At 34.3% G+C, this 144,179-nt stretch overlaps 2 protein-coding genes across 2 annotated transcripts; one reads left to right on the plus strand and one right to left on the minus strand.

Annotated features, from left to right (window-relative positions):
* Positions 1-24,907: 24,907 nt before the first annotated feature.
* On the minus strand, positions 24,908-107,456 carry LOC145662623 (uncharacterized). The gene is made up of 7 exons (XM_081728362.1): positions 107,001-107,456; positions 76,635-77,433; positions 59,443-59,544; positions 53,928-54,065; positions 47,077-47,160; positions 39,218-39,374; positions 24,908-25,643 (listed from the first exon to the last, which is right to left on the minus strand). Exons 1-7 carry the CDS (start codon positions 107,052-107,054, stop codon positions 25,460-25,462), a joined length of 1,518 nt encoding a protein of 505 aa, XP_081584488.1. The 5' UTR covers positions 107,055-107,456; the 3' UTR covers positions 24,908-25,459.
* Positions 93,175-100,545, plus strand: LOC145662043 (uncharacterized). Its single transcript, XM_081727376.1, has 2 exons — positions 93,175-93,276; positions 95,904-100,545. Exon 2 carries the CDS (start codon positions 95,904-95,906, stop codon positions 100,242-100,244), a length of 4,341 nt encoding a protein of 1,446 aa, XP_081583502.1. The 5' UTR covers positions 93,175-93,276; the 3' UTR covers positions 100,245-100,545.
* Positions 107,457-144,179: the final 36,723 nt, after the last annotated feature.

Below are 144,179 nucleotides of genomic sequence, written 5' to 3' on the forward strand. Positions count from 1 at the left end.
CAAACTTTGTTTGCCAAAGAGTATCGCTTGGGGCATAGCTAAGCATACTGAAAACCGGAAAAATTTAAGTCATTTAACAGACCCGGATCGAAACACATTAAAGCATAGAGCTATTGCCCTCTGTACGCGTGCAGGTGTTAGTGTTAAAGGTAAAAATGGATGCGATTTTAATGATGTTGAATTATTGCAAAAACATTTAAGTCCAAACTATCAAATTATTATTTATGAAAAAGTTCCGGAAACAATACGGGAATTTAGAGTACGTTACCCAAGAACAGAAGTAGAGCGAACAGATTTACAGGCTGCAAAACCAATTTACATTTATTATGACGAAAGGGGGAGTATTGGTCACTTTAGGCCAATTAGAACCATTACTTCATTTTTAAGAATGAAAAAGTATTGTTTACATTGTTTAGTTGGTTATAATGGAAATCCTCGAACACATAAGTGTGAAGTAGTGTGTTCATCTTGTGAACATTGTCATCAGCGAGATATTAACATGTATAAAATGAAATGTAATGCATGCAACAGATACTTTACTAGGGGTGAATGTTTTGACAATCACTTGAAAGGTAATAAAGTTGGCAAAAGTGTGTGTGAATATGTTAAAGTTTGCACCAACTGTAATGCAATCTATGATTTAAGAAGACGGAAATCGGATCATACATGTGGGGAATACTTTTGTAGTACATGTCGTGAACATGTACAGGAAGGTCACACATGTTATGTGAAGAAACTGAAACCAACTCATATCAAGAGGTTTCTTTATATTGTTTATGACGTGGAAACCATGCTCAAGCCGGAAAATGAGCGTGGGGAAAGGGAACATGAAGTTTGCCTAGTTTGCCTTAGACATGTTTGCCATGTATGCATAAACAAAAACATTGATGAGCCCTGCACTACATGTGGTGATGAAAACGGTAATCGTTCGTTTTCTTTTAAAACCATTGATGAGTTTATTACACATATTTTATTAGATAGACCTCTATTTATTAAGATTTGCGTAGTGGCACATAATGGGGGTAAATATGACAACATTTTCTGTTTCAGATCTCTCATTGAGTCCCAGCATATTATTCCAAAAACTTTAATTCAGGGTCAAAAGATTTTTAGTATTTCTATTCGAGATAAAATCATTTTTAGAAATTCTTTTCTTTTTCTTGGGGTGAAATTAAGCAAATTACCGAAGACATTAGGGCTTTCTGGAAATTTGAAGAAGGGAGATTTCCCATATTTGTTTAATACTTTAGAAAATCAAAATTATGTAGGACCATATCCGGGAATAGAATACTATGACCCTGAATCGCGGAGTGCTGAAGAAAAACAGCTGTTGGAGGCATGGCACGAAGAACGTGTGCGATTGGGAGAGCAATTTAATTTGCAAAAGGAAATGCTGGAGTACTGTGAAAACGATGTGAGAATTCTCACAGAAGCTGTTATCAAATTTACTAATATTATAGAAGAGAAAACGGATGGGTTACAATGTTTTCTTGTTTCGTCTACAATTGCAAGTTTAGCCATGCAAACGTATCGTATATCATATCTTCCTGAAGAAAGTATTTCTGTTATACCACCTTTGGGGTTCCATCATAAAACTAAAACTAGTGAAAAAGCAATAAAATGGCTAACAGTGGACTCTTTTTAATTCGAAGTCCAAGGGGACAAGAAAAAACTTCGAATTATCCTAAATTCGAATTATCCAACAACATTCATTTTTACATATATAACAACAAACAAACCAAAGTATTGTGCATCAAAAACATATTCATATAGTGTAGACTTGACCTTTAAAGCAGCTTATTATTTGCGTGATCGAATACACAAACGGAAACTGACAAACGACTTTGACTCCACATAATTCAAACTACGTTACAATGGAAAATATATTTACGTACAACACTACAACATACATTGAATAGTCCAAACAATTAAACACCAGTAACAATTTGAATATTCTGTTCTCACTTTTAAGAAGTCATAAACCTTATTTGCTTAAATTTGATTGTTTTTGTACGGTCAATAAATCTTGAATTTCATGTATTGCGTGGAATACGATATTAATAACATTTGGTTGACTTTATCAACAATTCATCTTAAATTTTGAACCAATTCTGAAACAAGATGAGATTGCCACACGTTCTCTATCTTTACTTCTTTCTCAACTTACATTCATCTTTATCATTGTATAGATTTTCTATTTATCTTTTGTATTACTCTTCCCAATGGCTGCATCTGGATAACTGAAAACACGTTAAAACTGTATTTCTCTGTTTACATATGTCCAACATTAAAAATTTTCAACTGTATTTACTTCGAATTATCCAAAACATAGGTTCAAAAGTTCGATTTATCCACGACTTTTTACTATTGTTTTCAATACAGTTTTCAAGGGGAATGAACTTCTGTTCGAATTATCCAATATTTCGAATTATCCAAGTTCGAATTAACGAGACTCCACTGTATATGGAACACCAATTGGGTATAGAAATCCAGCATGCTGGACGAAATGGAGAACAATCTTTTGGAAGGTATAATGTTGACGGATACCACGCAGAGCTTAACGCTGTTTTTGAATTTCTGGGCTGTTTCTGGCACGGGTGCCGGCTTTGTTTCCCGTATAACCGTAATGCCGTAGTAGATAACGCACATGGACCGTATAACACATTCGAAAAAAGATACGAACATACGGAACTCCGTCGTAAATATTTCAAGGAAATTCTAAAAATGAATTTGTATGAAATATGGGAGTGCTCTTGGGATGATAAAGTTCGCACAGATGTACAGTTGCAAAAGTTCCTTAAAGAACATTGCACTAATGCAAGCGACTTTCTTATTCCTAAGAGTTGCTATAACGGAGGACGTACAGAAGTCTTTCGTTCGTATGTGGATTGTACGGATAATGAAACCGTAAAATATTACCATATTACATCGTTATACCCCCATGACATGGCAAGGAAACCTCTTCCGGTGGGACCACCTAAGGTGCATAAGGGGCCAGTTTTCCCAGATGTGGGAAAAACAAATGGGATTATAAAATGTACTGTATTGGCTCCAAAACAACTCTTTTTTCCCATTCTCCCGTACGTGGCACAAGGTCGATTACTATTTGGACTTTGTAGAACATGTATGGAAGAAGAAAGTATTGACAATTGCACACATAGCGATTCTGAACGCGCAATGACTGGAACTTTTTGTACACCAGAGCTTCACCGTGCTCTTGAAAACGGTTATCAAATCGTCAAAATATATGAAATTTGGGAATTCCAACTTATGGGTTCTGAAGATCGGAATTCACCTAGTTTATTCCGGGACTATGTGAATACGTTTCTTCAAATGAAGCAGGAAGCTTCAGGCTATCCTGCTTGGTGCAAAACTGAAGAAGACAAACAAAAATACATTGACGATTATTATGCTCAAGAAGGCATCAAATTAAATAAAGAAAATATTAGGACGAACCCTGGACTTAGGCAATGCGCAAAGTTGTACCTCAATTCCTTATACGGAAAATGGGGACAACGTACAGATATGACGCAGTGTGTGATTGTTGATAGTGGGGCAGAGTTCCATAGGTATCTTACAACACCGCGATATGAGGTTCATAGTGTTATTCCAGTTGGTGACGAACATCTTATTCTCACATACAAAGACCTGGAAACTGAGAATGTACCTCTGGAATTTTCCAACGTCATACTTGCTGGGTTTATTACCTCATGGGCTAGGCTAGAATTATATGACTTGCTTGTAACTGTAGGACCTGATGACGCTATTTACTGTGACACTGACAGTATTATGTTTACTTGCAGAAAAGATAAGGAACCTCCGTTAAAGCTTGGAAACTATTTGGGTGATCTGACTGATGAAATAGAAGAAGGGTGGGAGTTTGTAACATTTATAGGTCTTGGGCCCAAAAACTTCAGTATTAGGCTTAAAAATGCCTCTGGGGAATTTCGATATATACACAAAATTAGGGGAATTACATTGAATGATAGAACTTCTCAAAAAATAAACTTTGAGAGCTTCTATGCATTAGTTAGTGGTGAAATAAATTCAACAACTATGGAGAATCCAAATAGTATTGTGCGAAAACAGGGGTTCAGGATCTTTTCACGTAAAGAAACAAAAACACACCAGGAGGTAAACAAAAAACGAAAACGAATTGACGACATACATTATACTGGACCTATACCAAAGACACGAAGTTTACCTCATGGATATGTAGAGTAATTTTAGCCTGACCTATAAGTGATTAATTTATTTGATCGTTTGCTGTGCAATTCTTTAGGGTTCACTTCTAAAGTTCATAAAGAGAAACTACGTTTCGAAAATACTAAAATGCAAAAATATTAAAAATTTCTGTGAACTTGTAAATAAATTGTAGGTCAAAGCATACTCATAACAACAGCTATGCTGTGTTTCTAGTCACTTGAAGTTTTAATATTTATTTTTTAATTTATTTTTAATTTATTTTTATATTTTCTTTTTCTATTTTTCACGGATCGTTTGTTACACAAACTCTTAAGAACACTTAGTGTCATTATTTTGTTAATTTTCTGAGTGAGTGTATAAATGATTGTATATAAAGTAAAGTATCTATTGTATGCATTCAGTTTAATACAAGATGTTAAAGTTTCAACATCCTTCTACTATTTTAATTGCTGGTCCTTCACGTGCAGGTAAAACCTGTTTTGTCAATCGTTTATTAAATGAACGCAATGAAATGTTTACTATAAAGTTTAATGAAATTGTATGGTGTTATGGTGCAGTAATACCAAATTTGGATGCAAGTGCACAAATTAGATTCGTAGAAGGAATTCCAGATATGAATAATTTTGAAATACAAGAAAATTCATTATTAATATTAGATGACTTAATGTCTGAAACCAATGGTGATGTTGCAAACTTATTCACAAAATATGCACATCATAAAAAATTAACTGTTATATTCATCGTACAAAATTTATTTCCAAAAGGAAAACATGCACGTGATATAAGTTTAAATGCACATTATATTATAGTATTTAAAAATCCACGTGATAAATTACAAATACAATATTTAGCTAGACAAATCATGCCCCAATATAGTAAACAAGTTGTAAATGTGTTCGAAGATGTAACACGCCAACCTCACACTTATTTGTTATTTGATTTAACGCAAAAAACAAGTGATGCATTACGATTACGTACAAATATTTTTCCTGGTGAAACACTGCACGTATATGCAAATGTAAAAGACAGTAATTCTGTAGTTTACGTTTAGTTTAGTTCAAGATGTTGAAGGTGAAACAACACATTGATAGTGCTTTGTGCAAATGCAAAAGTGCAAAGCGGAAGCAAATGATTCAACATGCGTCTGGTGATTTAATACGTACTATTTCACAAGTTGCTAAAAATACAATAAAAGGAAATATTCCGTTAAATTCGCGTCAGAAGCAACGTTTACGTAGAAATGAAAAGATCTTGCGTGCTTTATCTGCGCAACGTTCATCACTTAAGAAGAAAAAGAAAATTTTATTACAAAAAGGAGGTGCATTTTTACCATTAATCTTAGGACCATTACTTGGTGCAGTAGCAAGTAGTTTATTTGGAAGGTAGTTATGTCAGAATTTCGTAAAATGATATTAGTTCCTGAAAATGCTATGCAACAAATGCATGCAAATATGAAATCAATAGATTCACATCAATCTCGTTTAGATGAAGAAATGAATAATATTTTAAAACGTAATGATCTTAGTATTGATAAAAAATGGAAATTGTATCAACAAGCATTGCAACAGTACTTAAATTATACTTCATCAGTTTCACAAAATGCTATCACATTACCTATTATTGAAAAAGATGTTGTTAAAACAACTGAAGAAAAGAATAATTCTATTTCACCCTTTGCATCTGATATTTTACAATCAGTACCAAAAACGCAACAAAAGAAAACAGACCTATTATTAAAACAGTTAACAAGTTCCAATAAAATTCATTGGGATCAATCAGAAACAGTGCGTATTGAAGGGAAAACAATACCAGGTTCTAATATTATAGATTTAATAAATGATGTTGTACGTACACGAAAATATTCAAGAAATCCAATAGGCATTCATGAATTTAAAAGTTTATTAGATGATCTTAATGTACCACGTGAATTTATTTCTACTCCTATAGTAAAATCACATAATAAAATTAAAAAATCACAAAGTCCGTCAATAGTAGCCAATATATTTAAAAATTGGAAAGATTATAAAATGTGAAAATGGTAAAATTATCAAAATTATATTATGATTATACCAATCCTGCTTCTTTATCTAGTATTAAAACAATACAACAGAAAACCAAATTATCAAAAAAGAAAATTAAAGATTGGTTAGCTTCTCAAGATGCCTATACATTGCACGCACCCGCACGTAAAGTATTTGAACGTAAACAATATTATGTTAGTGCACCAAATGAAACATTACAAATGGATTTAGCAGATATGCAAAATATTGCAAAGTATAACAACAATTATAAATATATTTTGTGTTGTATAGATATTTTTTCACGATACGCGTATTGTGTTCCCTTAAAAACAAAAACAGGTCCTGAAATGGTAAAAGCAATCACAAAAATTTTTAAAAAACTTTAAACTACCCGTGTTTAATGTACAAACTGATTTAGGTACAGAATTTTATAATCGTCATGTAAAACGTTTATTTAAAGAATATGAAATTAATCATTATAGTGTGCATTCAGAAATTAAATGTGCATTAGCAGAACGGTTTATAAGAACATTAAAAGAAAAATTGTATCGTTATTTTACTGCTAAAAATACATATCGTTATATAGATGTTTTAGATCAATTTGTAAAAAATTATAATCATACGTATCACAGAAGTATTAAAATGGCACCTGCTAAAGTAAATGATTCTAATGTAGATCAAGTGTGGAATACGTTATACGGTGATAAACTGGATAAAAAGAAATTAATATGTAAATTTCATCCAGGTGATTATGTACGTGTTAGTAAATATAAACATAAGTTTGAAAAGGGGTATTTATCAAAATGGTCACAGGAAATTTTTATTATTGATAAATGTATTCCAACAAATCCTATTACGTATAAATTAAAAGATTGGAATGGGGAAGAAATTAAAGGTATATTTTATACACAAGAATTACAAAAAGTAAATCTTAATTCAAACAAAACATTTTAATTGAAAAAGTCTTAAAACGAAAGAAAGATATGATGTATGTAAAATGGTTAGGTTATCCGTCAAGTATGAATTCATGGATTAAAACAAGTTCTGTTCAGTCTTCAAAATGAGTTCAACGATAAAACATGATTTCTATGTTACTCTTCCTTCAAATGCTAGTAGTGACATTTTTACTAATAATACAACGTCATCATTTATAGTAAAGCTTGCACAACCTATTCACTTAAATGAAGGAGAATGGTATGTTGCATTAACACAACTTAATATACCATTTAGCTTTTATAATGTTCGTGAAAAGGATAAAATTGTAATTCAAAGCATCATTGATGATGAACTTGAAATTAATGATATTCATATAATACCAGGATATTATTCTTCCGTTCAATCTATTTTAGATATGATTCCGGAACATGTACGCATGTTAAAATATTATAAAAATAAAAATCAAATTAACATTAAGCATTCTTTAAAATTAAAAGATCAATGTATAATTGGTATAACAGAAGGATTACAACATATCCTTGGATTTCTAAATGAAAATACAAGCTATGCTCACGATACTGTTTTTCTAAAACCTTTTAATATAGAAGTTCCATCAATAACACGAGCAAAATTTCCATGTAATTTAGAGTACAATATACCAAACATTATTAATGTTTGTGTTGATATTGTAAAACAGCAAGAAAATATTGGTCCGATACTTCGTAAAGTTAGTGCGTATAATATTGAACATGGGCATGTAAAATGTTTTCTATTTCACACACCACATTATGTAAAAGTTGAAAAATCATATTTTAACACGATTGAAGTAAACTTAAAAGATGAGCACGGTTTAAAATTGCCATTTCAATTTGGAACTTCAACTTGACACTTCACTTTAAACGAAAATGATTTCTGAAAGTATAGATGATAGTTTTTACATCACATTAGTTTCAAATGCTAGTACCGATGTGTATCCTAAAAATAATCCGTCACATTTTATAAATCAACTAAAAAATAATATTCAATTATCACAAACCGATTGGTATGTAGGATTAACTGAATTACATGTTCCTTTAACATGTTATAATGTTACCGATGGTGAAAATGTTATTTGGTATAAACTAAAGAACAATGAACCGCAAAAAAGTAAAATTGTAAGTGGATATTATCCATCTGTACATCATATCATTGATGAATTAAATAAAGTATCAAAAGATATAAAATTTTCTCTATCAACTATTGTGCAAGTAGATTGTAATGAACGCGTTGAATCGGTTACTTTGTCACCAACATTAGCTTTACAATTAGGTTTTCCTGAAAATAAAAATCTTGTAATTTATTCTCGCGGAATTAAACAACCGTACGTTGATATTGGTTATCCACATCAAATTTTTATTTATACTGATATCATACAATATCAGTTTTTAGGTGATACAAAAGCACCTTTATTACGTATTGGAACAATATCAAATGTGAAATACGGTAAAGTGCGAACATTAACATTTCAAGATATTCATTATTTACCACTTGCAAAATTTTCCTTCAACACTATTGAAATACTACTAAAAGACCATGCAGGACGAAAGTTGCCATTTCGTTCTGGGACGCTGAGTGTAACACTTCATTTTAAGCGTGCTCCTAATAAAATATAATTTATTTAAAACATGAAATTTAGACGACATTACGGGCATGGTATCCCATACTTTTCAGGACCTGTATATCAACGGGGACATGACATAGGTAGTTTTTTCCAAGGTTTATTTCGATTTGCATTACCATTTCTTAAACAAGGTGCAAAAACGATAGGTCGTCAAGCATTACAAACGGGAATACAAGTAGCGGGTGATGTATTACAAGATAAACCGTTTAAAGAATCTGTTCGCGCACGTGTAAAAGAAGCTGGTGAAACATTAAAGACAAAAGCTGCTAACAAAGTTGGTCAGTTATTAACTGGAAGTGGTAAGAGACGGGCACGCAAACGTAAAGCTCCGACCATTATTCAATTTGGGCCTCCAACAAAACATAAACGCACAAACAAAAGTAAAAGCAAACGAAAAAGGAAAATAAATCGTGTTAAAGATATATTTTCATAATGGCATTACTTAATTCAGGCAGTGTAGAATGTTGCACCAATGATTTTGATTTATTTAATACGCCAATGACACAAACTGCAATTGAGTCTTCAATCAATGCTGAATATCGTCCTATTTCTACATTAACTTCTGATGGTCCTATTGAATTTTTTATACCGGGTGAAACAGGTGAATTTATTCATACTGCATATCTTTATCTTTATGTTCGTTGTAAAATTACAAAACCCGATGATACACCTTTAGGTGAAAATGATAAGGTAGCACCAGCCAATAATTTTTTACATTCATTATTTAGTCAAATTGACATTTCATTAAATGATAAATTAATTACTTCATCATCAGGATTTTATCCTTATCGTGCATACATTGAAACATTATTAAATTATTCCCGTGATGCTACTGTTACACATTTAAAATTAGGTATGTGGTACAAAGATACCGCAAAACAATTTAATACATTAACTTCTGATAATATAGGTTTTCAACAACGAGCTAATTATGTTAAAAATAGTAAATCGTTTGAAATGTATGGTCGTCTGTATACAGATATTGCTGGATTGCCACGAGCACTGGTAAATAAAGTAGGTCTTCGTATAAAATTGCATCGTACTAAAGATGGTTTTTGTTTAATGTCTCCTGCAAATACTTCTTATAAAGTAAAACTTGAAGATGTAACTTTACATATTCGTCGTATAGATGTTGCACCCCATTTAGCAATGGAAATTAATACTAACATGGTTCGGGAAACAACAAAATATCCTCTCACAAGAGTTCAAACCAGATCTTATACTATTCCTGCAAATGTTAATTCATACAATCTTGATATTTTCTTGGGTAAAGTACCTAAAGGTCTCGTTATTGGGTTCGTTTCTAATTCGGCATTTAATGGAAAATCTGAACTAAATCCATTTCATTTTCAACACTTTAACGTCAACAAACTGCAGCTACAGGTCGGATCAAAATCTTTTCCTCCCAACCCCCTAACCCCTGATTTTAAAAATGATTTGTACCTTCTAAGCTACCATTCTCTGTTTTCCGGTACTGGTTTATATTATAAAGATGATGCACATACTATTACTCCTGAAGAATATCCACACGGCTATACTCTTTATGCATTTATCCTTTCACCTACAGCAACATTAGATGACTGCACTTGGGACCTTGTGCATGATGCACCTGTAAATATCAAAGTTTCTTTTTCTGAAAATTTAACTGAACCTATAACTTGTATTGTATATGCACAGTTCGATTCCTTAATTCAAATTGATAAAGATAGGAATATATATACCGATAATACTTTTTAAAATTATCATTTTACTAAAAGAAGTATAACTGTAAACTTCTAATCAATCAATCAAATTACATGTGTTCTACTAGTACAAAGTTGGCGCTAGACATTCTATATTGTAATATACTGCCTGATTATTAAAAGAGTTTGCAAGGTGTCATACCATGAAGTGTGTGAAAAGTATTTTCCTATCGTTAGCACCATTTATAATTATTGGTAAAGTTATAAAAATATCTGTCAATAATATTTTCAATATGTTAATTGAATTCATGAGAATATTTCATATACGTCACTAAGTCTTCCAACATATATGCACGTGTGTATAAAATGTGATGTGTTCCAAAAAGTCATGTACACGGACGATATAATAAAAGTGTTACTTCGTGATAAACTCACTGGTGCAAGTGTTACTGGAATTTATGCAATTGATAGAATACCTAAAAATGTGCAACCACCAAGTGGACTTATCATAAACTTGGACACTTCTGCTTCTACTGGATCACATTGGGTGTGTGTATTCATTAATGAAAATCAAAGAGGCTATTACTTTGATAGCCTGGCATTACCAATTCCAAAAGAAATAAAAACGTTTTTAAATAAAAATTGCAAAATATATTTTACAAACAGTTCCGCATATCAAGATGGAAATTCAATTCAATGGATATTTCGTTCTATATTTTCTTCATCATATTGTACACAAGAAAAATTTTGAAGCATGTTTAAATTTATTCAATAAAAATAATCTTAAACAAAATGATAAAATTGTATTTAACCATGTAACCAAAATATTAAAAAAGAAAAAAAACAAGTAGATTACATTAATAAAATGTTTTATTTACAATTTTAAATCTTGTGTTTTTATTTACAACAACAACAAAAATCACATTCTTGCAAATGCATTAGTTAATGATGTTGATCTTACATGTTTCCACCAAGAACATAATTGTTGTGCATTACGAAATGCACATCCGGATTTTTTCTCAAGTTTAATATTTTGTTCATGAAACGAACACAAATCATTAAATACGTTCGCATGCAATGTGTTTAATGATGGACATTGTTTACTTTCTAAATTAATAACATTATCTAATGCAAAAATCTTTTTAATCCAAACTGATTTTTCTGCACCTTTGGAATAAAAGGTTGCATCTTGTTTACAAAGTTGATATACAAGGTTACGTATGTGTGATACAGTATAACCACATTTATCATTCCAACTTAGTCCATGTAAGTGTAATGTTAACCAATCAATTTGTTTTTGACAACCTAACGGTAGTAAATTATATTCTACTGGTGATCTTATTAAGCAATGCAAATTTACTGTATCATCACATGCAGTTAAACAAAATTCACGAATAATAAATTCATGATTTGAAATCTTGAAACCTTGTATGTCAATAATGTATTCATTAGCAAATGGTGAAATTTCATGTTTACGTTGCAATAAAAATGGAATAATTTGTCCAACAAATTCAGTGTTCTTTAAACATTCACGCGTTTTTCGTATAAAGTTTATACTTGAGATTTCACTATGTCTTTCTTCAAACACTTCAAACAAATCAATAAGAGTTATTTCATTGAATAAATACTGCACTGCAAAATCACCAACGTTCTCAGGATTCAGTACAATTGGATTAAAGAGTAAGTATACGTTTATAGTTCTCAAAACACATTGTTCACTAATTTCATCATCACTACAATATACACATATACTATTTTCGCAAGACATTTTATTAACACAGTTCAATCACATTCACTATCAGGATTATATCTGTCTTTTTCAAGTAATATGCGTACCAGATCTTCTCGTGCATTCATATCAACCGTCAGTTCACCATATGTAATATTAAAATAGTCTCTTGTTAATGGACCAATAGCATGAGTTAATCCGTAAATATAAAACAATTCGTCTTGTACACGAGGAGTCATTAACACAGACCATGCACGTATACCTAAAATGTCATCCTCACAATAAAAACATTCATGAGCCCACTGAAATGTTTCATTCCAATAACATGCATAACATATCACATAACCATCGGGAATCCATTTCACAATACAATCTCTAATACAGTTTACATCCACCTGGTTATCACTACATTCACAATTCCAAGCTAATTCCGATGCAGCAGGTAATGGTGCCGACGTATCCACATTTGATACCACGGCTTCGTGTGATTCCGCCTCAGAATCCAATTGATCCTCCGAAAACTCGTACACTTCGTCATCGGATAAATCATTTGTTTCTTCACTATCTGATGATAAGCAAGGATAAACTTCTACATTATTTGCATATCTTTCTAACAACGTTTCATTAAATGATGAATCGGGAGAATCTGGATGGTCTTCTATTTTTGGTTTCTTTTTACAAGATGTATCATTCTCATCTTCAGACTTTCGCTTCTCAACAAGTTCTTCAACCAAGTGATGCTTGTCCATGGTTGACAAAACTATACACTCAAATTTTAACAGTAATATTTAAAGAAAAATTTTCAATGACGTCACGCGGTCGCGCCCGCGCCCGCGGATATTTCCCGTTCGCGTCCCCGCGCCGCGTCGCGTTTTCCGGAACTTATCTTTATTATTATCATTTATATGATACTCACTCCTCTTCTACTACATCCTGTTCCTATTTATCATTTTTCTACTTATCAACAACATACCACTCACCCCCTTCCACTACATCCAATTAACGTTTATCATTATCAACATCCGGAAAACAATGATATCAAAAACATAGGGTCTCTATAACATAGTGTATACCAATACCGGAAATACATTGATAAATCAGTCTTATCAAACCGGATATCCTGGGTACATAATGGAATACAACTACTCTAGACTATCTGCATTCTCAGCGTCTGTATGATGGGAAAGCGTGTATTGGTATATAAGCTTTTCCCTTATTTCTATTCCGTCTATCAATATAAAACTTGGTATACACCTTTTCTAACCCCTATAGTATTTTTCAATATACATTGGGATTGTGTGCTTTTACCCGGGGTCACTCCAGAGGGACCAAAGTTTATGGGAGGGATTTCTGGAAAGAATTTCCCCGACATTCTCCCAATTTTCCCTGTTCAGGTAAGTTATCAACCCCAACACATAGCACCTTTGGAAAGCTTGTTTCATGCTGAAGAGAATCAACTATAAACCATGACTTTCCAATGAATAGTGTTGATGCAAGAGTCTACGATTTTCTTTATACTAGCAGGGTTAATGGGCCCAGGGACTTACTCCGTTGTCCATGGCACCTAGCTTTTAGTGAATGAACATATCTTTGTTATGTTTATTGAATGGGCTAAGTTTGATTCGGATGTCCGGATGACACGTTCACGTCCGTTCCTTGTAGGTCACAGCATTGGTTTGTAGTATTGACAATGTGTGAGACATCACTTGCTCTAATTATTTCTCGCGCACTCACTTACAAAAATATTTTTAAAGCATCCAGGACTATCATTTATTTAATTTGTTAGAAAAACGAAAGATTTCTTTTTATGGAAGTGTCAGAAACACGGAAAACTTATGGAGAAAACGTAAGATCCGGCAACTCAACTGTAAATCCACCTCTCATATAGCCTTGATGCTGAAAAGAATGTTAAACTCAAACGCAATTAACCAATCATAAGAGATAGCTTGTGATTCCATTTTTTTTTTTTTGTTCCAAATGATCTGATTTATTAAAATGATAACGCAAGATGTATTCAGTAGATACGAGAAGCAATAGTAGGGAGGATGATGCTCAGTAGAGTGCTCACTTCTGGTGATATAGGTCCTTGGTTCAATCCGAAACCTATTGACTTTGTGGAGTGAAGGTGCGTGAGATTGCTAGTACTGTGGGCATCTCTAGTGAAAGGGTACATAATATTTTGCATCAACACTTGGGCATGAAAAAGCTATCCGCACGATGGGTGCCGTGATTGCTCACAGTGGATCAAAAACGAAATCGTGTGAGGTGTTCCCAGGACGGTTTGCGGCTGTTTCAACGGAATCCACAGGACTTTAAGTGTCGTTTCGTCACTGTGGACGAAACGTGGATACACCATTACACACCTGAAACCAAGGCACAGTCCAAACAATGGGTTGCCAGCAGAGCCGTAGCTAGAGATTTCGGCGCCCGGGGCGAAGTAGAATTCGGCGCCCCTTACACTCACCTTACCAATCAGAAAAGCAGCTTTTGTTGTTATGGTACACTGAATTTTTATTAATCTTCTTGGAAGACCATTGCAGGAACCAAAAACGATCATTATGTATCCTTTTTCAAGAAGAATCTTATTTTGGACTTTTTGTTAAACTTGACAAAACTATCTTTGGTTGTATACAGATTCACTAGGAGAACAGTTATGAAGAGTTAGTACTATTTACAACGTTTCATACTATCGATAAGAAATGAAATTTTAATACATTAAAAACTATGTGCTTTTAAATTGTTCGAAATGGGTGACAGTATTAATTTCCAGTAATAAATGTAAAATTTTAAATTTTATTCTCTATGTGACCACATCAATAGCATTTTAATTTCGATCTTTTTACGGTAAGAAATATTTTGTAAAATGTAATGGAAATTCAGAAGGAGCCTTCTTTGTGAATTTCTAAGTATTAATCGATGGTGGTGAACAATATGTTCAATTTTTGTACTTAAAATCCAAAATATACTTTGGCTACTACATATGTCTGAAATTATAGTAATTACTTAATTTTTTAATGAATGAAAGTTCCGAATTTAAGATACTTATTATTAATTAACATATTAAAATACACTAACACGTACATATATAAAGAATGTGTGTACTTATGTTTTGTATGTACGTAGATAGATAAAAACATCACACAACTAGACACGTATGCACAAAATAATATGCTGGCGATACAAAAAGTTGATGAAAAAATGACCCTAATAAATTCCTCCAAATTGGAAGCATTTGATATGTCAACGAAATTTAAAAATAAATCATTGGTAGTGATAAGTGTCGGCAAAAGTCGAACTTCGTTGGGCTAAGTTCTGATCCCTTAAGCCCCTATTCTATTGAAGTTTGAAAATGTTATTGTTCCCCTCGTTTACCTTTTTTTTTTTAATATTCCCGCGCAAACAGCAGTTTGAATGTGTCTCTTCACTCTTCTCACTTTCATACCTTCATTCTCACCGTCGCACAGTGGGACCAAACTAGGCAATTCTTAGCAAAAACTCGAAGAATGAAGTAAAAGATTGACTCGATATAATTTGTTGTAATGAAACCTTAATAGTGTACACATAAGATAGTGTGCAGGAAAAGAAGTGATAGCAGTTTACAATGAACTCATGGGACGTGTAAATTTGGTTATCCGCCGAAGTCGAAGAGGCGCTGCTTAGTGACAGAAAATAGGAAATTGATTTTGAATGCGACTATTCCTCCATTACGTGTAGATATTCAGTGGCTGGTAAACATGGTGACACAACCGACATGTATGTATCGTTTTATATCATATATTTAGAATGTTGATGTGGTGCGTAGTCAATAATCATAGTCTATTTGGAATGATGCTAATATCATTATCATATACCTATGATAATCCCCTACTTAATATCATATTTGGAAAATGCTGTGGTACTGAAAGCATATAAACTATGGTCAAACGATAGAATGGCATTTTAGTAGAAAATATGGCATAATATGTCTGTGAGTTTTTAATATGCCCGTAGCGAAAACATTGTTCTTACTGTATGCAAAGAGTAAACCTGCACATATTTGCACTTTTTGGAAAAATAGCGCATGAAAATGTTTGAGGAAAACCGCCTTCTGGATGCAATGTTGCTTTTGAATTGATTTGGGATGAATTTGAGAATAAGTGTTAGGTTATTAGACGTGTGTTCCACATGTACGCAGTGACAAGGTTGAATATAGGTCGATTCTGGTAATTTTGCCCCCAGGCCTCGTTGGGGCTTCGTCTCCAGGACCCATCTTGATTCCAACATCTAGTCATATTTCTCTGGCATTCACCAACAGAACTAAACAGATTCCAACATCTAGTCAAACATATTTGATTAATGGTGGCGACATTTTGAAATGCCAATGTTTGCTAAACAATCTATGGACCATAAGGTAGAACCATATTGAAAATGGTGTTGATCAATTCAGTATTTTTATTTTTTATTTTATTTATTTATTTATTTTATTTTATTTTTTATTTTCTGTGACGCGTACACAGAAGTGTTCCAATCAAGCCCTGAAATGAGCTCACGTAATGCACGATGCAATATATGAAACAACCTGAACAGGTTACTGATGTTTGTAAATCATATATTTAATATATCTGATAATATATTCATATCGAGAACTTGTAATGAGATAATTTTTATGCATTGAAGTGTCCTTGCATCCTCATTGTCATAACGAATCCTCCACAACTTTGAAATAATTTTGAGGAGCAAGAACGTTTCTTCAATTTTATTACTCTTCAGTTGTAAAATGAATAAGTACACTTTTTCCTTTCATGTGTAAGAATGTAAGCCAATCATAAATTAGCAAATCAAAGCATATTGCCCATGCGTTTCTTTATACCAATCATATAATCTGTTATATAATTTAGGCGCGAATATAAGGAATATTTCCTTTTATGATGTAAAACTCTATGTTTTTGATTAAATAATGTCGAAATAATATTATTGTAGCAACTGCACACACTGAACTAATTGGTTTTCTTTCAGTGTTCTGCTTCATATTGCGAATTCTTATTTTTGTCAAGAATTCAGTGCTTTGGCCCCACTGTGTTTCGTGATTAATCCGATTGGGTAGAAAAGTTTCGAACTGAGCAACCTCATCACTGTCAAAACACCGAACACGACTTTACTCGTTTCGGATTTTGCAAATGCTCCTGCGTACACTATAAGTCATTACTCGGCGCCTTGTATACCACATATTAAGAAATCATCTATAATAACTCTTTAAGTAATAAGTAAAAACTTGTGACTTATTCAAACTCTTGGATTGCGAGCGAAGCGAGCAAGAAAATTTTTAAGAAATCTACGTATTTCAATGATAACCGACAGCAATATTGATCCAATAGGGCACTAATACTTTCTGGGGGCGACTCATCTTTAATCATGTCCAACACCACTTTTTCTTTCTCCTTGTTCGTTCGGCGCCCCCTTGCTATCAGCGCCCGGGGCGGGCGCCCCGCTGGCCCCCCTTAGCTACGGCTCTGGTTGCCAGCGGGGAATCTGCACCAAAGAAGGCGAAGACCGTTCCTTCAGCAGGGAAAGTGATGGCGATTGTCTTTTGGGATTCTCAAGGCATAATTTTCATCAACTATTTAGCAAAGGGAAAAACTATTACGGGTGAATATTATTCATCATTATTGGACCGTTTAAAAACTGAGATGGAAGAAAAACGTCCAGGATTGGCCTACAAAAAAGTTCTTTTCCATCACGACAATTCCCCAGTGCACTCATCTGTCATCGTAGCCGCAAAATTGATGGAATTAAAATTCCAACTCCTTCCGCATCCCCCTTATTCGCCAGATTTGGCCCCCTCGGACTACTACTTGTTTCCCGATCTGAAGAAATGGTTGGCGGGACGCAGGTTTTCGTCAAACGAGGATGTGGTTGCAGCAACTAGTGCCTATTTTGCAGAGTTGGACCAATCATATTATTTAGAAATGAAATGAAATGAAATGAAATTTTTGAGCTTTACGTCCCACGGTTATGCCGGTTAGGCTAAAGGAGACGGTGCTGATGAGTAATGAATGAAATGGTGGAATGAAGAAAGTGGGAGGAAACGGGAGAACCCCGAGAAAACCCACGCACACGGTGTTTGTCCACCACAAAGTTCACTTGGCGGGAGCAGGGTTTGAACCCGAGACCCCTAGCATCAGAAGTGAACGCTCTACCACTGAGCCACCGCGTCATATTATTTAGAGGGGATCAGCAAACTAGAGCAGCGTTGGACGAAGTGTATCAGCCTCAAAGGAGACTACGTTGAAAAATAAAATAATGTTATCCCTGAAAATGCAGTAGTTTTGAATTTTGCACGGACTTATCAAACCGCCCTCGTATGTTAAATTTTATTTAATTATCCTAATTTGTACCCCAAATATAGTATTTGTGTACTAAAATTGTAAAATGGTTCTCTGTCTTTACTGAGAAGGAGAGAGAAGAATTATTTTCATAAGGAAAGTAGATTTTAAACTAGTATAACTCTTGCGGTGATATAGAAACAAAGACCGAGAGTTATTTCGAAGTGATTATGATTACCGGAACAGCTGTGTTTTGGTACATACATATTGAATAAACATGCCTACGACTGAACCTTAATCTTCTCATCTACGTTAAACGCAGTGCGTAAGTTTTGGGAATCGTTTGGGTTAATTTTTCTGCAAGCTAAGGGACAAGTTTCACATCTTGTTTAAAGGCATAGACTGCAATCTAAAACTTGTTTTATATTTACATACAATATATTCAACATCTCTCTATTCTTCTTCTTCTGTCTTCTTATTTTTATTTCTTTTCCTCATTACATAATTTAGAAAGAAATAATCAGTTCTTGTCTTAATGTGGAGAAAGTGAAAAACAAAAGACATCTAGCATCTTACAATACAGCCGTATGTCGTACGCTTCTATATATATCATGTTTGTTGAATAGAGATACGTATAAAGTATGCATATATTTTTGTGATTTCTTTTTGCCTTCTCATGACATTTCCGATGAGAATAATTGTACTGTACACTCATGTCCAAAATTATTGTCGCATCTCTATAAATATGTTGTTCCAGGAATATAATTTGATAACGAATTCTTCCGGTACTTCTTATAATGTTAGTATGTGTATAATCGGCAAAGACATGTATGTGGCAAATTTCATGTCAAAAGATCAGTAAATATGTACAATAAAACTTTCTTGTCCATTTAACAACATTTTGTTCATTCTAATTTTCGTATTTATAATTCTTTTCCTATGAAATTTACCACAAATATACATTTCCCGATTATACACATAGTATCAGTATTAAAAGTACCCTGCAAAATCATTATCAAGTTTATTCTTACAAGGAGGCAGTTATAGATATGCAACAATCATTTTGGACATGAGTGTACATAGGCTGAAAATCAATGAAGTACGAAACTTTTTTTGGAACGGAGAAACTACATGCCTACATACACTATATAGTCGAAGAAAGTTTTTGATATAAGTATTCATTACTATAAAGGTAACCAAGAAAGTTCTGTCGCTTTTTGTGGGGGTCTGTGTTCAATTGACCTTTACACTGTGAGTTGAATCAGTGTTCGTAGGGTTCCTTAAGAAAATTTCCCTCGATTCATACAAAATTTTCCCTTTTCTCATTAAATTGTCCTTTTCCCTAAGATGTTAAATGAGAGCCCAATTTCTATGACAAGTTATGTAATAAGATTAATTTAGCTACATTAAAGGAAGTGCCAACCACATTTGCTTTTTATTCTATTTTTTCTACACTTTTTTTAAATACAAAAAACATACAAATACACCAACGATGTGTCAAAGTATCAGTGCAACTGTGTACTGTCAGTAGTTGAGCCGTGTTCAAGGAAAACTCAGAACTCTGCAGCCAGCACGTCTTAATTGCAAAGGTGTTCTTCTGTTACAGGACAACGCTAAGCACCATGTGGCTTGGATGACCCGGGAGACCATTCTACGCCTTGGATGGGAAACACTATTGCATTCACCATACTCGCCGAACATTGCACCGTCCGATTATCATCTGTTTCATTCGTTGGACAATCACCTTAGAAGACGCCAGTTCAAATCCCTAGTAGAGTTGCAAAACGCACTTGATACCTTCGCTTCACGGCCCACCAAAATCTACTGCGACGGAATCCATGGCCTTCCAGAACGTTAGCAGGTCGTCGATGCTGATGGTTGAAAATGTTCGAAGGTGGTGGGTGAAAAAGCGACAGAACCTTCTTGGTTCCTTTATAGCAACTCACGGTAAGTAAATATTAGTATTATTAATACTATTATTCGATGCAATAAATTAATACATAAATAAAACAAGCAGATCTCACATCAACTGAAGTAACGTATCATTCCCATTTCGCCAACATTTCGGAAATTCGAAGTATAATGGATAAAATAGAAAAGAAATTATTTGCTATCTCCTAATTGCGTCCAGAAATGAAAATAAGGAAATTCGCACAAAAATTTAATGCAATAGAACGTCTAAACAGCTAAACAGAATAAATTATCTGGTTAACACGTAAAAATAATATTTTAATTGCATATAAATCTACCTTCCGATACAGTTGTAATTAAAGAACTATTGCATATGAATTAGATGATTTTAGTTTAATGCTACTTTTCAGTATTGAGATTATGAGACAGGGGATCTACCGCTCCAATTAGGATCCGAACTACTAGTCGGGCTTTTTATTCGAGGCAAAGATTCGTATGGGAGGTCCAAGTTTGAACCACATATATACAAAAAGTAGCACGGATCGTATACAGTTTCGAACAAAGGTGCAGTTCATAACTATACCAATGAATTCAATGTATTTGTATTAATAACTAAATAATGTATAGAACAGTACTGGATGAATCTGTGTAACAACTTGAAGAGCAATTTTGTGCCTATATCAATGTAATTGAGCGCTTATTTAAATAATAATAATTTATTCAACATGCAATCTTATAACAATGGCTGTACTTTAATTTCCCATTCTACAACATATACAAAACAAGTATTCACAAATAATTCGTAAGTATTTAAAGAAAATTTCAACGAGATACTACATGCATTAAGCAAACTACAAATTCATATATATAATTAGTGGTATATACAATTCATACGTCGTACTAACTTATTTACTTGAGTTAGTATGTTATTTAAACATATACATTGGGAAAACTTTAATGTGATAAGAGGTTTAGCTCGATTAATACTATCTGTTCCTTACAATATTTATATTATTTACGTATATCGAACAGGGGATTCAAGGTATATTTTGATTTTTTAAGCCCAGAAGACAATAATTGCAATTATTTTTACTTGAATATAAATTCTCGTTGAATGTCATATTAACAATTGTACTTTTGTACTGACTCAAAATTAAACAAACATTTTGTAATTATTAGTTTTCTCTCAACAAGTTACATTGTTCCAATTTCAAACCAATGTATCTATTGGCATATTTACGAATGTTGGTTAAGTGATTCAAAATTGTAATTGGATTATTTTTGACATAGAAAACATTAATAATTGTAACTTAAGTCTCCTAAATTTAGATTTACACATACATGTACATGTTCATTCATCCTTTACTATTAAACAAATAACTATAAGAGAAACAGATAGGTAAAGCTCTGAAAATTATTAACGCAAAATTACTCCAAACTTATCAACTTCCTTCTTCAAACCTCGTAACCATGGTAACAAAAAGAAATTATTACACTTCGTGAAATGGATCTGATTAAAAACAAAATAAATCAGAACCCACTAAGTCAAACAACGTCATAATTCATCTAATAAGTATTTTAAACATATTTGAATACAAAGTGTAGAGCTTCAAGAGCAGTTGATTTTTTTTGTGCACTTTAACATATGCAATTACTTATAGGTATGATCACAAGAACGCATATACAAGTACGAAATAATGTCGAATACCAACAAATAAATATATTAAAACAAACAAACGAAAATTAAATGAAGTAATTATTTACAAGTAACGTAATAACAAACGATTAATCTGGAATATTACGAATTCATGGGCTAAATTCCAAATTATGAATAAAAATAAGTTTTAATGTTTATCTTCTGTGGGTATATGTGTTGAGTTGATTTTCAGTTTAACATTCTGTTCAGCAGCGAGGCTATATGAGACGTGGACCTACTGATTAACGTGGAATCTGAACCACATGAGCTCCCGTCGGGAATTAAGCCCGGGTATCCCACACCAAAGGCACGTACGCTAACCGCTTAGCCACGGATGAGTTCCAGTGTGTATATATGTGATTAAAATGATAACTGTTCTAAAGATAACAATGATTTATGTAAAAGAGTAATTCAATTTCATTTATACTTCATAAAACAGAGCAAAAGCATTTTTGATTATTAATTCAAATTGACAAAGATCAGCAACAAATATTCTCATAGTTAAATAGATGATAATCTTACTAGATGTTTAAATGCTATGTAATGAAACCGTACAGAAATTAAAGTGTAGGAATTTATGTTGTCTATTTTCAGAAAATGTACGTCGTTTTTCTCGCAATCATTTTAAAGAATATAATACATTTGAGAACTGTTGCAAGTCATAAGTCTGGTTTAATGGTGCTTCCAGTATTATTAAATATGATTCACGAAAGTATATTAATTGATTAGATAGTTTCATGTGTAGATATTACATATCTAATTTAGGGATCATTCGTATTTCCTCACTCTATTTAATGGACACTTTGATGATCAATTATCTAAATAAAAAGCTGGAGAATTAAAAGAAAAAGTTTTATGGCGTAGTTTTGATATAATGTTCACTGTCTCTAAGCTTCTCCAGAAAATCTGTTTTTGTTACGATACGATCATAGTTTTTTTTTTTTTTTTTTTTTTGTATGTGTTTGTTTGAAGTTATAACAACTTTACAGTGTTAACATTTAAGATAATTCTCCTATCTGTCCACTGAACATTTAACTCGTCTCTGTTTCATTCATCTTGCATTTACAATTATCTTCAGGCATAATTATAATTTAGATATTCCAACACAAATATGTGGCATTATGTTTTTGTTAATATATTACTACATAATTAATTAAAATATGCGTATTTTTCGAACTCAGAGGGAAGGGGAATTGCCGTTCCTGCCCTCTCCAAATGATGCTCCTGGCACATGCAGATGTAACGAATACACAAATCTGCAAACGTATTGTAGATTTGAAGAAGTGACTATGTATATGGTATTAAGCACTAAATTGCACATTCTGTAAAGTGTGCATGAAAGCAACGCAAAATTTTCAATTTAATTTGCGATGATTGCCATAACAACTACAATGCCTTTTTCTTTTTATTTCTTTTCTTTTTCTTTCTTTTTTTTCAGTGCATTGCTGTACGTAGAATTTTACAAGGACAAGTACAGAATGACCCCTGCGCCGTACACTGAACAATGGACTGACCTTATCATTACACTTTGCAACTAATGAATGAGGAAAAACAGAAACGCAAAACGGTTAAAATGGACTCTACAGAACAAAGATCGTAATAGCTCTTTTCTTCTTCCTATTTATTTCTTCCGTTTCTTGAGGTAAAGAAAGTAGTTTTACTGCAGTCAGAGAAACGAGTGATTTTTTAAAAATCTTTCTAGCAATAGTTAAAAGGTAGAATCAGAAAAAGTTTCAAAAACGAATAGAACTTGGCAAAAACGGGTTATCTTGTAACCCTTCTTCCGCTTCCCATCTCTTTACCCTTTTCTATCGTCTCCCGTCCAATAAAACTTTCGTTCATTTCCTGTAAATACACTACAGGAAAATTTGTAGCCATAGTACCCATGTAACGTTTAAATTACATTTTAACAGCATGGGGAATAGAGTTGATGACTTTTATTTAAAATCAACATGATCCTTCTGTTTTGTTGAACTGTAATTTAATCTCAATGTTATACAGCACATCTGTTAATAATTTGTTGTACTTTATCCAAAAAAAAAAAAAAAAAAAAAATCAGTATACAGAAGCATTCAACAGTAAAATGTTATTGCTGGGTTACAGGTATCCAGCGCTAGTCATCCATTTATAGAGCAAATGTTTTACTATCGCTAGCACATGACAAAACCAAATTGTAGAAACGGCGCCATAAAACTGTAAAATTTCATCAAATATGCCGAAAACTTACTGTTAGGCTCCATGAGTGAGAAACATAATATTTAAATAATAATTATTAATGAAAGATCATACGCGAAGACGAAGAAGTTAGCGGAGGACCGTGGAGCATGGAAGCTTCTCAGCTGCGGCAAGTGACCTGCCAATAAAGGCAGAATACCTATGATGATGATGATGATGATTAATGAATCAATAATTAATAGTAATAATAATTATTATTATGAGGGCTCGAAAAGTTCTGGGGATCAGATTGCCATGGTGACTGAAAATCCATTTAGTCCACAAGTCTGTCACCTAGTTTCTTTCTCTCTTTCTTTTTTTCTTTGTTTACGTTACTATCTCCAGTTTTCACCTGCCACCCAGTAGTTTTTACTTTTATGTGCATGGATGAATTAAATAACAAATTATAATAGTTTATAACATTCAGATGTACCAATTTACCTTTAACCTTGTCATGAATGTTCCATCATTAGACGATTTTTTATCCGTTCTGAAAAGTAAACAATTAGTATTTCAGACCTCAAACCATAAAAAATAGAATACATGGACATAAAGCACACACTACTACTTTGTAGAACTCCATCTATATTGCCTCCAATTGCTGTTATCTTTGAGGGATAAACTATGAACTGAATTAAGTTTTTTTTTTCATACCAATAACGATAATTTAAGGCCAAAACATGCTGGTATATTTGTATGTATCAAATTGGACTTTTATTATTAGGTAGCCTGGTTTTCACAGCTGAAGTACAGGTCAGAAGTTTCTTCGATCCTTGATCATTATCAATCATTGTTTTAAGTTGCATGCTTGTCAGTAATTCATGGTAATTTTACTCAAACATATTACAATGTGTTACAACTTTTTATGATATTTCGTAGCATAAAATTCTTATGTATTCCCTACAATGTAGAAATGAACTGTTCACTGATCATTTCACTTCGGTAAGGCATACAGGTATGATTATTGAATTTGTGAAACATGTCTTGGTATGTGAGTGTTTGTATCGTGTTATAATTAAGTAAACCAACAAACGCCTATTCCACCTTTGAGAACACATGGAGTCCAGGAATATTTAAGAACATCCAAATCCAATTCAGAAATTTATCGGTCCTCTACAAAATACCGGAAGATAAATGACCGATAATCATACTTGACGCTGGGCGTTCCAATCACAGATGAAGAAAAAGAATAGCATTCGGTTGCCTCTGGATCCACCAAAGCAGTGTCTTCTCCGACAGGTTGTGGTCGAGATGCAGTTGTTCTGACCATCAATATGTGAGCTAATCTATGGAGAAAAAGAGAACAGAAATCATAAGGGAACATATAATCAAATACACATGGACAAATTTGGAAATAAGTTTTTGCAGTTCTGAAGTGTTCCAAAAAAATAGTGAGTAATTTAAAAGTCGATGTCAAGATAATCAATTTACGATTGGCCTAGGCTATATTGCTATCTTCGTCTTCAATTGAGAGATCTAGTCCAAAAGGAATACTGAATTACTCAGGATCCCTATCATCCTCTGTTGCTACTATTGTCCTGTAGTGTTATTTTTAACGAACATTGCAGACTTCCGTGAAGACAGCACCACCGACATGAGCACTAATTATCATATATACGCCAAAAATTAATGCTGATTATATCGCATAAACAGAAAATTAGTGTTGTTTATTTCACCATAAAATTGAGGTATCAATTGTTTTCTTTGATGATTCCGCCATTAGAGATTCTCGTATACTTTTTGGTTTTCTGCTAAGAGCACTTATTGTTTTTCTGTGCGTTATCATCAGCACTAATTTTTGACATACTTTGCAAAATTAGTGCTTCGTTATTAAAAGCAGGTGAAGCTGTCTATGCAGAAGAGGGCCCACCCACAAAGAATGTGGAAACTGGCTTTCTGATAAGAGTACTAATTTTCTTTCTATGCGGTATCGTCAGTACTATTTCTTGGCGTATGTCTGATAAATTAGTGCTCATGTAGGTGGCGCTGTCTTCACGGAGGTACATTGCAGCTCATTTTTATATGTAAAAGAATATATATAGTTTCATTTCCTTCTTTGGAACATTTATGTTGGAGATAAATGGTTATTTCGGCACAAGTTAAAAGTGATGTGGAGTAGGCCATTTACTCTGTTACGAAATGGGCCAACCCGATTGAGTAATGTTCAGATGTTTTCGAATTAAATAGATTTAATGATCTTTGCTGTCTCTATGTGTCTGAAATAATAGGGTTATTTGTGAATCGGAAACCTAACTGAGATTAAGACTGTGGAATATTGTATCAAAACTTTTGTATATGCAGTTGATGTAGTTCGATACATGGAATAATAAATAAATATTGTATGAATTTACTTCTTTATGTATATACATTAGGCTTACGAAGCTCAGTATACATTGCATGTAGGGGTACAATCTAATATTGACTCTGTTATAATGCATAATATTCAGACACAGCCTTGTAGTATATGGACTGCAGCTTTGTTTATGTAAGAATTTGACTCTTTAACGGAGTCTTTAATTAGTCCAAATATCGATAATTTAATACATTAGTTTTATGCATAGAAATGTCCTAATGTAGAACCAAGCTTTAAGTTTATTTATTTATTTATTTATTTTAATGTGAACTAGATTTGTATGTTGTGTATGAATGTGTCTGATTTATCACAGAAGACAGAATGACGCTGAGTGGAGACAGGACGACACGTTCGTTGTAATAAACATTGATCTATGAATGTTTATTATAGACGAAAATATAGTCTTTGTAATTTGTTTAGGCTGTTTTTTTATTAGTTTAATTTCTAACTGTTAATAATTATTTTTTTCAGTTTCCTGCTGAGCGAGCACTGTAGCAATTGAGCTCGCTAATTTTTTACTGATGATATCGCAATACATAGTATGTCATACGCTTAAAAACCACGGGAAAGTAATGTAAGCATATACGAATTAACTAGAAATCCAACATAACTTAAGAGCTCCGAAATTACACATTGTTTGGGATTAACTTGTCAACAATTTGCAGTTGCTATATTCACGAATATATATTAATATACTGCTGTACTACTTATCACTGTAGCCAATATTTGTGTTTTCTTCTGCGCCTTTGACATAAAATTCGTCTGCACTGAAATTCTTGCACAAAATTCGAACATCTAGATTGAATATCTTAGGGAAGAATTACTACACTTAAAAAAAAAAAAATCTAGGTCAAACATCTGAAAATGTTGAAACACGTTTTTCATTATTTTAGATGAAAAGTCCAAACATCAAATTTCATGTTGCAATAATCTTAAAGGATTGCGATATATGGATATGTTATTATAACAATTGTAACCCCCTCCCTCCTCTTTCTTCCCACATATTCTCTTCCCTTCTAGAACAAATATCAAAAAACTCAGACACATGTATTCTAAATAAATTATTCTAAATAAAACGTTCAATATCAATTTCCATGTCTCTAACCTTAAGAGACTCCGTGAAATGGATGTCTTATTATATAATAAATGACACCCTTTCTCCTTCTAGATCAAATATCAAAAACGTACAAGCACACGTTTTGAGATATTTTCATTCCTATTGTCCCTTCGTCACTGAATTTTCAAAAATCCTTCTTTGGAGGTACCTTACGTCAAATATATGACAATTTCGGCCTGCGGCAATTGCGATTATGTGAAAATCTGAGATAATTGCGATAACTTTCATTTAGATGTCATTTAAAACAAATATGAGTTGTGACAATTGCGACTAAGTTTTTAATCATTTTATATGCTTCTTTGAAATTTAAGATGGATTAATATTTTATATGAAGGCTAAAGAGTAGCCGAAGACGTTTGAATGAGAAAATTACTCACATACAGGTATATGATAAGGTGATACATAACTAAGAGAATTACTATAGCACAATGTTTGTTGTATGTTTTACTTATGATAATTTGTTTTGTGTGAATCCCCAGATGTTCACTGTGAATTTCGAAGCAGCCACCACAGTGCTTATGGAGGAAGGCACAGTACTTGAGCCTGTCTGTGAATGTAATAGTGATGATGAAATACGATTGACAATTCAAATGTGTTCAGCTCGTTTTTTTTTTTTTTAATCCCAGGATATGGATGAAGCTTGGTTGTTGATCCATGATGAAGCTTCTGCTGATGGGAAAGTTCTGGGATTATTTTATTAAGAAGCATCTCGAATTATTGTCTACACCAGTGACTGAAAAACGAAGCTACTCTTCCTACCAGTTGAAACACAGGATTAATGGTGTTTTAGAAGAATGTAATAATAAAACAAATATATTTATTCGTGGACGCCATCTTGAGGTTCAAGATTTGATTACCTGCCCGGGATGCTAATACGTTATTGTTCACATTTGATCAGTGCCGGATTTACGTATAACCTAAAAAAGCTATAGTTTAAGACCCCACTCTCTTGGGGACCGAAAAAATTTAAAGAAACAAACTGGCTGTAATGTAATTTCTGAATAATGAGCAAAAGCAAACAAGATAAAATGCATATACAACAACGATACTTTGTACTGTTATATATTAGGCTCTTAAGAAGCAAGTAATGAGGCCTTACTTGTAATGGGGCCCTATTTCTCAGTCCTGCTTATAAGAGGACCCTATTTTCCAGCCCTGCTTATAATGGAGTCTCCACCTCCCAACTCTGCTTGTGATAGGGTCCCCGTTTCCCATTCTCGCCTTAATTGGTCTCCTGTTTGGACCAAAATTGGAAATAAAGGATAAGATGTACCTTATCTTTCTAAAATAATATGGGATGAATTTATCCAAATGATAGCATTGAAAGTAAGAGAATCAGTTTTGGATTTAAAAAGTACAGAATACTTCAGTTTATCTGTAGATCCCACTCCTGACCTGTGAGCTTACTGTTATTGTAAGGTATTTCTCACCAGATGACTCCCTATTGAATATTTTCTAACTTTGCTAGAGATTGGTAGCCATACAGGACAAAGTAGGGCTAAGATGGTGATGATAATTTTACAAATGAATGTAAAATTGATTTTAGTAAGTCTCGAGGCAAGTCATACGATAAAACTGCCGATACGTCATGAAAATTCAATGGTATGAAAGAAATAATATTGAACATTAATAACTATCATATATATATATATATATATATATACTATGTACAGGTCATTCTCTAAAGTTTGTTGGTAGAGCAACAATTAACTGTTGTTTAGATACAGTAAACTTTTCTGGGGTTATTCAAAAATATATGTAAGCTCTTTCATCTACACATAGATCGGCGGTGCTGTTGACATTCTTCAAACATGATTCAAAAGTTCCAAAGTCTTTGTCAGAAATTAGATGGGAAGCTCATTCAAGGCCCTCGAGTGCAGTACTTGACAGTTACGATGAAATAATCTCTCCATTGCATCAACTTTATATGGATATCACACAGGACGATGGAACAAGAAATCAAGCCAGAAACATTTTGAATAAAATGGAGGAGTTTGAATTTATGAAAAATTATATGTTTGGAGTTATTTACTGGATGAATTTCACAAAGTTGGTCAATTACTGCAAAACTCCAAAATTAGCCTCGGTGTATGCAGTAAATTGTATGCTTCACTTTCGGATCTTTTTAGATTCCAGAGATCTTTCTGGTCTATTTGAAGAAAGCAGAAAACAAATTACCTGATGTTGACAAGAAAAGCAGATCTAGAGGGAGGCATATAAGTGACGATGATGATGCTTTAGAGAACCTTGAGCCAAGAGACAAGTTCAGAATGGAAGCATTTGTATCTGTAATAGCTGCATTAGAATCAAACTTGGCACACTGGCCATCAATATACAATGGTACTGCAAAAAAGTTTTCATTTCTAACAAAACTAGATACGACAGAAGAAGAAATTCGCGAAGGAGTCAATGCTTTAAGCAAGGCGAGCAACCAGAGGGGGTGGGGGCCTGCCCCCTTAAACTTTTCGTGGCCCCTTCAGACCTAAACACAAAGGGCTTAAGCCAAACATATCCTGAAGATGTGGACATGAACGTTGTTGGAGAAGTCATTTTTAATCAATATGTTAGACATAGTCAAAGTCATGCACATAAAAATCTGATCTGACACATCAGGATCTCTCTTTAGTAAAATTTAATGACCATGTTCAATCAACATTCCCTAATGTAGAAGCAATTTTAAGAATGATAATTTCAAATTACCGTGGACAAAGATCTTTTCTCAGCTAAAGAGGGTAAAAAATGAATTTAGAACAAGTTTTATGACAAAGTTATGTAACGTCAGCCTCATGTGCATAGAAAGGGAAAAGTTTGATGATACAAGGTGTACAACTTTGCTTCCGCCGTTTTCCGATAGGTGGCTATAACGGTAAGTAACGGTCGAAATAAACAGATCGCAGACGTCAGGCAGTTAGCTTGGACCTCTGTCAACATAACTCCATTCAAGCATTAGTCGATTTGTGTGTGCATTGTAAAGTTATTATCGATTGAAAATGTCAGGTTACGAGTCAAATTCTCGCCATTTGCGGGAGGGTCTTCTTTTTTGTTTTAATATGAAGAAAACTGCGGCTGAGTCTCATCGAATGCTCTCAAGTACTTATGGTAAGGACGCTATTAGTGAGAGAACGGTGACTTCAACGTCGAAGACCGGCATAGTGGTGGAAGACAGAAAGTTTTCGAAGATGCAGAATTGGAGACATTGCTGAGTGAAGACTCGCGTCAAACCCAAGAAGAATTGGCATGATCATTGGGAGTGACACAGCAAGCCATTTCAAAACAACTCAAAGCCATGAGTATGATTCAGAAAGAAGGAACTTGGGTCCCGGATGAGTTGAAACCAAGAGACGTTGAACAGTGTTGGTGTGTTTGTGAACAGTTGCTTCAGAGGCAAAAACGGAAAGGATTTCTGCATCGCATTGTGATCGGGGATGAAAAATAGGTTTATTACGATAACCCTAAACGCAAAAAATCATGGGGATATCCCGGCCATGCTTCCACGTCGACAGCCAAACCGAATATTCATGACTCCAAGATCATGCTTTGCATTTGGTGGGAGTAGCTCGGCGTCGTGTACTATGAGCTGTTAAAACCAAGTGTAACAATCATAGGTGATCGTTATCCAACGCAATTAATGCGTTTGAGCCGAGAATTAAAGGACAAACGGCCGCAATACAGCGAGAGGCACGACAAAGTGATTGTGCAGCACGACAACGCTCGACCGCACGTTCCAAAAGTGGTCAAAACGTACTTGGAAACGTTAAGATGGGAAGTCCTACCCCACCCGCCGTACTTTCCAGACATCGCTCCCTCTGATTATCACCTGTTTCGATCAATGGCGCATGACCTGGCTGACCAACACTTCCGATCTTATGAAGAAATCAAAAAGTGGATGGATTCGTGGATCGTCTCCAAAGATGAAACACTTTTGCGACGCGGCATTCGTACGCTGCCCGAAAGATGGGAGAAAGTTGTGGCCAGCGAATGACAATACTTTGAATAATGCCTGGGTAAGCAATTTATTTCATTAAAGCGTCATATTTTGGGGAAAAAACGGCGGAAGCAAAGTTGTACACCTTATATAATCAATGACTTTGTTTTGGCAAAGACAAGAAGGAAAGTGTTTTAATATAGATAATGTTTGTTGATTCTTTGCATACCTGTACAGGTGGGCACCTCGCGTAACACGGCATACATCAAGCCGATAGTCTATCTCCCACCAATCATGATAACGAATCATGATAAAATTATACAGTTGAATAAGTATTGGGCAGGTAGTAATATAATTAGTCACATTAAAGATTTTTGTTACTGATATTTTATGTGAATATGACATACGTATTACTAGAAATCTTGTCTTTTACACCAACTAAGTTAGTGTAACAGGTTACAAAGGTCTGCTGTCCCAATGAATAATGTGAACAACTGTAATCATATTCATATTATATAAATGCATTCTATTAATACAATTGTATTGTGCGTAAATTATAACATAATGTCATAATAATAACGCTATGTACAGTACAGACCCGATTTCAGAAATGTATTGTGTGACATCTAATAAACATGTTATTATGAAACATATGCTAAGAAAGGTAAACTGTCAAAGTGTACTCGGAACATATTCACAAATGTTCTATGTGAGCACCTCATGTAACACGGCACACATCAAGCCGATAGTCGATCTCCCACCAAACCTTTTCCAGCACATTGCTGTCAGCATCAGCAATTTCTGCTGTAATGCGCACACAAGATCACTCAATGTTGTTGGAAGTGGTGATACGTAAACTGATCTTCTACAAGACAACACGAGAAGAAATAAAATGGAGTCAAGACATGTGTACATACCAATCACAGATTTGTTTACATGATTATGAAGCTCACAGAAAGATCTCTGCTTTCCATTGAGGGCCATTGTCCTTAACTGTTCGCTGCTAACTCTTAGGGGTAGAATGGTGCTTGAGGTCCCGGGTTCGATCCGCCAAGTGAACTTTGTGGTGGACAAACACCGTGTGCGCGGGTTTTCTCGTGGTTCTCCCGTTTAGTCCCACTTTCTTCATTCCACCGTTTCATTCATTCATTACTCATCATCACCGTCTCCTTTAGCCTAACCGGTATAACCGTGGGACGTAAAACTTAAAGATTTCATTTCATTTTTTTAGGGGTAGAAAGTGGAAACACTGCGTGTAAACTAAACTTTAAAAGTTAATATTTCAAAGCACATGTCTCACAATAACATATGTTTATTAATTTCACAGAATAAATTTCTGAAATCGGGTCCATCAATTTCACTTGCCCTGTATAATTATTAGTTTTGCGTAATATATTGACACCTCTTACTTCATGTTATAGCAATCTTCCTGAGACCAGATTATGAGTCTGTATTTTGTGTTTCTAAAGAATTTTCAATGTATTGTAAATGCAAAATTATAAAATTTTGTAAGTAGATCAATATGAAGTTAACAAACGTATTTAGACATATATTAGGTCCATAAATAGTGCAGTCAAATTACCAAAAGTAAGGAACAAATTAGTAACAAGCTGAAACTTAGTACGGATGTTGGGAATGATGTTCTAAACAACATACTAAAAGTCCCTGAAATTCCACGTGACCTTCGTCGCCACATTGAAAATGGCCGCCGGAAGTGCCGAATGAACTATACCCAACAATACCCAGATAAAAATAGCAATATCTTCATTATGGTTGAACATAAAGAGATAAACATAGTCTCATTTTATACAACGTAGATAACACAATATTTTTTTAAAGAGAAACAATTTTTCAAAAAACACATACTTTAAGAAATATTTAGCTCTAAATTCTAAAATTCCAAAATTTACCGTCAAACTAATTTACAATTTTATTGAAATTAGGAAGTAATTATTAATAAGTTAAAATTTGACATAGATGTTGGTAAAGATTATTTAAATGACATACTAAAACCCCATAATTTCTTCGCTCGCCATATTGGAAAATGCCCAAATGTCCAAAGTAATTAAAAGATAATATTTTGTTAAGTGAAATACAACGTCTAGATTGAGCTAAATATTTGAGAAACTATCAATGCAGTCGATCCGAAATCAATTGCGATTTATTGCTCGTGGGAGGAGCGAAACATTATGATGTGTTTAAGGTCGTCCTCCGCCATCTTGAAATTAACATGTTTATTTTAAATAGGAACATGGTCGTGTGACATATTAAACAACATCCTAGTTCGAAGAGAAACCCAACGGTAAGATTATTTTCCCAAAATCTGCAACAGTTTTGAACTTCTGAATATATTTAGGATATGTGAGAAGTGCTGTAAATGTGCTGTGCGAAGTTTCGAATTAAAGGATAAAGTTAAAGTTAAAACAAGCTTTGTAACATCTCACATTACGTATTCTTTAATAACAGGAAAAGAGAGAGCTAATACACATAAGACAATTACAATCACATGACATGTTCAACATGCCCGACGTTCTATTCTATGCATATCCTTAACCGTGAGACCCAGTGCTTGTGCACTCTGCGAAGCATAGTTGGTGATATTTGTTCACAGGCCGTAATGATTTTCCTTTTTAGATAGCCAATGTAACTAATTTGACACTGGTAGACAACAGCTTTAAAGTGCCCTCAAAGATAAAAATCCAACTGAGTTAGGTCGGGGGACCTTGCTGGCCAGTCAACTGGTCCATGGCGACCGATTCAGCAACCGGGAAAGTGTTCATTGAGCCATCGATTACAATACGACCATAATGCGTCCGTGCCTTATCTTGTTGCCAATATTGATGAAATCGCCATTCCTCGTTTAACATAACATGTTTTTTGACATGTTTATAACATGTTTTAATATAACATGTTTTATCTTAGTTCGTATACATATCTTTAAAAAAATCGCATAAAGCTTTGCTTATAGCAAACAGTACAAACCAATTAGACTATTAGTGTTAATTATTAGATATTTCTGGTATGGATACAAGGAGTATTGCAATAACACAAATCTCCTTCTATCTTTCTGTTGTGCGCTGTACCACAAGGATCTGCCTTATCACCTTTACTACATGTTCTCTTTGTCGCAGACTTTCCCGAATTTACCTCCCAATGTTCACTTGTAGCAATATGCCGACGACACAGCTTTTTTGTCTGTCTGCCGAACTATCCAACAAATAAATATGTATCTTCAGGAAGCTATTAATCGCTTCATAGCCTGATGTCACAAACGGAATCTAAAACCAAACTATAGTTTTTATCTCGTTTTGATATATTACCCGATTTTAGCGGGTACTACCCGCTTTTCAGTCCCTATATTCGTCCCTTTTTTGCACCCGCTTTTTTTGGATTGGAGAAAAATCTAAGACGACTTTGTTGATAAAGTGTTGTTATATTCAACGTAAACCGCTACATCTCTATGCCAACTTCAATCGCGAATCGCGATTGAATTAAATTTTAACTTGTGCTCAGGCTCAGGCTGTGAGCTTTTTGCACAGTGCACGTGCGCAGAGCCGTTTGCTAATAAGAGATTTACTCAAATGCACAATGGTTTTCTTTATGTATTTCATGTGTTTTTAATGTAATGTACTGGAGGTTCTATAGGAATGAATATTCGTTTGTGAATGTTGTGACAAACATACTTGTATTATTCATGACTTCTTGACATCATATATATTATTTTGTGTTTTTTAGAGAGAAAACCGTATGAACAATATCTGCCTTGTTTTTTAACTTGCCTTACAAATATCCTTTCGATTATAGATATCTTACTGTAATATTTATTTAATACTTACTTTATAATTCGAGATTCATATTTATTGAACTTAATAATACATTACAGGTAAAAGCTAAATTTGCTTTACTTTAGTTTCGTTAAAAAAAAGTACATTGGAAGTGTCCATTAACAAAGAAATCACTAAAAAATGGTCCGGAGGATCCCAGGTCAGTATTTGTAATACACAAGTTCGTATTAGTCCTTACGGTTCAGAATCCTCCGCTTTTCTAATTTTAAAATATGGCAACCCTATTTTTATCCCGCCACGCAAACGCATCAAAGTCCATCAAAATCCTTCTTTACTTTCTTTTACAGTCAACCAGGTTTACCTTCGCCTTCCAAAACTGTTACGTATCTTGGGATATTTTTTGACCATCGTCTCACTTGGATTCCGCATCTCAAATCAGTAACAACCAAAGTACGTAATAGGCTTAACTTATTGAAACGTCTCACCGACACTACCTGGGCCTATCTCGCAGTATAATCCTTAATACTTACAAAGTGTTTCTCCGACCAGTAACCACATATGGTTTTCCCGCTTGGATCTCTGCTCCACTTTCCCATTATAAGCAACTTGATATTTTTGAACGGCATGCCTTCCGACTTGCCTTTCGTATACGATTCGAGACCTGTATTCACTCATCACATTTCCTATTCTCAAATTTATTTGGATACACTCAGTCAAAGATGTGACACCACGCGTTACACTCAACATCATCCTCTTCTTGCCACTATGCACCATCTCGCACTCCATCTCATCCGCCCCCGACATTATTACACACCATTCCATTTATTTTTTACACTTTATTGCTACTCGCTTCCCCCTGAACACCTAGCTAGACCTCACACTTCTGAAAGATTATCGTCTGCATGCTCATCTACCTCATGTTTTCCCATCATATATTGCACTGTAAATCTCCTTCTAACTAACAGGGCTCCTCCTGTCTTCATTAGCCTAGCCTTGCACATAGGCAGAAGATAACTGCATTTGTTTTCCTTACATTTCCTCCGTGTTATCTTGTGCTTGCACCTCATCTCATCTTTTACGCCCATTCTTTTATCACTATATAAATATTTATCATAATACCGTTTAAAGTTTACGCACGTCGTTTCCTCTGCCACTCTGTATATTTGTCACCCAAGAATCTATATCTGCATTTCCTTACACATATCTTAATATATATACATTTTATATTATTATATATAGGGTCTATAGTTGTTTCCTATCATTCGTATTTTTGTTCTATCATTTTGTACTATATAGGGTGTTAATGAACTATACCGACAAACTGCAAGAGGAGATTCCTCACATCAAAATAAGAGAAAAAGTTCATATGGACCTATGGCGAAAAGTGCATAGTTTCAGATGTAGGTCTGACCAAAATCGCGAAAAAGCAAAATTTCAATAGACTCTATTTCGAATTCCAGAAATTGTGGATGGTGGTTCTTATCAGCATGAAGGAAGCTACGCATACACAATCCAAAAGTGCATATAATCATCAATTGTCAATAGGTTTAGAGGGTATTCCCTACAGGGTGTAATTCTCAGATATGCTCTCAATAGAGTTTTCAGATATACCCTGATTTCAAGGAAGGTCTAAAGTAGGCAGGAGGTAAGCTTTGGCAACAATGAACATCCAATGCTTCGGAAGGAAGACGGGAGTGTTAGGAACCGCCAGCTCCATGTTTCTTTGTGTTCGGATTAACGTGTGATGATATGTATTTCGTCACGGTATATTTTACGTTAACTTCATTTATAAGCGTGAAAGAAAACATCGCACCACGCGTTTTCCCGAGTACAAGAAACGGTGCTGCTGACGATCCTTAACAGTTTCGACATCGTGCCAAAGGATTCCGTGTTCACTGCTGTCAAGGCTTATCGTTTGCCTATTTTGGACCAATCATAAAGTCAGAGCATATCTCAAAATTCGATTGATGAAAATTTCACCCTGCAGGGAAATTTTCAATGGGTGCAATCTGTACCCCCATTGAACATTAATGAAATATGAATTTTTGCATTGTGTATGCGTGACTTCCTTTATTCTGATAAGGACCACCATCCACAATCTCTGGAATTCGAAATAGGGCCTATTGAAATTTGGCTTTTTCGATATTTTTGACAGCACTAGCTCCGAAACTATGTTAGTTATAACTATGTATAGGTTTCCTCCTCACTTCCTAATGATTATGATCGCAAAGATCATAATGGCTTACAAAATGACATGATAAAGTTAATAAAGTAAATAAATAAATCAATTATCTTCACTTGGACCAGCCACCATTACCTCAATCCGATATTTCCGTCAAATCTCTTGAAAAAGGGTGTAGTCCTCTCAGAGGTAGCTAGCATTAAAGAAAAGTAATAGCACAAACAACTGGTAACCTCATAGGTGTTTTCACACTGTGTTTTTTGCTCTGTTCTTACAGCTTTACAGTGTGTTCGAAGGAACATATTTGAGAACTATGTTAATGGTAAACGCAGTATCAAACAGATTGCTAAAATAACAAGTGCAGTACCAAACAGTTTGTTAAAATAACAAGTGCATACGTTACAGCAGCCACTTGGGCATTTTGAGGATGGTTACAGCAACATATCTTGTATTATTGAGACAGCTATAATAAATCTTGTGATGGTCTCGACATCCATTCTATATGGTATTTCCAACTAGGTAGCGGTTTTATAGTTACAAGTACAATAATTGACATAGTTGTTAATATCATAAATATATCTAGGACAACCATAATTTTTGTTGACCCAGCTACAGTTTTTTAACAATTGTACTCCGAATCATAATTCTTGCTGGTGCTATATTAATAATAGTCTACTGTATAGTTACATTCAACCATAATTGTGGTTGTGTTTCTCTGCCCATATCCCAACCACTGCTTCCTGAACAGCACAATATACTAAACATCTCTTCCCCTACAGAGAGCGTAACCCTCTTCGGATAGTAACTAGCGTCAGCTACTTGTGGTTGTGGTTGAATGTAAATATACCATTTTTAGAGTGTAGTTAGGACTTCTTTAGATATAGAGATTAAAGATTTCTTTAAATTTTTTTTGATAGTAGATGCTTGCATTTGGTGATACAAGAGTAAATAAAAAGCTAGTTAAGATAAATCGAAGGCTAACATTAATTTCAGGAGAGTTGTACCAGATTATCAAAATAGATCTCTTTATTTACATTTACGTACTATTCATTTCATATTGTGCTTATATACACCTCTGAACCAGTTACTAATTCTCCTTGGACCTCCCTCTTACAAGGCTCCCACTACTAAAACCTCGTACGTATTTACATAAACAAAGTTTATGTAAGTAATCGACAAAGTAGAACTTTAAAATGAATAAAGTAATTATTGACTATGAAAACGGAAACAGGCTAATATATATCCATATTTAAATTTGCGTCAAAATATTCAATGAATTTCTCACCATCAAAGAAAGATAAATAGTTAATTTCCTTGGGTGAATCGCTTTCGTAATTCCACAAGAAAGAGAGCTTTCTAAACGTTTTCTCGTCTAGTCAGAAACAAGACGTTGCCTTTACGCTTTTGTTTAGTTTGATATAAGAATCCACTTTTCGTATTTTCTTATTTTCTAAAGTTATAGCTTAAAGAAGAAACATTCTCTGGAAATTATACTTACATTGCAAATACTAGCGTAAACACTTGGAATCCTATAGTGAGGTAAAATATTGAAGGTGGGAATGTTTCTTTTGTATCACTGTACAATCTCGTGTAGAGAATTCCTCCCACAATGGTTGTAGCGCCCTCCAGTAAAGACATTAGCACAAATGCCTTTGCTGAAAACATGAGAAATATTTAAAAGAATTATGCATGTTTTTTTATGTAAATTAAAATGCAATAAAGTACGCCTCTTACAGAAATCCTCACAACTAAGTTATTTATATTGAAAGGTAGTCGACACACTCAATCAACTTCAATTTCCACCCTCGTTTATGATGTTCATGAGTGCGAGTTCTAGTGAGTGCGGAACCCATTCACGTCAGAGAGGAGAGTGTGGCCAATTGAACAAAAATTCCATTGAGTTTTACGGCTGGTGGAGCGTAAGCTTCGATTAAAAGTGACTTTCAGAGGGAAATTGGTACGGTACTTATAAAATCAATAGCTTCAAATTTCTATAATAGAACTAAATCATAATGTTTTTATTACGTACATTTGTATATAAGAGTACATGGTGAATCAGATTTATGATTATATGTTTAATTATCTATAAGGGTTATAAACACTTACTTTCGAAACGAGCTTAGCTCAGTTCAAACTTAGAGTGTAAAAGTGAATATATTCACGCTCAAACTCAAGACTTTTAAAGAGCGCGCTCAACTCACGCTTAACTTGACGCTGAATATCAAGATAAATTCATTTGTAATTAATAAAACTGTGTAATGTTTACCAACTAAAATAATTACTACTAGCTTAAGAACTCGTTCTTTGCACTAATTGGAAAGTATGCAACCTACAATACAGTAAAGTACTTTGGGTTTTCTGATTTGAGAAATTTCTCAGATACTCTATATCTGAGATCCTGCAGATAGTGTGATTCTCCAATCCCATTTTGAGTCGAAAATCGAGAAAAATGGCTTCGTATGCGATTAAATTTGATGAAGTTCTATCTGTGTACAGAACTTGATGCCTCAAGGTCACTTGTGTTTATGCGAAAACATGATAGCAGACACACACACACACACACACACTCACTCACACATGTTCTACTACATATTAGAATACGTGGTACAGAGTGACAACAAGCCATCATACGAACGGAAGTTGTAGTGTAAAGTTACATTACAAACAAAGAATAATTTCTAAAGAAGTCGCTGATAGAAGCGGCAAAATTGTAATTATAGTAATAAGGTAGAAATAACGAAGACAATATAAACGTAACCACAATATGTGGCTTCATAACAGAGTGAGCCACAACGGTAATGTATGTATGTAAGCGATACAGAACAAAACTCTCAAAGGAACGATCGAACAATGAATTGAGCAATGTGATTACACCATGTGATAACAAACATGTTGTCCGCATGCCGGTTAGGCTAAAGGAGACGGTGATAATGAGATATGAGTGAAATGGTGGAATGAAGAAAGTGGGAGGAAACAAGAGAACCCCGAGAAAACCCACGAGCACGGTGTTTGTTCACCACAAAGTCCACACGGCGCGAGGTGGGATTGAACCAGGGACCCCAAGCACCGGAGGTGAACGCTCTACCACTGAGCCACCGCGCCTCCTTGTCAACGTCGTTAACAATATGAAGTATGACACTAGGCCATGATAACGAATGTGGACTTTTTTGTGTAGAAGGATCGATGGCGTCCACCAAACACTGGACTTTGCATTGACCCAGAACCACAATCACCTCACTGTACAATGGGCGCTGAATAACGTACTGAGAGCGTACTGAGAGTAGACGTTCATGTTTTCCTGGCGAATGTTACTTCAGTACAGTAATGGTCGCAAATGTGTTGGACGCTATCGTTGCGAACACAATCTACCAGCTTACACTGTGAACGTCTGGTGAGAGGTTTTGGGAGCCAATAGATGTATCACAAGAGCTTGATCACTATGTATTGAAGATAACCTCTTCAATGATCACTACACCAGCTCAGTCTTAAAGGCCGAGATGATACCTCTCGACAACTAAGGGCGCGAAGTTTCAGAAGTACAATCCCAGACCACATGTATAACAGAATGTATAGTTGTACTGCTATATTCTGTCACTCTTTATCACTACTTGTGTAATCAGCTTATATCTGATATCTTATCATCTATTTAAAGAATAAGAAGACCGTCAGTTCTTGTTCGGAATGCGGTAACTCCAACGAGACTTACCAGATTCCTTATCATATTGTTTTTCATTCATTTGTGAGAATAATTTGCTAAAATGTATAGGTCGTGGGTATCAAATTCTGAGTCAGTTCATTCGGATCAAGGAAATCTACCCGTTTCTAAAATTCGTCAAGTAGTGCTATCGCAAATCGAAATGCTGTGTGAAGTTGGAGAATCCTCGAATGAATATCGAAAATCTGGGATGCGTATTCATAGAGATCTGTAAGTAAACGTGAAAAACTTACGATACATAATATATTTCGTTTTATGGAAAGAAGAAACACAACAACGCACTAAACATGGCCAGGGTCTGACTGGCCAGGGCAGGAGGGCAGGAATCCCTGCCGGGGCCCTCTCTAAAAAACTCGTTATAGTTTGTTCCGTTCCCAGGGTTCGGTGGCCCCCAGCACTGAATGTAGTTTTGGGGTCCCATTATTGAACTGAAATTAATAGTATTATAAAGTCCTGTTTGGGGTCTTTGTTTGTGGCCTAGTAAGAATATATTTCAACAATATGAAAAATGTGTCCCCAGTATCACATTGTCTAAATGTGTACTATTGGGGCCACATGAATGCCTAAATAAGACTGACTTCTATATAGTCCTGCTGGGGCGCTCTGTTAGTCGTTTGACAAGGTATTGCCACACCATAAAGAAACAGAATAGGTCCTCACCCTGGGGCCCCATTACCAAGCATAAACGAAGCTGGCATCTTTATGAAGAAAAGCCCCCTCCCCAACGCTCACTTCATCAGATCCCAGGAAAATGATCCACTATTAAAGGGATCTTTCTTAAAAATCATCCAATTCAATCCAGTGAAGATGATCTTGATCTACAGTTTGGTTCAAACCGACTGTATTACAGTTTTACCAAATGGAGAGAAAGTAAAACGTCAATACTTTCCTACTGCTGGACTAATCGTTCAGTTTACTGTGCAACTTGTATGGCATTTGCTAAAACACCGAGTGTATCGTGATACAGTCTTTATTTGTTACAGATTATGAAGTGAACGTGCAACGCCTTTATCAGGACATTAAGCAACACGAAGAATCAAAATCCCATACTGATGCGGCAGAGGCAACCATTATTGCCAGAGTAAATTGTTATGTTTCTGGTATGATTGACATCAGTGAAAGGAACCTGAAACAAAAACAGATTGAAATAAGATGTTTGGTGATACAAAGACTAGTCGACATCATTATTTTCGTAAGGCACTAGAACTTTCCATATAGGAGTGCTTTCGAATCATCATCTATGCTTTAAAACAGAGCGATTAATCATGGAAACATCTTTGAGCTTGTTCTACTCGTCAGCAAATACGATAATATTCTGAACGAATACGTACAGGAGTCCATAAAACTGAGCAACCGTAGGAAAGAATTAGAAGGAAGAAAGGGGAGAGCAAGGGGAAAAGGATGTTGTTCGTTAGTCACCTTTTTGTCGAATACATTCATAAACAAACTCATACGCATTATGGGACATACCATTCAGCAGTACATTCTATCTGACATAAAACTCAAACATTTAGTGTCATAATTGACTTGACTCAAGATGTATCGTCACTGGAACAGCTAAGTGTAGTTGTTCGTTATGTAAGCATTTGAACGTCTTCTGAGTCTTGTTTTGGCTCGTGATACGACCGGATTGGGTATATATGTCAACTGATGAAAGACATGTTTCATACGCATGATGTGTCTATGGCAGATGTGGTGGGCTGTTCGTTTGATGGGGAGTCGAATATGAAGGATTGCTACGAAGGCATGTTATTTGAAACAAGACAATCCTGAACACACAATTGTATATCTCATGTCCTTAATTTGATAATGGTATATTCCACAGAGCAATATGAAGCAGCAGTAAATCTATTTGATCTTATTCGGACAAGCGAATCAGATCACATAAGCGTGTGTGGGGACGGAAGAAATAAAGCAGAATTATGCTGGAAGTGACAAGCTTCGAAGGCTTCAAAAAATTGGAGCTACTTGTTGATGGAGTAAACATAGAGCTTTAAGTGCGATCATTGATACCCACATTTATCAAGGGAATGATCAAGATGCAACAGGCTCCAAAGCAACTGATTTGTGACATTTCTATTGTTTCTGAATGACATTACAACCAGCAGACAGTTCGATGCGAAAACAGAGTTTCAAGTTCAGACCTTATCGCATAAATGGTGAGAACTCTAAATCATTGTGAAATGTGCTGTGTACGATGATCTATTCGCGTGAACAACCCGTCTCAAAGTATTTACAAACGCAAACTCTGAAGTACACTACTGCTTGGAATTTAGTAGCAAAATTACGTGAACAGCTACGCGAGACGAAACTTCAATACGAAGATGAAGAATTTGCAAAAGTATATGGCAAAGCGAAAGACTTTGACAAAGCAACGAATCAGCAATTAAAGGAATATTATACTGACATTGAGATTGAAGAAAATGTTCTTGTTTGTCGGCTATCGAAGAAGAAACAAATGGCTGATGAAAAGTCATCTGATGAGAGGGGCATAGACTTAAGCCTATCAGACTTCTTTAACGTGGAACATTATTATGAGATTTTGAATTTAGCAGTAAACAATGTGGAAGAAAGGTTTGAACATCCTTCTGAATTACTTAAGGATTTGTGGTTGCTAGATCTTAAATATTTCAACAAAATAAACGAACGTCTTTCAGAGAATGCATTTGCAACATTTGCAGCAAAGTTAAACTTCCATAAGGCTCAACTATCGACAGAACTTGTACAATTCGCAAACATGTACGAAGCTTTATCTGTTGGCGTCGTAACTTTCCAAGAAGAGGGCAAACTACCAAACAGATATGCATAGAAGGAGATTTCAATGATGAAGACTCCGAAGAAAAGGAAGGGCAAGAAAATTTGAAAATTGAGAGAGCTTGTGGTATACGCTTATCCTGTGCAGCAGTTGTTCTTTTTGACTTTATACAACAGAAGAATTCATAAAATGCACTCTCTGTCGCCTATAAATATATCTCAACATTACCATGTACACAAGGGTGCTGTGAACGAGTATTCTCAAAACTGAATTTAATTAAAATAAAATTGCGCTCTTTCCTGTCTCAGGACTTCTTGGAAACGTTTATATTAATCAGCATGGAATATGATGTCTCTACAGATAAAAACGAATTATTATATTTCATGCAGTAATGAAAATGGATGGATTACGGGATGTTTACTTTTGTCCGCCAAGAATATTGCTTCAACATCTGCTGATTACCACGAAGATATAACAGCGAAGCTTTTCGAAAGATGGTTTAAAGGCGGTGGTGATAGGGCAACAAGAACAGCGGCAGCGCAGTCAATGGTTTTGCAGGGATATGACTCTTAGATCAATGACTATGCGTATACTGCCAAAACTGGCTTATTTCATTCTACTACCTCATTCTCTTCACTCCTTTCCTCATTGTGTTTCTATGAGTTTATTTTAGATTGCAAAAACGCAGTTCTGTGTCATTTATTAGTCAATGGGAACTGACTTGTCTAGGATTTCTTTTAGCACTACCATGAATTGTCATAGAAAGTTTGAAATTACCTTCATTTAAGTTATTTCTAACTTCTTTTGGAAACCTGCTATACTGTTGCAAACAAATCACGCGGTGTCATTGAATTATTAACTACAATCTAGAGTCTTCCCAGCGGGGGACCGGATTCAATTCCTGGCGGCAGTTCATGTGGTTAGGATGGCACATCAATCTCTTGATCTATGTCTCACATAGCCCCGATGCTTAAAGGGACGCTAAATTCCAATCCAACCAAATAATGTAGCCTATCCTGATTTACTCAGTACGGAAAATACGATAGAACCAGTGGTGGACTAGTTCGTCGGAAACCCAACGACTGCTCGGTGTACCCTCCCCTTTATGGCGTTCTCAAAAATTTAATTAATAATGACTATAAAATGAATAATATTCCCGGAAATATTTATATCATTACTTCTCTAGAATAATATATAAAATAATACGCATATCTTGTAAATCTTTGTTGATAAAAAAACTTTTCAAGGCGAAACTGTGGTTGGCTAACCTCAAGTTGTAGCTATGTCGCTGGGGCGTCGCGATGTTATTCTGTAATTAAATATCAAACTGAAATAGCACATTTGTTGGGAGTACGAGTATCTTTATTTCAAAATTATGTCTTATGTTAAAATCATGTATGATTATAGATACAACATGAGATGTCTATACCAACAGACATCTATAAATGACAAAACACTCCACCCTCCGAGCAACTGAAATGGCGCCAGAGGCATCTTTTGGACTGCAGGCGAGTATCATTTTAATCAATAGGAAAAAATATTTCCATGAAAAATGTAAAACGTTACTTATATCTGTAGGTCTTGCTCCCTCCCCCTCTGAAATGACGCTGCTGTATGGCGCCCTCCCAACATCCCTATCTATATATTTGTCACGTTTAAATGATCCCCAACTGGTTTCCTTTGTACTCAAGCAGAAAATTTACCGCATTCATAAATAACACTATAAACAAACCGTAAACGGCACGAGTGTGATGTTGACAGAACTCACTGTTGCCATCGATAAACTTAATATTTAAAATATATACATTTTGTTAATATATTATAGCAAAAATAATAGTATTACTAACATACAAAAACACTAAAGCAGTCATTTTGAAGCAATACAATATATTAAGCAGTTCAGAATACTCATTGCCAGAAGCAGAACATTGCCAAAACGAACTTTATTTTTTCGAAATTTATATTAAATTTATTTGATTAAATTCAATAGATAATACTCTTACATATTTGGAACCTGCGTATTAGAAGATCTATTGAATTAGCTATATTCAGCTGTCATCTTTTATCACCGTATATATACTGAAAATGCAGATATAACCAGTTGTCATCGGTTACTATTTAGTACCAAAATGTTCACCATCCTCTTAGACATTGATCAACACCAATATAATTTCTCTATGACTTACGGTTTCCGAGATATGGCTTCTTATATCTCCCGAAATCGGAACTTTTTTTGGCTAATATCTGAGAACGGTGGTCAGTTGGCCAGTGGCCACCGGTTACTATTTAGTACCAAAATGTTCACCATCCTCTCAGGTGTTGATCAACATCAATATCATCTCTTTCTATGACTTACGGTTTCTAAGATATGGCTCCTTAAATCTTCCGAAATCGGAACTTTTTTGGCCAATATCTTTGGAACGGTAAGAGTGACATTAAAAATTGCATCACTTCTTTCAGATAGTTTTTGATGTTCTATCGAATGGGGGCCTCAAAATTGAAAAAAATCGCAAATAACAGACACACACAGACAGACAGACAGAGAGAATTCAGTAACGAAGCTTTTAAGTTTGTTGAAAATGGAGCTAAGAAGAAACAACGTGTTGACGAAGTTTGCACATCGCTTTTTGTACAAGAGGGTAAATACTAACAACGTCGCTTTCTTTTCTGGTAGGTCAACTGGAAGACCACTCTCAACTAGAAGGTCATGTTAAAATACCCCTCCCATGTAACAAAGAAGCATATGGGTTATTTCAGAAGTATTCCGCTTCCTTTGAAGTTTCCTGAGGATGATTTACGCGCAGACTTTGGCACGGTCCTTTTCATGAGGACAGTATATCTCTGATAGGGCACAAAATGAAACTTACTCCTGTAGAATGAAACTTACCCCGATGGTCACATGAAGCTGTGCTGCAAAGACTCGTTTTCACAGATATTTGTAATAAAGGACCTATTGCTGCAATTGTTGCACCTGAAAGGATGTAGAAAATAAGTATAACATGAAGTTACTAGAAGAAGCTATTACTCAAAGGTAACAAATTTGTCAATGAATAATTACTAGAATAATGCAACCCTATATTAAATTTCTATTTATTACTAATATAAGAATTATGATGAGACCATGTTATTCTGTTACTATCATGGGCGTCTCCGTAAAAATTGAGAGGGACGGCTAGAACAAAAATGCTTTTAGACCCAATTAAATTTACATCAAAATTGAAATATAAATAGGAACCCACTTGAATTAGGAACTAAGGAAACCTGGTTTCTATCTCTACCACTACAATTCCTCCAGCATTGATAGTAGCTTTCCAGATATATATCTAGAAGTTCCCAAAGATTATGGTCCGTAAGAGAAGGGAGAATAAGGGTAAACAGCTAGTTAGTTAATTTAAAGGGAACGTATAAACTGGAATTATACTAAATCCAGAAAGAGTATTCATATATTCCCAGAACACGTTTTTTAATTCTGACTTAGGCATAATCACCTAGGCAATCAAACTTAACTCACAAATTTTGGTAGACATATTTATTCATCTTCAAGCATTTCAAATTCCGCAATCTGATTTTGTTAAGCTTAAAATATCTTAAAGAACCTGAGTTCATTTTCACAAGAAAATAATCAATTATTTTATCACTAGAAATACGATTTCTTCCCCAATAACGTTCTAACATCTTTTTTAATTATTTTACATAATTTTCTTTTATCCCTATTATTCCTAATGCCCCTCATTTGTTTATCATTTCAATCAGCTGAGTTGTTCCAATATCCTCAAATACAGATGTCCAAGAATTCTTAAGTACAATGTGTTTTTGTCTTTTCATAATGTCCACGTTCGTTCTCCGTACAATGCAACACTTTACATCAGAGTTCTTTTTATTACTCTTCATTCGGTGACTCACAACCACCTTCACAATTTTTCACACTGTTTTATGTTTATCGTTTACATTTCATATTTTAGTGATAATACAAACTAGGTATTAAAAACTAGTCACCTATTCTACTTTCCCTGCTCAAACTTCTATAATTGCCATAGCTTCAATCATCCCAGATTTGCTTTCATCTTTTTCATATTTGTTCTAATCTCAAATTATTTTCACAACTTTTGTGTATCTCATTTCTGATATGGTAATTTTCGATCCATACTCCGCAACAACATTCATATTAACTAAAAAGCAAATATGTTAGTCCTTTTAGATCTCATTAAATCAACCTTAGGACTACATTATCTTGCGTTCTTGGCCTAATCAAACTCTCCTTCACTAGTCTTCTAGATACTAAATACTGAAACTGAAAGTAAAACGCTTTCCGAACATCTCTTTCAACTTTACGATCCTATACCATTTCTTATATTCCAGCTTTTAAGGGTTTGGTCATATGTAAGTTTCTTCCGTATCTGATATTTCATTTCATTCCAAGAATTATTCATAAGTAGATGGGCAGCACCTGACTTACACTACCCTAAAAATCGCCTTTTTTCCAGGGCGTCGTGATAGCAAGGACTCAATTTTCCAGTGTCACACGATACGTGATGCCATTCGTATCGCTCAGTTATGAAAAATTGAACACCCCGAAAACTCGTTCTTTTTAACCGGCCCCTTTTTGGAGGTGTACTCGTTCTCTTTTATGACTACCTTTTTCAACTCATATTTAACAAAGCAGAAATTACACAAGACTATGAGCACATATTTTCGCAACCTCCCTATGTAACATAGCAGATCTGATATAGGAGTATAGCCACCTTTTAACGCCTTATATAACATAGCAGAGAATACTTAAGACTATGAACACATAGCAGGGGTGTACTCATTTCTTTTACGAACTCTATTTTCAATATCTATGCAACATAGCAGAAATTACACAAGAAAGGCTACAAATATTCTTTTTTATCATAGCAGAGAGTATAAACGCGAACACCCATTACGTAAGGCCATGGCATATTTTTGCAACCCTTATTTAACATAGCAGAGAATACATAAGACTATGAACACATTTCCAACTCCTATTTAACATAGCAGAGACTTGACCAGGTAGTGTAAACTTTTTATCACACATTTTTAGGGGTGTATTCGTTCTCTTTTGCCATGTAGACTTTGTGGTGGACAAACACCGTGCTCGTGGGTTTTCTCGGGGTTCTCGTTTCCTCCCACTTTCTTCATTCCACAATTTCACTCATTTCTCATTATCACCGTCTCCTTTAGCCTAACCGGCATAATCGTGGGACGTTAAACAAAGATTTCATTTCATTTTTTTCATTTTCGTTCTCTTTTATGACACCTTTTTACAATATCTATGTTAGAAAGGCTACAATCCCTTACATGAAGAATTTCGCAATTTCTATTTAACATAGCAGCGATTATAAAAGACTATAGCCTTTTCTCAACCACTATTACCAAAATCTACAAGTACTGTTTTTAACCCTATAGAAGAAAATACTTAGGACTCTAAGCGCTATTTAACATAGTAGAGCTTACACAAGAAAAGCTAAGTTATAAGCATTGTTTTTAACGTAGCAGATATAAAAGACTACAGCCTCCTTTCTCAACCCCTATTACCAAAGGCTACAAACAGTGTTTTTAACTCGCATTTAACATAGAAGCAGAGACCTTGTTTCTTTTCTTTTTTTCTTTTTTTTTGCAACCCTTATTTTGAACATGCTGATCACGAATATTATATTAGTTTATGTAGGACACGTCTTTTACCCGCTTTGCATAAAAGTCGGTATAATAGGGTTTCTGAACATGCTGATTATGAATATTATATTTATTTTTACCAAGGTCTTGTAGATTATGTGGGATATGCTCTTTTATAATAGTTTTAGCCGATTTGAATGAAACTTAGTACATAGCGGTTTTCGAACATGCTGATTACGAATGTCATAACTGTTTTTACCTAGGTCTTTTGGTTTATGTGTGATAGGCTCTTTTATAAAATTTTAACCGATTTGAGTGAAACTCGATATATAGGGGTTTTCGAACATGCTAATTACGAATATAATATTTGTTTTTAGCTAGGTCTTATAGTTTTTGCGGGATATGCTCTTTTATTAAAGCTGTAATATTTTAATTATATATAACTCGTAAACAGTACAACATATTTAAATTCTGTTGTCACATTTACCAATGAAACATTGACTACCACATACTACAATAGTTGTAACCGCAATTTCAAAGTTCAAATATTTAACCATGTATAACTCGTAAACCGTACAACATATCAAAATTCTCTTTGCAGTTGTTAGTATAAAGACAGCTAATAGTTTATGTGAAAAATCACAACCTTTATAAGAGAATAGCACTTTTGTCTAATTTTATCTAACATTACAGAACTGTAGAGTAAGGTAAAGTGAATGGCGTCTTTGTAGCTCACTTTTTTATTGTAGCAGAAATTACACAAGAAAGACTGGCCCTTCTAACGACCCCTATAAAACCATTATAAAAAACTATGGCTTATGTTTTATAAAGCCTCTTTTGGATACGCTTTATATAGTAAGATGTCAAATGTCCCACATAGTAAACCATTATATAAAAGCGGTGACCACGAAGCCAATGCGACTTATGTTCCTTAACGTCCCGTAATTGGAAGTTGTTTTAATATGGATCCATTTAATTATAGAGGAATATTTTCAAATTTAAAGTTCTTTGTTCTATTTTGTACATTCTTCTACTAACCAGAAAAATTGAATTTTGTTGTGTAAATTTAACTAACTTGCAATTTTGTATTATTTTTGTACTTCCAAAAATTACATTATTTAATAAATTTGTACTTTTGTATCAAAAAATAAAAATTGCATTATTTAAATAAACGATGAAGAACCATTTTAAAATTTACAGACAAATTTATGTGGTGCGAATTTCTAATACAAAGTTTAATTACCTTTTTTACTTCCAAAAAGATTGTACTTTTGAAAAAACGAAGGAGAGCCATTTTTTTAAAAAAAATAGCTACTTTGAATATTTGTAGTGCGACATTTATAAATTTGAATTTTGTACCATTTAAACAAAGGAGAACTATTTTTAAAATTGGGTGACCTATTTAGTTGTGGTGTGACATCTTTAAATTTGTACATTTATGTAGCGACAAGAAAAATTGTATTATTTAAATAAGCAAAGAAATGCTATTTTAAGTAGCTCAGAATTTTATATCATTTTGTGCTACTCAAATAAACAAATAAATAAATTTGGGTGTCCTATTTTTGTACCAACCAGAAAAAATTGAATTATTTGGAAAAGTAAAGAAGGTCCTTTTTAACTAGTTCAGAATTTTATATCTTCTTATACCATTCAAATACACGAAGGGATAAATTTAGGTGGAATATTTTATTTTTGTACCAACCAAAAATTGTATTATTTACATAAGTAAAGGAGGTTCATTTGAACTAGCGAGTTGGCTGCAATATTTTATTTTAGTACCAATCAGAAAAAATGCCCATTTTAACTAGCTGAGTATATATCCTGTCCATATATACTGAACAGGATATATACTGTCCATATATTCCGAGCTGTCCATATATCATTATGTGCTTTTCAAATAAACGAAGAAATAAATTTGGGTTGACTGTTATTTTTGCACAAAGCAGGAAAAAATGTCCATTTTCACTAGCTGAGAATTTTATATCTTTTTATACCATTCAAATAAACGAAGGGATAAATTTGGGTAGCCTATTTTATTTTTGTACCAACCTGGAAAAAATGAATTATTTTTTGAGAAAGTAAGGAATTTGGGTGGCCTATTTATTTTTTTACCAACCAGGAAAAAATTTATTTAAATAAGTAAAGAAGGTTCATTTTAACCAACTGAGAATTTTATATCATTTTGTACTATTTAAATAAATGAAGGATATGAGTGGCCTATTTATTTTAATACCAACCACAAAAAATTACATTTTAACTAGCTGAAAATTTCATATCATTTTATGCTATTCAAATAAATGAAGGAATAAATTTGGATGAACTATTTGATTTTTGTATCAACCAGGAAAAATGTGTATTTTAATTAGTTTAGAATTTTATATCACTTTGTGCTACTCAGATAAGCGAATGAATAAATTTGAGTGGACTATTTAATTTTGTAGCAACCAGGATAAAAATATATTAATTTAAAAAGTAAACAAGTTCCATTTTAACTAGCTCAGAATTTTATACTTTTTAAATACTATTCAGATAAATGAAGGAATAAATTTGGTTTAACTATTTTATTTTTGTACCAACCAAAAAATTGTATTATTTAAAATAAGCGAAGAAAAGCCATCCTAAAGTTTACAGACTAATTTTTGTGACGCAGATTTTGTAATTCAAAATATAACTAGCTCAAAATTTTATAATATTTTTGTAACTTTTTGTACAAGGAAAGCCATATTAAACTTTGTGGAATTATTTAGCTGTGGTGTGACGTCCTTAAATTCGAATTTTAAGTAAAATTTTTTACTCTGTTTGTACATTTTGTAGTACCAAGAAAAAATTGTGCCATTCGATAAACGAAGGGCCGTTTGGTTATGGTGCGACGTTTTTAAATTTGAATTTTGTATTGTTTTGTAACTCCAAGAAAGTATTTGTACCATTCTAACAAACAAAGGAAAATTGATGTAATCGGAGTGCCGAATAAAATAGCTAAGCAAGTCGTTTCTTCTTTTTCCTATTATCTTTATAATTTGTCATCTTTCATTAGCTTCCTTTAGTACATCGTCATTCCTTAGTAATACTAATTGCTATGGAGTCTGTTATAGAGAATTAAGTAAAAATTGAATGTGTGAAGTTATTTTCTTCTATTTGAATATTTTTTTCATCTGTAACCTAAATTCAATTTCAATGGCAGTTTGTGCAGTTTAATTCATACATTTAGATATAGGCCGACGAATTAACCATAAAGTTCTATAGGAATTCAAAAGTCAGAAAAATACATTTAAACTTAGTAGTGAAAAAGAGTTCTATATAGTATTGGCTTAAGAGGTTATTGTCTGGCAGGTTGTTTGCAGCACTAAAGTTCTTAAATACTAATGCATTCTAAATAAAATAATAAAACAACGTTACGAATGCGTTACCTAACAGTTGTATTGTTAGTATAGTGATAGCCCTAAGGTACAGTCTATTAAGCGCAATTCGTGTGTCATTACTAGTGTGGGAAACAAACGGGTATTAATGTTGTTTTTTTGCTCCTTTATGGCATTCTATAGGCAAAAACTGTTTAATAGAAACTAATGGGAACATTAAACTAATTAATTACTTGTATAATGCTTTTAGTTAGTGTCCAGAAGAAATATTAGAATTTTACATCCGACGAAGCTCAAACTATACCCACAACTAATTAGTTACTATATCTAATTTCTCTCAACTCACACAGAATTTCAGTTGAACTAGGAAAGCTGTGAAATAAAATTTGTACTAGCCCCTAATGAAGATTACACCTATACTGCTGTCATTTTTTACCCTTTCCCACCATTTATGACTTACTGTATAGCTCATAATATTCCGTCAGCTGAATTTCCCTCCAAAACAGTTATTTTCGCAAATGGAACTTTTTTAGTGGTAGGATGGTGCGTTATTACAGAATATGTATGGAAAAGTTTCAGTTACTTACTACAAATGTTTATCTTCCATTTCCCTTCTAACTTTTCTGGACTATTTGTTACTATCAAATTTAAATAATTCCTGTACAGAATATATAAATGTACTCATTAATGTTTAATTGCTTTTATTTGATCCTTTAGCTGCTGAATATGAGATACCTTCTAGACTTACCGAGGTAAAACAACCATTCTTTTGATCCCAATGCGTAGAACAGACGAGATGCGAGGATGGCGAAAATTCCGATAATACCAACTGATGTGTCTCTCATGCCTAGAAACATTGTCAATATTGGGGTCACGATAAGTAATCCTGAAATCAGATTTCCAGAATAATTAATAAATAATATGAGTGAAAAATACAACTAAAAGTGATAGTTTGAAACATAAGTGCAATATTCATTAACGTACAAAAGTTCCAAAACTTCTATGTACTTTTGAATATCTTCGATATTTATGGAAAACCAAAATTGAAAGTAGTTGTGTCAATTTTCTGTTGCACATGTTCCCTTTGATAATACTTTCAGATTCCATGTATTACTATAGCCCCATGGAATATATTGGGTATTAAATACAAACACTCCCATGCATATAGAATGTTGGGTATTAAATACAAAATGATATATCGAAAGAACTAGAAAGAAGCTCCAATGCAAATAATGATCCCGAAATTCAAATACAAACTTGGAAACAGCGAACTACAATGTGATTTCTTGCTCTATTTGCTTTATTTCTCTTGTTCATCTTTCTCGCATTTTTTAATATATTAGAGGCGGCTCGTGGCTAAATAAATAGGTGAGACACGGAGAACCGGGTCGTAGTGTTATGTGGCGGTGAAACTGGCTCTTCATCCCCCGTTGCAGGATTTTCCCCCGACTTTCGGGCTGGTAGTAATCTAATAAGCGTAGTATGAAACAATCACTTGAGGGGGGGCATAACAGTCGAGGTTTCCCGCGTTGTAGAGACGTTATTGACACCACTGGCAGTGTTACATCTGTAGAAGACAAAGTGGCTTTCACTATATCGCTATCTATATCACTTTTTATTTTGTTATAAAAATAACATTACTTTTAGGATAACTATCATTGGGTTAGAATCCTTTTTCTTCCTTCAACGTTGAATCACTATTGCTTCCCCCCTTACCTGCAAAAAAAATGTATATCCTATACGGAAAATAGATAAAACATGTATATTAAACACACAGAATTAAGTTATGCATTGAATTTCTAACATAAATATTATAACATGAACTTACTTTACTTGCACAGAAGATCGTTGCGACGATCCTTTCGTGTGATTACTTCATCATACCAAGACGGTTGTTTCATTAATTTGGACAGCAATTCTTTCTCAATTGAAATGATTGATAATGCTGACAGACTATCTTGGGACATTGTTGTTCTTAAAGTGTTCTTAGAGTGGTGCAGGCAAGAGTAACTTCTTTCAACAGAAGCATTTGTAGCTGGGATAGTCGCAATGAGAGAAAACATTTTATATTCTTCAGAAATTATTTCAGACATTCCATCATCAACTATGCGTTCCAATAATGTTGGTTGACCTGTGTTGCGGAAAATATCCATACTGAATACAATTTCGACCTCAGTGCGCAAACAGGCAGTGTTGAAATAGGGTCCATATGTTGAGATCAAGGAAGTCAAACCACGAGAGGGAAAATTCGCAGAGTATACATCAAATTTACTAGAATCAGCTACTGAAGAAATTCCAATTTATTTAACCCTAGAACGCAGAACATGGGTCAAAAATGACCCAGCAGTAATTTATGTATAGATTTTTCTCTGCAATATTTGTTGCACAGTAGTTTTTCTCCGTGACATCTTCTATTGGTTTGTTTACTACATAAAAATAATGTATTTAAGTTTTTGGTTTTGTATTTATTTTTTACATTTTATTATATATGTTTCTATACGTACTATACATAACATGGGTCATTTCTGATCCGCGGTATATTTTAGTATTAGATTACTATTATATATTAGTATTAGTATACAATACTAATACTAATCTTTATAGTAGTATTAGATTAGTTCTTTACTATAGCAAATTAATATTTGTTTTACTAAAATGTTATTATATTTGTAGTAGTATTATTACTACTAGTCTTGTACTTTGAATTGGATTTTTTTTAGAAATATATACTCTGAACAGACTAATCTTATGGACCATGTTATGGACCCATGGACCCATCATAAAGACCCATGTTATGGAAACTAAGGTACAATTCATGTCATGCGTTTAAGGGTTAAATCTGAAAATCTGATGTCTATTTGAGTTTTTATAGTGTCAATTATTTGAAAGAAAATTTGTTTTTATTTGGCGCAAGTAGTTCCTGTTTCACGTTCAATGACTTTAGCCCTTTTCAAAGTAGTTAGTTTCTTCTTCGGTACGCCGATTGTACTCACTAAGTATAATATCGTTCCCTAGCGCATCAAGAAACTTTACATATTCTTTAACTTCGCGAATACATACTTGAATATCTGACATTTTTCTCTGAATAATGCTAAACAAAAACTCAGTTTGTGCAAAAATATCTTTAAACACAAGAAGGAGAAAAATTGATTCATATTCTTCTAGCTTCTTTTGTATTATTCAGCTTGCCGAATAGTTTTTCATTCGTTTCTACGAACATAATTTCCGAAAACACTTTCACTAAGTTCACTCTTTCGTTTGAAATGATAGAAATAACTTTTGCGTTTGAATTCCATCTTACTTCAATGTGAGTTGGTGCTTTCCTGCAACGCGTTCTAAAATTGCTGTTCGTTTCGGAGATTTCTGAAAAGAGCTTGGGATTTCTTGCAGTGTAGAGAAAAAACAGTTTTGCTGCATAAATATTTTTACAGCTCTGTTGAAGAATTAAATTCAAACTATGTACAAAGCAGTGGGTGAAAATAGCCTGAGGAGCAAATTTACGCATCCGACTCTGAAGACCATTTAATTGTCCTGATAGAACACTGGTTTCATCAAGTCTGCGCAACCAATCTTTTTGGAATTATATTTATCAAGAACATTTACCAACATACTACACATTGCTGCAGCAGACTTGTTCCCTTTTAGGTAGTAAAATCCTAAAAAGTGTTCCTGAATTTCACCTTCAGTATCCACAAATCGAAGCATCACAGAACATTGTGATCTACAAGCTCTCAGGCATTTCGTCTACTTGACATGAAAGAAAAAAATATTTTTTCAATCCTTTCTGCAATAGCCTTAGTCAGTATCCTGACTATGCAATCAATCAATTCATTTTGGGTTCCTTTTGACAGGCTATTAAAATGACCCAGTTTTTCCCAATGAGTTTTTAGTTCTTGGTTACAACTTAGCATTAACTCAAAAATTTCTTTAAAATTTCCACGGTTCAAAGAGTCGTGTGTTTCAGAATGCACACGAAACCATAGTCCCCGCTTGCATAACACACACGTCAAATCAATCAATTTCTTAAAAATGTCTCTGTTTTTTGTGACATTCTTGTTAAATTCTAATTTTCTTTGGTTTTCATGCTCATTTATCTGTTCTAATATCGTTGCAGCTTTTTTGCTGATTTGTTTCAAACCAATAAAATTATTGATGTGGTCTTTTGATTTAGAATTTTTTTCTAAGCTCTGAGCCAAGTTCTTTAAATCAAAATATCTTTCAGAATACCATACAGTTTTCTTCACACTTAGAAAGCAAGCACGGACAACAAAATAGTCTACCAACTACAATACTACCGCATAGCCACTTATGTCATACCAAGATTTCTTAAAAGTTCTAGCCTTCTTACCGTCTACCTGATTCAATCATAAATCAGTGGTAAGGGGTCCATTGTTAAGAATAGCCCGTTGAGCCACCTCACTTCGCCTAGAAAATTTTATGTTTAACAACGAAACGATAACATCACACGAACCAATGTTCTCCACCATGTACACATTAATTCAGCACAAGATCAACGTTCTAAACACTGTAACAAACTCACAAAAATTACTGCACGCATAAATATGTTACAAACACACAATATCGCTCGCTTGAAAACAAAGTAAAACATGCAGAAAACCACGATATTACACCCGCTATCCGTCGATTTTCGCGCTCTTACTACAAAAATGTGCTTCACAGTATTGCCATAACGGTTATACATTCTTTTGCTTTTGCCATCAACATTTTTAGCATCTTTACTAGAAATTAAGTATAAACTACTACATATTTTGAAACCAGATATTAAAAATTCCCTTTAATGTAACTATACTTCCTCAGTAAAACGTTCTAAAAGTTTAAACGTTCTAAAAGGTTCTAAAAGGTACGTGTGGGCGGCACATTTTCAATTGGGCTCCTTTGAGACACAGAACATTGGAGTAATTCCTAAAGCCACATTGTTACGTTAGAAGAACGTGTAGCTGTCATAATCTTGAAACCCTACCATATTTCACCGTGTACACATAGTCTTGAAAGGGTCATAAAACATTTTTTCCATCTTGCAAGGAGTTGAACGATGCGAAACTTTCTGGGACGTCTTGCTTACTACCTGCTATCACCCTCCCGCTGACATAAAAAAAAAAAAAAAAAAAAGTTTCGCCGGTTCCGAAACAACGGATTCGTTTGGATAGGGAGGGGAAATGCGCCAAAATACACGTTTTTAATGAGGAGGTTCATTGTTTGTCCACTACAGTGCAGTGCTGAATGTGTGGAGAAACCTTTCTTGCCTTCAAAAAGTTGTAACATGTAAAGAGTAATAGAAAGATCGGGTTGAAAGTTTTTTTTTTTTTTTTTTAATGACAGCTGCCAGATTCATTTAACGTGGCAATGTGGCTTAACCCAAGATTATTGCCCTTAGGTTACCTCTCTCCCCTTTCAGATTGCAAAACGGGTGTTTTAGTTGCAACTGGAGGGCCGCGGTGGCTCAGTGGTAGAGCGTTCACCTCTGGTGCTAGGGGTCCCGGGTTCGATCCCAGCCCCCGCCAAGTGAACTTTGTGGTGGACAAACACCGTGTGCGTGGGTTTTCTCGGGGTTCTCCCGTTTCCTCCCACTTTATTCATTCCACCATTTCACTCATTACTCATCATCACCGTCTCCTTTAGCCTAACCGGCATAACTGTGGGACGTAAAACTCAAAGATTTCATTTCATTTCATTAGTTGCAACTGCTTCGCTGCTGAGGAGGCCAAATCTGTTTCAGGCCTCAATACAGGATTGACATTTTTAAAACTAAAATTATCACGCCAAAGAATATAGATTTTTCGCTTTTGCCTTTAATTTCTTTTAAATTCTATAACATTTTACAAACATTTTCTATACTTGAGTAAATGAATTTTAAGAAGTCTGTTTTGTATTATACATTAAATAATATGAAATAAGTTTTGATTTTCTAATATTACACAGAAATGTTGACTTAATTTGGAATTTATTGCAAAAAAATTTCATTCACTTATTGCAAAAAGGTAAATTAAGCGTCTTCGGGATGCTTGAAAGCAATTTGGCTAAGTTATAACTTCGGAAAAATTCACCTTGGACTACTTTGGAATAATGACTATCAGGTTATACACACACTTATAAACACACTTAATTTCGAAAACACGTTTAACAATTTTCTTCCATTTTGGGGAGAACAAAAGTGATTTAATCAGTCTTTAAATTAAAGGACATTTTAAAGGATTTACTTCAACTTTTTAGCTAATCTGAAATGTGATACTAATTTTACTTACCAGTGATTGCTAAAACGTCTTTCGTTGTAAAGAAGTCAAAACTTTCTTGAAAATCCCATTGGAAATATTGTTGCATATATTTCTGTGTCACGAACGTATCGTCTAAAAGATATTCCACATATTAGTATTTTAATAATGTAATCAAAAAATCATGTTACATATTATTGTAAACATTGGTTAGAAAAGAAAATTGATAATTTATTATCGTAAGTCTAATAAGAAGAAACTTATTAATTTCATTAACATAGTACGGTTGACACGGAGCATTCCATTAATATTGTGCTACAAATAATTTCAGATTTGTTAAAATTTAATTGTATTAATCTGAACATTTAATTTCATAAATGGTCGTCTTAACTTCCTTACTTTGTATGCAGAATATAAAATTGATATAATATGAAGTCCACTGAATTAAATTGTCTCGCTTCCATTCCTTAATTCTTTATATATATACCTGTAAATGTATGTATGTATGTATGTATGTATGTATGTATGTATATGTGTGTGTATGATCTAAAACAACCGAAACTAGTGAAGAATTCATAGTTTTCGGGATTGTTAAAATAAATCGTGACACATTCGATACCGTTTAAGTCCAATTTCAGCCCCCATTAGCACGCGGCTGAGTGACATTGTGCACAAAAATAACCGAAAACGAATGATATTAATGTAGAACCTATAGTTTTCGGGGTCGCTGAGGTGAATATTGGCACTTTCGATCAGTTTAAGTCCAAGTTCAGTCTCCATTAGTGCTCATGAAGGGGAGGGAAAAATGGTGACATGTAATAATAATCAAAAATGATCAATATTAGTGTCGAATCTATAATTTTCTGGATACCTGAGTTAATTGGTCCCTTTCTTTCTTTGTTTTTTAGGTTCGGCCTGGAAATATTTCCTCCATGTTTCTTCATCTTCAATCCCCTATTTTTAACTCTCAATATTTTATTCTATTTTTCAAATCATCGATGAGTTGTTCCTACTCTTAGCTTTCCTTCCATCTTTCCCTCGTTGGTGGTATGGCAGTATAAAAAAGACAATTTCTTCGCAAGATGTGTCCAATCCAATTGCCCTTGCTACAAATGATGTTGGCTAAATGGATTTTCTTCTCTCCTACCTGTCTTAAAACATCTTCGTTTGTTACTTCCTTAGTCCATTTTACCTTCTCCATCTTCCTACAACACCACATTTCAAAGTTATCTAAACGTTTCTTCTCTGACTTCGGTAATGTAGAAGTCTCTAAAGCATATTAATGTCGAATCTATAGTTTTCGGGGTCCCTTTGGAGGCAGTTCCGATGCCCTATAAATCCAAGTTTAGTCTCAAGGGTGGGGGGCAATTTCCCTTAGCACACCTAGAGAGTAGGAAGAGGTAATTATAAAATAATCGACAACGACTGACATCAGAGTAGAATCCATAGTCTTCGGGATCACTGAGATTAGTCGGAGACTTCCGATGTCGTTTAAATCCAAATGCAACCTCCATTAGCCCCTAGGGGAGGGGAAATGGTGACATAAAATATTAATAAAAAACGACTGACATTAGTGTTTAATTCATAGTTTTCGGTGTCCCTGAGTTATTGATGACACTCCCTATACTATTTAAATCTATGTTTAACGTCTATTAACAAATTAATCATATCAACTTGATCAAAGGCGTATTCTTTGGTATAGGGTGTTTCAATATTGTAAACTCCTGCGGAAAATAGGATGGTAGAGACAAAAGATGGTACACGAAGTTGAACTTCTTCCACCAACCGTTTTCATTATAAATCTTCACCATGATACAGTATAGTACAGTTCTAAAAGGTGGTCCGAAGACCATCGAGTCCCTTAATTTAGTGGTTGGTGATTAGGCAGGTCCAGGTCTCAGTCGCTGCCAAGGGACGGATTCGGGAAAATCTCAAAGCCCAGTCGCAGTCAAGAGGTGGGTGTATCTCACTGCATAGACGTAGCCAAGAGAGGATTAGGAAATTTCCAAGGCCCAGTGCAGCCAAGAGAAGGTAGATAAGGTGACCAGTCCCAATGCAGACTGATCCTTTCGATGGCGCCACGGCGTATTATATACCCTGTTATTACGAGACCTCATAGATTATCAGGGTGGTGATAATGTTCGTCCTTTTTCGGATCACATGTTGATTGATGACATGTAATCCGTTGTCTACTGGGTGTTATTGTTGTTATTGAACAAGTGGAGTGTCATCATATGCAGAGGCTATTTATGCCAAAAGTAGAATATATATTTTGTATTTTTGTCATTACACTGTGAAATAAATACCCTAAAGGCGAAGAAATTCGAATATTTTCCATAAACCTATTATCCCCGTAGGAAAAAGGGCATTTTAGTTAGTGGAATCATGAATCAGGCCTTATTATAGTGTTATTACTGGAATATTGAATTATGAGATATGGACAAAATCGTTATTCACAGAAAAGTTTATAATGATACATTTTTATTTTCGAGCGACGATAGTAGAAAAAAGTATGGTGATCATTTTGGGGAATAGAATTCGAGATATCAACGGATTTACGCGTTTTATGGCCACTACAGCCAAACAGTGGTTTTTGAATGTCCATTCGCCTGTTCGTTTCTCTGTCCCTAAATAAATATCTCCCTCTCAAGACAAAAGGGCGTATCTCATTTTCTTAACTTCTCCAGGAGACAATTTATTCTATCGTCTTCTTTTAAAATTTAGTTTGATATTCCTCGTGTCAGGTATGCAACTTAAGAGATCAAATTAAATTTTGACAGAACACGATAAAATAAACGTATGATAACATCTTTAACCCGTAAGTGCTCGCGTGGGGGTCTCCTGGACCCCCAGCAAGTTTCCTTCGTGATTTTCTTGAAAATGGAGTAGGTTATACTGCTGCCACTTACAGTACCTTCGTGAGAAACATCAATATTTTGCCTTTTATTAATCACTGAGTCGAAAAGAAACGTTATAAGGAATGTCTCTAGCAATTCTCACCGCAATATTTTAATTACCAACTAAAAACAACAAAAAATATGGGGGTCTGTGGCACCCCCACGCGAATACTTACGTTACAAAAAATGGCGCGACTACTTACGAGTTAAGCTTGTCTTCCGGAAAAGTTGAAAAAAAAATTAGATAAGCCCCTTTGTCTCAAGGGGGACGATATATTTACTCATCTAGAAGCCTGTAGTGTTCAACGTTTTCGCAACAAATCTTAAATTTAATGTTTTTTTAAGATTCGTCAGAGGAATTTTTCGAATATTGTTTCCACCCCTAAAATTAAGGGTAGTTTACTGAAGGAGGAAAATTAAAAATATCCCATTTTCTCGAAAATGGCTGTAACGATTGTTTATATTTAATAAATCAATATTTCATTAGCAACCCTATACTGAGGTAAAGTCGCATCTCTGAGAAAAATTCAGAAGGGATAGTTTACTCTTGGGAGTGGCTTTTCTTGGACGATTTTCTCAGAAACGACTGTCAATTCTTGTTCATATTTCACAAATAAATATTACGTTAATAACCTAACATTTCATAACTCATTTGTTCTGAAAAAATGCACAAAGGATAGTTTATTCTTGGGTGACATTTCTTGGGCGATTTTCTCAAAAACGACTCAAGGGATTTTGTTCACATTTCATAAATAAATACTTCATTAATAATCTAACATTACGGGATAACTTATTTAATCTGAAAAATCTACGAGGATAATTTATTCTTGGGGTGAGTTTCTCGGAAGACTTCTTTGCGATTTTGTTCATATTTATAAATAAATACTGTATTGCATTAAAAGCATGAAAATATAGTGTAACTCGTTTGTCCTGAAAAACCCAAAAGGGTTTGGTTACTCTTGAGGGTGAGTTTCTATTCGAATGTTTTATCAATAACGACTGGTGTGATTTTCTGGATATTTCATGAGTAAATATTACATTATTAACCTGTAAAATATGTAAGGGATAATTTATTCTTGGGGTGATGTTTTCGTGTGATTTTCTCAGAAACGACTCAGGAGATGTTGTGTATATTTGATAAATAAATATTTCGTTAATAACCTAATAATATTTTAACTCATTTGTTCTGAAAAAATACACAAAGAATAGTTTATTCTTAGGGTAATTTTTGGAGCGATTTTCTCAAAAACGATACAAGGGATTTAGTTCATATTTCATAAATAAATATGGCATTAATAATCGGCGTTACTCATTTAATCTGAAAAATCTAAAAGGGTAGTTTACTCTTAGGGCGAATTTCTCGGGAGACTTCAAAGAAAACTCAAGAGATTTTGCTCATTATTTGATTAATAGCATAAAAATATAGTGTAGCTCCTTTGTCCTGGAAATTCCCAAAGTGTTTGGTTACTCTTGAGGGTGAGTTTCTTTTCGGATATTTTCTCAATACCAACTGATGTGATTCTCTTGATATTACATAACAAATATTACATTATTAACTTGTAAAATACACAGATGATAGTTTATCCTTGGAGTGACCTTTTCGGGCAATTTTCTCAAAAACGACTCAAGGGATTTTTTTCATATTTCACAAATAAATATTTCATTAGTAATCTAACATTACGGGATAACTTATTTGATCCTAAAAGTCTACAAGGAGTATTTTTCTTAGGGTGAGTTTTTCAGGCTACTTCTTCAAAAACAACTCAGGCGATTTTGTTCATATTTATAAATAAATACTGTACTATTTCATTAATAACCTAACAACATAGCATAACTCGATTCTTCTGAAAAAATCTAAAAGGGTTTCGTTACTCTTGAGGGTGAGCTTCTTTTCGGATGTTCTACCAAAAACTACTCTGGTCATTCCTGTAATATTTCATAACCAAATATTTCATTATTAACCTGTATTGTTGCGTAGATTCTTATGAAAATGTCCATAGGTGTAGTTTACTTCTTGAGACGATGTTTCCCGAAAATTCTTATAATTTTATTCGAATTCCACAAATAAATTTTTCAGTAATAACTACAGTATAATGCGATTTAGTTTAAGAAATTTGAACAACAAAGTTTACCTTTTATAGTTAATTCAACATAAACGAAGTCGTCATAAATTTAGTTGATAAAATCGCCGGAACAATATTTACTCTCCGTTATTATATATATTCCAAAATTATTTATTCTAATTAAGACACATCTTCAATTGGTACCACTTACTATAAAGAGTCCGCTTCTTATGAAATGTTGTCTTCCTAGTCCAAAAGTTAGGGGTTCCCAAAAAATGATTTTCTTATCTTCAAAGTAATTTTGAAACAGCTTATATGCGTACACATAACACTTCGATACGAAACAAATCACTACGTGCGTACAATTTACTACGTTGTCTGGGTGTATCCACTTGTTTCCCCCCACTTTTAACAGAAATGCTTATGTCAGTACAAAAGTAAAAATGCAGAAACCTATATTAAATGAATCTGTAATGCAAGTAGCGTATAAGGATAAACATGTCGCACTATAACATTCATAACTTAGAACAAACGAAGAATTCTGAACAGATGATATATTTTTACGAGGCTTTGCAACGAACTTTACAAAGTACTGTTTCTGGGACTCATCTTTCATTAGGCAATTGTTAAAATTAGTAGCAAGAACGATCGCATGCTCAGCGATGCCGTTGAGTACATTCATTAATTCCTGGTACGTAGCATCATCCTCCCATGTTGACAGGTCTATCGCAACAAATGTAAGAGACTTCTCTTGGCCATTTGTAAGTATCACATCGAAGATCCTTCAGGTTTTGCAGTCGTGGAGAGCTGTCAGAGTGCTGTCGTGGAATATTTCCTCTCCAGCCTTTGATCGTTTCCCTTCTGGCATGTTCAATTTACCCACCATCTTCCTTTTGTCCTGGTATGAGATTCTTTCGTCAAGAAAAGCAAGTCCTTCAAACTCCTGTGAGAGATACCACAGATGTTTCCGAAGAGCATATGAAGTCCAAATCATTTTTCCGAGCGTGAGCAGCGATTGCTTCCTCATGCAAGTACAAAGGACTGACGAAGAGACTGACATTTGTAACTGCCTTAAATTCATTCGCAATTAGTTTCAGCTGCTTCGGGAACAGAAATATCTTAATCATATAAATAGCTTTTACCATCCACCTCACATGGTGAAAGCGCCAAGGATTTTAATGCGAACTCCTCCTTTAGGCTGTTCACCCAAGAAGTCATATGAAAGAATAAGAAATTCTTTGTAATCATCCCGCGGATGTGCAGAAGATTCAATTGAACTTTTCAGGAAACGAAATGCTAGGGATTTCAGGTCTGCTAGGTCCGCTGATTAAGATAATCTTTACTCCAGATCAGGATCATTGAGTGCAAATCTCCAATAATCATGGTCAAGAGAATCCCATTACTCCTTGAACAGAGCAAACAGGGAGATGTTCAGCCCTGCCGAAGGACCATATTCATACTTAAAGACGTTGGACATTCAGAGGAACTCCTTATCCAACATCTCCTGAACTTTGATTCAAAATAACTGAAAAAGTTCATTATTCGATGCTGGTGTGTCGAAGACAAGTCCCTTAATCTGATCCTGCAAGCCACATTCTAGAATTGCCGAACAACAGGCTTCGGCTTGAACTATATCTGTGCTGTTAGGGACCTGCGCCACACCAATCAGAACTCTATGTCGTTTCCAGTTACTACCAAAACAACCCTATGAACATTACTACAATGGTGAGGATCAATGTGTGGCAGCATTTTTGTACCCCAATAAAGCAGAAGTGCAACAGCAGGAGGTATGGCAGCACCAGCCATTACAGACAAGGTTCTTTTTCCTACTCCATCCCTGTTTTTCCTTCGGTGGCGTCGAATAGAACTTGTTGACAGAGCCTTTCCTTCAACGCGTTTAGACCTGTTGATTTAGCCATGGTTCCAACAGTTGCCATTGCCTTGCGGTCGGATATAATGAAGCGGTCTAGTGGTGAAGTTATTTCTAAGGTCAAAAGTGTATGAGAATAAGAATTTCCAAGTGTATTTCCCTTTTTTTTTCCTGACTCGGAACCACACATTGAGGATCATCAGTGTCTTCTATATCCGATGACGAAAAAGAAAGGTCAACCTTCTTAGAATCCAGTGTCTCACTTTCCTTCTGACCATGTATTTCATGAAATTTCAATTCAATGACATAATAATTTCAACGATCAATTAAAGTAAACATTGTGGGGAGTTCTAAATTATGCTTAATCCAGAATCCAGAACGCACATAGGTTCTCAATATCAAATGGAAGTAAGGTACAGTATATATATATACGTATACAATTTACACTATATATATATATATATATATATATATATATATATATATATATATATATATATATATATATATATATATATATATAGTGTAAATTGTATACGTTGATAAAATATGGGGTTACCATTTATGAATTGTTGCAATAGAAATACGAATTAAGCCTTATTTGTACGCCGTAAATATTAATCAAGTATTTATGTACAAAGAAAATTATTAGAGTAGTTTCGAAAAAATGGATCAAAATTCAACAAACCAATTAAGTACCTTCTGAATTTCTTTGAACAGAAGTGAATTATTCAATATTACTGAGTTGCTAATGAATGGGTATTCCAAATAAAACGTCAAGTGCTTTTAAATCAGAAAGGGCTGTAGCTAAAATGCCAGAAAGAGTATCGATTAGAGCATTCTGTTTGCCATGATAAGGGCACCCGACCCTGTGAAGCCACCCGAAAATTTTAAACAACATTCATCTGATACACCATCAAAAAGGTCATGGAAAAACAAACAACTTTTTTAAGGGAAAGTCCTTCATGCGGGGTCTGTTTACGAAATGGCTACCATTTAACCGTGAGTTCATGCACAGCTGCTGTTATTTCGATATGGTGTAGGTGAACATACTACAATACCAACGTACAGAACATATAACAGATTTGTATTATTACGACATTCCAGTCCAAATATACATTCAAAATAATAGTGTCTCGTAATGTGATTAGAACAACTTTGAATGTAACTATTTTTGCCGGAAAATTAATTATGCTCGTATAATTATATGTGACTATGAATTAGTGCTGTCGAAATCGGTTCTTGAAAAAGCCGAAAACCGGTTTTTGAAAAAGTAAAATTTCATAAAACCGAAATGGCGATTTTGAAAACCGCATTTGCAGCGGTTTTCGGTTTTCAGAAAACAGGTTTTGTCAAAAACCGCAAATGTCAAAAATTCGACAGCACTACTATGAATACGTTACGTAGCTTGAACACATGAGGATATAATGGTTCTGTGATGCACACAGTGGTGTAGAAGAACGGTCTGAGGGGTTAGGCAGAAGATCGTGAGACAACAGCCATTGGGGGTAAATATCCTTCTGAAGAGCATAAGTATTTCTGTCTTGTAAGTTTCTGTGTTCATATCACTGACGTCTTGAATTACGTAGCAAAACTGAATATGATTAATTAGAAGACCATGAGACAAATGTCCAGGTTAGGGCGATAGTGGTAGAGAGCTCGCTTCTGGCGCGAGGAGCCCGTTCGATCCCAGACCATTTGAGTTTGTGGTGGACCCTACCATGTCCATGGTTTCCCTTCAGCATCTCCCACTTCCTGTAATATTCATATTCCACCAATTATTGTGTAATTATTAACCCTCATTAATCATCCGTCTTCTTTTAGTCAAAAGGACATAACCGTTCAATGTTAAGTTGAAGATTACATTTTATTTTAAACAATGCTTTACGCGATCATTTAAGCGAAATAAATATATTTGGCCTTATGATGAAAGTTTGCTAGAAATACTTCAAACAGTGATCACAAATTAATAATGCTATTGTTAATTGAATCACTGTGCATTGGAACCACATGGACTAAATATTATTGATATCCATTAATTGTATAAATGAACTTGTCCATAGTTCGCACCTTATGCTCCAAGAAACCACATAAGAACGTTGCTTCCATAGTTCAGTGGAGCGTTAGCGAAGCTTCGAGTTTCGTTCGCTGATTGTGGCTCAAAAACACTTAAAACTGACGTCAAGTTTGCAAGATGCATGGGATCCCTGATTCGATACCTGCTTGCACCAAATGAACTTTCAGGTTAAAAAAACTCCATATGCGTAGTTTTCTCGAATATCTGCCGTCTCCTCCATTTTCTTCATTCCGCGACTTCGTTCAATACCATCTTCTCCGCTTTCCTTAGTCTTGGAGCACAATCATTAAATTTAAAAAACAAAGTTGAAAATGCTTCAAGAGCATTGCCAGAACAAACTGAAAAAGAAATAATTTTTCAATATCAATAACTAATGACGCAATAATTATTGAGCCAATAACCCATGACGCATAATTATTGAATCAATAACAGGTATCAAACAGAGTGTCAAGTTAACCAAGAAAATAAAATAAAATATCTTTGCTAGGAAGTCGGGCAGAGTAACGGCAAGGATTTACCAGGAGTCAAGCTCGGAGCTTTGGGTCCTAAGATATTGCGGACTCCGTCTAGATAATACGACCTTGAGGGATCAAAGAGCAGGGAGAATGTCCAATTGGATCAGTCGTGTCTTGGCGATTGCATACTCCTACTATGTGGACGACATCCAAGAGTGACCCTTTTGGCGCAAGGTGCCGATAGAGCTCAAAACAGCAGCTTATGAAGGGCTTGGAAAGGTATGCCCTCAAAACAAATCTAGGTGACCGGTGGAAAACCTAACGGGCGCAAAAGTTGGGAATGTGTGGTAACCAAAAAATTTCCTGAGAAGGAACGAAATAGTTGTTACCGTCCTAAAAGAAAGTTGATCATCTACGCACGGCATAAGGGCCAAACTCAAATTGAGAAATTTCATCTTGATGCAACCAAAGACGTTGGGAATGTCTGGGGAACGGCTGCCAGTTGGCCAGTGCCCACCGGTTATTATTTGGTACCAAAATGTTCACCATCCTCTTAGGTATTGACCAACCCAATATGTTCTCTCTATGACTTACGGTTCCCAAGACATGGCTCCTTAAATCTCCCGAAATCGGAACTTTTTTGGCCACTATCTCAGGAACAGTAAGAGTGCGTAAACAATTCCATCACTTTCTCAAATAATTTTTCATGCTCTATCGACTTGAGGGCTCAGAATTGAAAAAAATGCTAATAACAGGCATACACGCATACACACAGATAGAGAATTCAGTAACGAACTTTTTAAGTTCGTTGAAAATAGTCCACAAATTTGCTCACCAATAATTTATCATACAATGGAAGTATAATGCCAATGTTTATTTCGAAGTCACTCAGCTGAATTTCACAGACTTTAGACAAAACCTTGTATATACTTTGAATATGAAGCAGAAAGTTGAACAGTTTTAAAGTAAGTTCAACTGGTTTATTATTTCCGTCTAAAAATTTAGAAATGAAATTTAATTTAAAGCTTCACGTCCCATGATTATGCCATTTTGGCTAAAAGAGACGGATGAATTAATGAAAAATGAATGACTATGAAATAATTGAGGAGTTAAGAATGTGGGAAAAGACGGAAGAATCTCGAGAAAACGCACAAACTCGATGTAGTCAACCACAAACTTGCGTGGATGGAGATCAAATCAAGGACCCTCGCAACAGAGATGAGTGATGATCTACTAAGCCACCATGACACCCTGTGTATAATTTGAGTAATGAACTCAGCTTATTTCCGCATTCATTGATTCTATTACGAAAGCTACTTTAGCTAATGTTCTACTTTTATTAAAGTTTCATTGTAATTATAATCAAGAATCCATAGATCCTTATCATAGATTCCTGAGTTATAAACTATGAAATAAGATATCGAGAAAGAAATACGATAGAACGACTACTGTATTTAGAACAAATACGCTAGCTTTAGAGAGAACAAATCATAAAATCTTTCCGATAGAGTAGATTTGTCCGTGAGGTGAAAATTAAAAATTTCAGTGCAAAGGGAATGTAATGGAATTAAATGTTTATAATACTACTACTACTACTACTACTACTACTACTACTACTACTACTACTACTACTAATAATAATAATAATAATAATAATAATAATAATAATAATAATAATAATATATTATTATTATTATTATTATTATTATTATTATTATTATTATTATTATTATTATTATTATTATTATTATTATTATTCAAAACGCTTAGCAACAGTCACGGAATGCCTCCACGGGAGAAAGCGATTAGAGCTGAAAAAAAATCATTGGAGAAAAAAAACAGTAACAATTTTTGTGAATGCACGTGTAAGAAACAGATTTTATTTTAACAGAACTTATTTAGAGGCAGCTTTTGAATATTATATTTCAGGGGTTTAAGGATAGACTGCAATTTTTATGTAACAAATTGGATGATTTGAACCTAGTTTTGCGCACTGTAAGGAAATAATTTGGTTCTGTCTTCACTTTGTAAAAATCTATTTAAGGGCGTTTGTATGAGGGATTTCTGTATAGTGGTCACAATTTCAACATCTAAAAAGTGGGACACTAATAATTTCACAGTTTAATTTAACAGTACTATTAAATGAAAACGTGAAACAAACAGTGTTTATTGTGTAGCTGGGAACATAATGCAGTTGTTAAATAATAAACATATATTTTTTTTACAATGTCTATATATAAAAATGAAAGTGACTATGTGACTTCATACCTCTTGATCCACCAGACCGGTCTCGACCAAATTTTCAACATGGATGAGGTTCGGGCGCCTGGGATAGTTTTAATCATTTCACTTTGACGGTGTAACTTAGGGAATGGGGAGGGAAGATACTTAAAATGATAGAATATATACAATGAAATGTCATTTATACCCATAGACTTATTTAATTCTGAAGCTGCATATATATATATATAACTCCACACTACAACGTCATTTTGGTGGACAAACTATTGTGAACCTTCTTGTTATCACTTACATATTATCTTGTTATTATTATTGCAATTGACATTATTATTATTATTATTATTATTGATATTGTATTATGTTTCATCTCTTATATTCGTTAGATATTCCCGTGTACACTGGCGTTCAGCTGCATCTGGAATCATGTTTGTAAATAAAATTTAAAAATAAAATTAGATAAAATATTATTGCCGAATTCATAGTTTTCGGGGTCGCTGCGACACTTTCGATGCCGTTTAACTCCAAATTCAGCCGACAATAATATTAAATTTTTACTGTATTTTTAACGAAACACATGATATAAGGAGTTTTGGATTTAAAGGTTTTTATTTCAACCCACCGAAGCGGGTAATCAACGCTAGTGAACTTAATTAGAAATAGTATTTTGTTATGACAAAAAAAACTTTGCCAAATATTATTATTTTAGAAAATCAGAACAGTGTTTTGTATTCTCAAAACGGAACCATCCCGATTAATCAGAACGTATTGTTACTCTAGGTTTATGCATTAGGTAACTCCTATCAAATTAAACTTGCCAACTACTATCCTCAATCTAAAAAGAGTTTCTTTGGTTTTTAAAATGTTTTGCGTAAAGTTTATTATTTTTTTTTTTCGTGGGAAGAGCGGGCTCTTCTTTTTGGATGAATAAAAACGGCGTTTGTCTTAACTAAGACCCGATCACCAACTGGAAGTGATCGAAAATATAGTTTTAACATAGCCTAAGTTAACAAATTCAAACTCATTTACGATACGGTATAATGTAACGTTTATAATTAATATTTCTTACACAGAAGAAGAAATTGGAAGTTTTATTGAGCGTCTAGAAGCTTGCTAATAAATGCATAATAGGAAAGTATTATTAAGAGATATTCATGGTCATTAAAAACATATTATTCCATGCAAACCAATAATTGAAAAAGGAAAATTGTGTGTTATTTTCCCACACTTACGGAGAGACATGCGTTACGAACATGTTAAGAAGTTCGTAATTCAATTACATTTTATTAAAAAAAAAAAAGTAATTTTAAATTATGTTCATGGGAAATGTCAAATACAAATATTGTATTTTATGTTTTAGGAATAAATATTAAAACATTTCTGCATATTACAACTTTTATAAATATTAATCATGAATTCCATTAATCCATTATACTCATAAAAGAATTACAATATATATATATATATACTTTTTACAATATAAAAGAATTACAATATATATATTCACTTTGTTCAGTAGTGATGTGGTCACTATAATGAAATTTTTGGGGAGGAAGTTAAGTCTCGAAATCAACAATAAAACTCAATTAAATCTTTAGTTTCAATTATGTGGTTATGCCATGTGGATAAAAAGGAGACAGATAACAAGTAGCTATTAGTGAAAGAATGTAGAATGAGGATAGTAGAAATTAGAGAAACCCAATAAAGCGCAACAACATAGTATTGTACAGCCTGTAATCGAACAAGGGATCTTTCGTAACAGTGATGAGCGATCTTTCACTACACCACCATGTCCCTGGTAAGATTAAAGAGCAATCATGGTTGTAGGTAAAAATAGTTTGACCTCCCAGATTTTATCCTAGTTTTTGGTCTCTAATTAGTCATTCTTTCTAAAGGAAACTTTTTTTTATTAGTTTTACGTCCAAAGTTTATGCCCTTTAAGATAAAGGAGTCATATGGTTAATGAAAGTGAATGATTGTAAAAGAATTTGTGAAATGGTGTTACATAAAGAAATGGGAGATCTACGAGAAATCACACGGATATCTTGTCGTCGATCACAAGCTCAACCTAGGATCGAACCATAGACTCCTTACACCAGAAATGAACGCTATGCTACAGACTTATCGTATCCACTATATCAGTGGTTCTCAAACTTTCCCTGTTCATTCAGAAAGTAATCCGCGGACCCTCTTGCAATACTATCTAAAATTTCACATGATATTAAAAACTATACTAATTGGGATTACTATTGACAAGAAAAAGATCAAGAAAAATATTGCAATAAGTAATTTATTCTAAAGATACATGATTGTTTCCTAGTGAACGAAATTTCAATTGATAATACAGTAACTTTGAAGACTGAAAATCGATGTCTTTACTTTTTTTTTAAAAGGAAATTCACTTGATAAACAATGTTCTCAAATGTGAGGTCATTAATGTGAAGAGTGATTTTTTTTTTTTAACATAATTGCATTGAAATCTGAAGTAAGTTTTGTTATCATCAGTCTTAGGTCCGATTCCACTTGAAGATGAAATCCATGAAATTCCAAGGCGTCATGCAGTTAATGTACAACTGCTTTTGAAAAAATGAAATGAAATCTTTGAATTTTACGTCCCAAGGTTATGCTGGTTAGGCTAAAGGAGACGGTGATGATGAGAGATTAGTGAAATGGTGGAATGAAGAAAGTGGGAGGAAACGGGAGAACCCCGCGGAAATCCATGCACACGGTATTTGTCCACCACAAAGTTCACTTGGCGGGGATGGGATCGAACCCGGAACCCCAAGCACCGGAGGCGAACGCTCTACCACTGAGCCACCGCGGCCCCACGAATGCTTTTGAAAAAGTGCCTTAACAAGGAAGGGATTTCTCTCACTTGAAGTAGTTCTATATAACGGTTGGCCGGATTCAGGACAGAAATTTAGTAAAGTAGGAAAACATTAAAATTTACAAACGTAGGTATAATTTCTATCATTTTCCTTGTAGTACCTGAAAAAATACTTTCTGCTTAACAGCTAGGAGTTCCATTTTATTACAACACATTTCAATTTTTAGGTGTCGCGGATCCCCTGGCTAGGTCCCGCGGACCTCACTTTGAGAACTACTGCACTTTATTTTCTAAAGAAATCCTATATAGCCAATCAAGTTACTTTCTAGGTTTTGTACATGGCTATATCGTCGCGACCGACAAACACACTTCTCGTTAATACTTCAGACTCGAAATTAGTACCTTTATATTTAGAAGAATACTCTAAACCAGTGGTTCTCAAACTTTAAGATAACATGAGCTATGAAATTCTTTCTGTTTTTCCATAATTGCACTAAAATCCGGAATAAGTTTTCTCACCGGTTATAAGTTAATCTTAGGTCCAATTCCACATTAAGACGATTTCGGTTTCAGGCTTTAATACTGCGAAGAGCAGAAAAGGTCTGTTCATAGTGATGGGGAAAGGCATCAAATGTTGCAATGCCTTTTTAGACAACTCTTCATACTCACAGGACAGAAATTTAGTAAAGTAGGAAAAATTTTAATTTACAAACGTAAGTATAATTTTTAATTGCTTTCTTTTTAGTAACTAAAAATAATACTTCTTGCATAACAGCTGTGAGTTCCATTTTATTATAACAAATTTCAATTTTTAGGCGTAGCGGACCACCTGACTACGTCCCACGGCCCCCAGGAGTCCGCGTACCCCACTTTAAGAACCACTGCTTTAAACAATTACACTACTTTTATACATAGGTTTCTAATACTACCCTTTTAGGAGGCCATCTTGTTGTCTAATATTCGATTTATGAGCCCATGAATCGTAATATTGCTAATTACGAACCATTTATTCAATTCATGAATTAAAAAGATTCCATTCTCAAACAATCCGTCTTCAAATAGTTTCACTTTTTATCTATTTCAAATTACATTAAGTTCCTTAATGTTTAAAAATTGCAATTCCGTTTGGAAACATCTATAGATGACCGCCGTGTCTTAGAAATGTCCATACACTGAAAATGAGGGTTTGATTTTTGAGCACGCACAGTGTTATAATTTGGTCAAAACAGTTTCAATAAAATCCCAAGTTAACCTCGCCATAGCCGGTCCCAAGCCATGTTGAAGAAAGGAGAGGGACTCTCAAGAAAATGAAAGTTGGAAGTATTCGGTGTCATTTTTTAAAAAACTCGATTCTAAGTTTGAGGGCAAGGAAAATATGGCTGTGTGCAAAGACATTTCTCTTCTTTATACAGAGTAACGTTGCACGGTGATGGATATAGATGGAGGTGATGATCAGGGACCCCCTACTGGGAGAGGCGAAGTTCCGAGTTGCGTACCAAACTCCCAAACTGGTCACTAACATGGATAATCGAGTCCTACAGTTTATGTTGTACCTCAACACAGAATTTGAATGCTGTGAAATAGGCAACTATTGCCATCCCTTACGGAGAGCTGTCTCCCAAATGACAATGTCTGATTCTCAGGCGGTCTACATTAGTCATAGGGTTCGGTAATGTATGCAATGTATGTAATGTATGCACCAGGCAATATTGCTACTATTACGAAACGAGTTATCAGCTCTACAGCGATGCTGGGAGTGCCCCCTGTTTTCATTCAAACATTGGTTCACACATTTCACCATGTTAGCAGCAACTTTACGAAGAGTAGAAGTGTTAATGTTCTCAATGGCACTGCGAATGTTCGTTTGCTGGTCTCTTATAGTTCCAGAATTGTTCTTGTATACCTTTTGCTTTAAGTAGCACCATGCAAATGAATAGCAGTGTTGCCAGGTGCATGTAAGTAAGAGTTTTATCATGATAATTTCAAACTTTCTTTTTCTTTGTTTTCAGGAATTGCATAATGTAGACGAATCCTTAACACACCTTTTGATGCACTGAAATATCAGCAATGTTGTCAATTCAGAGTGTTAATTCATGAAAACTACGATTTCCATAGTTCTCCCTTAGAGAATCCTCATCCGATTAGTTATGGGTGGAAATGAAAAATTCTTTTTTCTGCTCCATAGTCTCCAAGCTACTCCAACTAAACAAACTGAAAATTAACGACAGAACACCCATATGTATGAGTTATGAGTCAATTTACATGTTTTGCAAAAAAAAAAAAAATAATAATAATAAATAAATAAATAAAAAAATAAAAAATAAAAAAAAATTAAAAAATTGATTTACACCTTCAGTTACATTTACCAACACTATGTGGTTCCTAGTGTACTTCAGTCGTTGTTTCCTAGTTTAAAAATATATGCATAAACAAAGCTTCATTTTGGTGTAACCATTATTTGTGTATTGCTTCAGGTTCAAAAGTTCTACTATCACAAACGCCGGGTTGCATTGTATATTGGACACCCTGTATAAGATAATCATTTTCTTCAGAACAGAAGTAGTAATAAACACAAACGAATTTCGCTGTACGCAAAACCTTAAGCTTGACTGCATTGAGACTCAAGTTTCTATTCTATTTTATTTTATTTTCTTAGTCCTAAATCTATCTATAATTTTTGTATTCTATAATACATATAAATATTCCAAGAGCAATTCGGAAAATAAGTTTCTTTAAAATAATAAGAATAAAACTAACAGAAATATTTATTTTAAATGCAAAAATGAAACAATACTTACGGTGGTACATCATTCCGAAGAATCCCATAATTAGAAACACTAAAACAGATGGCCTGAGAGTTGCTTTGACAGCTCCCCAAACCGAACACACGTGCTCTTGTTGTACTCCCTCAGGTGGCGTGAAACGAAGACATACATACAAGATGCCCAAGGAACAAAGGCACATACACAACGGAAACGTCACAAAAGAAACATTAGGAATGGTTGCTAACAAATAGTTGCCCACTACGTAGGCCAATCGTCTTGCCGCAATAGCCACAACTTCTAACACTGCAAATCTAAATGTCCGATTCCCGTCTAACAATGTGAGCTCTGACATATAATAGCACACAGCCATCATAACGGAAACATCGCATCCCGTTAAGAGACAAGGAATTGAAACTGCTAAAAGAGTGTATTCCATTGTCCACTGAGTGTAATAACAATTAAAAACAAACCCAAAATAATATGCTGCTTTCCCCATCATGCCAATTAACATAGCTACTTTTGGTCCATGGAGATCAGTCCAAACAGCAAGAGTCACAGCACTAAACACTGGAAGTATATACACCACAATTTGGCTTAAAATGTACCAGACGGAAACTTGTGCACTAACTGCTGCTGTGGTTGCATTTCCACAATTTTCCTCCTCGCAAATTTTCCATGTTAGGAAATTTTTGCGTGTGATGTCATCCAAAGTCGTAGGGAAAATCAGAAGAAACAAGATGGGTTCCACTGTAATATGATGAAAAGCTGATCGTAGCCATGATAAACAGCAGCAATCTAGAAACTTGCAGCTGATATCCACTGAACGTGTCACCTAAAAAGAGAAACGAATTTTCCAATTAACAAAACAATGATTTACTTAATATTAGCTTGAAGTGTAATACATATTTACATGGTCATGTCAGAAAGAAAGCAACCTTAAACACGAAGTGTTTTTCCCGCCTTTTAAATCTGTGATAGATTTATTCAATACGAAAACAAGTTCATACTACTGTAATTCGTAATACTATTTGATTTCTTAATAATGACTAGTACAACTAATTCCGTTTGTAGAGGTTTTTAAGTGCTACCTTTTTCTTTTAAATATAGACTTCTTAAGATTGATTTAACAAAGATAGTGTTTATTCTTAAATAAAAATTTTACTCAAATAATACATTTGCTTGAAGGTCATGCAGATCTCCTAGATTGCTCTCGCACACTTCCATCTTGACATGTCCCCATAATTAAAAGTCACGCGTAGGCAGCTCTGGTGACCTTGTAAGACATGATAAGGATCATCTACGGTCAATTCATCTACGTCCAAATTCCTGATCCAGAAAGTTTCTGACTGCGATAGTTAACTGAAGCCCCCTTTTTAGTGGAAGTACACGTCACTTGATACCCTGCGCATCCAGCTGGATCAGGAAGAATGTCTATAGAATACTGGGTCAAATAGCGCACATATAGCATTTTCCTCAAAGAAAAAAAAATCCAATTCTTGCCATGAGTTTTCCGTGAGCAGTAGTGTCTATTCACTTTGCTAGACACGTAAAAAATGTCTCATTTGAGAATGTGATATTCACTTGCAGTGCATCCTATCCGGTTAAGATTGAACCCTGTAGCCGGTTGGGAATCAAATTATTGAACTGCAACTCAATGTCCTACCTGATCCTTCTCATTCAGATAATCCATAATCTTCAGCTTCGAGAGTTTCAAGTGAATTCGATTTTGGAAGATCCTAAAGATCTTAGATTACGACACATAGCTCGAAGGACCAGCGGAATCGACTTCCTCGGACTTTTTGCAATACTCTTTTTCATTCGGTCAGACGTCTTTTTGCCTGCCTTCGGTCAGCCACTTCAGAGTGGATTGGTGACACTTTCTGTCTACAGAAACTTTTCATTGCACTTTTTGACGCTTTCTACGTCATCTCCTTAAAACACACACACATTTATAGAGCTTTCGATGCAACAGAGCGCATTATTTCAACTCTACATACCTCAATGCGCACTACACGTTTTCTCCTGAATCAACGCCACCTTGAAACTACATGACTCTCCCAGAGCGCAATGTTACCAACCAACAATCGAAAGTCTGCTTTACAGTACATTGAAATATCTCTGTTCGTTACAGAGTTGTGGTGAATTTACATATGAGGACTTTCGGAAAACTACATAATATTAATCTTCAAATTCGATATTTTCCGGGAAAAGATATTGTAAAGGTCTGCTAAGCAGGTAGAAGGTAGAGTTTTCAAAATTTGAAAACAACTTTTGCCTCAGACATCATTCTTCAGACGTTAATGGTACAGTACCACATAAAAAGTTTTTAAAAACTCGTTAGTAATAACTCCTCGTATGTTTCTTGACGTAAAACGAATGGCTTAAATATAGGGGGACAATAAATTTTAAAAAATGTATATTCGAGGAATAAAGACTACTTTTTTTTATTTTCACGTTATTGATGACAGCTGTGTGTACCAACGATGTTCAAATGAGCATTCATATAAACGAGTTCAAAATTGAATTTTCTCACTTGAACGTAGTTTAAGGGATTTTGTTGCATCATAGAAAATCTAAGATCAGTACATTTGGTTCAGTACTGTAGACTATCCAAGATGAACGAAGTTAAACACCAATAATCGGCCGTTCAAGCTTAAAGCTAGTCCATCCAACACTTGATCGACATTTGACGTTTAACGTCCCTGGTGCACACAGCCGTTAGTCATGTAGATTCGAAACTGTGCACAAATAAGTGACCACGTCGCTGCATGGAAAAGTGAATCGTGCTTATGCTTGATGTGCGAAACGTAAAGTAAGTTCTTCACATGTTGATGTACTGGTTGCATAATTACATCGAACAATTCAGTTTTTGCAATTATTGTCCTGAATTTAAATTTGGTAGCTTTTCTTTTCTATACACACGAAATATACTATAGCACTGTTAACTATGTAAAAAATATGATGACATGGTAACAAACAAAAATAGCTTTTCAACTCGTGTATGTGTGTGGATTTTCACGGAAAATATGATTTTTTGTAAACTGGAATGTGGTTAATTTTATTGTTAAATAAAGTCACTTGCTTGCATTATATTGTAGATGCTCCTCTGCTTATGTATTCATATTCACTCGCGTCCTCATTGTTTTCTCGTTTTATTCAGCTAGTTACCTCGACTCTTCTTCATGTTCACATTACTGCTAAACAACCACTATTTGCAACTGACAAGTCAATGAAGTTCATTACAAAATTTAACATTTTGTTTCTTAAAGAATGTTATTGCTTTTTTTCTTGTAGTTCAGTAAAATGATTGATATTCAATGTCAAAGACCTGTAGCCAAGGACGCTCGCAGCATTTTTTCCAAAGGGGGCCAAAGACCGACACAAGCCCATTAACGAATACGCATACATCTTGATGTCTGTATTTTAATCTTTCAAATCTTTCAGTTAAACGTCCCACGATTATGTCCGTTAAGCTAAGGAAGACAAATGATTGAAGCAGATGAACGAAAATCGAAGAATGGTGGTATGTGAATGCAGGAAAAAACTTGAATACCCCGAGAAAACCCATGTGTTCGATGTTGTCCACCACAAACCGCAACGTCGTCGAACCGGAAGTAGAATGATTGTTCCCCCATAACCCTTGAAAGTTATGTATTTTGGTCATACACGCCAGAATGTGATATACTGGAGCCTGTTTTCTCACGAATCCAAATATTGCAAACTCAAGATGATAACAGTCGGTAGTAATTGGGATCTCTAGTACGTCATTGTTGCGAATCGATGTCAAATGGAACACGGATACACGATCGTAAGTTCCAAACGAAGACGTTTACCCGGTAGAGAAAAGGGACACGCTGAAACCACAACGTATAAATGGTTTTCTATGATTAATATTATTATTGTTATTAGTATGACTATTATTATTATTATTATTATTATTATTATTAGTAGTAGTAGTAGTAGTAGTAGTAGTAGTAGTAGTAGTAGTAGTAGTAGTAGTATAATTAGTATTCTTAATATGAGCAGTATGATTAGTAACAATAATAATAATGAGAAGAAGAAGACAACAAATGTATTGTTGGGCCCGAATTACCAAGGTGTTCGGCCCGTCTTGGGCGTCCTCTAACACTGCTATAAAGGTTTTAAAATCCACAATCAACCGTACCCCAGTTGGGATTCGAATTCGAGACCCTTGAGTCGCTGGCTAGATGCCTCAACCCACAGGAACACGAGGTCTGCAAGAAGAAGAAATACTATTCCTCAACGTGGGGGTCGCGAAAATAAGGGAAAGAGAGAAATACAATTAGAATCTAATACTGGAAAATATTTTTGGATAATTATTATTTTGAATTTTGTTCTGATAGACAATTTTTACCTATTTGTATACATACTGTCAAGAAAAAAATGGTCTACTAAACATTTTCAACAGGTGCACAGTTGGTTAGAAATCAACTTAAATGAAAGAGGCATGATATGAAACTAATGAGAACTGCATATTGAAATACCAGAAGAATGCAAATGCACTTTATTTTTTTTATCATATGACCCAAAATTAAGGGAGGGAGAAAGTTTTAAAATTTTCAAACGGTCTCCATTTTGATACAGTACGACGGATCGGATTCCATATTTGTATTTTAATATGAGTGAACGGACCAAATTTGGTTTTAATTCATTCACTTTAGAGAAGTTACTGTATCTACTATAGAAATGGATTCTATTATTATAGAAATTATAGTCAGATCTCCGCAATAGGTATATTAAAAATCAGACACAAGCTTATTACAAGCCACAAATTATAAGGGGGTCGCTGGCAAGAGGATGTGATAATATGGGGTTCCTGATCGGAATTAGGTTGAGAACCACTGGTATAAGATTATTATTATTATTATTATTATTATTATTATTATTATTATTATTATTATTATTATTATTATTATTATTATTTCTTTATCGTTTTCTTCGTCTTATTGCCAACCTCGTGTTGGTTGAGGCGTCAAGCTAGCGACTCAAGGGTCCCGACTCCGAATCCCGGCTGGGGTATGGTTGGTTGTGAATTTTAAAGCTTTACAGCAGTGCTAGAGAACACTCAAGACGGGCTGAAGTTCTTCGTTACTTAACGAGCTCAACCATATAGCCTATTTCTTGTCTTCTTCCCATTATTATTTTTACTCATCATACTGCTCATATTAATAATGCTATTTCTACTACTACCACTCCTCCTCCTTCTACTACTACTACTACTACTACTAATAATAATAATAATAATAATAATAATAATAATAATAGTCATACTAATAACAATAATAATAAAAACAATGGAAAGCCGTTTTGGCATTGTGGTTTCAGTGTGTCCCTTTTCTCTACCGGGTAAACGTCTTCGTTTGGAATTAAGGATCGTGTATCGTGTTCCATTTGACATCGATTCGCAACAATGGCGTACTAGAGATCCCAATTACCACCGACTATCATCATCTTGAGTTTGCAATATTTGTATTCGTGAGAAAACAGGCTCCAGTATATCACATTCTGGCGTGTATGACCAAAGAACATAACTTTCAGGGGCTATGGTGGAACAAAGTAGGTAAGGCGTAAAAATCTGGAGAAAATGGTAATTAGTTTTTCTAATTGAACTCATGAAAGAGTATGACGTGGGTAATTGAAATCATGAAGGGGTATGACGTATATAATTGAACTCATGAAAGAGTATGACGTGTGTAAATGAAATTATGATCGAGTATGGTGCATGTAATTGAAGTAATTAGTTTTTGTAATTGAAGTCGTGAAAAGAGTATGACGTATGTAATTGAAGTGATAACGCGTGGCAGATGGTGCCGTTGGCGCCATTACTGTCTGGTTATGCCGCGACTTTCCTTTATACTTTTGCCGCCCGTCCGCTTCGTATATTACCGACTGCTGCGTTGTATTGAACGTTAGTTTTTTCGCTGGCGCCATTACCGTTGCGCCGCCCGCTTTGAATTTTGCCGCTTGGTAGCCGTGGCCGCTAATGATATTTCTTTAACTTAAGTAAGAAGAGAAAGTGTACTTACCTTTGATGACACGCCCGCTATTTTGCTGGCTATTTCCTGGTTGCTGCCACTGCTTTATTGATGATGACAATCTTTTTATGACGTAGAATGAACTTGATTTTTCCGAACAACTTAGAATTATTTATTGTTATAATAACATTTTTCATATATTATAGTAAGTTTTAGTTTTCTTTGCGGAAAGAAAATTAAAGACAAACAGCTATGCATCTTTTTATGTGTTAATACTTTCAAAGATAAATTTCTCTTTGCGTATAAGGAGGTGCTGACATCATGTGGCAGATATTTATACTACAATGAGTTGGAGAACAAGACAAGATATATGACCTGTTTGAAATGAACCCTTAGCAATAGGTTTTGGTGTGATTGAACTGGGATATTCGTTGTTACTGGAAATTTGGAACTCAATCTTGAAAGCATATGGAACATATTTATTTTTAAAATGTCATTTTCCTCTAATTGAAATACAGCTTGTTGAAATATTATTTTTGATGCTTGTGTCTATTCTGATGTACACAAGAACTATAAAATATTTTTGAAATGAGGACTGCTGACGAGTTATAAATGTAGACAATATCTGATTAATAGCCACAGCTGTTGAAATAAATACATGGTTTGATTTCTAATGCTATTTTTTTGAACCGCTATGGGACTTTTTCCTACAGATGATATTATTTGCAGTGATGGCACAATGACTGATATTATCTAAAAAGAACCACTTTATGGCGACTCTTTAGATATTTTAAGATTTACTTATGTGAAGATATTTATGTTTGCAAGTCGGGTCTAACTGTATCAATAGACGATTTGAAAGGAACGGCCATTAAAGGTTACTTTGATGGAATGATAGTTAAGGAAAGAAAGTGCGATGTATATTGACGTCGTTATTTACAGGGGTTATTGTCATGTAATCAGTAAACGGTTTCCACAATTTTCTCTTTTAAGTGCAATCCTATTTTGGAATAACATGCAGACTAGAAATGTAATAAATAAATTGGCTAACTGTTTGCTTAACCCAAAAACTAGGACAAGGCAGGAGACTGACCCCTCATTTATTATAGCTGATGAAAATGCATGAGGAAATCAGATTTTATCTATTTTTTTTTTTTTAAATAAGCATAGCGGTAGAAAGCTGAAAGATATTTTATAACTAATCATAGATAGGAGAAGGGAGGGCAGGTAAATGAACTTATGCTTTGACGTAATTGAGGGGACTTTATAAATACATGACCGACCATAGCCGTGTTATTATTTGGGTAGTAATGCGCTTGGTTTAGAGAAGATTTATTGTGTGGTCATATTAGAATTTATTGGTGTATTAGTTTGGCGTTTGATTTCTGCAGATAGGTGTATTGACATTGAAGACTGTTTCAGCGCTTATGCAGAATTAAGGTAAGAAAACTTTAACTAATTTTATACATAGAAAATATAGAATTAAATATTGCAATGATTGATTAATTCATGAAATTGATATTTCGTTTTTAACTTTGTTTTATTGAAAGAGATTTGTTTCACTATGTTGATTGTACTTAAGTTTATAAGCCTGTTCAGCACCGATTTTTTTTTTTTAATGAAACGAACAAACTAGTAAACAATGGAAAGCAGAGGTGAATACTACTTTGTAGGAATAAAAGAATTAATTGCCGAAGGCACATAACGCTAAAAACTTTAGCAGTAAAGAAGCTCTATTATTATTATTATTATTATTATTATTATTATTATTATTATTATTATTATTATTATTATTATGAGTTGGAATTTTGCGCATCTTGAGCTTGATTTCAAACTTTGTTTTTTGTATTTCATTATTATGCAGTACAGAATTAGAATCAAAGCTGTAGGAAACATTATTTGTTGAAGTGATTTATTGGAGTTTAGTAGTGTGAAATGCGTATTTATCACATTGATGTTTAAGGTTTTTAACTAGGAATCAATTTGAGATTATATATAAAGAGAAAATCCTTCGTTTTGCGAAAAAAAGGATTAATTGCAAGAACATTAACTTATTTGGTTGCTTTTCAGTGCCTTTTATCATCATTACGTTTGTTTTCCTTATTTTGTAATATGACCATTAAATTGTGATGTCAAGTCTAGTGAATTACATTTAGGATGTTTCCTTATAGTCATCGAATACTAAACTTTTTATTGTTGATTTCACATACCGATAGTATTTTTATTATAACTTTGTATAAAGTATTGACTTTATATGAAATGGGGCATTGCCAATGTTACAAGAATTGCTGCGTGACAGAATAATTAAGTTTAAAGGGTTTGAATTCTAAAATTTTGTGAGTATCCAGCGAGTTGGTAGCAGTAAAAATAAAGAATGTCCAGCTAGGGACAAGTCATGAGATGTAATTGTAGAATAATTTCCATTAACATCTAGATGCTTTACGCCCCATAATGAGTGGAGTCTACACTTATTGACCGTATTGTTATTTCTTATATTAGCCTTGTAATTAAATTTTATTTTCCACTTAGATCTTTAGGATTATGACTCATCGAAAATGTACTTTTTCAATTTTACGGTTATTGAGTAAAATTACGTTTAAAGTCCAAGATAATACATAGAGTTCATTTAGAACTGTGGCTATATGAGACATAGCTTAGCGTTGCTTCCCCATTGGTGGGTTTCCTACAACTAGGACGTGTACATTAATTGATTAGTAAGGAACAAGCTTTATTATTATTTGTAACAATTAGGCTATAGGAGACACGGACCTATATTTTATTATTACATTCCTGAACCACAGGAAGTAACATGGGGGACCTCCACCGTGCTAAAACCGTATATGATACTCCGAGAAAACTTTAATACTTTATAGATGATATCTCTTTTGGACGCATGTAAAATTAAATTTTATGGGGAGGAGCTTAAATGAAAGTAGAAATTGCGTAGAGCGAAATAACAGTTTTTAATTTATTGGATGTTATAGAGTGAAGCAAAGCGAATAGATTCATAACTGATGAAATAGCGTAATACAGTTAATATTGATACTTAAGGACATTGGATAGAGTGTATGAACTAAGTTATTAGTTTTTTAATGGGTGGCGAAACATAAGTTTTAAAGTTATGGCTATTTGAGACATGAACCTCCAACGGTGTAATTATATGAGGCATATATTATTGAATTAGTAGCGCCGCTTTGTTTGGTTTGAGATTCTAAAGACTGTTAGTAATTTTAAAAAATGGACGGCACACACGTTTTTTTTTTTAAGTTTTGGAGAACAAATTTAATGAATTCTCTCACTTTGTTTACTGCATTATATTGTTTTAAGTCACTCAGGGAAAAACATGTAGTTATAATGATCTGAGGAATAATTCCGACTTTTTACAATTATAGTTGCTAAGTTATGAAGGAAATAGTGGTTATTTTGATCCATTAAAATAGATAGAACCTCGAAAAAAATCTAGGGACATTGTTATAATGCCCTAACTTGCCTTTGAAGTAAGCACTCTATCACTGATTTCCCCACAATTAAAGAAATATAGGAAATATTTTGGTATGAGGACAAATGATTAATACTAAGACTATATAAAGGAGTAGTTGTACTGATTTGCTATTTAGATTAATTACATTGTATTTTAGTTTGTAGATTACATTTTATTAAGAAATAATGATGATTACAGGGTCCGTAGACACAATTTTTGATACAACGAGCTATAGTACTTTTGAATTTTGCTTGTAGCGTACTATTTGACTTTATTGAAATTAGTATTTCCTAAAACTAAATTTGATTTGTACTCGATTGAGTTTCAATATTATTATTGGAAACATAATTTTATATTAGAATTATCAAATTAGCTATTAGTTCCGTATTTATGTAAAATAAGTTGAACAGTATACATAAATTGTGTTTTTTCACAGCCTTGTTTACAGTAATATTTGAATATTACCGTACCCGATTTGTTTTATATTTATTTCCGTTTGATAATACAAATGAGAAAATGTTTAGATGGACAAAAAAAAATTTTAAATGAAATTTTTTAATTAACAAATAGAGTCTTTAGCTTCCTTAAAATATTTGATGCCGGCGAGAAATGTTATAGCACTCCTCAATACTTGTAAGGTTGATTAGTGGAATGTTCAGGACAATACTTAGAAATACGTATAGAATTGGAATTGAGAATTTTAGATTTTTTTTTTTTTTTGGGCTTCCTTGGATAATGAGTTATTTGAGGACATGCCGAAACTTGTATATTTTGACATTTAAAATGCTTAGCGTACACCGGGTTTAACTATATAGGGAACGATACCAAACATATTTAATAGAAAAGTGCCTGAAATGTTATGTAGACTAGATAAGCACTTATGTACCGCTGGGTTGCATACAACCAGGGATACTATCATATTTCAATTTGTTCTTTGAAATTTACTATTATAATAAGACGACATATTTTAGGTTACCGTCCCATAATTATGAGTTTCAAAAAATACTCACCAATTTTCTTTCAAATGTAAGCCAAAGGTGGGGGTGTGGTCCCACCACAATTTATATATGATTTAAAATTGTTATGACCGGACATGGACACTAAGACCGGACACTAAGATTGGGGCAGAGGGAAATTTTGTATGTACTTGTTAAAGATTTAGTATCTTTCAGTTTATGATGATTATGAGAAAATGAAATGAAATCTTTGAGTCCCACGATTATGCCGGTTAGGCTAAAGGAGATGGTGATTATTTTATTTGTCGAACAATATGTGAGAGAATAAAAGATATTCTCCTAATAAATTAGTCGGAGCAAATTGTATTTTCGAACTTGCAAAATAAATCGTTTGCTGTGCAAACTCGTTGTTAAAAATAATGTGTTTGAACTAAATATGGGAGCTAAAATAAACTCTTAAAAGTATATAGGAAACGAGAGAACCCCGAGAAATTTTCATATGTACGATGTTTGTCTACAACAATTTATAAAAAAAATAAATCCAAACAATGTTTGTCATGAAAATGTTGAAATATTGGTGCGAGCCCGGGACCCCCAAACACCAGAGGTGAATGCTCTACCACTTTTTAAACTTTCTGACTTATTTCCTACTTTAACCACTTTTCAAACTACTAGGCACGACAGGGACACGAACACAGAAACATCGAGGACAGTTAAAATTCCACCCTTGCTACTACAGAGGGACTCGAACCCTCAATTGGCTTTACCTCACAATTATCAGCCTAACGCCTCAGACCGCTCGGCTACACCCACCGGCTCACTGAACCATCGCGGTCCCTTATGAGAAATGATTTTTATATTGATTTGCTTTACAAAGAAAACTGTTGAAATAGTATATAAAAAAAAGTGGCAGGAAACCCACGATTACGCTGATTGTTTACTACAATTTATACAAAACACTTGTTTTTTGTCATGAGAACGCTACAGGGAGCCAAGAATTCATAGCATTGGCCCCCAACAATTTTACTATTGAGTATGATATACATTCGAGTTAAATGGACGCAATTTTAACTATAAGTAGGATACGCGTTTAATTAGAAGATTTCAATATAATCAGAGACGAAAGAACTGTAAGCTGTTAATATTCGTGAAAGTATAAGGAGTAGTCAATACGAATAATAGAAGCAGAAACATTTGTTTCAGTTCAATGTGAATATTATTGTTCAAGACACTGACACATGTGAAACTAAGAAAAAATCGGTTCATTATTTGTCCAACTTATATTTGCAGATAGGGCCAAGTTATTGATATTGTTAGAAAATATAGCTGATATATTGTAAAGACTCATTTTCAAGCTTACCAATAATAATGATTAAATTTAGGCATCCCTTTTTTCTTATAGTCACTAATTTAGTTCAATGTAGAATTGCCTGCTCTGGACCCCTACATTAGATAAATGCATACCCAATGAGAGTCTACGTATATGGAAACTTATTGTATATGTAACAGAAAGTATCTAATTTAAAGTAAATTTGTATAAGTTGAGTCCACTACATATGTATTTACCTTGGGTTCTTAAGTAACTAAGTTCTGAATTACAGATACTTTATATATGTAAAAACACATGATCGTTGAAACTGCACGAACTCCTATTATTACTACAACTATTGCTACTCCCATTACTACTATTACTACTACTATTAGTACTACTGCTATCGCTACTACTACTACTACCAACTACTAGTATTACCACTGTCACCGCCACTAGCGCCACTAGTATTCTACCAGTACTACCCCCTAGTACTAGTATTACTACTATTGCTACTCCCACTACTACTACTACTACTACTACTAGTATTACCATCACTATTGCTACTAATACTCTATCAGCACTACCACTACTAATACTATCGACTACTAGTATTACCATCACTACTGCTATTAGTATTCTACCAGTACTACCACTGCTACTACTACTACTATTACTGTTACTACTACTACTACTACAACCTTTACTACTATTACAGACTAGTATTACCACTGTTAGCCACTACTGCTATTAGTATTTTACCACTACTACTACTACTACTAGTAATATTATCACTGTCACAATTAATACTGCTACTAATACTCTATTAGTACTACCACTGCTACTACTGCTGCTACTAATACTTTATTAGTACTACCATTGCTACTTCTGCTACTACTACTACTACTACTACTACTACTACCGCTACTACTACTACTATTGGCTGTATGTGAACAATCGCATATCGATTACTACTTGTTGCTTTGTGGTTATTTCTTTTGTACCGCTTGTAATCTAACCTTCTTTCTTCTACTACCATGTAAACTTCTGTATGTATGTATGCCTCTTTTTTTCTTTCTTTGCCTGTATCTCCTTTTTTTCTAATCAAAGTTTCTTTTCTTTGTGTTTCTCTCTAACTATTTTTACCTATTTGCTCTATGCAGAATGCTATTAGATTTCTATTTCACCTTTTGTACTATTTGTACCTATTTCTATTTTACTCTTTCCTTGATCAGCTTCTAAATTCCCGTTTCTTTCGTTGGTTTATGTCTATTGAATATTTCTCTTTTTTTCATGTATGTCTATCTCTTTTTATAGAATAATATGATGAAGTAGGTAAAAAACTAAGTAAAGTTCCATTAACAATCCATCTCTTACAGATTAGTATCTTTTCTTGCTTGAGTCTGACTCCTTTTTATGTAACCTAAGCTATTCCAATTTATTGTGCTACCCTAATTTTGATGGGCTTCCAATTAAATTTTACATATATTACATCCTGATTCGCTCTTTCTTTGGTATCTTTCCAACTATGCTTTAGCTAACATATTTTTGCTTCTGCCCACCCACCTTTACTTGTTATGTAATATATCTGTCCTTTGTTTTCATGGTATAAATCGCTAAATATTTTCTTTCTGTTTGTTGTACTACATGATTTCCTCTTTTACTTTGCTGCCGCTACTTTTATTCCTGCTGTTATTGTACTGAACTAAATTTAATTTATTGTATTTGTGCTTTGCCTCATTCGTCAATTGTCAATGACTTACAATAAAGACCAATACGGCCATGATTTGAATAATTTGTTTTGAATGATTTTAAACTTTAAGATCTTGTCCGCAGCTAAGCTTTAACTAACTCTATGGTCTATGGAACCCGGAGGTTCACAGAAGCTCTCCACTGACTTCTATCCTTAGCTAATTGGATCCAGTTCCTACTTTGTATTCCTATCTCTGTGACATCCATCTTAATATTATCCTCCCATCTGCGCCTAGGTCTTCCTAATGGTCGTTTTCCTATGGGTCTACCAGTCAAGACTTTGAAAGCGTTTCTACTTTCTTCCATTCTAGCTACATGACCTGCCCACCTAAGCATCCTACACTTGACGACCCTAACAATGTTGGGTAAACCGTATAAACTATGTAGTTCCCCCATTTTCCATTTCCGAGGACTGAATATTCGTCTTAGGATTTTGTTTTCAAATACTTTTTAGTTTATGTTCTTCCCTCAGAGTAAGTGACCATGATTCACAACCATACAGAACAACAACTAAGCTTTAAATGTTTCCTAAACTCTAAACTTAAGCTCATGGTTTGCTTTTACTTGCTAACTAATTAGTTCGCTAGTTCTTAATGCTAAACCAGTATGATGCTTTTAAGTATTGCATGCTCAAGTTTATGTTCCTATCCTGAACTAAGCTTAAGCTATTTGAAAAGTTTTTCTGCCTCCCTGTTTGCTATTATATGTCTGTTACCAATTCTATTATTAGATGTCTCTTAGAATTTCCAATTGTGCTCCTCTTTGTAGATGATTATAAGAGTGGTGTATGGGTTCCTTATTGTGTTAGCATTATATATTTCTTAAAATGATTGGTTGGTATTCTATTGTGTTTAGTATTTTCCTTACTTGGTTTCTTTTGTTATTTGGTACTAGCACTACTAGAAGAATTTCTTAACTTGCTTGAGTACTATTCTATTGTGTTTAGTTTTTTTCTTGCTTGGCTTCTACTGCTATTTACTATTATTAGCACTACTACTTGTATTTTTTCAAGATGATTGTCTGTTATTCTATTATATCTTCTTTAACCTAACCCAAACTATTTGACATTAGCTATCATATGTCTTTTATCTTTCTGTATATAGCAGAAGCTTTCTGTTTGTGTATAATCCAAATTTGCTGTTTTGTCTTTATGCATGTTTTCTTCTTATGCCTGCCTTTGTTTTTTCTTTGTATTGTTTTTTGTACTCTGTTTTCGTAGACGTTTTTCATAAATGTTTCCTTTAGGTTTCTCGTAACTTATCAAAACTCCATTGACATCACCTGTATACCTTCCTAGTATCTTATAGTACTGATATTTGAAAATTTAATTCTAACAGAACCAAATGATTTATACATATTTCAGAAATATATATCTTTAGATACATTCAATATCATGTTCTTGTATCTTATATAAGACATACCATATAGTATACTAACATATAAGATAGATATAGATATATCTCTAATGTAAATATAAATATATAGTTATAGATAGATATAGTTATAGATATATCTCTAATGTAAATATAGATATATAGTTATAGGTATAGATATATCGGTATTGTAAATATAGATATACTTATGGCTAGTTATAGATATAGTTAAAGATATAGGCATAATTATATATAGATATATAGTTATAGATAGATATATAGTTATAGATAAATAGATATAGTTATAGATATAGATATATATAGATATAGTTATAGATATAGATAGATATAATTATAGATATAGATATATATATAGATATAGATATAGTTAGATATAAATATATAGTTATAGATAGATATAGATATATATAGATATAGATATAGTTAGATATAAATATATAGTTATAGATAGATATAGATATAGTTATATCTCTAATGTAAATATAGATATATAGTTAGGTATAAGGTTTAATACTATATATTTACTATATGTTCTAACACATGTTATGTTATATTTTAGGTTACCCTTTTGTGGCAATACCATTATTACTGGTGTAGTACTAAAAGTATCGAGAAGTACCAACCAAAAGTACCAGAGGAGCAAGATATTTTCTGCTACCAAAGGTATTTTTTATTCCTTTATACTTAAATAGATCAATTATGTTGGTGCAAGAATATTATTGAAAATAATACGAATTATTTGTACGTTCGCAGCGTATAGCTGCTCTTACGAGTATGCTCTGGCATACGAACCAATAAAATATTTTAAAAACGAGTGTTATTTTAAATAACACGAACGAATAAAATAATCACACTGTAAGTGTTCTGAGCTTCTTATTTTAAAAACGAGCTTAGTATTTTCGAAACAAATAATTAACACGGAACTTCTAATGAAGTGATTGAACAAAAAAAAAAGCAAATGATCCAATAAAATAAAATAACACGAACCAATAAAAAAAAGAAGCGAAATGATAAAAAAAAATAAGATACAATCCAATAAAAAATAAGAAGTGAATCAAAAAAATGATTAGGAAATAAATTACAAGTGTTACTTAGTAATGTTTCATTGTTTCAGGGCAGGCAGCTACTTGGAGTAAAAGTTGCAGCGGAATTCAAAATTCCAAAGTATTAAAGTTCACAGAAGTAAAGTAAGTACCATTGGTAATTTACATAATAGCTTGTGCTTAAGAAATGTTTTTTGTAAGTTCACAGCGTAGCTGGTTTAAGCTTGTGTAGTATGCAAATTACTTTTGAAAGAATTATTTGACATCAGTTATTTTTGAAAGTCTGTACTATTTTGTAACATGCAAATTACTTTGAAAGAACTATTTTGCATTACTTATTTCTTTGAGAGCGTGCATTTGTTTTGCACAACATAAAGTTTGTAACATGTTTCCGTTTACAACATACATTTTCTTTTTTGTTAACAGCTGATAAATTTTTTGTTAACAAATGTTAAATTTTTTGTTCACATGTAAGTTTTTTAGCGTGCAGTTTTGTTAACACCTCTTAATTTTTTTTGTAGCATGCAACATAGCTAAATTTTTGCAAATTAATTTCTACAGTTTAGTAATACACATTTTCAATTTTTTTTTATACTGAAATATAATTTCATGTAAAGTAATATTGTCTTTCTTTATTATCACAGCATTCAAGTGTTGCACCCTCAACTGTGAATTTACCACTTCTCATATTTTATTTGACATCTAAGAACATTTAAATAAGGATTTCCTGTTTTTTCAGCGGCGGTAAGTGTTCACATACATTTTTGTTAAACTTTAAAATGTTAAGTTCAAAGATTACATAAATAAAATTTTATGAAGATTAAATAATTAAAATGATTTTAACTTAATGAAACTATAATATAAAATTTTATATAATTACAAACATATTGACAAATAATTTTGAGTAAACTAACTTTACATGTGTTTAAGTACACAAACTTAATGAATATTTTAAGAACATGTAAAATTATATTTTCGTTTGCAACTCATTTAAATTTTAATTATTTTTTTTGCATTTTTTATTTTACAATCAAAACGCTTCATGTAAACATATAAAGAATTACATTGCAAGAATTTAATGTCAATTGAAAATAAAACAATAATGTTTACAATTAATTTATAAAAACAAAATTAACTGAACTTTTATGAACGTGTGCAGGAAAATTTTTTCAAACATTTTTTAATTTTCAGTTACACTTTTTGTTTATAAATTACATTTTTTAATTTAAAATTGCATCCTTGTTTTTTTAACTTGTATTTTTAATTTTGTATAATCTAAATACATTTTTATACGTATAACAATTTTAAAGTATCGACTCAAGTAAATTAGAAATATAAAAAAGTTTTGCTAATACAAGACATTCTTAATTTTATCAGTTAGAATATAAATGGCTATCAAAGTAGAAGATACAAATATTATTAACACTTACTTAATGAAAACTAACATTACAAGTGAATAATATTTTTTAGTAATAAATAAATAAATCATGCGTTACAAAATACATTAAAACAGAATTTAAAAAATTGTATTATAAAAAAACTACATTATCAGAAAAATATTTAATGCGTGTGTTACTTTTGTTTACTTATACATTTTATGCTACTTTACAATTTTAATTCGTACGCTTCCTATGAACTGAAACTCTGAACAATCTAAGATGTTCGAACAATATGTGAGTGTACTAAAATAAACTCTGACCAACTTTGTTGGGATCCAATAAATATTTGTGTGAAAAATAATTGTTAAATGTTTCGAAACTGGTTAAAAGTTGTGAACTGCTAAATAATTTGTTTAAAGTAAATGTGCTTTTTCCTTACCATTCTTCTTTTTTCTTATTTGGTTTCAAGTTTGTTTATTCTTTGCTATTTTTATACTATTGCTATTCTATTAATTTCTTTTGTTGTTATGTTTTGTTGGTTGGCCTTTAACTTCGCTTTTGTAACAATTAACTATCCTAATGCTCTCTTTTGCTATTCTTTGTTGAATAAAATTGCATTAACTATCTTTAAAATCTGCTATTTCTATGCTATCGTTTGTTTAATAATTGGCTTAATTAAATATGGTTTTCCTAACCTATGTGGATTAATTCAATATATTCTTTAAATCTTTGCTATATTGTTTGTCTGATAAAGTTCTGATGCATAAACTATTCTAAAACCTTTTCTAACCTTGTTTCTTATTTGATTTTTGCTAAACTATTTCTTCTTTGATATGTTTTGTTTACTATGTTATTTTTATTAATTTGTGTTTCTGTTTATTACTACTTGGATTTTTTTATTGCCAATGTTATTTTGAAATGATTTTTATTCATTGGATTGTTCACATCAGATATATTCATTTTTAAAGATATGAAAATATTATTGTCCGTGAAAAATAAATATTCGGAAACATTCAATTAAGTTCGGGAAACTTCGAGAACCTCACATAACTTTAAATAATACAGGTTTGTAAAATAACATTATTACTTTAGAAAATATTTTCGTAATTTAATATTTTTGGGTACGAGATTACAAACTAAATTATTTGGGTACGAGACTTTAAAGTAAGTGTATCTGGGTACGAGATTACAAACTAAATGCATTTGGGTACGAGACTTTAAAGTAAGTGTATCTGGGTACGAGATTACAAACTAAATGCATTTGAGTTCGAGATTACATTTCCGAAAGTATAAATACGGCGCAGCAAGCCGCGGCGAATCAGTATAGAAGACGTTCCTGTTTGTACGTTGTGGGTTGCAATTGCAAAACAGTTAGATAAATATTACAGGATTTTGTCATTTAGTGTTATTGGAAACTGTGAGTGGATTTGCCGATTCTGTAAAGTGAAAACCTGACGGAGTTATAGTTATCAGGATCTGTCGATAAACATTTAATTATATTTTCAATAAACAGTATTAATATAGGATTGGTATTTTTCGGCAAACTTCGGAAAAATTCGTTAATGTTCGGAAAACTTCGTGTGGAATTTACAATATTTTCGTGTATATAAGACAGATAAAATTGAGCGGTCAGTTAGTAGTGAAGGATTATTGAAATTGTGAAGACGTTCCTGGTTTATACTACGTGGTGCGATTAGCCTGAAGAAAATTTTATTACGGCAAACTGTAAACTGGTGATAGCGGAAACTAGTGAAGAATTTACCGAAAAAACTTAAACAGTGTGTTCGGTAAACTGAAAGAAAAGTTACGAGAAGATTTATTATTATAGTTAACGGCAAATATTAGTGTTATTACTGATAAGCTTTCAAGTGTATTGTCGGTAAACTTAAAACTGAATTTGTGATTTACAAATATCGTTGTGCGTGAATAATACTGTGAATTTAACTTGAATATATATTGATAAATATACAGTGATATAATATTTAATTACAGATGGCTTCTACAGGTGTAAATGATCTAACCCAACTGTTAACCTTGGCCGAACGCTTTGGATACGAGGCACCCGAAGTTACATTTTATACATGGAAAATGATATTAGAAAATTATCATTCCAAGGGGGTGCGTGTACGTAGTCCTGAATATGAACGATTTTTGCAAGCGCTATTTAGGCATTATGGGGTTGTTCAGGAAATTATTTTGGCAAGCTGTGAATCCGCTGCTGATATTTCTGATTTATATCAGTGCGGATTCTTTCGTGAGGATGATATAAAAAATCAGGCTTGTGAAAAGTTCAAGCAGTTGGTATTGGCAGGTAAGACAGATGGCTTATTTGCTGAAGCTGCTGCTGAACTATTAGGTGATCCTGTGAACTTAGCAGAATCAAGTTCTATGAGTTCTGGGGAACCTATAAACTTGCCAGGGCCAAGCTCTGCAAGTTCTGGGGAACCTATAAACTTAGTGGGATCTGGTTCTGTAAGTTCTAAAGATGTGCCTAAGACAATGGATGGTACGGGTGTGCCAAATTTTAAGATTGTAAGGAGTACATCTCGTAATTATGCGTACTTCGGGCTAAAGGGGACGGAGCTAACCATTAAGTGTATGGGTTCAAATGGAATCGAAGATCCGGAAAAATATGTACGAAATCTGTTTGATTTTGTAATGACCCATACATTAAAGGATGTTGACAAGAACACCTTTGTTGGAATAACTATCGAGAGCACTGCCTCGAAGTTAAATAAACCAATTTATTTGTCATGGCGCAAAAAATCGGAATTGAACCCTGAGGTCCTCTTTTCCATAGTGGAAAATACCCTCAACAGTAATGAGGAGTTCCTAATTGGAGGTGACGTTACGTTTAAGGTACATACTGTGCATCTCCGAAAGGGAAGAGGTAAAAGACGTGAACGAACCATTAAGAAATATCTTCCATTGGGTGAGTTCTTGGAAGATAAATTACTTCCTATGGAAAAGGATGTATACTGCCTTCCAAAAAGTGTGATTCTGGGAATGGCAAGAGTTGATCAAAAATATGATCAGGTATATCAATTGAAAAAGAACCCAAAACGCTTGATAAAACAGGCAAGGAAATTAACTATAAAACTAGGAATAAACGCTGCAGATCAAAATGGATGTACTCTAAATGACGTGAAAAAAATACAAAACCACCTTGCACCTAAGTACCAGATCATTGTGTACGAAAGAAATCAAATGACACGGAAATTTTATGTGATATATCCGGGGATTAAGGGTGGTAAGCAAATTTACATTTTATATGAAGATAATCACTACCAACTGATAACTAGTGTACGTAAGCTTGTAGGAACCGACGGATTTTGTGATCATTGCTTGCAGGGGTACAATAAATCTGGTATTTTTCATAAGTGTGAATTTAAGTGCACATATTGTGAAAAGTACCACGAGTTATCGGCCTCTGATATGCAACGAAAATGCGATGATTGCCATAGATTGTTTCCGACAAGTGAATGTTTTGACAATCACAAAGATGTGAGTGGACGAAACAAGAGTGTATGTAATACGGTTAGGGTGTGTGATGAATGTGGTGTTATGTTTGATTTAAGACGCCGGCATAATTCTGTGCATAAATGCGGGGAACGTTTATGTAAATCATGCTATAAGCATGTTGAACGTGACCACGTATGTTATGTGCAGAACCAACAACTTACCCGGGTAGAAAAGTATTTGTACATAATTTTTGATGTAGAGACTATGCTTCTAAATACGAATACTGAGGACGAACAGGAGCATATAGTAAATCTTGTATGCGCGCAAATGATTTGCTATAAATGTAAGGGTAACAATTTAGACATACCATGCTTTGAATGTGGAAATGAAAATGGAAAACGCGAGTTTTCTTTTAAGAACATCGATGAGTTTATTAACTTTGTGTTAATATCTCGTCCGAAGTTCGAACGTACAATTGTACTGAGCCATAACGGATCGCGGTATGATATCCATTTCTGTCTTAAAAATCTCATTGAAACCCAACATCTTACTCCATCAATGACAATGACGGGGCACAAAATTACCGAGTTGCGGGTCGGTAATCATTTAATCTTTCGCGATACATTTCTTTATATGGGAGTTAAATTATCAAAACTCCCAAAATCATTAGGTCTTTCTGGAAATTTAAAGAAGGGAGATTTCCCATACTTGTTTAATACACCAAACAATCAAAATTATGTAGGCAAAATTCCGGACATTAAGTATTTTAATCCTGAAAATCGTGCTCCGGAAGAACGACAACAATTAAACGCCTGGTACCAAGAACGTGCTGCAAGTGGCGAGCAGTATGACCTGCAAAAGGAGATGTTGGAGTATTGCCACAATGATGTGAGAATTTTAGCAGAAGCGGTTATTAAGTTTTCGGATATGGTAGAGGAGAAAACTGGCGGAATCCAGTGTTTCATTTCATCCGGAACCATAGCCAGTCTTGCTATGCTTACATACTGCACTTTGTATTTACCCAAAGAGTCAATTGCAATTATTCCACCTCTTGGATTTGACTACCGTGATCGGCAAAGTGTAAAAGCTTTGCAATGGTTGCGGTATATGAGCAAAACAAAAGGTACTGTAATTCAACATTCAGGAAATGGAGGCGAAAGACGATTCGGAAAATACAAGGTGGATGGGTATGAGCCATCTAGTAATACTGTTTATGAGTTTCATGGGTGTTTTTTCCACGGGTGCCTAACCTGTTACCCTGATATGCGCTACGAACAGCTTGACGCATCCTCACCTCATCGTACAACCATGCAGCAAAAGTACGAAGCGACCACTATTAAATCCCAATATTTAAAAGAACGTAATTTCAACATTGTTGAGAAATGGGAGTGTGAATGGGATAACCAGGTGAAGTCCGACAAGTCCATTCAGGAGTTTATTAAAACTCAGTGTAATGATCTTGTTGATCATTTGGTTCCCAAGCACGGATTTAATGGTGGGCGAACTGAATGCTTTAATGCCTTGTATGAGTGTACTGATGAGGAATATATTCAGTATCTGGACGTTACTAGTCTCTACCCCTGGGTAATGGCTCGTAAACCGTTGCCAGTGGGTGCGCCAAAAATTTATAGGGGGCCGGACTTTCCAGAAGTGGAAAGTATTCATGGTATAGTTAAATGTACCGTTTTGCCTCCAAGTAAATTATTCTTTCCGATCTTGCCATATGTTGCACATGGGCGATTACTTTTCGGTTTATGTCGCACATGTATGGAGGAAGAAAGTGTTACCGAGTGTTTGCATTGTGAAAATGATCGTGCTATTACTGGCACATTCTGTACCCCAGAATTGCATAGAGCACTTCAAAACGGATATAAGATACTCAAAATAAAGGAAGTTTGGGAATTTAACCTGGTTGGCGGTGAGGAAGAAAATTCGCGTAGTCTGTTTAAAGACTATGTGAATTCTTTCCTTCAAATGAAGCAGGAGGCTTCAGGTTTTCCTGCCTCATGTCAAAGCGAAGGAGACAAACAAAAATACATTCAGGAGTATCATGCCCACGAAGGCATACAGTTAAATTACAATAATATTAGAACGAACCCGGGTCTGAGGTATATCTCCAAGATATTCCTCAACTCGCTTTATGGAAAATGGGGACAGAGAACCGATCTTCCACAATCAAAAGTCGTTGACACTCCGGAAAGACTTTTGACGTACCTGCTGTCACCGCAATACGAAGTACAAACAGTAACACCCATTGGTCAACGCCATCTCCTAATCACTTACAAAGACATTGAAAGCGAAAATAAACCATGGAAGTTTTCAAATGTCGTGCTTGCTTCGTTCATCACATCGTGGGCAAGACTTCGTCTTCATGACCTATTGACTGCTGTAGGGCCTGAAGCTATATTATATTGTGACACAGACAGCATTATGTTTATACAACGACGAAATAGAGAATCCAATCTTACAATCGGATCCTACCTGGGAGAACTAACTAATGAAGTACCAGAAGGGTGGGAAATCGATATGTTTATTGGATTAGGGGCTAAAAATTATGCGTATAGAATGAAAGAAATTGGGACGGGAAAATTTGATTATATATATAAAATTAGGGGAATTACTTTGGACAGTAGAACGCGGCAGGAAATTAATTTTGATCATTTTTACAAATTAGTTCAAAACAAAATTGAGAAAAAAGAGTTAAAGTTTCCAGGGAGGATTGTGCGTAAGGCTGGGTTTTCTATTGTTTCTAAAACACAAGTAAAGACACATCGTAAAGTAAATAATAAACGACAAAGACTAAACCCTGACAGTGAAACAGATTACCGTAGTATTCCATACGGTTATCGAAGGCAAAGTCTTGTTCTGTGAGGAGTGTGTGAATGAAAACAAAGTGAATGTGTTGTAAATATGTAAATAGTATTGTAAATAATGTATATACAATAATTGTATGAATGGTAGGAAATGACTATGGCAATTCCGCAAAACATTGCTATACTGCCTCGGATATAGCATATAATTATTCACATCATTGATTTCTTTCTTGCATTCACAAGTACTGGATATTATATCATCTTTATAACATAACTTAACCCCTCACACTGCACCCTCATTTTGTAAATAATATATTATATACAATTTGTAAATAGATTTTTTCATGTATTCTAAATAGTTTTTTATATATCGTAAATAGATTTTTCATATGTTGTAAATAGTTTTTTTATATATTGTAAATAGATTTTTCATATTGTAAATAGTTTTTATATATTGTAAATAGATTTTTTCATATTGTAAATAGTTTTTTATATATCGTAAATAGATTTTTCATATGTTGTAAATAGTTTTTTTATATATTGTAATTAGATTTTTTCATATTGTAAATAGTTTTTTATATATTGTAAATAGATTACTTTTCATATAACGTAAATACCATATTTCAAATATTAAATTAGTTTTGTTAATCAAGTTCAAAGAATCAATAGAACACTGTATATATCATTATATTAATCAATTGTTATATATCATTATATTCAAACACTTGTTATATATCTACATTTTTATTTTTATTATTATCAACATTTTTATTTTTATTATGTGTACATTTTAATTTTTATTATATATTTTACATTTTCATTTTATTATATTTACATTTTTATTTTTATTATATATAATTTTTTATCATTATTTTTACAATAAATTTTTTAACTATATTCATGCCTTTAATTTCTACATCCTATAAAATTAAAAGGTACTTAATACAAAAGTATGTGTATTCTGTATAAGATAAAGGAAGAATACATATGCTTCATATACTATGATATAAACTTATTTACGTACATTATACTAAAGTATGTGTATTCTGTATAAGATAAAGGAAGAATACATATGCTTCATATACTATTATATAAATTTATTTAGGTACAATGTACTAAAGTTTGTGTATTCTGTATAAGATAAAGGAAGAATACATATGCTTCATATGTATAAAAAATAGAGTATTAATAAAGGCACAATATTTATACTTTTCATAAAATTACAATATCAAATTCATATATTCACGCATTGAATTATTATTTTATTAAGTTAATAATAATAATAATCTGAATCAAAAGTAAAGCAAGGTTATAAATATATCCTAAAACAGGAAATTACAAAATGCGGTATCGCAATATTTGTTTGTTCGCGCAACAAGTTCATTCTACGTCATAAAAAGATTGTCATCATCAATAAAGCAGTGGCAGCAACCAGGAAATAGCCAGCAAAATAGCGGGCGTGTCATCAAAGGTAAGTACACTTTCTCTTCTTACTTAAGTTAAAGAAATATCATTAGTGGCCACGGCTACCAAGCGGCAAAATTCAAAGCGGGCGGCGCAACGGTAATGGCGCCAGCGAAAAACTAACGTTCAATACAACGCAGCAGTCGGTAATATACGAAGCGGACGGGCGGCAAAAGTATAAAGGAAAGTCGCGGCATAACCAGACAGTAATGGCGCCAACGGCACCATCTGCCACGCGTTATCACTTCAATTACATACGTCATACTCTTTTCACGACTTCAATTACAAAAACTAATTACTTCAATTACATGCACCATACTCGATCATAATTTCATTTACACACGTCATACTCTTTCATGAGTTCAATTATATACGTCATACCCCTTCATGATTTCAATTACCCACGTCATACTCTTTCATGAGTTCAATTAGAAAAACTAATTACCATTTTCTCCAGATTTTTACGCCTTACCTACTGAACAATCATTCTACTTCCGGTTCGACGACGTTGTGAATCGTAAGAGTAAGCATATTTCTATCTTTCAATATGTTCTTCCACTTGTGCAAGTCTCAATGCGATACTCGCCAAGGAGTTGGATAGCTTTCCTTGTTAGCCGGGATGTTAGGTGTTATTAACACACTATACCACTAAACCACCGTGCCCCCGCCTGTGTGTTAATAACACTTTACGTAAAGCAACAAGTATTTACGAGCTTTGTGTAACTTTAATATATATAGTAAATATACATTCACCAACCAAAACATTACGATCACTCACTACTTTTTGAAAGAATTTGTTGGGTTAACGTAAGAGGTACATGGCATAGCACAACCGTTCGCCAGACGGTAACAGGGATTGCACTCGATCAGTCTGTGTAATGCTTGTGCGTAGAATAGGAAAGGCCGGCGATATATCAGAATTTGATTGAATCCAGACTGTGATGGTCAGATGGATGGTAATGAGCATTCTGGAAACAGCGTGACTTGTCGGATGTTCCCGAACTGCCGTAGTTAATGTCTTCCAAAAGTGAGAGAAAGACGGTGAAACTAGCACCAAAACACAGTAAGTGGGCTCCCCACCTCACTTAACATGTCGGAAGTCGTTGACTGTCGAAGTTGGTACAATACGATAGGCGCAAACCGTGCAGCAGACTTTAACAGTGCACAAAGCATGAATGTGTCTGAGCACACAAGTCACTATACACTGTTAGATATAGGCCTTCACAGCCAACGTCCCACACGTGTACTAATATTAACTGCACGGCACCATCAATTACGACTGGAATAGGCAGGTGTTCATCGTCATTCGACCGTCGAGCAATGAACAACGGAGCGTGATTCAATCAATCAAGATACTGTCTTCACATCGATAGCCAGGTCAGAATCCGTGATCTTCCAGGGAAACAGGTACTCGAAACGTGCACAGTAGGAAACATGCGGATCTATTAATGGTATAAGATTTGAAGAACCTTCACATGGTCATCCATGGGCCCAGTGTTGAGTGTGGAGATCATCATAACCGCTCCTAGCTATCGGCAGGTCTTTCTTTGTCGATCATATTTTCAGCTAGCAATATCTTTCAGCAGGACAACGCACCCTGTCGCAAGGCCAACATTATGTTGAGTTCGAGGAACACATTTGTGAATTTTAATTGCTGCCATAGTCCCCACACTCAACCATTCTTAACCCAATCGAAAAATTTTGTGTTATTAATGAACGTCAATTCTGAGCTCATTCCCTTCCCCTTCCTCAGAATTTACAACAAGTAAGAAACTTATGGGTGCAGAAGCGGTGTGCTGTGCCTCTACCCAGTTATCAAGGCCTCATTCCTTTAATACCAAACCGTTTTGCCACTGTCCTGCAAACCAAAGGTGCATATACCCAGGGGTAAAAGTGGATCTAGAAAGGTAGGGGGACGGCAGGTAGCGGCATGACGTCGCGCCGTCCTCCTGCCTATCTTTGCCCATTGTATTTTTTTAGGAACTGGGGGGACGCCGTACATATTTTTTCGAGGTGGGGTATGGCGTACTCCCGCGTTCCCCCTCACTTGTACCCCTGCATATACTAGATATTAGATAGATAGTCATAATGTTTTCCTTGGTATTTAATATGAACATATTAAATAGCATAGTGTGTAACTAAGCAAATCTAATATTTCTAACATGTATTCCGCAAAATTGAACCTCTTCAAAAATCCAGAAATTAATTCTCCCCCCACTTCAACCCACCCTGCGGGCTGCCATGCCTGCAGTATAAGAGATACAGTAAGTTTTAAGTAAAGGGTTCAACACTTAAATTTTCTCGCTCAATAACCTTATGATATGGTTTGTACGTTGGGGATGGCACGATAATCTTAGTAAAATAAAGAAACACATAGGCATATTGGGCCTTATGCAGAGTCGTTCTGACACGTGATTAGTGCCATACTAAAGAGTTCGACTAACATATGTTTCCTGCAGTAGTCAGGTTTTTGGTATCACGGTAATCATACGTCAAAACGACTCTGCGTAAGACCCATTAAATCTAGTCAGACGATTTTGTTATGGCTTCTTTTTCGGAAGATTCGTGAACGTACAATGTATACTTCATCGATAAATTATTTACTCGAACTTTTTACAACATTACAATGTTGGCTATGTGATGATTAGTTGATTTGAAGTTAACATCTCATTTCAGTATGAAGTCCATATGAAGCGTGGAGCTTAATGTGGACTACGATCACTACATGAACTACCAACGGAAATCAATTTCAAGTCTCTTGGGCCGAAGACACGTATACTAAACACAAGGGAGTCTCGGTGCTTAAGTAATAAGTGCTATTGATGTCGAATTTTTCCTTCTATGGATTTTCAATCTACTTCATATTGTTTTTAGATGATTTGTACAGTCGTATAAAAAGCTTATGGAACTACATACGTGGTCTTTCTTGCAGACATAGCATTTACAATACGCGATTATTAACTTGGTTTCACGCACGATGAATCATTGTAAATCGCTTACCATTGATGAAAAGGATCTCTGATTCGATTGCGTGATTCGTTACTGATATTAATGTGTTACTGGTTAGCGTCATCATCATCAATACAAGCACACTTCAAGATTATCATTGGTTCCACATGTTATCATTGGTTCCAGATTCCTAGCTACCTGTCTATTACGCCATCTTCCATCACACTTCTATCGTACTTTGAGCTTCTACAGTTGAATTTTGGATAAAAAGTTAAGCTTGTTTTCACGTCCATATGTATTCGCATATATAAGTATCATCCATCTTTTTTAGTCAAAAAAGCATTGCAAATGATTGAACAAAATTGACTACAAAATGTTTTCGTAATAATAAAATAATATAAATGAAGATGAAGACATAACTATAATATCTATATTGTATGCACGACATTTAAAATGAGAACGTTTAAGATATTGTCTTCTGTAGTTCCCATTATTTATGAGCCTACAATGATACATGATATCGCTTAGCCTTAAGAAAAGTGGCACAACTAAAAAAAAAAAAAAAATCCAACTTGCAAGTTATCTCATAAACAGGACTATTTTCTCAGCAAAAGACAGCCAAGTAGTAAACTAAAGGAATTTTAGATTTTTAAATATCATATTAAAAATGTGGTAGTAAAACATGGTCTCTTACTCTGAACATATACTGAAAGTATTTGAGAACAAGATCCTGAGACGAATATTCGGTCTCAAGAGGAACGGGAATGGGGAATGGTGGAAACTTCATAACGAGGAACCACATAATGTATGTGGTTTACCAAACATTGTTAGGGTCATCAAATCTGGAAGGCTTAGGTGGGTAGATAATGTAACCAGAATGGAAGAAAGTAGGAACGCTTTCAGTCTTAACTGGAAGAAGAATCGGAAAACGACAATTAGGAAGACTTAAGCGCAGATGGGAGGACAATATTAAAATGGATCTCGCAGAAATAGGAATACAAGGAAGAAACTATATGCAGTTGCCTAAGGATAGAAGTCAGTGGAGAGTTTTTGTGAACGTGGCATTGAACCTCCTGGTTCCATAGGCCATAGCCTCTTCAACGACATATGTGCACCTCTGGCTTTTATTTTTATTATTTATTTATTTACTTTTGCTTCTATTCTGAGGTTAGAGGTTATGGACGATTCAAATATCTATTTGGTACCTGTTGTAGGTTTTCATCAAGTATAGATTCTAAATTTAGAAATGGGCTTACCATAGGGAAAATAACAAAACTCAAGAATTCTTAATTATTGCAGGATATTAGAGAAAAACATTTAAATTATTACAACACAGCAACACGTCTAACTATTCAATGTTTTTTTTAATAACTAACTTTAAGTTTCATTTAAAAATACCATATAATTTTTTTCTCTCTTTGGTTATAGTTCTAATTCCATTTTCAATTGATTTACATAAGAAAAATCACATTAAAGAGTGGTACCTATTTAGATAAACTAATTAAAAGAACGAATTCATATTACTACTTGAAAATGCTGACGAAAATGCAACCACGAACATCATTTGACATGTCCCCAGTTGTAATAGATGAATGAAAAATATACCTACCAATGAATATTTAAATTTTGCAAGTAAATACTTTCTTTTTTTTTTAAACCTTACGCATAATGTAGGTAAAATTTGAAATAAAACAAATTCTGTTCCATATAGGGTATTAATAGGTCCCGGTTAATCAGGATTATTAAATTTTGAAAAGAAAAAATACTCTTCCGATTTCTTAAAAGAATATTTTGATATAGATTTGTCCATATATTGTCAAAATATATCTACGTATATTTTGTCCATTGGACCTATATGAAAATATTTTTTATATATTTTACGGATTTATATATATATGGGGATTGGAACAGGATCTCCATATATATATATATATATATATATATTTAGAGATCCTAGAATCAAAATATTTTGTCACTATAAAACACAATAATTATTTTTTATTCTAATATAATTATGTTTAAATATTTAAGATTGTTTTTTTTTTTTATTCTAATATAATCATATTTAAGTTTTCAAGATTGCTTTGTAATGTTTCCAGCTTCATAATAAGCACTATTTTATTTTGCTTTTTCATTTTGTAATACAAATTTACTGTGAAATTATTAACTTATAACAAAATAAGTTTTGTAGCATTACAAAAAATATATAAAATATATCACTTTTAGCAGTTGAAATTCTGGTCACCCTAGTTTCATAGACTATAATTTAAGGACAAGTGACTTTCCCATTAATATTGTTTGTTAAATTGAAGTAGTTACACATCTTTTTCAATTTTTTTCTTTAATACTTGTAAACTCACTAAGAATAATACAAATACTAGCAGTTTAAATTACCACTTACCTGTGTACTGAATTGATCGCAAGTCGGAAGGAGTGTATAACCTGATGTGGTCATTCCGTGACAACTTCAGTTTTTAGGGGACACATGGGAATCGAATAGAGAAACTTCCCATTTGTGGAGACCAAGAAAGATCGGAAGGAATATTTTCTTATATGGAACCGCAGAACATAAGAATATATCGGAAACATAAAAAATATATATAAAAATCGAATGTTAAGAAAGAAAGAAAAAAATATTGCACAGTTATATTTGAGTTTGAAGGCGCAACTCATTCAGTCACTCGCAGTGCAAGTATAAAGTATCAGCAGAAAGGGACACGTATTGAGAACCGTTATTCCGTTTATCGCCTTTCCAATGTTGTTTACGAGTAAACGTAGACCGAATGAAAACACAAGCTGTAAAGTTCTCTCGCCTCGCGCACCCCCCGTTAAGACTCTTTTATAATTACCATCCAACATTTCACTCTCAACTCACAAGACTAAAAGAACTTCCCACTGAGTACTGCCAATAAATTCTTTTGTTTGATACGTTTTATAAGCAAAGCAACTGTTTTAAGAGATTTGATCTTTCTAATTATTTGTTTTAAAATGGGCTCCCTTTTTTCTTCTTTGATGTTTTCGTTTTTGTCACGGCATGGACGAAAGAATAACCATAGAGGTATTTAGTGTGGATAACATTTCAAAATATATGACAATGTTGCTATACGTATATCAATTCCACTGCATTGATTGACGTAAATGTCAGATGGTCTGTATTTTTTATTGTACAGGGTGAAGCAGAGGAAACTCATTTTTTTTAACTGCTAGTACTCGGCGACGAGTAGAGGTATTGATTTAGAGTGGCCGTTGGCAGATAGCTCAGACAATGCAGTTTTAGTCGCTATGGAGAGTTGGAGCGTAGAGCAGTTCTGTACATTAACATAACTATCTAGATGGAAATGAGCGTCATCATTCATAAATACTGGGACATCTGCATCTTCCGTAAGAATAGCGTCCATTATGCCAAAAAAATAAATAAATAAATAATAATAATCTCTGCGCTGCACAAAATCCGTTTCACTTAGCTGCTGGATAATCATTATTTTGTACGGATGAAATTTAAGATCATCATGTAAGATGCGATGAAGCGAACGATGTGACATACCCAACGCAGAGATACGACCTGTCGCCTAGCGGATCGTTTCGGACTAGCAAGAACTGCCCCTTTGACTCTGCTGTCTACGTTTTCCGGGTTAGGAACTGAACAGGAAGATCAGGTGGTTTCTTTTTCATCACAGGTGAAGTACTTCTGAACGCTTCAACTCATCGGAATAGTGTTTTGATCTGGAACTGTGCTTCGACGTTCGACATTAAACTTTCGACGGAAAAGACCACACACTCATTGTTTCTAAAGAATTGTTCGACCGCGAACACACGATGCTCTACGCCAGCGTTTCCCAACATTTTTCAACTTGCGGCACACTACGGGTGTAACTTGAATTCTCGCCGCACACTCATTAAGATATTATTATTATTATTATTATTATTATTATTATTATTATTATTATTATTATTATTATTATTATTATTATTATTATTTGTAAACATAAAACACCTTGGTAATTTTTACTGTGATTACTGATATATTTTTTACAGACAAGAAGGTTCGATCACTGGTTTCAATCCGTGGTAAATCATTATGCTTATTTTTCATTCTAATTTAAAAATAGAAAACAATTACAATGAAATATAAGACTCAGGTTTATAAAAATACACTTTCTCTTTCGAAAATTGTATCTAAACTTTCACTAAGAAGGAAGATTACTGAATAACGAACGAACAAACAAATCTCTTGTACTTTTAAAACACAAATGAGGGTAATTTGTACGCAGGTTTGCTTTCTCGAAATGATTGAATAATATTTTAAAAATTTCAAGTTACGAAATAGTCTGCAACAATAAAGAAGCAATAATGGTGATAACAATTATAGCAAATACCTTTTTAACATTAAAAATGTACAGAATAGTAACACAGTATGTAACTTAAAATTGTAGATTCATAGTAGACACTCATAGTAATGTGAAACACAAATATACATTTTTCCTCACAAATATAATGTGAGATACAATGTCTTGCAATTTGATTGCAATAGAATTAATAATTATGTTTCGATTTTCTCGCGGCACACCAACGGCCCATTCGCGGCACACCGGTTGGGAAACGCTGCTCTACGCTACTGGCCATAGCCATAGAGACTGAAACTGCATTGTCTGAGCTGTCTGCCAACGGTCGCTCAAAATCAATACCCTTACTCGACGCCGAGTACTAGCGGTTAAAAAAAAAAGTATGCGTTTACTCTGCTCCACCCTGTATATTCATACTCTCAAATATTAGTAATCTTATTCTGTCATACTGTGTCCCCGGTTGGTTTTAGTGAGGATAAGAATTAGTCTTTAATATTGTAATTCATTAAGGTTCTCCGCTATGGTCATTTCCATCTTTTTGAACTTTATTGAATAATTTAAACACAATAACTAATCTAAAATTGAGAAAGTGACCCAGATGGTATCTACAAAATGTTAAATAAACAAACAACTGTTTCCGAATATATTTCTTTTATTATAATAGTTCTTTTATTATTAAAAAATGGATGCACAAGTTAATGATGCCATAAATCTTCGGCACTCCAATTTTACACTATACCAACGTTTCCCAATCTTTCTGATGTTACGGACCCCTTGAAGCGACTGTTCACTCTCCATCCCGTCCCCCATCAAATGAAAAATGATTTTTTAATTTTAAAAAATTAAAAGGTAAGTTATGCTTTTAGAACCTAAATGTGTTATTTATGACAATGCGGTATTGCTATAAATGTATATATATATATATATATATATATATATATATATATATATATATATATATATATATATATATATATATATATATATATATATATATATATATATATATAATGCTATCATACAGCCAGCCCTAATATTAAGAATTCAACGTTCCTCTAATGTGATGAATGATGTATTTTATTTATTTATTTAAAATTTATCCTTTTGTACTCTATTCTTCTCAGTTGGTTGAAATCTAAGTAATGTAGACTTCATTACAAATATCCCAAGTATGGGAATATAAGACAAAGTTTAATTTAAAAAATTGTGTTCCGCGGCCCCCCTTGCAATATCTCACGGCTTCGAGGGGTATGCAGTCCGCAGATTGGGAAATACTGTACTATACGAAGGTCTTAAAAACAATTATTAGCTCATATTATAACATTTTGCAGATCACATTCTATATTTTTAATATTTCTCATTATCTTTAATTTATTCACTAAAATTCAAAAAGTTGGTGCTGAGTAGCGAAGATCATTAATTGTAGTCTGATTCTTTCCTTCCCTTATTTACCTTTAGCTCTTTGTCCTGTGGCATTTCCAATAAAGCCATTTATTCTCAAATGATGTATTATTATTATTATTATTATTATTATTATTATTATTATTATTATTATTATTATTAGTTTTACTATCTTAATACCTTTATTCTCTCCCCAATCTTTGCTCGTTTCCTACAATATAACTTTTGATTCAACTACCCACAAAATAGGTTTTCCGTCCTCTTAAAGGACTGTTCTGCAATTCCTATCCTTGATTTTACTTTCTGTTCACATTTCAAATCGTCATTCTGTATCATCACCATAAGTATTGCAGATGATACAGAATAGTCCCATAGTGTAGTCCCATCACTAGAAAGTCACTTGCTCATATCAATGATAAAACTTCTCACGCTTGAATAAATTTCTAATTGCACTTTTCACAATACTAATTCACGGGCACTGCATTTAATGGGACTATAGTCAAACATGAAAATAGTTGACCCCAGGAAACTATATGGAATGGAAATCAACATTGAGAAATCGAAAATCATGTGAATATATACCGTGGAAACGCTCCAATACGAGAGTGAGAGTAGAATAGGGTGACCAAATCTTCAACTAGAAAAAACGGGACATTTTTTTACGTTTGGATAGGTTACTCCCCTAAATATATATTTTTGCCTCTCCGTTCTCTCCCCCTCTCTCTCTCTCTGTATCTCTCACAAAAAGGGCAAATTTACACTTTTTCATTTTAAAACCTATTGAAAAGGTTGTGGAATTAATTAGATAACAAGTATCTATTAGCAACTAACAAAAAATGAAATTTTGAAAAGATTACTAAAATATATAGGCTATAAAACATTCATCAATATCTGTCAATCAACAAAATCCGTCACCGGCAGGATTTATAACAAACTACTCTGAGCATCGGATTTCAACTCCCTTTATTTGCTTTTTCTTACTTTTGAACATTATTTCATTTACAGCTAGTTTTCTTTTTACTTTCTCTTTTATAGTTCTATACTTTTGTTCCCCTTTCGTAAATGACAGTATGTTACATCTTAGTCAAATCATGGAAACACTGTACTGTACTGGTGACAGCGCCTCAGTCTTCCACCGCCTGAAACAGAGAGTAAAAACAGTTTTTTTTTTTCATAAGACTTTCAGCCCCTTGTACTGTCGTTTGCGGAGTGGGAGTCTTGGAGGGGGAGGCCTAGGAGTGAAAACAGTGCAGCCACCACATCCAATATCGCAAACATCGTAATGACGTTGCTCAGTAATTAGACATATTCCAATACCTAGGTATAATCACATAGCTTAGAAAATAATAATATTAGTATTTTCTAAGCTATGTGATTAGAAAATAATATAAATTAAGAAATTTTAGATTGGAAAGCTTTCTTGTATTTAATGTACGTAAATACAGGACATTTTGGCGTCCCAGGAATATTTTTCGGGACACCGGGAATGATAGTGAAAAAACGGGACAATCCCGTTTTTACGGGACGGTTGGTCACCCTAGAGTAGAACAAAGAGAACTTGAAGAGGTCGATAATTTCAAGTATCTAGGAAGTATTTTGATAAGAGACACTTATTTCACCAAAGAGGCATTGTCGAGAATTATCATAGCCAAAGAAACATTCAACAAGAAAAGGTCACTTTACTTGCAGGCTTAATATTGAACTAAGAAAAATGTTGATCAAGTGCTATACAAGATGTCCAAAAAGTAATGGTGAAAAATGAAACCACAGATTCCTGGCACCAAAACAAGGAAAAAAAAAGTTTATATGACATATAGTCCGGAAGTGGACAGGGGCGGAGCTAGAAGCTTCGAATGTGGGGGGAAAAGAACTTCACACTTAGCGGATGGGACTTGCCAATTTACAAAACCACATTTACGATGCGTGTGAACAGTTACGCAACACACCGGGAGTGATGGAATGCATTCGAAACCCATGAGTAGCACGTTTGCATAGAAATGGAAGAACAGCACTTTGAACATCTTCTCTAGGTTACATTTATTGTTAGTACGTAGGACCTAGTAGCTTGTACTGCTATTCTGTGTAAGATACTACGTTACAAATACAGTACGTCGTTGTGGATTCTGCCTATTATTTCATTAGGCCCTACATGACACGACTAGTTACATTTGTTCTAATTTCTACCCTCTCTCTGCAAGTTTCTATCTGGTATTCCACTTTCCATTGACCCTTGAGATTATGCAACCATACTAAGTGATCTTTACTTTAACTTCCGTTGTAGATGTGCGTGCAATCGTGCCATAGATAAAAATTTTCTTCTGTATGGTTTCCATCTTTGCTGCACAGTTTCATCACCCCTGCTGTACAGACATTCGGTAAATCCCTAGGCGCAGTTATTTAACATGCGTTTAACATGTCAAGTCCCCTTCCTACCTTCTATCATTATTCCACTGGCAGATGTGAACTTTTTTCCCCCAAATATTCGAAGCTCTCTAGCTCCGCATTATCCATTTTCGGACTATATGTCATATAAACATTTTTTTCTTGTTTTGGTGCCAGGAATCCGTGGCCTCATTTTTCACCATTACTTTTGGGACACCCCGTACATGGAGTATTGGTGTGTAAAAACTCATTACTCCTAGAACCTGAGAAGAGGCAGAATACTTAATAACAATAATGGACAAACATATCCTTGTATGGAGTCAAGGGGAAAAAATCACCTTAACATTGGGATGCAAATCTTTGCTTATTTCTCAGGTACTATTAATCAGAAAGAAGAAATTCCTTGGATATACCATACTACAAACATTACTTAATGATATAAAAACACTTTTTCTTAATAAAGTTCCAGTTCCTTACTAAGATATTTAATATTACATTATTTGTATTTTATTTAAAAATATATATAACTGAACAGTGTTTATAACCATTTTATCTGTTTGAAATACTTCTGTACAATTACATTGCCCCTATTTGTATTTCAGGTTATTACAATACAAATAGAGACAAATTAATTGTCTCTGACAATGTAATTATGCCTCAACTTACTTGTCCAGACAGATATGCTTTCTTCTGGTTATTACTTTTTGCTAATTATTTCTTAGTTACCATGTCTACATTTAAAAAGAAAACTGTAATTTATGCTTAGTTGTTATACAATATTAAGTGATACTTTTCTCTCCACACAAAAGAAAAAAATCCTAAGTGACAGACCGAATAATTGATCATTTTGTAACCAAAATCACTTAAGCTGGACATTTACTACTTTATTTTCTATACACATGATAGAAGACTGACATATACTGACTTTATATACATACTGACTGACTTTCCAATGTCTAGGTCTAATTGTTTAAGCCAGATACTTTAAATTTGGACACTACTTACGATTTGTAGCGAGAGTACCACTAAGGGAGGAAATTCAACGTGAAAGAGGCAGGGGCGGGTCCAGGACGGACTTCTGTGGGGGGCGGTGGGTTGTAATACTGCTACTTAGAGCTACTTTTAAGAGCTCCAAACTCTGGGATGGATTTTATTTATATTAATATATAAAATAAAAGTTTCCTCTTCTGGGGGGGGGGGCGATTGCCACGATCTCCCACCTTGGATGCGCCCCTGGAAAGAGCGGAGGGAAATAGTGGTTAGAATTGTTATAATAATATGTTCATATATTGGAATTCATTAAGGTTACAGACATGAAATTTTTATTTGGATTTTTCATATAAAATAATTGATTATTTGTTTCAAGAGTTTTTTTTTTTCATATTTGAAAGAAAAGAGATCGGGGATTGCAGTTATCAGAGGTATATTGAGTTTTCTCAGAATTCTCTTGTTACTTTACAATTTTCCATTCCGTTAATTCTCACCTCTTTATTCATTATATTTTATCATAAATCTTCTTTAGCATACAGTTCGACTTCAGGATGTTAAAGTGAGAGTTTCACTTGAAATCCATTTTTTTAACTACTGTAGCAGGTAATAAATAATATTGTAAAATTTACTGTTGTTGTACAGAAACTTTGAAACGTTTTAGTCTATATATTAACTTCTCCATTTCTTCTCTTGAAGGCACTGTGGCTCAGTGGTAGAGTGTAGAGTGCCCAAACAGGTAAATTAGTGGTGGACAACATCCTGTCAGTGGGTATCCTCGGGGCACTTCCGTTTCCTCCCACTTTCTCATTCTAGCAATCCTTCCGTAATCATTCACTTCCAAAAACCATCCATTTCTCTTAGCTGAACAGGCATAATCGTGAGACATTAAACTGAAAAATTTCATTTCAGTTTGTTCTGTCAATTTGTTATTTCAAAAAACATTGTATATACATTAGTACGTTGCTATTTTCGGATAAGACTGAATCAAATAGCATGGTATCTGCTCTCCTTATCTTTCTCAGGAACCAATTACACACCATAGTGATATATCATTGCAATCAGTTGTAATCTTTTTATGTTTGCCTTGCGTCTCACGTCCATTATTATGTTACCATAGACAATAATCATTCACAATTTATATTAACAAACGACATATGTATCTTTTCAAGACTTGTCAGTGCACAAACATCACAATGTTTAAGTTTGAAAAGACTTACTGAAATACATGTTAATTTTACATTGTTATTGTATGCATTAGCTTAAGAATAACTCCTTCAAAATTAAATGACCTTTAGATATTTGGTGTAACAAATCATCTAATATTTAATGATTGTGGAATATAGAAAATTAGTAGATTGGCAACACTTGAGGAAACAGAAGTTGTCTAAATAAACTCATGGACACCTAACTATCTCCTGAAAACGAACTGATTTATCACTCTCCATTCCAACTACAGAGTGGAGCTCTCCAAGAAACAGCTGCGATAATGCTGTCTGAAATACGAATAATCGCACTTTCATATTATAAAATATGTTCCTGGAATGTATGCATCTATAGAAAGAAAACAATTGTTTGGAAACGTTCTGGATGTGACTAATTTACTTCCTAAATTATATATATAATTAGAAATCTTCGTTGTAGCATGTATCAAATTTGTGACTTCAGTCAACGAGAAACAAATTTGGGCTTTTAAAAATTTCAATTTTACTACCCGAGGTGAGCAAGTTTGATAAATATGGAATTCGAACGGACACCTGATGATATGAACCTGTGGAACAAGTCTAGGGTGTGCGTGATTGTACAGTGATGCAACGTTCTGGTAAACCTGTCGTTCATGGATTGTTATTAGATTACGTTTCGAGCAGGTCAGTTTCACAGGCGAAGATAGCAGAGCTTATTGAGGTTTCCTAACTGCATTTCCACCACAATTACGTACTTTGTGTTTAACTAGGTACCGATTATATATATAGTTGCTACTCGCTTACATTACTTCTAACTCCTACGTTTTGCTAACCGTTTCAATGTATGTATTCCTTCAAAAGAAAGAAAGAAAGAAAGAAACACAGCATTAGTTTATAAATTTTCAAGTAGTGTTGTAAATAGAAAAAAAAAAAACGGTTCGTATTTTTTCAGAAATGTACGTTTTTTTTAAAAAAAAAACATTGCCTCTCGTTTTTTTCTAAATTTCGTTTTTTTTCAAATAGTCATTTGTAATGCATCTTACGTCTATTTAAGTATGAAATATTTTTATGTAGGTGTAATCACCGTAAAATGCAACATAAATTAAACGCTAGATACTGATACGCTACAAATATTTTACAATTTACATGAATACCATACCTATTAACAATTCGGGTTTCAGCAGTTTTCATCAATATCAACTAAGAAATAAAAGTAGAAATGGAATTTTGCTTTTACGTGAATGCAGGCCTTTAATAAGTACGAAAATAATGTCACGAACAGTATAAAATTCCAATAATTTGACTAAAGATAAAAACTAATACTAATTTGCCTAATAGTATTTTTCTAAATGTCATATATAAATAATTTGTCGACTAGATATATATGATATGTAGAGCCGGCTCTACCACATATGCAGTGGCGTATTTACGATTTTGTTTCGGGAGAGGCTTTGCTAACTTTCGGGGGCATTTGCCTGAAAATGTGAAAATTCTGCAAGATATTTCATATACTTTACTATAGTAAGATTTCGGGGGGGCTTAAGCCCGGAAACCCCCCTAAATACGCCACTGTATATATGCAACACGTGCATTTGCGTGGAACGGCAAGCTTGGATGGTCCGACAAAGTCTGTTATAAGTATATTATTTAAATTAAATATTTCTTGTTGGAAACAGACTTCATGATGATGATAGTTACATTTACTAAGCTGACCTTTTATTTGAATACAACATTCATAAATTATGTTTAGGTTGCATTAGTTTAAGGCCACATGGACAATGCTAAAGCAAATGGTCGAATAAATCCGAGCACAAATTGCTTGATTGTTGTCAAATGCAAGAATTCAATTCTCGAATATTAGTGAATATCTGTTCCATTTAGTAAGTTATCACAGTTTTGATATGAAAGTAATCTTGTTTTTGTCAAAAGCAACTTCCTTATCATTGAAGATAGAAACAAGTTTGTTTTTTAAAAAAAATGTTAGAAGATGTAGAAGAAAAATCAAGAAATAAAGATAAACGAGCTAGTTGCACTGGAATTGCAAACTGATACATCGAGATTGAAGCTCGATAGTGAATTCTATAAAAAGGATTACCATCTTTCCTCTGCAGGTGTGTTTGCTTTATCTTTCACTATCATAATAGATTAACATTTAAAGAAAAAAACAGACACAACGGAATTGCATTTTTAGTAAGTATTTAACCCTTTCTGAGCGCGACTGCACTTACCCTCACCTTTGTTGTTCATGCTGGAGTAGCATACTTAAAATCATGACTTCTAAGATTTGTTCTTTCTGGAGAAAGGGGGAGGCGACAAATTATGCCATTGCACGAGGCGACAAACTGACTAGGACCTGAATATAGGATGACTCAATTTGAAGTAATGCAGGGTGTTTCAAAATTAATATTAGGGTTTTGAAACTTTGTAGTATCTATTACAATTAACTTACAATTATAAATATTATATCAAATGAAAGAGCAACTCAAACAGTTTTGTACGCACGCATGTACATGCGTTGTTTCTTCTGTCTGCCGTTAGAAAGAGCAAGTAGCAAAGATGGAGACTAGAGAGCAGAAAGCTTTTTGTTTTAATAAAGACAGAACCTGTACAGTGCAACCGTCTGTGTGAAGAATATTAAGGAGACGCTTGCAACTACGTCTTTATTGTTTGCAGTTGCTACAGGTCTAAAGCCTACAGACTACGGTTTACGTGCCAATTTTGCAAGTGAAATATTATTGCATAACAATGAAGATTTTCTGGATCGTGTCGTCTTCAGTGATAAATCGACTTTTCACCTAAGAGCTAATGTGAACACTCATAATGTTTGCATCTGACCGTCAGCAAATCCTCAGGAGATGGTACAATTGAAACGAAACACCCCTAAATTGAATGTGTTTTGTGCCATATGGCGGAAAGTTTATGGGCCTTTCTCGCCTATCGACTAGATGTGTGCCGTGTGACGAATGAATCTCACATTGAACACTTGTAGCAAAAACTGTTTGAGGTGCTCTTTTACTTGATGCATTGCTTATAATTGTATGTAAAATGTAATAAGTACTTCGAAGACTTAAAACCCCAAAATTTATTTTGAAACATTCTACATTTCTCACCAACAGTGTTGGAACTAAGATGTAAAAAGGAGAGAAAATTGTCCTTATAAAGTTATTGTTTACAACGACATTATTATTAGTCGAGACTATAACTACAACAACAACATGAGTTAGTAGTCAAAAAATGTAATCAAATGTATACTCGGTGGCCCAGGTGGCCAAAGTGGCACACACAGGTGTGTCACTTGTTTAATCCGCTCAAGTGTGGACACTAATTAAGATATCGGGATATTATTCTTGCAAAATGTGGTTGGTTTATAGTTTATCATATTAATTTCTTTTTCTTCTGGTGTCGAATTTCTTTCTCAAATTTCACCCCGGTCAAAAATTCGAGAATTTTCTAATTTCGAATTTCCTTTACTTTTTTTTCCTGTAGCTTCCTTCGCTGTAGAAAGACATCCTTAAGACTTGCCAGGTAGATACCTCGGGTGGATACCTAACTGTTGACATCAATTGGACGGGCCTGCGCGCAGTGTTGCCATTTAGGAAAATTAAAATTCTCCTATATTTGGGCAAAAAATTAGAAATTTTTGTTTATAAATCCGTACCTGTACGTCCGAGTGCAAGTCAACTTACGCCAATCGAACATTTGTCCTTACTTAACAAACGAAAGTACAGATCGTTACAATGGGGTAATTAGGGGGCGGACGTAAAATTCGTATTTAGGTTCCAGCCCTTGATTTTTCTAGTTTTCCCATACTTTTCTGTTTACCGTAATATATTTTTGGTAATTAGAAGCTTTGTTCCTTAAATATCGGCATAATACTTGTAGGATATATTAGTGGTATACCAATATTTGATTTAAGATAGTTTGCGTCTGTTTGGTAGCAGTGTTGCCAGCTACAGAATATTTTAATTCCAGATTTTAGGGGGAAATTTTGGAAAAATTATATGTTTTGTCTCTATTATTTCCCTCTTGTTGGCTATATCGGAACAAACGTACCAGTGTCTGGAAGTCTCGTCTTTGCTCTACACAATGCACTATAGAATGTTTCAATAGAATAATTAGGGGAAGTACGGTTGAGGTTTACAGTGGACCTTGTCCTCTAATTGGAAAGATAACTGTGATTTTTTTAAAGGTAGAATGAGATATTTTTAATTGACATGCTTACTTTATTAGATATCGTCACAATACTTGTAGGATATATTAGAGGGATACCAAAGCTTATTTTAAGATAGTTTGTGTGTGTCTGATAATAGTGTTGCTAACTACAACAAATTTTAATTCCAGATTTTAGGGGCAAATTTTGGGAAAAATTCCCTTTTTTATTTCTATTATTTCCTTCTTGTTGGCTACATTCAAACAAATGTACCAGTGTGTAACAGCCTCATCCTTAGCCTACCCAGCATACCATAAAAAGTTTTACTAGAATAAGTAGGGGAAGTACAGTTGAGGTTTATAATAAAACATGTTCTGGAAATGGTAAGAAAATGGTGAATTTCTGAGGTAGAATGAGATTTTTTTTTTAATTTCATGCTTACTTTGTTATATATTGCCATGATACTTGTAGGATATATTCTTGGAGCACTACGGTTTATTTTCAGATAGTTTTCGTCTGTCTGATGGCAGCGTTTCCAGCCAAAACAATTAATTCCCGCTATTAGGTGAAAAATTCGGAAAATTTCCCTTTTCCCCTCTATTATTACCCTCTTACTTTCTACATTGAAACAAACGTACCACTACCTGAAAGCTTCCTCTTTGCCCTATAGAACGCACCATAAACAGTTTCAATAGGATAATTAGAGAAGCTGTACCCCGGCATATTTGATTTTTTGCTTCTGAGGCGTAAAAAGTGTCAAAATTTCATGTGTATGACAGAATTTTTTCTTTCCCTCTTTGAATGGAAGCCAGCGACTTCAGGATTTCACTGTACCTTGTCAACACACCAAAGATTTGTTTAGGTGACTTGAACCCATATAGCAGCAGTGGTACTAGATACAAAAACATTTTGAAATTCGTTTAGGGATTTTTTGTAAATTTTCACCCCTACATTTCCCTCAATAATTTCCCACCCGTTAGCAACACTGTAATACAACTTACACCAAAAAATAGCCACACCCATTTTCTTAAAAACAAGGCCTTAACCATATCAATGGAATGAATAGTTTTTGAGCAATAAGTGACTAACTGGAAATATAGGAAAACGCCAAAAATGACCTGGGGCCGAAAGGAATAATCACACAATTTTGCTCGTATAGGTTCAAAGAAACAAACGATTTGTAAGTTACGAGGGCTTCGACTCAAGTTCTGTTGATTATTTCAATAATCTGCAACATAAATCAATAAATAATAGTTGCCAGAAAAAAAAACAGACTTTTGAAAAAAACATGAAAAAGAACGATGTTTTTTATTGAAAAAAAACTTCACAGAAAAAAAAAACCGTTTTTTTACAACACTATTTTCAAGTCAATTTTGGCACCAGAAAATGTTCAAATGTTGCATTTCACATGTTCCTTACATTTTAGATTCCTCAATCCCTCAATATTCTTCATATGATTTTCAGCGATAATGTGCATATTGCGAATTTCCTATTTTTTAATTTCCTATTGTTACCCATTTCTTCATAACTTCTGTACATACATGTATTTTCAGTAAAACAATATTTATGAAAACAATATGAGATCGTAGTGTTAGTTTTGATTAAAATGTGTACATTAAAGTGGTATGGGAGTCAAAATTTACGAGAAAATTAAACATCTCACGATTTTGTCATGTTAGGAAGTTGAAACTTGGTATACAAAAACTCTTCATTAAAAATAAGCGGACACGTGTCATGGGTTTTCCAAAATTCTGGTTTTAAGAAGAGAAGAGGGCATTTTTTATATTTTTTCTTCCCATTGAGAATAAACTTTTTTTTTTTTTTTTTTTTTTTTTTTTGCTTCTATCACGGAAAAACGTCTGAACATTTGAAATACATTTTGAAACATAGTAGACTACTTGTCTCAAACCAAAATGTTTTCATGTCATTCTGATATCTCACGAACTTTTCAGGTTAGGAACATAAAACCCCTCATTAAAAATAAGCCGACGTATCTCAGCGTTTTTGAAAATTCCCATGTTAAAGGAAAGACAGAGGCTTTTCTATATTTTTTCGGACATTGATAACGACGTTGTCCCTTGTTTGTGAGCGCTTCACGGGAAAAAAGCTGCCCTATTTGAAGTAAACTTTGGAACATCTACCTCATGCTAGATTACCATTTTGATTTAAAAGCGCATCGTAAGAGAGTCAAAATATTTTCCTAAATCTATTATCCCTGTCGAAAAGAATGGACATTTCGAGTATTGTAAAACGGAATGTTTGTTTGTCCCGTATACAAATCCACACTCTTAGTTTGATATATTTCTAGAAAACTGTAGCAAAGAGATCATAGATTATTTAGAAGTTTTTCTCCACGCCAGATACTTGGTTCAAATTAAAAATAGGTGTAACAATATAAAATTACTACATATATTTCTACATCCTACTTTTTCCATAAAATCGAATTTTTGTGCTTCCAAAAATTTTATGTAATTGATGTTACATTCCTCAATGCAGGTTTACTTTAGGAAGGCACAATTATTATACTGTAAGTACAGTAATTCTGGACATATTTCGAGAGAGAACGAAGAGTACTTCAGCTACTAATATTTTATAAAGAATATTTGTATAGCCTGACATTCCACCGCTGAGAATTTTGAGATGAGAAGTAAAATAAAATTTCATAATTTGCATTCGAAGGAAGAGAAAATTCCATTTTATCCAGTGCGTCACTGCTTTCAGTTTGGAGAATTACTACATGTAATAGCGCTTGGTTTAATTACAGTAGCATGTCCTTTATGGCGTGCACACGATGCTGAAGATGGAGTCTAGTGTAAGTGACTAGACACAGGACTATGTTAAAGAATATAAAGGCATATTCAGCACAGATGGGAAAGCATTAGCAACTTTGAGAATCTTCTGAAAAATCTATAATTGAGAATCAATGTTGTCAAGTTAAGCAACATTTATCCACTTACAAACATATTCCTACTGCTTCATCCTCGAAAACACGATAAAAATCATCTTTATCCTACCGAGGTAAGAAAAGACGTCTAGCTATTTACTTGTCCAGAGGATGCATTCGATTCAATGTCCAAGAATAAGTTCTATCTCTTCCCTTAGCATTCCATTCAAACCAGAACTGGTTGAAATAAACGATTTTTGGTTTCAACGTTTATCACCAACACCATTGAACAAAAACAATAAGGGATAGCCAATAATGACTTTTTGATATGGATTCTGCGTCCGAGGAACAGCTTTTGTCCTTTATCTTATTACTCTATTACAACCAGTACTTACAGATGTACTACTTCAAGTTTGAGTATTGAGTTCCGCACTGTGAAACGATGCTTACTTGATAATTTTCTTATTAATTCAGCGTCACATGGGAAAAAAAGAGAGAAAAGAAACTGAGAAGCCCTTCGTCAGGTGGCCGAAAATGATGTGTATACTTCACTAGCATATATGAAACTATTCGATCCTTGCATCCTAATGTACAGTTAGTGTTAAACAGAAAGAAAATGTTTGTAAGGTCCCCAACTGAAATTGACCTCTTCAAAACTAAATGTCTCCGTCTTCCATTACTTCCAACATCCACTTGGGAATCTAACTTCCTGATGTTGTATGCTATGCAGATACTTTTAAAAAATTAACTTCAGTAGTAGATGAAATATGATGGTTCTTGATACTCTTCAGAATTGGTTCAAGGCTAATTCCATGAGAAATAAAGTGATATATATTTCTCATAATTTGAGTTTAATGTGCGACTCCACAGGAAGAGAAAGAGAAGAGAACCTCGCAAAGACCTTCAAGAAATATACCATATTGAAACCAAAATCGATTTACTCATGAGGATTAATATAAGATATAAATCACGAATCAAATTTAAACCTTGGCCAATAATTAGTTCTTAGATCAGAGACCACAAAATTTTTGAACGACCTCTAAATCGAGTTTTCATATTTTTTACGTAATAAGAACATCATACTGAGTTAAGTGATAGTTTGGGTTTGGCTACACTATTTGTAGTTCTCCAGATATAAGGTGTACAAGGAAATTTTTATTGAAATATTTTTCTTTTTAGTTTTTGGATCAGGGGCACAAAATTTTTGAACGGGCCCTAAATCAAATTTTCGTATTATTTACGGAATAAGAACATCATACTGAGTTAAGTGATAGTTTGGGTTTGGCTACACTATATATAGTTCTCCAGATATAAGGCCTACAAGAAAATTTTTGCCTGAAATATATTGGATCTTTTGATCCAAAAATTGAATTTCAAATTATGAGGAAAGTTTTTGCAACTGTAAAAAGTCACCTGGTAGATGAAGAGACCTTCTCTGTTACTGATTTTCTGTAGTCTATAACGACTTCGTTTCGATGATCCACACAGAAATAGACGATTGGACACTCTTTTTTCAAAACTCGCACATATATCGCTTTCATCCAACCGGTTTCGGCCTTCCAATACGAAGTGGGAATAGAGAAACCGTTGCTATGAGAGATGGAAACCGATTTCTAGAAAAAGCGAAAAATGAACATGTCGATTTTTTCCAAAACTTGTTAGATTTTCCACCGAAACAAGTTAAGCATGATTGAAAACTGGTTTTGGGAAATCGAAACCGGTAATTGATAAGAATCCGAACCGGCTTTGAAAAATCGAAACCGGTATTTGATAGAAAACCAAATTGGTTTTAAAACTGAAAGTGGTTTTTGATACAAAACAGAAATAAATTGATTTAACATCATATATCTACACATTTGGTGCTACTCTAGTATCATTTACATGGATTTAATCGTAATTATCCCAATTTCTATATCACTAACTCAGTCACTATCATGTTGTTTATATGAATTAATATTAAAGAGCTGCTGGAGCGTAACAAATAACTACTGTTTGACATGTCAAACATATTTTACATGAATGACATAATATTTATTCTGGTACGTACATTTTTATGAAAATAATTTAAGTGCTAGTTGGCAATATTGTACTGCATGCAAGTTGATGTACAGAAAATGCAACTGCGTATGCACATTTGCTTCTTTCGGCCTTGAGTCACGAATTAATGATTGTGTTGAACGCCAGTCGATCATGTGGAAAGCGAAGCTATTAAAAAGCGAAGCTATTAAAAATGTTCGTCTCGAACATTCTACACAATGAAGTTATCACTGAATGGCAGCTATTAGATCATGCCACTTCTTCTTCTCCCCACCTCCCCGTTCATCGCTCCCTTTGAAGTTTTATTTTCCAAGGAATAGTCTTTACAAAACTTGTTGTAGGTTAAGGTGTTTCGTCATTAGTTCTTTGGAAATTCTAGATTTTACACTCCAATGTTGACGCCATCACCTACAAAAATGTAGCTTTGATGTTATTTATTGAAGAATACGGATGTAAATTCGTATATAAAATGTGGTTTTAAAGTAGAAGGATAGAGAAGACATATAGTAAACACTATAACTGATCTTTCCTTATCTATGCTACAGGCATTCAATTGGAACAAGATGGTCAACTTAGTTCTTTGACCAGAAGAAATGCGGGTACAGCGCCGCAAACGAGTTTTTCATGCTTTGCTTAAGGAAAATTAAAGAGATCAAGAACGAAAGCAAAGTTCGATATAGTGATAGGAATAATCGTTATCAAAGTCTCATGTACAATGTGGCTATTAACGATATTCAACACCTGCTCCATGTTCTTTTTCCCTATAGGCTATGATGATTTTTTTTTTCAGTTTTTTTTTAAATAACCTGACATTTTTATGGCTTGGTTTTACCGATTTCTTTGTATTTATTTAGATTTTTGGGATTTATTTTTACAAAGAATTATAATACTTAGTAAAATTATAATTCTTAGTAATACTTAGTAATATTTATATACACATATGAATAATGCAAATTCATTTTGGAAAAGCTAGCGGCGTTTAACTAGAGTTAAATTTTAAAATCGGTAAAATTGCGTTGTTAAAATTTCAGATCATTCCAAAGAAACCAGGAATATGATTTTCTATATGAATGAATGGGTTTAAAAAGAAACGATGGCGTAGTCCTCAACACTTCAGTTTGAATACAATCGGAAAGTGATGGACAGATAAAGTAAACTTTATTATTATGGAGTTCATGTTATTTTTTGTACTTCAACTAACCTTTTATTTCAATTAATCCTAGCAAATATTTGAATTACATTAAATGCGTTAACTACATGTTGATCCCTTGCTCTGCAAACCAATTGATAACTATGTTATAACTAAAGCAAACATTCATTTTCTTCTCAGGTTCGATTTCCGGTGGGAAAGCATTAAAATGCAAGCGCATTACGATAGTTTGGGTTCCACCTGAAACTAGTCACATAACCTCAATGCAGTGGACAGTTACTAATTCATCAAAATCAACACACATAATTTCAAACAGACTATCTCACTCATTGCACAAGAGCATGTAAGATTTATTGAACCTCTCCATCCTACTCATACATTTTCCCATTCTTCAAAACATGTGAGAAATCTTTTTTGTTTTATATGCTGAGTAACAGTTTATATTCTAGTAACATTTCTTATCTCATCCAAATCTCCCCTCAAGTGAGCGGTGGTTTAATTAATTCTTCGTTCATTATACTCCTAATCCTTTGTTTCGTCTTTGTAACTACTTCTTCCTTGTTCTTCTGCCTGTTTGCTATACGATCCACATGTAATTTAATTCATCTTGACTGGGACTACTACTTAAATACCTAGGTAATTAATACTTTTCTGACCAAAGTATAGCTATACTTATTTATTAGAATTAAAATAAGGCGTAACAGTTTCAATAACTTTACATTATCTTCATCAGATGTAATGAGTTAACATATGATGAAGATAACGTTAAATTATTGAAACTGTTACGCTTTATTTTAATTTTAATAAATAAGTATATACTCTGGTCAGAAAAGTATTCATTATTTATAGATCCAGTTACTTGGTGAGGCTAGTTGGGGAATTTGTCCATAATGATAGTTGGGGGCAATTGTCCAAAATGAAAGTTGGATTTATAGTCCATTTTCACAATTAGGTATTTTATCTAGAGGATTTACCTAAAATAAAAGATAGGGTTCTTGTCCATTTTCGCAATTGGGTTTTTTGTTTTGCTCCCAAATTTTCAAGGACAATCTAATTAAACCTTCTAAGCTAACAATTCTAAATGAAATCAGTGGAAATGACAAGATCAGTGGCAAATGACTACTTATAGTCTACAGTTTTGTTAAAAAAAAAAAAAATTAAACAAACATCTAATGATCAACCTAAACTACTAATTAATATCTGTTTTGGCGACAAATTCTAATTTTCTTCAAATCAAAGTCCGAAGTTATTTCTAGACTTGATTTTTTCATTATACAGATATAAGTTTGATAAAAAAAATATCCAAGATTGATAGTGGTACTCTGTAACTGCTAATGAGACGAAACTGTTTATCATTTGAGTTTAATGCTGTGATATTCTTCTTCTACAGGACTTGCAAATGTTTTCTTTTTTAGTTTAAGAGATCAAGGAACCGTTCTATTTGTCCGTCATTGAAGACTCCCTGGCTCTCATTGTCATGAATTCTCACATGATGCAGAAAATGAACACAAAATTTTGTTTTAAGATAAAGAAATCAGTAACAGAGATTTACGAGATGATCAGAACTGTTTACCGCGAGAATATTCTATTTCGTTTTAAAAAAAAAATTAAATTATCACTCGGGTTTTTTGCCAAATGAAAGAAAGAAACAAAACTGCAAAATCATTTTTGGAAAACTTCTAAAATATTCTATTTACTAACATAACTGTTAATATGTTTCTCTCACTAAGTGTTATTTAGTGGATTAAGGCTAAATACGAGAATAAAACTGGACGAAATGTATTTAGGAAATTTGAGAGCATACTATAGTTAGTAGTTATACCTAATGTTTGTTATTTTACTGATAAAATCATCACTAATAGTTTGTTTGGCGTGGCCGTAAGAAGTTCCTAATTATCGTGTAGTTATGAGTAGTATCTTGTTGAAAAACTTATTATCTGTAAAATTGTAAAATACATATTCAGTATTAACCATATGAAAGACGAAACATATTTTAATTAGTCTTATTTATCATAAGTTGACAACACTTATCTTGTTAAGTTGGAAAAATCTGCATATAATTCAGAATTTTGATGAGAAATAATATACAATCTATTGTTTACTATTACGATATAATCTTGGATTGTAACATTGACTAATTTATGTTGTATGACATATCTTAAAATTTTCTGTATCCTAACGTGGCATACCTTCTTAGCAATATTTATTTCCAAGTGAAATTTTTGGATACTTTTAGAATTTTATTAGAGGAAGTATGGATAATAAACTCTAAAAGATGCAGCTTCTTATTATAAATGTCCGGATTTAGATTCTTTTCTGTAATTGAACTGCAGTACACAGCGCATGGTGTTTTAACTTCAGTGCACTATTTTATGTTTCCATAATTTTTTACAATAAGCTAGATGACTAAAATTAATTTATAGTTTCCATTCCATATATCTAGGTAAACTACGATTGTTGATTATCGTAGTGAGGACAAGTTGGAAAAATAGGGAAATTTTCTTTCTGTGGACAAAAATCAACTTATGCAGTGAAAGGGTTAAATTTAAAAAAAAAAAATAATCGACTATAATATTGAACTAAAAATTAAAAAATAACTTTTAAAAAGAAAAAGAAGAAAGTAATATTAAATGAGTTCATCAAAAGCTTAGAAAGCATAAAATAAGTCATTACTATTACCTATATATATATATATATATATATATATATATATATATATATATATATATATATATATATATATATATATATATATATATATATGTATATGTTTCGAACCAAACAAATTGAGACCTGATAAAATTACCATTCAAACTAATTTTATATCAGTAATGAATTTACTTGGCTTGGCATAAACTTAAAACAATTCTAAAGGTAATATTAATGAATTGTTTTCTGCCTTCTAACGTTTCTGTTGAAGTCGGTTATTTATTATTATTATTATTATTATTATTATTATTATTATTATTATTATTATTATTATTATTATTATTATTATTATTATTATTATTATTATTATTATAGTTTTTATGTAGCAGTGTAGTTTAATTGACGATATGATTGGACGTTTCTCTCCTGAGGTCTTAAGTATTGATATCTCCCGAACTCTGGAAATGATTAAAGAGTTCAATTAAGGAAATTTGGCGAAACTTTTACTAAGATCTTCCTCTTATTACTCTTGTTTTTTTTTAAATTCCAGTACATTGAATGAATTATTGTGAGTTTAATAAAATACAACAATATCTACATACAAAACAAGTATTATCTTATAAACTAGTTCACATAGTTTAAACTGGAGAGACACGTACATGATATGTTCAGACATGTTACGATTTTAGATAATGCAACTAAAACTAGACCGTACACAAACAGGAAAGCGTAGCATAAAAGAAAAAGCGTACCCACCGACATCTCAAATGACACAATTTAACTCCATCTTTTGAGTTGTACGTATCACTGAACGTGTCACTGGAGAACTATGAATTTGTTGGAAGATATTAACATAATCGACATTTCATTGTTATTTGTAAGATTTTTGTCTTTAGAATTGTGTAGGTACACGTTCGGAAGCCAATACTCACACTAAGACTCTCAAATAAAAATATGAAGCTGAAACATATTCGCTTTATCTTCAACCGAAGTAATAAAGAAACTCGGTTGGAAAACCATTCAGTTCAGTATAGCTACTCGAAATAAAGATAACACTTCAATCGTATTTCAGTTATATGAGAAGGTAGAAGTATGAACGGTTAGCTATCAAGAACTTCCAGGAACGTCTTTGTTTGCTACAGAACACATAGTTTCATTGATCATGAAATACAAAATCTCATATATATTACAATTCTCACCTATACTGTATAGATACTATACTTACAAGCTAAAAGATTGCAAAACTTTGAAAAGCAAATTATTTATTTCCATCACAGTTTGTACAGAGTTTATTACCTCAAGCACACGAGTAAAATCATAAGCGAAATAAATTTTATTCGTGGAAATAAAAACCAAAACTTTTAAAACTGTTACAATTATAATCATAGTGTCTTCGACAGTTATGGAACACGTAACTTTTATGTGGAGAACAAAGTTTACAATTGTAAGGATAGGACGAAGTTTGAAAAGAATGTTTGAAAATATATTGAACTTTTTTATGTGTAGACTTTAAAAAGAACATATTTCAATGTTCATTTTATTTCTTCTACAACGTAACTTTCAAACAAACAAAAAAAAAAAATGTAAATTACAATAGATGACCTCGTTAACATTACTACTTTTTTATTCCTTGAAGTAGTGCAAGTGGTATTATTGCCATATACCATACGATAAAGTGTTGTGATTGATGTGGTTAGCAATATAATATTTCAGATAGTTCTAGAATTTTGGAAAATTATAAACATTGCTTATATTTTCTAAATGCTTTGAAAAACACATCAACTAAAAGTTAGCAGAAAAGATTGAAACAATTGGTTAAATTTGAAGCTTTTCTCAAATAATAGCATTTGTTTCTAACCGCATACAAACCATATATATAAGGTGAATCATTTATCGCGATACGGGCTTTTAACTTTTAAATTGATGCTTAATAAGCTGTAAAATTTTGTACCATGCATCGGCAGGGAGACATTGTTTGACATACTCTGTGATACCACAAAATTAACAGTGTTCGCAACTCGACATAAAGTTGCATTTTTTAAATGGCACTACGTTAGGTTACTACATATTTCAAATCTACATATTAAAGAAAAACTGACAATGTTACATTTATTACTCAGTGTTGCAAACTAAAGACATTACAGTATTACAAGCATCCAAATTTTGGTGGTCTATACAGCATTAATAACTCAAATGAGACAAACGGGGCAATGCTCACCCAAAGTATGTACTTTAGTTTTTAATACGTGATTGTGATATGATGGATTTCGAATTAACACGAGCAAAGTTACAAGGGACTGCAACTTTTACTTTTAGCAAAAAAAAAAAAAAAAAAAAATCATTTATTCCAAAGAAAAACTGCTTAGATAAATACAGACCCATAGCCAGCATAAAAATGTAGAAGGGGGGGGGCAGTAGCAGTTGGGAGGGCAATGTAACCATATTATAGTACATCACGTATTATAAGCCTACCGTGAAAATTTTAGGGGGGCCCAGCCCTCCTGTGCCCCCCGTGAATACGGGCTTGGATAAATATATATCATCCAATTGCATAGATAGCTTTCAATGAATGTGAAGATCAAAATCTCGTTTACAGTAATTTGATATCTCAAACCGTTTTAGAGATATGATAAAAAGAAAAAAACTTAAAATTTGCAACCTTGATTACAATCTGCAGAGGATTAAATTCAAAGATAGTGTTGAATATTACATGCAAACTACAACTGTAATACACCCTTCAACACGAAAAAAAAATTGATTACAATTGTATAATTCCGAGGCTTTATTGTTATTACACCTATCACAAAATATTCTTGTAATGTTATAGAAGCAAAATAAATCAAAAATCGATATAAACAATTTCCACATCATTGTTTTCATGTCTCCCGAGTAGTTTGAGATATCAAATTGTTTTGAACATTATGCCCTTCACATTTATTGAAAACAGTGTATGTGGCTTATCTAAACACTTGTTTCAAAATAAAGTAATTTGAAAATAGTGAAATTTTATTTATGTTGTACCTTCCTCTCCACTTGTTCGAAATACATGAGATAATGATCGTGGTATTCGACATTAAGTTACTTTAAATGTGCATTACCACGTCCGTCCAATTTGCGCTGTTACTGTTCTAGAATCTCTAAAAATTTAGTCGGATGGTTTTAGATTTTTGTGATACTGTAACGTCCCAAATGATTTATTCTATATTGGATGTTCTAAAAATGGCGTCCACGGACAACAGAGCACTATTTTCAGGTCAAAATAAAGCAAAAATCCTGTATAATGGCACATTCTCCGGGACTTATTTCAGCCGATATGGAAAATCAAAATTCCACTATGTGGCAACGTCACAGATTAACTTGGAACCAATACCGTTTAATACGTAGATTAGATAGATGAGACAGTAACGTCATACATGACGTCATACTGAAAATTGCCCAAGGATGTCAAGATGGCTCACAATCTGATAGAAGACATTCCATTTCATAATAAAAAGCGTAGAAAAAACTTCATACCACATGTCACTGCCCCACCCCAAGGCTACAAGGCGGGAGAGAGGGAGTCAAATATGTGGCCCTAGGTTGGAGCCTAGGCGCTAAATTAAGCCTGACCACTATCACTGGTACTTATGTGCACCATATGTCTGGCTAGAGTAATATTATTTTTAGTTTTCTTTAGTTGCACGATATTGAGAAACTGATGAAATTTGCTTACAGGTAGAGGGAAGTGTAGAAGGCCGATGTCCTTCTCCATCATCTGCCTATCGAAATGCAGATGAGGGGCACATTTGCATATGGATATGTAAATATAATGATTTTGTGGTATAGTTAATTGCTTAACATTAGCATATTCAGTGCATATTTATTTTAATATTATTAGAAATGAAGTGTGAAACACCAAGCATAGTACGTAAATATTAATACAATATTGTATTATATTGTATTTATTTCATTTGTGTTATTTCATTTATTGGCATTATATAGCGTATTAAATGGGTTGCATATAATTACTGCGCCATGGCATAATGTATAGCTTACAGGGGATGAAGGAAGAAATGATATTTAAATCATATATGAAGGATTAATTAATAAGAAATTAAGCAGATTCTATGGGAATCATACATGAATTTCAGAACGCTGGAAGATAGAGCGAACGCTGAGAAAGGTTTTTTTTTTCTTTCCCGACTTGTTGTCGCCGAGAGTTCATGATGTGAGGTCCTCACAACTCACTATGGAAGAAATCACCAGAATAGGAGCTAAATAAGAATATTCATACACAGGAAGTAGCCTATGGACTTCCTTGGTGGAAATACACTGACGTTGATACAGTGGGTTGATACACATCGTTTGTATTGTTTCAAAAGCCATAAACTTTTTCGCTTCTACATGCGAAATTTTAGCTTTCTATAAGTGTGAGTTTCGATGCATCGAGCACCAGCGTCACTTCCTCCCCCCTTCTCACCAAAGACCAGTAAACCTGGCTAGCGAGCCTTTAGTTAGTTCCCGAAATGCAACACCAATTTGAAAATGTATACTCTGATTTGACTTATTTTCTGTGTTTAATATTAATATTTACGTACTAAGCTAAACACGTTCTTGGAAATACCGCTTAAAATTCTGATTTATTTTATCATCGTGTTTCCCTTATCGAACAAGACACTTGGATCTTGTATTTGTGAAAAATAAATAATTAACAAAGATGTTTCCTCAATCTCTCTCCAAGCAAACATGGCTGCATTAGTAGCAGACAGTTTTGAAAGACAGCCACCAGGAATTGGGTGTACTGCTGCTTCTGAGAGAGATGACAGTTTATGAATTGTATATATATATATTCTTTGTATATTTTTCCTTAATTTTATGTATATTAACCAATGTTTCTCATATTAATTTGTGAGTAACAAGTGTAAAAAAACAAAAGTGTGTTAAAAACTCTCATAGTTTCTGCTGGGAGCAAAAGCTTCTGTGTTGACCGTCCTTGGTGTAGGGGCAGCACATGTCAGCAAAGAAAGGGTGAATTTGGCTACGGAAGGTAGCTGAACAAGTGCATTGGCAAATCGGACCACCCAGAATATCGCCTAAAGGCAGAGAAGCTTTTGTCAAAGGTTTCTTGCGGAAGCGAGTTTCTTCGTTTCCTTGTTTTTGGTAAAGACATATACTCGTTTTCATGAGGGAACGAGGTAGTTCAAGTTGGAATCGAGAGGCGACAAGATATAGTTTTTGAGTTAGAAGGAAGTCACTTGACTTCTCTTACATAGAGTTTGATACCCGGGACAAGGTGTGAACAAAGTCCGGTTCCCCTGGATGGTCCTGTGAACAACTGTATACGCGAGTGTGTAGAACTCAGTTTTTCTATATGAAGTTATAATCAGTTCACAGAATGTGTAAGCCCTACACATATCTGGAGTTAATACATATCAGTGGTGATAATTAAATCTAGTGAAAAATGGAAAATTAACTTTTATCCTCAGTTAATAATCATTCATTCTCTGAGTGCTACGGACACTCAATAGAGACGACGTATGTTGAATCTCGTCGAACATCCCATTTTTAATATGGGAAAAACCTAGTTCTTCCAATATGGGAGAAATACATAACTTAAGATATCTCAAGTAGAGATATTAAACCTAGGCCGGTAACGCCTTTAGGCCGTGCCTGTCCTTGGACATTTTTAAAACAAGGCTTCTAGCAATTATTTTGCTTGTTTATAGAAGATACTGCAAGTTCCCGCATAGAACATTAGTAATCCTGTGTACCATATCTCATACAGATCATTTTACTTCGCAGTGGAATGAGAATCTAGAAGGACACTGTGTCATTTAACTTAGAACTTGTGAACAACAAGTGAATATCTGAACAGTGAATCAGTATATGAAATTTGTTTATTTTATCTTCTACTTGTTTTGTTTATCTACGCAGATATTTAAATATGTTTTCAGTGAAATACGTCTCTCCTCTAAAAACTGTTTAGAGACCAGAAACTCACGAATATGAGGAGATAAAAGAAAGTTGTGTATATATATATATATCTATATATATATATATATATATTTTAAATCTTATTAAAGGTCAGACCGACCTTTCTAATTTCAGGTTCATCCTACGTTATTATTTTTTTTATGGAATAAAATTGTGTGAAAATATCAAGTGTATCAATATATAATTAAGTGTGTGGGTGGTAGTGCACTACGTAAAGGTAATAAAATAATAGTGTATCAAAGTGTGGATATCATCATATCTAGCATATTTATGTTCCTGTTTCCTATGTGGAAAATAAAACTACCATCTCTAACCAGAACCAATGTCTACTCAGTTTGCTGTAGGGTAAGTACCTGTGCTAATGATATGTTTGTTTCAGGAGTGTGATTTAAGGAGGCATTTTCCCTTTGGTTGTGTATATTTAACCACCTCTCTGTATGGGGGCTCAAAAAAAGTATTCTGCCCAAGGAACCATATAACAACCATGAGATAGTGAGCTCAATTACAGGCTGCTACCTGTAAAATTTTAAAGTTTTTTTTTAACCTTATTTGAAAGTTTTAAAAACTGACTCACTATCGTAGCATCTTTGAGCATGACTGTTATGCAGATAACCCTGAGATCTGCTGTTCCACAAAATTAGATAATATTGCTCTACCGACTTCATAAGGGAGTGGCGGCCCTTACAGGAAAGTACCTTATCTCCAAGAGGGAAAAAATCATTTTTCACATAGTTTGTAATTTGCCTCCTATGCAAATAGTTCAGTTAATTTATATCTTCCCAGCCACTCTCCTTCATTTTTTTTATTTTTATTTGTGTTGGTGTTCTTCGGTAACAGTAGTTTCGGCTCTGGCTACCTGCACCTTACAATAAACTTGGCGCCCAGCGTGGGGCATGAAGTATACGTTATATACTTGCTGGTCAACATACAGCTTGTGTTAAAAAATTTTCGGTATATGTTTCGTTTCTCTTCCCGAAAAATTTCCAAGAACGTAGGTGTCTTGTGTTTGAAATTTATTTGTGTTTGAATATTATTTATTACCATCACTGTGTCTTAGAGAATTCAGTTTTTTTTTGTAACTTTGGGGGGAAGAAACGTTGTAATTCCGGTTTGTATTTGTAAATGGTGGTAACGCGAGCGCAGGCTCGAAGATTAGAAAGAATGGACACGGAGTTTGTAGTTGAAGAGTTCGCTCAGAGAGCTGGGGAGCTCTCCGAAGAAAATAGTGTTGTTGACGCGCAGAGCACTAGCGAGCGTCCGGTCAGCGTTGTGGGAGACGCTGATGCGGTGGATACCGTTCCGCCAGTCCCCAGTAGGGAACAGGAAGTACCATTGCGGGAGGAAAGGGAGGTAACCTCGGAAACTACGAGAATGCCAGATCATAGTGTTAGCACCGCAGTCAATGAGGGTAGCGTGGTGGAACAGAGAAGTTATTTAAATATTGAGGCCATTTTAAGGGAGATCTTGCAAGGACAAAAGAAACTAAAGGAGGAATTAAAGTTAGAAATAGAAGAAAATAATCGAAGTTTAAAGGAAGATTTGAACTTGAAATTAGAAGAAAGTTCCAAGGGCTTGGAGAAGTTAGAAAGGAAAATAGAGGAAAGCACCTGTGCCTTAGAACAAGTCCGTACAGAAACTAGACTAAATAGCGAAAGGCTAGAGCAGGCTATTGAGTCTAGCAATGCTCGTCTCGAACTCCAGTTGGAGTCCATGAGTTCGAGGCTTGAGCAGAGTGAGCGGGAATTGACAGAGCGACTAGAGGTCACCACTGTCGAGCTTAGGGGGGAGATTGAAGGCGCTCGGGAAGATCTCAATTCACGTGTCACTGAAACAACCAGAAAATTGGAGGAGAATTACACAGAGCTTTCTGAAAGTGTAAAACAGGTCTCGTCTCGTGTCGAACAGACCACACTCCATCTGAATAATCAGGTCAGGCGAGTGGAAGTGAGTTTCGCTTCCCAACTAGCGAGGATCAGGGGGGAACTAGACCAGGAAACGCCACTCGAGGATATCAGATCTGAGTGTAACGGTAGCATCCAACAGATGCAGGATACCGTCCAAGACGTGTGTGCACAACTTGAGAAGAAAATGGAGGAGTGGAAGAGCTCCATTCAGAAGGAGACGAGCGAGGTAATTGAAGGGAGACTCGCTAACATCTCTGTCTCCTGTGCACAGGAAAGACCACCATCTCCGAACAACGCCTCGAGTCGCGATCTGCCTGGTTCTTATCCTGGGAACCTTGCTACTTCCCACGAGACAGAACCTGTTCCGTCGACGTCTCGCTCGTGTAATCACGAGACGAGACAGCATCTCGCAACCGCCTTTGGTCTCATACACAGGGACGTCACCTTACCTGTGTATGCTGGAAACGAATCAGAAACCGAGACGTATAACTTCCTCCAAGATCTCGACCGGTACTTCGAGGTCACAGGAGTACCGGATGAGATGAGATTAAGTTTCATCCCTAGAGCGGTTAAAAATACTTGTTATCAGTGGTTCCAGGTCAACCGTAGCAAAATCCGCACTTATGAAGATTTCGTACATAATTTTAGACAGTGTTACCTTAGCGAAGAGCGGCTGGCTAACCTAAGGGCAACTATTCTCACCTCCCACTTCGACAATCGTGTACACAAATCCCCCGCAGAGTATCTGCTGGATTTGTTACACAAGAATAGTATATTGGAGCCAAGAATGTCAGATGAGACTTTACTTAAGGTACTTCCGAGGCATTTCCCGAATTGGCTATTTAGGGCAATAGTCTCGTCTCGCCCTAAGACAATAGCAGAACTTTTGAATCTGGTACAGGAACTGCAGTCGTCGATGACGAATCGCGACCAGTTCTACCAGTCTAACCAGAGGAAAGGGGTCAACATGCTCCAAGTGAGCGTGGAAAATGAAGACAATAACCCCTCTGGCCACAGTGGTAAGCACGCTGCTCGTAAGAAAAATAGAACGAGAGAAAACCAGCGTCCTTACCAGAGACAGAGACATCCAAACACGAATCAAAACAACCACCAGCGATCCCCGCCTCGCCACCAGAGTAGCGGAAGTGGGTCGTCTGGCTGGTCACGTGGGGGGAACTCCCACTCCTCTCACAACAACAACGTTCGTGGAGCCCGCGGTAGGAGGGGTGGAATGCGCAACACGGATCGACCACAAGGAAATTCCTTCCGTCACGAGGACGAGGAAATTCAGCTGTTGGAACGCTATGACCGTGCGCCTCCTCCTACCAAAACCAAAACCAAAACAATACCAGGAGTAACCAATCCTCTTCTTCTGCTCCCAGAGAATGAGGATTATCCGCATGTGCTTGGGACAACGGTAAGATGGAAATGGAGAATACGAGTACATCTGAGTTGACAAATTTAAATTCCGAGTATGTGCGAAATTTAGAAGAGAACGTAAAAAATATACATTTATATGAAAACACATGTGAAACCGCAGTTAAGGAAATTTTTGAAAATGTAGAAGAAAAGGAAGAAGAAAGTTGTAAAATTTGTGTAGAAATTAAGGCAAAGAAGCATTTCAGTGAAGGCATGTTCAAAAATAAGTTAACCTTGTTAAGTAGGACTGGAGAACACATCGATTTAGATAGGGCTGTATATGAAGAGGCCAATGGCATTTTTAAAAATTTATTTGAATCAAGTAATGAGGAACTACCTAGTAATAACATCATCTCACTGCCAGAGATTAAAGTACTTTTGTTTGGAAAAGAGGTTAATTCGTTATTAGATACAGGGGCTACTTGCTCCGCTATTTCAAAAGAAATCTGGGACTCCGTCTCAAATAGCCACCCCACACCCGCATTTTTGAGTGCTAAGAATATACGGGTTACGTCTGCTTTCGGAAGTAAATCAGCGACGATCATAGGCCAAACGCTGTTAGTCATTCAGATACATGGGAAGGAATTTCATACGCTAGGCATCATTATTTCAGGTCTGAACAGATCTTTGATTTTAGGTTCCAACTTCTTTACAGAATCTCGTGCCGTGTTAGACTATGACACCGGCCTTCTACATCTCAAACATCCTCATGATGTAAAAGTAAAGTTTAGATCAGTAGATTGCGAGACTGAGGATTTAGTAGTTCGTTGTTTAGAATTGAATGGAGAGTGCGAGAAACCTTACAGTTTTATAGAGGAAGTAGATACTTTTGAGTGTAATTTTTCCCCGTCAGACGAGAAACGGAAGGCCATACGGGTTAGCGCACAGAATGAGCATAAGACCTGCAGAGAAAAGGCCGCTCGTGCCCCAAACTTGGATGATGGTAGATTCCCAAGTGCCCAAGAAATGGCAGTTCATGTATTCCCACCAGAAGAGTGGTTGAAAGTGAACACACGTGCCTCCCATTCAGATATAGAGGAGTTTGTCTCGAACTACTCAGATCTCTCAGCCTCCCAGAGAGAAAGTTTGAAAGCTGTTCTTTTAAAGCACCAGGCGCTTTTTGATGTCAAGCCAGGTTGCATAGCTAACTACGAGCATGAGATTGGAGTAACGGACAAACGTCCCATAAAAACTAAATTGTATCCTTACCCAAAGAAATTCAGGAATTTGGTATCGAATGAAATTTCGCGTTGGGAGGCCTGGGGTGTGATCAAAAAGATGCCTACAGCATATATAAACCCTCTGGTAGTGACGCCAAAGAGTGACGAACGCATTCGTGTTTGTATTGATGGAAGAGCTCTGGCCAAAATTTCAGGGGATCTCTCCGACAGACCTATGCCACCCCTATCTGTTCTCCAAAACATTTGCGACAACTCTTGGTTCAGTTGCGTCGATGCAACCGAGATGTTTTTGCAGATTAAAGTAAAAGAAAGTGACCAGAAATATCTTGGGTTCCTACATGAAGGCATTTCGTATGTTTTTCAAAAACTTCCGTTTGGGACAAAACAGAGCCTTGCTTCTTGCGTAAGAGCATTAGATATGCTGATTGGATCAGAAGCTAAAGAGTACTGCGGCGCTTATGTTAATGATTTAATTTTAGCCGACAGGAGCTTCGATGATCACTTAGTACACCTCAACAGAGTGTTGGGTTTACTCACTGCGGGCGGCCTAACTCTCAGGCTGAAAAAGTGCAATTTTGCCAGAAAATCATTAAACATACTTGATTTCCATCTTTCGCAATCCGGTATCGGCAAAGATCCGGCGAAAGTGAAGGCGGTGTTAAATTTTAGGACACCACGGAACGTAAAGGAACTGCGTTCCTTCATTGGGTACTACCAGTACTATCGTTGTTTTAGTAGGAAGTACTCAGAAGTTCTCCATCCGTTGTTCCAACTTCTAAAGAAGAATGTTAGGTTCAAGTGGGAACCAGTACATCAGGCAGCGATGGACAGGATCAAGCAGATCTTCCAGGAGGAAGTAGTACTAAAAACCGTCCTGCCTGACAAACAACTGATTCTTGAGTGTGATGCGTGTAACATAGCGTGTTCATCTCTGTTGTACCAACGTGATGATAATGATGACATCCGAGTCATAGCATTTACATCACGTGTGTTTAATGCAGCACAGCGAAATTATTCTATAACAGAGAAGGAATTTTATGGACTAATAAATGGGGTTGTAAAGTTTAAACAGTACTTAGTTGGTACTAAATTCATAGTACGCAGTGACCACCTTGCTCTTAAGTTCATTCTCTATTGTAGACTTACAAACCAGCGCATCCCCCGGTGGGCGATGTTGCTCTCCAACTTCAATTTCGAATTTCAGTTTGTCAAGTCCAATGAGAATCTGAGTGATTATCACTCTAGGTACCCTCCTCACACAGAAGAAGACCTCAGTGTTGCACGGAAGCCTATCCTCCAGGAGTCGCTGATGTCCATACTGACGGAGATCCCATGTGAGTTAAGGAAGATGATAGCCATACTACCGGAGATGCAGTCTTCAGATCCTGTCTACGGCAAAATCAAAAAAGATGTCGAAGAGAAGACGGACTCACCAAAGGTGAAGGGTGCTTGTCACCGTTTTGAAGTGTTAAACGGGCGCTTGTGCAAGCGTGACCGGGAAAGAGTCCGAATATGCATCCCAGAAGTGTTAGTAGTTCCACTGCTCGATTATTACCATTCAGATCGAGGGCACATGTCGGCTAGCAAACTACTTCCACTTCTATCAGAATTTTTCGTATGGCCGAAGATGAGGGCAAGTGTGAGGCGTTTTTGTGCTTCCTGCAAATTATGCCAGAAAAGCAACCCTCCCCAATGTTATCGTCCGGGACCACTAAATCCCGTGGTAGTTGATAAGCCAGGCTACTTGGTCTGCGCTGACTGGTTAGGGCCTCTAAGCAAGGGAATTGGGGAAGTCCATTACATATTAGTATTTTATGATGCATTTTCCAAGCTAATTGGCTTGTACGCATGTAAAAAGGCAAACACTACCACTGCCATAAGGAAACTGAAGGAGTATCTGAAAGTTAACCCTAGTGTGGAACTAGTCTTAACAGACAGAGGGTCACCTTTCCAGTCTAACCGCTGGAAAACAGAGTTGGCAGATCTTGGTATCAGGCACATCACTTCGACGCCATATTATCCCCAGGGTGAGATGGCAGAGGTCGCCGTCAAGGCAACAGTACGTTTACTACGGAAATTGTGCCATGATAACCACAGATTGTGGCCCAAATACTTGGAAAAAATTAAGAAATGCTTAAATTCGGCCAAACACCTGACCACTGGCGTGTCAGCCTTTGAGTGTCACTTTGGGCAGTCTATGTCTAGAGACATAGCCAGGCTGTTTAAAATCCCAAAAGTGGATCAGCGCCATGACGTGCAGTACTATGTAAAAATTGCAAGAAAAAACCACAAAAGGAATGCTGCTGCACGAAAACGTAACTTCGACAAGTCTCACCGTACTGTAGAGTACAAAGTGGGTGATCTTGTTCTAACTAGAGTTTTTCCCAAGTCAAATGCTCTAGCAGGTGTGTCGAAGAAGCTCTTACTCTTGTACTCGGGACCATGGCAGATTCTCGCCGCCACTGGTCGTAATATGTACACACTAGGGGATCCAGCTACTAAAGAAGTCAAGATGACAAGAAATGCTTTTCTATTAAAACCATATGTTTCTAGAGAAGAAGAAAAAGAAAATAGAGATGAACCAGGTCACACATATAAGCATCACTTAACCGGATTTGACAACATGTGTAAATAGTGTTAGTGTTAGTGTATATTTCAGTGAACTAGTGTATTAGTGTATAAGTGTATGTATGGGAACCTATGTCATTTTATGTTATGTAACTTAGGGATCACTGAATTCTCGATATTTAGCCTTGTGTATTGCTATTTCATTTATTATGTTTATTGTGTTGTTTAACTTTGTTTTTTTTTAACCTTGAATGTCTTGTGTAGTTATAATATTTCAGGAACGAAAATGTGCCCTCCGTATGATCTACGTCCTGTACTAGAAAGTACAGGACCTAGAATCATAGGGGGGGAAATTACTGTAGAAGGCCGATGTCCTTCTCCATCATCTGCCTATCGAAATGCAGATGAGGGGCACATTTGCATATGGATATGTAAATATAATGATTTTGTGGTATAGTTAATTGCTTAACATTAGCATATTCAGTGCATATTTATTTTAATATTATTAGAAATGAAGTGTGAAACACCAAGCATAGTACGTAAATATTAATACAATATTGTATTATATTGTATTTATTTCATTTGTGTTATTTCATTTATTGGCATTATATAGCGTATTAAATGGGTTGCATATAATTACTGCGCCATGGCATAATGTATAGCTTACAGGGGATGAAGGAAGAAATGATATTTAAATCATATATGAAGGATTAATTAATAAGAAATTAAGCAGATTCTATGGGAATCATACATGAATTTCAGAACGCTGGAAGATAGAGCGAACGCTGAGAAAGGTTTTTTTTCTTTCCCGACTTGTTGTCGCCGAGAGTTCATGATGTGAGGTCCTCACAACTCACTATGGAAGAAATCACCAGAATAGGAGCTAAATAAGAATATTCATACACAGGAAGTAGCCTATGGACTTCCTTGGTGGAAATACACTGACGTTGATACAGTGGGTTGATACACATCGTTTGTATTGTTTCAAAAGCCATAAACTTTTTCGCTTCTACATGCGAAATTTTAGCTTTCTATAAGTGTGAGTTTCGATGCATCGAGCACCAGCGTCACTTCCTCCCCCCTTCTCACCAAAGACCAGTAAACCTGGCTAGCGAGCCTTTAGTTAGTTCCCGAAATGCAACACCAATTTGAAAATGTATACTCTGATTTGACTTATTTTCTGTGTTTAATATTAATATTTACGTACTAAGCTAAACACGTTCTTGGAAATACCGCTTAAAATTCTGATTTATTTTATCATCGTGTTTCCCTTATCGAACAAGACACTTGGATCTTGTATTTGTGAAAAATAAATAATTAACAAAGATGTTTCCTCAATCTCTCTCCAAGCAAACATGGCTGCATTAGTAGCAGACAGTTTTGAAAGACAGCCACCAGGAATTGGGTGTACTGCTGCTTCTGAGAGAGATGACAGTTTATGAATTGTATATATATATATTCTTTGTATATTTTTCCTTAATTTTATGTATATTAACCAATGTTTCTCATATTAATTTGTGCGTAACAAGTGTAAAAAAACAAAAGTGTGTTAAAAACTCTCATAGTTTCTGCTGGGAGCAAAAGCTTCTGTGTTGACCGTCCTTGGTGTAGGGGCAGCACATGTCAGCAAAGAAAGGGTGAATTTGGCTACGGAAGGTAGCTGAACAAGTGCATTGGCAAATCGGACCACCCAGAATATCGCCTAAAGGCAGAGAAGCTTTTGTCAAAGGTTTCTTGCGGAAGCGAGTTTCTTCGTTTCCTTGTTTTTGGTAAAGACATATACTCGTTTTCATGAGGGAACGAGGTAGTTCAAGTTGGAATCGAGAGGCGACAAGATATAGTTTTTGAGTTAGAAGGAAGTCACTTGACTTCTCTTACATAGAGTTTGATACCCGGGACAAGGTGTGAACAAAGTCCGGTTCCCCTGGATGGTCCTGTGAACAACTGTATACGCGAGTGTATAGAACTCAGTTTTTCTATATGAAGTTATAATCAGTTCACAGAATGTGTAAGCCCTACACATATCTGGAGTTAATACATATCAGTGGTGATAATTAAATCTAGTGAAAAATGGAAAATTAACTTTTATCCTCAGTTAATAATCATTCATTCTCTGAGTGCTACGGACACTCAATAGAGACGACGTATGTTGAATCTCGTCGAACATCCCATTTTTAATATGGGAAAAACCTAGTTCTTCCAATATGGGAGAAATACATAACTTAAGATATCTCAAGTAGAGATATTAAACCTAGGCCGGTAACGCCTTTAGGCCGTGCCTGTCCTTGGACATTTTTAAAACAAGGCTTCTAGCAATTATTTTGCTTGTTTATAGAAGATACTGCAAGTTCCCGCATAGAACATTAGTAATCCTGTGTACCATATCTCATACAGATCATTTTACTTCGCAGTGGAATGAGAATCTAGAAGGACACTGTGTCATTCAACTTAGAACTTGTGAACAACAAGTGAATATCTGAACAGTGAATCAGTATATGAAATTTGTTTATTTTATCTTCTACTTGTTTTGTTTATCTACGCAAATATTTAAATATGTTTTCAGTAAAATACGTCTCTCCTCTAAAAACTGTTTAGAGACCAGAAACTCACGAATATGAGGAGATAAAAGAAAGTTGTATATATATCTATATTTTATCTTATTAAAGGTCAGACCGACCTTTCTAATTTCAGGTTCATCCTACGTTATTATTTTTTTTAATGGAATAAAATTGTGTGAAAATATCAAGTGTATCAATATATAATTAAGTGTGTGGGTGGTAGTGCACTACGTAAAGGTAATAAAATAATAGTGTATCAAAGTGTGGATATCATCATATCTAGCATATTTATGTTCCTGTTTCCTATCTGGAAAATAAAACTACCATCTCTAACCAGAACCAATGTCTACTCAGTTTGCTGTAGGGTAAGTACCTGTGCTAATGATATGTTTGTTTCAGGAGTGTGATTTAAGGAGGCATTTTCCCTTTGGTTGTATATATTTAACCACCTCTCTGTATGGGGGCTCAAAAAAAGTATTCTGCCCAAGGAACCATATAACAGCCATGAGATAGTGAGCTCAATTACAGGCTGCTACCTGTAAAATTTTAAAGTTTTTTTTTTAACCTTATTTGAAAGTTTTAAAAACTGACTCACTATCGTAGCATCTTTGAGCATGACTGTTATGCAGATAACCCTGAGATCTGCTGTTCCACAAAATTAGATAATATTGCTCTACCGACTTCATAAGGGAGTGGCGGCCCTTACAGGAAAGTACCTTATCTCCAAGAGGGAAAAAATCATTTTTCACATAGTTTGTAATTTGCCTCCTATGCAAATAGTTCAGTTAATTTATATCTTCCCAGCCACTC

This window comes from Thermobia domestica, chromosome 10 (genome assembly GCF_964235325.1).
Source record: "Thermobia domestica chromosome 10, izTheDome1.hap1.1, whole genome shotgun sequence".
Taxonomy (NCBI): Eukaryota; Metazoa; Arthropoda; class Insecta; order Zygentoma; family Lepismatidae; genus Thermobia; species Thermobia domestica.

Bases quoted from the DNA above. Each gene is read 5' to 3' on its own strand.
- LOC145662623 (XM_081728362.1), bottom strand. From the start codon at position 107,054: ATGACCACATCAGGTTATACACTCCTTCCGACTTGCGATCAATTCAGT. The intron at 47,161-53,927 runs GTAAGTCTAGAA...ACATCCTTTCAG, and splicing joins AGAATGGTTGTTTTACCTCG to GTGCAACAATTGCAGCAATA. The intron at 39,375-47,076 runs GTAAGTTTCATT...TCATGTTTTCAG, and splicing joins AGCTTCATGTGACCATCGGG to CAAAGGCATTTGTGCTAATG.
- LOC145662043 (XM_081727376.1), top strand. From the start codon at position 95,904: ATGGCTTCTACAGGTGTAAATGATCTAACCCAACTGTTAACCTTGGCC.